The sequence below is a fragment of the Canis lupus genome, chromosome 32 (assembly GCF_048164855.1).
Source record: "Canis lupus baileyi chromosome 32, mCanLup2.hap1, whole genome shotgun sequence".
Classification (NCBI taxonomy): domain Eukaryota; kingdom Metazoa; phylum Chordata; class Mammalia; order Carnivora; family Canidae; genus Canis; species Canis lupus.
This window is the reverse complement of record NC_132869.1, coordinates 21822726-21963032: the sequence shown is the minus strand read 5'-3', so window position 1 is coordinate 21963032 and position 140307 is coordinate 21822726. Positions and strand designations below refer to the sequence as shown.

The 140307-nt window shown below is 40.6% G+C and overlaps 2 long non-coding RNA genes and 1 pseudogene across 6 annotated transcripts; 2 read left to right on the top strand and 1 right to left on the bottom strand.

Moving 5' to 3' along the window:
* Nucleotides 1-51795: 51795 nt before the first annotated feature.
* LOC140622830 (uncharacterized) lies at nt 51796-71143 on the bottom strand. The gene is made up of 3 exons (XR_012022496.1): nt 69825-71143; nt 53471-53578; nt 51796-52136 (listed from the first exon to the last, which is right to left on the bottom strand). It is a non-coding gene; the product is annotated as an uncharacterized lncRNA (long non-coding RNA).
* On the top strand, nt 70601-139716 carry LOC140622829 (uncharacterized). 5 transcript variants are annotated; one of them, XR_012022494.1, is made up of 6 exons: nt 70601-70903; nt 84189-84347; nt 95612-95726; nt 127415-127736; nt 127919-128007; nt 129622-131265. It is a non-coding gene; the product is annotated as an uncharacterized lncRNA (long non-coding RNA). The 5 variants fall into 5 exon arrangements; XR_012022492.1 differs by lacking the exons at nt 84189-84347; nt 129622-131265 and adding exons at nt 138143-138297; nt 139315-139716 and having other exon boundaries at nt 70604-70903; XR_012022493.1 differs by lacking the exons at nt 84189-84347; nt 129622-131265 and adding exons at nt 138143-138297; nt 138790-139007 and having other exon boundaries at nt 70604-70903.
* LOC140622553 (glutathione reductase pseudogene) lies at nt 71653-73774 on the top strand (annotated as a pseudogene).
* Nucleotides 139717-140307: the final 591 nt, after the last annotated feature.

Genomic DNA, 140307 nt, shown 5'->3' with positions numbered 1-140307 from the left:
TCTTATATTCCATGTATGAGTGAAACCATATGACGATTGTCTTTCTCCAACTGACTTATTTCACTCAGCATAATACCCTCCTAGTTCTATCTTCGTTGAAGCAAATGGTGGGTATTCGTCTTTTCTGATGGCTAGCATTTGTTGAACATGTCTCATATATGATGTTCTTGGCATCTTGCAACTGTTCTCTTATTCAAATCTATTACATTAAAACAAAATTATTATTATTATTATTATCACTCCCATTATACAGATAAAGAAACTGAAGCACAAAAATTTAAGTAATTTTTTCAGCTAATAAGCATCAAAGACAAGATTTCGATCTAGGCAATCTCACTCCAAAATTTAAGCTCTTAACCAACTTACTATTTGGCTTTAAGCAGTTCCTTACCCAAGAGTACTTAGGCAAAGGGTACTCTAACCAGGGAGAGAGAAGAATAGGAGATATGTGTAAGCTCTAAACTCTTTTTCTATAAAAGAGGCATAATAAAAAATGCCTACTTCATAAGGTGAAGGAATAATTAAGGTGAGGAATAAATTAATTAATATGTCAAACATTTATTCCAGTGCCTGGCACACTGTAAGCTCTCTAAAAATGTTAATTATTATTATTATTATTATTATTATTATCATTATCATTATCATTATCATTATTGCAAGGATAGTGAGTGGTGGAGTCAGAAGCAAACTCAGCTTTCTCCATTTCCAAACTCTAGACTGGATATATATAAAAGTAAAAAAGAAATACTTCAAAATTAGTTTAACTATTTAGAAATGAAATTATTCCCAATTAAAGATAACTGCCTAATGCACAACTCATTTAACACATCACAATAATTTGGTTGTCTTACTTTTTTAAAAACTAAACTGTACTCCTGTTGGTTTCATGGGTTTATAGCTTGTGGCTCAGGCAGAAAGATCATCCACCCTTTAAGTATTCAAAGGGATGACAGCAATTCCTTAAGTCTAGGCTAAATTTAAAACTAATGTTGGAGGCTTATGGCCTGAACATTATGTGAATTTGTTCCTAAGCCAAGGAATCATTAAACCATGGATCTTAAACAAAGAGACTTCCAGAGATCACACAACCATCCCTCTATATCCAGAGGGACAGAAACCCACTTTACTTCACTTAGCAACTTGGCATCTTCTGAAAAAAGAAGGCATTACACCACAGCTAAATTTCTTCTTCAGCACACACTGTTAAGAAACTAATTATCAAAAGTAGAAATTAAGTTTTCTCAAATTAAATTCTTATATTTCATATAATTCTTATCTTTTTCTGGTCATTCTTCTGTTTTACAAATCCTTGAAGTAATTAGATTTGTTACAGGTTTAATAGAGTAGCACTTCAGTGAGAAATCTAACTGTGCCTAACACAGTATTTGGCACACAGCACAAATCACTAAATAAGTGATAAATATGGCTATGGCAACCAGCAGGCTACTCAATGTCTCTCTTTAAGGGTATTTCCTGTTCTTCATCTGAGTTAAGAAGGAATATCCACATCAAACTAATTAGGGGTCCTTGAAACTCCTTTACATGGCAATTAAAAGATTATAAGCAGTTATTACGACCTGAACTTTGTCTCATAGTTATATTCAGCAGCCTGTCCCTAAAAAGCTTATCCACCATCTAAATCTCCATTCCATACCCTTGGCAAGACCATTATGTTGCATTACACTGGGGGCACCAAAAAGATCATGGTCTATATAGTTAAATCATGGAGTTATTCAACCCTCCTAATGATGTTCAATCTACAACTTGCAAAGCTTTAAACAATAGCTTCTTTTTTTTTTCTTTTCCCATGTTTTGTTTTATTTTTAAAAATTTTTTTTCATTTAAATTTATTTATTTGTTTTTAAATTTATTTTTTATTGGTGTTCAATTTACTAACATACAGAATAACCCCCAGTGCCCGTCACCCATTCACTCCCACCCCCCGCCCTCTTCCCCTTCTACCACCCCTAGTTCATTTTCCAGAGTTAGCAGTCTTTACGTTCTGTCTCCCTTTCTGATATTTCCCACACATTTCTTCTCCCTTCCCTTATATTCCCTTTCACTATTATTTATATTCCCCAAATGAATGAGAACATATAATGTTTGTCCTTCTCTGACTGACTTACTTCACTCAGCATAATACCCTCCAGTTCCATTCACGTTGAAGCAAATGGTGGGTATTTGTCATTTCTAATAGCTGAGGAATATTCCATTGTATACATAAACCACATCTTCTTTATCCATTCATCTTTCGATGGACACCGAGGCTCCTTCCACAGTTTGGCTATCGTGGCCATTGCTGCTATAAACATCGGGGTGCAGGTGTCCCGGCGTTTCATTGCATTTGTATCTTTGGGGTAAATCCCCAACAGTGCAATTGCTGGGTCGTAGGGCAGGTCTATTTTTAACTCTTTGAGGAACCTCCACACAGTTTTCCAGAGTGGCTGCACCAGTTCACATTCCCACCAACAGTGTAAGAGGGTTCCCTTTTCTCCGCATTCTCTCCAACATTTGTGGTTTCCTGCCTTGTTAATTTGCCCCATTCTCACTGGTGTGAGGTGGTATCTCATTGTGGTTTGGATTTGTATTTCCCTGATGGCAAGTGATGCGGAGCATTTTCTCATGTGCATGTTGGCCATGTCTATGTCTTCCTCTGTGAGATTTCTCTTCATGTCTTTTGCCCATTTCATGATTGGATTGTTTGTTTCTTTGGTGTTGAGTTTAATAAGTTCTTTATAGATCTTGGAAACTAGCCCTTTATCTGATATGTCATTTGCAAATATCTTCTCCCATTCTGTAGGTTGTCTTTTAGTTTTGATGACTGTATCCTTTGCTGTGCAAAAGCTTCTTATCTTGATGAAGTCCCAATAGTTCATTTTTGCTTTTGTTTCTTTTGCCTTCGTGGATGTATCTTGCAAGAAGTTACTGTGGCCGAGTTCAAAAAGGGTGTTGCCTGTGTTCTTCTCTAGGATTTTGATGGAATCTTGTCTCACATTTAAATCTTTCATCCATTTTGAGTTTATCTTTGTGTATGGTGAAAGAGAATGGTCTAGTTTCATTCTTCTGCATGTGGATGTCCAATTTTCCCAGCACTATTTATTGAAGAGACTGTCTTTCTTCCAATGGATAGTCTTTCCTCCTTTATCGAATATTAGTTGACCATAAAGTTCAGGGTCCACTTCTGGGTTCTCTATTTTGTTCCACTGATCTATGTGTCTGTTTTTGTGCCAGTACCACACTGTCTTGATGACCACAGCTTTGTAGTACAACCTGAAATCTGGCATTGTGATGCCCCCAGATATGGTTTTCTTTTTTAAAATTCCCCTGGCTATTCGGGGTCTTTTCTCATTCCACACAAATCTTAAAATAATTTGTTCTAACTCTCTGAAGAAAGTCCATGGTACTTTGATAGGGATTGCATTAAACGTGTATATTGCCCTGGGTAACATTGACATTTTCACAATATTAATTCTGCCAATCCATGAGCATGGAATATTTTTCCATCTCTTTGTGTCTTCCTCAATTTCTTTCAGAAGTGTTCTATAGTTTTGAGGGTATAGATCCTTTACATCTTTGGTTAGGTTTATTCCTAGGTATCTTATGCTTTTGGGTGCAATTGTAAATGGGATTGACTCCTTAATTTCTCTTTCTTCAGTCTCATTGTTAGTGTATAGAAATGCCACTGATTTCTGGGCATTGATTTTGTATCCTGCCACGCTACCGAATTGCTGTATGAGTTCTAGCAATCTTGGGGTGGAGACTTTTGGGTTTTCTATGTAGAGTATCATGTCATCGGCGAAGAGGGAGAGTTTGACTTCTTCTTTGCAAATTTGAATGCCTTTAATGTCTTTTTGTTGCCTAATTGCTGAGGCTAGGACTTCTAGTACTATGTTGAATAGCAGTGGTGAGAGTGGACATCCCTGTCTTGTTCCTGATCTTAGGGGAAAGGCTCCCAGTGCTTCCCCATTGAGAATGATATTTGCTGTGGGCTTTTCATAGATGGCTTTTAAGATGTCGAGGAATGTTCCCTCTATCCCTACACTCTGAAGAGTTTTGATCAGAAATGGATGCTGTATTTTGTCAAATGCTTTCTCTGCATCTAATGAGAGGATCATATGTTTCTTGGTTTTTCTTAAACAATAGCTTCTTAGAGTCCAGGAAACATTTCAGCATTTTGTGAGAAAGGCCTGGTTGCATTTCCCTGACCCACTTGGGCAAGAAGAAGGAGAAAAGTTATTCTTGGTGAAATTCCTAATGCACATGAAAAAGTAAAAGGTGAATCTTGCTTCCTTCAGGGAATCTCAGCAAATCTGAGAGAGATGATAGAGTGGGAACCAGGAATTTGAAGCCCTATTATTTTGAATCCATGGTTCTAATATTCTGATGGGAGCCCTCTCCTGACAACTTTTTCCTGGCAACAGATTTCTGATCTCGAAAAACACAAAATGATTCTTCTTCAAAGCTCCAACAGCAACCCAATTAGAAAGCAGCCCAGGCAAACAGATTTTTCTTCCCTTCAATCATATTCTATCATTTAGCCAAATGCAGATTCTATTTATTTCCTTACATAAGTTTCTATCATCAAACCTAGTTAACTTATAAGAGTTTTGGCTTCTCAAATTCTTTAATTTCTTGTGGTTTTGCAACTGTCTTAAACCACCAACACTTTTTTTGTATATTTTTTTATTGGAGTTCATTTGCCAACATATAGCATAACACCCAGTGCTCATCCCATCAAGTGCCCCCCTCAGTGCCCATCACCCAGTCACCCCAAATCCCCACCCACCTCCCTTTCCATCACCCCTTGTCCGTTTCCCAGAGAGGTGTCTCTCATGTTCTGTCACCCTCACTGATATTTCCCACTCGTTTTCTTTCCTTTCCCCTTTATTCCCTTTCACTATTTTTTATATTCCCCAAATGAATGAGACCGTATGTTTGTCCTTCTCCAATTGACTTACTTGACTCAGCATAATACCCTCCAATTCCATCCACATTGAAGCAAATGGTGGGTATTTGTCATTTCTAATGGCTGAGTAATATTCCGTTGTATACATAGACCACATCTCCTTTATCCATTCATCTTTCGATGCACACCAAGGCTCCTTTCACAGTTTGGCTATTGTGGACATTGATGCTATAAACATTGGGGTGCAGGTGTCTTGGTCTTTCACTACATCTGTATCTTTGGGGTAAATCCCCAGCAGTGCAATTGCTGGGTCATAGGGCAGGTATATTTTTAACTCTTTGAGGAACCTCCACACAGTTTTCCTGAGTGGCTGTACCAGTTCACATTCCCACCACAGTGCAAGAGGATTCCCCTTTCTCCACATCCTCTCCAACATTATTGGAGAGGGCATTGATTTTGTATCCTGTCTTGTTAATTTTCACCATTCTCACTGGTGTGAGGTAGTATCTCATTGTGGTTTTGATTTGTATTTTCCTGATGGCCAGGGATGCGGAGCATTTTCTCATGTGCTTGTTGGCCATGTCTGTGTCTTCTTTGGTGAAATATCTGTTCATGTCTTTTGCCCATTTCATGATTGGATTGTTTGTTTCTTTGGTGTTCAGTTTAATAAGTTCTTTATAGCTCTTGGATACTAGCCCTTTATCTGATAGGTCATTTGCAAATATCTTCTCCCATTCTGTAGGTTGTCTTTTAGTTTTGCTGACTGTTTCTTTTGCTGTGCAGAAGCTTTTTATCTTGATTAAGTCCCAAGAGTTCATTTTTGCTTTTGTTTCCCTTGCCTTCATAGGTGTATCTTGCAAGAAGTTGCTGTGGCCAAGTTCAAAAAGGGTGTTGCCTGTATTCTCCTCTAGGATTTTGATGGATTCTTGTCTCACATTTACATCTTTCATCCATTTTATCTTTCTGTAGGGTGTAAGAGAATGGTCTAGTTTCATTCTTCTGCACGTGGCTGTTCAATTTTCCCAGCACCATTTATTGAAGAGACTGTCCTTTTTCCAGTGGATAGTCTTTCCTGCTTTGTTGAATATTAGTTGACCATAGACTTGAGGGCCCATTTCTGGGTTCTCTATTCTGTTCCATTGATCTATGTGTCTGTTTTTGTGCCAGTACCACACTGTCTTGAAGATCACAGCTTTGTAGTACAACCTGAAATCTGGCATTGAGATGCCCCAGCTCTGATTTTCTTTTTCAATATTCCCCTGGCTGCTCAGGGTCTTTTCTGATTCCATACAAATCTTGAGATTATTTGTTAGAACTCTCTGAAGAAAGTCCATTGTATTTTGATAGGGATTGCATTAAATGTGTAAATTGCACTGGGTAATATTGACATTTTCACAATATTAATTCTTCCAATCCATGAGCATGGAATATTTTTCCACCTCTTTGTGTCTTCCTTTCAGAAGTGTTCTGTAGTTTTTAGGGTATAGATCCTTTACCTCTTTGGTTAGGTTTATTCCTAGGTATATTATGCTTTTAGGTGCAATTGTAAATGGGATTGGGCAGCCCCAGTGGCGCAGTGGTTTAGCGCTGCCTGCAGCCCAGGGCGTGATCCTGGAGAACTGGGATCGAGTCCCACGTCGGGCTTCTGCGTGGAGCCTGCTTCTCCTTCCTCCTGTGTCTCTGCCTCTCTCTCTCTCTCTCTCTCTCTATGTCTATCATTTAAATAAAAAAAAATCTTTTTAAAAAATTGTAAATGGGATTAACTCCTTAATTTCTCTTTCTTCAGTCTCATTCTTAGTGTATAGAAATGCCACTGATTTCAGGGCATTGATTTGGTATCCTGCCACACTGCCATTGCTGTATGAATTCTAGCAAGCTTGGGGTGGAGTCTTTTGGGTTTTCTATGTACAGTATCATGTCATCTGCAAAGAGGGAGAGTTTGACTTCTTTGCCAATTTGAATGCCTTTTATTACTTTTTGTTGCCTGATTGCTGAGGCTAGGACTTCTAGTACTATGTTGAATATTCAGCAGTGGTGAGAGTGGACATTCCTGTCATGTTCCTGATCTTAGGGGAAAGGCTCCCAGTGTTTCCCCATTGAGAATGATATTAGCTGTGGGTTTTTTGTAGATGGCTTTTAAGATGCTGAGTAATCTTCTCTCAGTCAATCTATCCCTACACTCTGAAGAGTTTTGATCAGGAATGGATGCTGTATTTTGTCAAATGCTTTCTCTGCATCTATTGAGAGGATCATATGGTTCTTGTTTTTTCTCTTGTTCATGTGATCTATCACGTTGATTGTTTGATGAGTGTTGAACCAGCCTTGCATCCCAGGGATAAATCCCACGTGGTCATGGTGAATAATCTTAATGTACTGTTGGATCCTATTGGCTACTATCTTGTTGAGAATTTTTGCATCTGTGTTCACATATTGGTGTATAATTCTCCCCTTTGGTGGGGTCCTTGTCTGGTTTTGGAATTAAGGTGATGCTGGCCTCATAGAACGAATTTGGAAGTACTCCATCTCTTTCTATCTTTCCAAACAGCTTTAGTAGAATAGGTATGGTTTCTTCTTTAAACATTTGATAGAATTCCCCTGGGAAGCCATCTGGCCCTGGACTTTTGAGTCTTGGGAGGTTTTTGATGACTGCTTCAATTTCCTCCCTGGTTATTGGCCTGTTCAGGTTTTCTGTTTCTTCCTGTTCCAGTTTTGGTAATTTGTGATTTTCCAGAAATGCATCCATTTCTTCTAGATTGCCTAATTTATTGGTGTATAGCTGCTCATAATACACTTTAAAAATCATTTGTATTTCCTTGGTATTGGTGGTGATCTCTCCTTTTTCATTCATGATTTTATTAATTTGAGTCTTTTTTGTTTTTAATAAGACTGGCTAATGATTTATCTATCTTATTAATTCTTTCAAAGAGCCAACTCCCAGTTTTGTTGATCTGTTCCACAGTTCTTCTGGCCTCTGTTTCATGGAGTTCTCCTCGAATCTTTATTAACTCTCTTCTACTGCTGGGTGTAGGTTTTATTTGCTGTTCTTTCTCCAGTTCCTTTAGGTGTGAGGTTAGCTTGTGTATTTGAGTTTTTTCCAATTTTTTGAGGGATCCTTGTATTGCGATGCATTTCCCTCTCAGGACTGCTTTTGCTGTATTCCAAAGATTTTGAATGGTTGTATCTTCATTCTCATTAGTTCCCATGAATCTTTTTAATTCTTCTCTAATTTCCTGGTTGACCCATTCATCCTTTAGCAGGATGCTCTTTAACCTCCACGTGTTTGAATTTCTTCCAAATTTCTTCTTTTCTTCTTGTGATTGAGTTCAAGTTTCAAAACATTAGGTCTGAAAATATGCAGGGGACAATGCCAATCTTTTGGTATCGGGTAAGACCTGATTTGTGACCCAGTATGTAGTCTATTCTGGGAAAGTTCCATGTACACTTAGAAGAATGTGTATTCAGTTGCGTTTGGATGTAAAGTTCTGTAGATATCTGTGAAATCCATTTGGTCCAGTGTATCATTTAAAGCTCTTGTTTCTTTGGAGATGTTGTGCTTAGAATATCTGTCATTTGCAGACAGTGCCATGTTGAAATCTCCCAGTGTAAGTGTATTGTTATCTAAGTATGTCTTTACTTTGGTTATTAATTGAATGATATACTTGGCAGCTCCCACATTAGGGGCATAAATATTCATGATTGTTAGGTCCTCTTGTTGGATAGATCCTTTAAGTATGATATAGTGTCCCTCTTCATCTCTTACTACAGTCTTTGGGATAAACTTTAATTTATCTGATATGAGGATTGCTACCCCTGCTCTCTTTTAAGGACCACTTGAATGGTAAATGGCTCTCCAACCTTTTAGTTTCAGGCTGTAGGTGTCCTTAGGTCCTTAAAATGAGTCTCTTGTAGACAGCAAATAGATGGGTCTTGCTTTTTTATCCAGTCTGAAACCTTGCGCCTTTTGATGGGGTCATTAAGCCCATTCACGTTCAGAGTTACTATTGAAAGATATGAATTTAGTGTCATCATAATACTATTGAGTCCCTGTTTTGTGGATTGTTTCTTTGGACTTCTTTCTTTTACAAAGTCCCCGTTAACATTTCTTGCAAAGCTGGTTTGGTGGTCACATATTCTTTCAGTTTCTGCCTATCTTGGAAATTCTTTATCTCTCCTTCTATTCTAAGTGAGAGCCTTGCTGGATAGAGTATTCTTGGCTGCATGTTCTTCTCATTTAGGACCCTGAATATATCCTGCCAGCCCTTTCTGGCCTGCCAGGTCTCTGTGGAGAGGTCCACTGTTACTCTAATATTTCTCCCCATATAAGTTAGGGATCTTTTGTGTCTTGCTGCTTTAAGGATTGTCTCTTTATCTTTGGAATTTGCAAGTTTCACTATTAAGTGTTCAGGTGTTGAATGGTTTTTATTGATTTTAGGGGGTATCTATCTCCTGGATCTGAATGCCTGTTTCCCTCCCCAAGTTAGGGAAGTTCTCAGCTATGATTTGTTCAAATATGCTATCTCTGTCTCCTTCGGGGTCCTCTGGAACCCCAATTAAACGTAGATTTTTTTTCTGAGGCTGTCATTTATTTCCCTTAACCTTTCCTCATGATCTTTTAGTTGCTTTCCTCTTGTTTCCTCAGCTTCCTTCCTTGTCATCAATTTGTCTTCTATGTCACTCACATTTTCTTTTACCTCATTAACCCTCATCGTTAGGACCTCCAATTTGGATTGTATCTCATTTAATTGATATTTAATTTCGGCCTGATTAGATCTAAATTCTGCAGTCATGAAGTCTCTTGAATTCTTTATGCTTTTTTCCAGAGCCACCAGTAACTTTATAATTGTGCTTCTGAATTGGCTTTCTGACATTGAATTGTAATCCAAATTCTGTAATTCTGTGGCAAAGAGTACTGTTTCTGATTCTTTCTTTTGTGGTGAGTTCTTCTTTCTAGTCATTTTGCTCAGTGCAGAGTGGCTAAAAACGAGTGGTACTGGAAAAGTAAGAAAAAAAAAGAAAAAACAAAAACAACAACAACAAAAAAAACACAACAAGGAGGGATATCCTCTGGTTCTATGTACCGTAAATCCCTTGAATTCCCCTGGAGCTTTCCAGTGCTGCTCAGTCAAGAACTTGCTCTTCTGTCCTTCCAGCTGGTCTTCTGGGGGAGGAGCCTGCTGTGCTGATTCTCAGGTGTGTGCACGTCTCAGTGAGAGCTGTTTATCCTGAGGCCCCTGTTCCCTGGCGGCCCACTCCGTCCCAGGCACAGAGTGCCACCAGGAGGAACACCACCACTGGTGAGGGCCAGCTCTCCAGCTCTAGAGTCAGCTCCCACAGTAATTACTACAGTCTCCCAGTCGCATTGGCCTGGATGCTCCTGGGCAGTGGGGGTGCTGACCTGCACAGCCTGGGGGCGCCCAGCGGCAGGACTGTCCTCACTGTTCTGTGCCCTCCCCCCCTCCACCTGTCCCGGGGGAAGCACAGGATCCTGAGCTGTGTCCACTCAGGCCCTGGGATCCGGGGCCTGTGCTGCTGGAATAGCGCTCCCAGGGCCGAGGCTCCCGAAGGCAGCAGGGCGCAGCTCCCTCTGCCTGGAGCAGCCGCCTGACCGACTGGCTTCTCCCCAAGGCCCCACCGGGCGGGCTCCAGCACTTTACCGCGCTCGGCCTGCGGTCCGTGGTGTGCTCTCCCCCGGTGCACTTCCTCTGTTAGTGACCCCAGGAACCTGGAGGCTCCACTGCCCCTCCTGTGGTTCTGCCCGAGTTCCCTGCTGAGTGCCTTTCTGTCCAGGAAGAATCCGGTGCAGATTTTTAAAGTTCCCACTTCTCGGAGACTGAGCTTTCCTGTCCTGGAGGTTGTCACCACCCAGCCTTAGCCCGGCTCCTCGCGGGGCCCCTCCCCCAGAATTCTATTTTTCTTTTTTTTCCTTCTTCCTACCTTGTTAGGAAGGCACAAACTCTTCTCTCTGTAGCATTCCAGCTGTTCTCTCTTTAAATCTCAGGCCGAATTCATAGGTTTTCAGGATGATTTGAAAGTTATCTAGGTAAGTTGGTGGGAAAAGGTGACTTGGGGACCCTACTCTTCCACCATCTTGCCCCGCCCCCAACCAGCAACACTTTTGTTAAGCCATCCTGTGTCTAGAGCACAGTGATTTCCAGTTGAATTAGGTGTCAAACTTTTCTAAATGCCCAATTTAGGATCATGTTTTCATTATAAAACTAGACTAACAGGAGCACCTGGGTAGCTCAGTGGTTGAGTCTGTCTTTGGCTCAGGTTGTAATCCCAGGGTCCTGGGATTGAGTCCCACCTCAGGCTTCCCAGGGGGAGCCTGCTTCTCCCTCTGCCTATGTCTCTGCCTTTCTCTGTGTGTCTCTAATGAATAAATAAATAAAATCTTTTTTAAAAATTAGACCAACAGGAAGGCTTCGATTTTTAGAACTCTCATATTCTAATATATATGTGATGACTATTTGTTGCTAACTAAGTTGGGACTCTTAAAAGCCATTTAATAACCAAATGTCTCACTGACCTTCCTATGTACATTAGCATCACTTAACTGTGAAGTTTAAACATCCCCAAGAGGTTATTCAGTCAAGTAACTTGTCTTCACTCAAGTTAATATCCTACATAGATGAGATCTTCTGCTTCTTGGTGAGGAGGGATTATTCTAGAACTGAAGACACTGAGTGTAGGACACTCCTTCCAGAAGTCTGACTGGGAAGGAGGACAAGGAGAGACAGGACATGGAGGAGGAGAGAATATCCAAGATGGCTGGGCTTTTGTTTTAAAGATGGGAGAAATTTGAACATGTCTGAATTTGAGAGAAAAAAGCCAAGAGACATGGAAAGATTGCAGGCTCCAGAAAGAGGGGATAATCCCCAAGTGCATCGCTGAGGAGGTTGTGTACATAGAACCCAGGAAACAGTGCAGGGAATAGTCTTTCACAGGAGAAATGCTTTCTCTGGCAATAGTTTTGGTATATGGGGAGAAGCTGAAGGAATTCCAAAAGTTTATCCTGACCAAAGCACCATCTCAAGTCCAACCACCATAAAGTAGAGAAAATTCTTGTGTTTAACTTACTTCTCAATTCCATTTTGTTTTCTGCCCTATATGCCACTTTATTCTAACCAGCAGAGAATGTTACCTTTCATGGTTATGCATGAGTATTCATTTGCAAATATTTTTACTTAATTGTTCATAACATGTCAAAAAATTTTATGTTCTCTGTGTCTAAGATTTTCTTAAGTTTAAAATCCATTAATATTTTTAATTGCTACACTTTTCAAATAGATGTGAATATTTTTTGCTTACATAAAAAGATTGCAGTGAGATGATTCAAAGCAGTAACCATATCTCTGTGGTTTCTAAAGCCCTAGAACCAGAACAAAACTAGAATTTCAGAATAGTCTCTATCACTGTCCTAAAACTGCTCCCTTGAAAGTCACCATTCACTTATTTCTTGTCAAACCCAAGTCTTTTTTTCTTGATCCTTTGCTAGATATGTTACTTCTAAATTAACTCCACAAGCAGTCCTTGAGCATAGATGGTGTACAAAAATCTGTATGAGCCAATAATGAGAAGCAGTGAATGAGACACAGCTCAAGTCTTTGTTTATAAAATAAAATGTCACATACACATACACACACAGAAGACTAACTATATTGTAATGTAATAAGTGCAAAGGGAACCAAGGAGAGAACAACTAAGTCTGCCCAGGGATCAAGAAAGCCACACAGGAGGGATTCTCCTTGGCTCTGAAGGATGAAAAGGAGTCTGACATCAACTGCTCTCCTATCGTTGCAGTGCTATCTCCTTCACCAGAAACTCTTCTTCCTCTTTTCTAAGGGTATTTCTCTCCCTTTGCCCCAACCCCTAGTCTGTCCTCAGTTCTTCATTCTTCTCCATATCTACTTGCTCCCTCTGTCAGCTCCTCTCCTCTCACTGCTTTTAATTATCAGTTTTCTGATGAGGAGGAGGAGAAGGAGGAGGGTGATGAGGATGATGATAGTAAAACCTCTTTCCCACAGTCTTCCCTCTGCACATAACATTTCTACTTGTAAGATACTCAATCTCCCATAATTCAACAGTTTCAGAACTGACCACACTCCCTTGGCCATAGCTGGTCTTCTGGGCCCTCTTTCTGTGTGGACATATCTTCCAAGATCACTGAAGCCCACAAAGACCTATCCCTTTCCCAAAAACTATCATCTTCCTGTACCTACACAGTTTAGATTTTACTGTGTGATGTCTGAAAATGTTTCACCGGCTCACATCATTCCTCTCCTACTAAACTACAAGCACCTTTGATTAAGAACTATATCTATTGCTTCTCTGAAACACTTCTTACCTGCCTTCACTCCTACTCTCCCCATTTCTTTAGGACCTAATCAATGAAAGCTGATATATGCTACCAGAGCTCTTCCTTGGCCATCTTATGCTCTCGGCAGACATCACCAATTAGACACAAAATCAAATTTACCTTACAGTCCTTTTCAACCTGCCATTTCAGGCAACTACTACCGATCCAAGGGAAATGATGCTCAGGTTAAAATCTACTATTTAATACTTTAATAGACATAGACTTGCTCTTTTTATATATATTTTTTTTTATTGGAGTTCAATTTGCCAACATATAGTATAACACCCAGTGCTCATCTTGTCAAGTGCCCCCCAGTGCCCATCACCCCATCACCCCATCCCTCCACCCACCTCCCTTTCTATTACCCCTTGTTCGTTTCCCAGAGTTAGGAGCCTCTCAGGTTTTGTCACCCTCTCTAATTTTTCCCACTTATTTTCTCTCTTTTCCTCTATAATCCCTTTCACTATTATTATTATTCCCTGTATGAGTGAAACCATATAATGATTGTCCTTCTCTAATTGACTTACTTTACTCAGCATAATACCCTCTAGCTCCATCCATGTCAAAGCAAATGGTGGGTATTCATCATTTCTAATGGCTGAGTAATATTCCATTGTATATATAGACTTGCTCTTTAATACATATTTGTTGTATTGAATAAATATTGGTTGAATTCTGGCTTCTTAACAAGGTAGCCACAAAATTCTTAAAAATAATGTTATAGTAAATATAAGTAATTATAATTAGGTCAGGCTATATAGGAGAGGGTTTGAAGTTTCATCAAAAATATGTGCTGAATTCCAGCTTCCACTTAAGATGTACAAATGTGGAAAGAACTTTGTCTCCACTCTTACAACGACATAAAATCCAGAAAATAGTCAAAATCCTATTTTTTTTTCCTTGAACCCACACGAAAGCTGAGGTTGCAGGGTGAATAATCAGCTCAAAATCTATAGAAAGAAGTGCCTTGAAAAAGGTACAGGATACAAGGGCTGATTGCCCTAGAACAGACAACAGCTACCAGACAAGCTAGTAAGGAGAACTGAGCTAAAATTCTGAACCAAATGCTGAAGGCTGTGAGAGAGGCAGGATGAGATTACAGAACGTCTGGGAGCCACAGGGAAATCCACAGACACGGGGAAATCCATACCCATTCACAGGTTTTTCACAGACATCCCTGGATGCTCATAAGAAAGACTGGAAGTAGATTGGGAAACCAGAGAAAGCAAAATACAGGTCTGGAAAGTGGAGACCAGTTGCCACCACAGGAAAGAACAAAATCCTACATACAAGTCTTCCCAAAAGATTAAAAACTTTAAGCTCTTGGGGAAAGAACAAGTCTAGTCATACTCAGGGCATAGATAAAAACCCACTGCAGCTCGGGGAAAAAAAAAAGAGAAAAAAACTTCTGTCTCTGGGAGAGAGGCAGGAAACATGAAAAGCTCAAACTATTAAAGGTTCTTAACATTGAGAAGGGACAAGATTACTGAGAAGCTCCATCCTCAAGACCCAGGAGCACAGAGCCTACCAAAGATTGAGGGCAAGCCATAAAAACAGAACTTTCCTCATCCCACCTCCTACAATACAATATTAAGAACTAAGTGGCAAGCAACAGCAGAGAAACAAGAGCATGAGAGAGAAATTCTGAAATGCAGGCTCACAGGATGGCCTAAAGTTAAGGTCGGAACAATGGCACTGGGAAAAAGACTCCAGAAACCTAGCCTCAATCTAAATACAAATTCATGCTGGAGGAATCTGCAGCTGATGATGTATTGTCATACACATGTGCACACATACATGGACCTATATTTAAAAAGAAGTATGCTCATTTTGGCCATTCATATATTTATTTCAGCCTCTAGTGGACCCTGTATAAAATGTCCAGCATTTAGTAAGAAATTGCAAGACACATAAAGAAACAAGCAAAAAATACACTATGCAGAGAACAAGCAAACAACAAAACCAGACTTGCTTATGACTCAGATGTTAGAACTTTCAGATATGGAATGTGAAATAATTATAATGAATATATTGAAGACTAAAGTATAAAAGGTAGAAAGTATGCATGAACAGATGGAGAATTCAAAAGAGAAAGAAGTACTAACCAATATTCTTCATTGAACATAGATACAAAAATTCTCAGCAATGTGTTCTCTAAAATTTAACCAAGCAATATATTTTTAAAAAAGAATATATCATAACCAAGTGGGATTCACCTTAGGGAATGAATGATAAAACATTCAAAAATCATTTGAAATAGTTTACCTTATCAACAAATTAAAGAAGTAAACAATATGGCCATCTCAACAGTTGTAGAAACACCCTTTGACAAAATGCAACATCCATTTCTGATTTTTAAAATATTTTGAATTCAGAAAACTAGTAATAGAGGAGAACTTCCACAAACTGACAAAGAGCAACTACAAAAAACCTAAAGCTAACACCATACTTCATGGTGAATGACTAAATGCTTTTCCCCTTAAGATTGAAAACAAAGCAAGGTTATCAGTTCACTCCACCCATATTTAATATTATACTGGAGCTTCTACCTACTGCAATAAAACAATAAATAAAAACATACATAATGTGAAAAGAAGAAATAAAACACTCTCCTTATAGGCAACATGATAGTTGTTGATGTAGAAATATCCCAAAGAATCTGCCAAAAAAGCTACTACAACTCCATTACAGACTTATTAGAATGGCCAAAATCCAGAACACTGACAATATGAAGTGCTGGTGAGCATGTGAAGCAACAGTAACTCTCATTCATTGCTAAGGAAATGCAAAAGATACAGCCACTTTGGAAAACAGGCAGTTCATTACAAAACTAAACATACTCCATACAATCCAGCAATCATGCTCCTTGGTATTTACCCAAAGAAGTTAAAGACTTTTGTCTATAAAAAAAAACCTGCACACAAATGTTTACAGCAGTCTTATTCATAATGGCTAAAACTTGGAAGCAACTAAGATGTCCTTTAGTAGGTAAATGGATAAATAAAATGTGATACATCCAGACAATGGCATATTATTCAGCACTTTAAAAAAGGAACTATCGAATCATGAAAAGACATAGAGGAAACTGAAATGCATACAAAGTGAAAGAAGCTAATCTGAAGAGTCTACATAGTATGTGGTTCCCACTATGTGATGTTCCAGAAAAGGCAAAACTATGGAGACAGTAAAAAGATCAGCAGTTATCAGGGGTTAGAGAGAAGAATGAATAAGAGGGGTATAATGTATTTTTAGGGCAATGAAACTACTCTGTATAATATTATAATGGTGGAATACATGTTATTATACATTTGTCTAAACACATAGAATGTAAAACACCAAGAATTAGCCTAATGTAAACTATGGGCTTTGGATAATAATGATGTGTCAATGTAGCTTCTTAAATTGTAACAAATCTACCACTCTGGTGGGCGATATTGATAATAAGGTAGGCTCTGCACCTGTGGGGACTGAGGGTATGAGGAATCTCCATACCTTCCTCTCAAATTTGCTGTGAATTTAAAACTGCTCTAAAATATAAAGTCTAAAGTCTATTATTTTAAAAAAGCAACTTCTAAAATCAATTGTTGGGGCACCTGGATGGTTCAGTTGGTTAAGCATCTGACTCTTGGTTTCAGCTCAGGTCTTAATCTCAGGGTCCTGGGATCAAGCCCCACATTGGGCTCCAGCAGGAGTCTGCTTGAGGATTCTCTCTCCTTCTCCCTATGTCATTGTCATTCCCCCCATTCTCTCTCTCTCTCTCTCTCAAATAAATAAATAAATCTTTTTTAAAAATCCATTGCATTTCTATATAACAGCAATGAGCCACTGGAAATTGAAATTTAAGACACAGCATCATTAAAATAGCCCAAGAAATATGAAATACTTAAGTATAAATCTAACAAAATTTGTGCAGTTATCTGTATGCTGAAAACTATTGAATTCTGATAAAAGAAATAAAAAGAGATCAAATAAATGGAGAGGTATACTGTGCTTACAGATTGAAAGTCTCAATATTGGGTCATCTGGGTGGCTCAGTTGATTAAGCAAGCATCTGCCTTCAGCTCCGGTCATAATCCCAGCGTCCCAGTATCGAGCCCTGAGTCAGGCTCCCTACTCAGCAGGAAGTCTGCTTCTCCCTCTTCCTCTGCTCCTATCCCAGCTCATGCTCGCTCTCTCACTCTCTCACTCTCTCTCTCAAATAAACAAATAAAATCTTAAAAAAAAGAAAGTCTCAAAATTGTTAAGATGTTAATTCCCCTCAAACTGATCTATAGATTCAATACAAGTCCAGTAAAAATACCAGCAGGATATTTTGTAAAAATGATAAGCTATTTCTAAAATTTAAGTGGAAAGGCAAAGGAACTAGTATAGACAAAACAATTTTGAAAAAAAAAGAATAATGCTTAATGTTGGAAGATTCACACTACCTGATTTCAAGAAATACTATCAAACTACAGTATTCTGGACAGGATAGTATTGTCAGAAGGGTAAACAATGGGACAGAATAGATAATCTACATATTTGGTCAACTGATTATGATCAAAAGTACAAAGGCAATTCAATGGAGAAAATACAGTCTTTTTTTTTAATTTATTTTTTATTGGTGTTCAGTTTACTAACATACAGAATAACCCCCAGTGCCCGTCACCCATTCACTCCCACCCCCCGCCCTCCTCCCCTTCTACCACCCCTAGTTCATTTCCCAGAGTTAGCAGTCTTTACGTTCTGTCTCCCTTTCTGATATTTCCCACACATTTCTTCTCCCTTCCCTTATATTCCCTTTCACTATTATTTATATTCCCCAAATGAATGAGAACATATAATGTTTGTCCTTCTCCGACTGGCTTACTTCACTCAGCATAATACCCTCCAGTTCCATTCACGTTGAAGCAAATGGTGGGTATTTGTCATTTCTAATAGCTGAGGAATATTCCATTGTATACATAAACCACATCTTCTTTATCCATTCATCTTTCGATGGACACCGAGGCTCCTTCCACAGTTTGGCTATCGTGGCCATTGCTGCTATAAACATCGGGGTGCAGGTGTCCCGGCGTTTCATTGCATTTGTATCTTTGGGGTAAATCCCCAACAGTGCAATTGCTGGGTCGTAGGGCAGGTCTATTTTTAACTCTTTGAGGAACCTCCACACAGTTTTCCAGAGTGGCTGCACCAGTTCACATTCCCACCAACAGTGTAAGAGGGTTCCCTTTTCTCCGCATTCTCTCCAACATTTGTGGTTTCCTGCCTTGTTAATTTGCCCCATTCTCACTGGTGTGAGGTGGTATCTCATTGTGGTTTGGATTTGTATTTCCCTGATGGCAAGTGATGCGGAGCATTTTCTCATGTGCATGTTGGCCATGTCTATGTCTTCCTCTGTGAGATTTCTCTTCATGTCTTTTGCCCATTTCATGATTGGATTGTTTGTTTCTTTGGTGTTGAGTTTAATAAGTTCTTTATAGATCTTGGAAACTAGCCCTTTATCTGATATGTCATTTGCAACTATCTTCTCCCATTCTGTAGGTTATCTTTTAGTTTTGTTGACTGTATCCTTTGCTGTGCAAAAGCTTCTTATCTTGATGAAGTCCCAATAGTTCATTTTTGCTTTTGTTTCTTTTGCCTTCGTGGATGTATCTTGCAAGAAGTTACTGTGGCCGAGTTCAAAAAGGGTGTTGCCTGTGTTCTTCTCTAGGATTTTGATGGAATCTTGTCTCACATTTAAATCTTTCATCCATTTTGAGTTTATCTTTGTGTATAGTGAAAGAGAGTGGTCTAGTTTCATTCTTCTGCATGTGGATGTCCAATTTTCCCAGCACCATTTATTGAAGAGACTGTCCTTCTTCCAGTGGATAGTCTTTCCTCCTTTATCGAATATTAGTCGAGAGAAAATAGTCTTTGTGACAAATGATACTGAACCATTTGGATACCAAAGGCAAAAATTTAAACTTCAATTCACACTCCTACCACATAGAAAAAATTAAGTCAAAATGAATTAGACATTATTGTGAAACCTAAACCAAAATAATTTCTAGCAGAAAACAAGAAAGAATATCTTTGTGACTTTGAGTTAGGCAAATGTTTCTCAGATACATCAGAAAAGCACACTCCATAATAGAAAAGGGTTGATCAGTTGAACTTCTTAAAAATCAAGAATCTTGGCTCTTCAAAAGACATCGTTACATAATTAAAAAAAAAAAAGCCACAGACTGAGAAAAAAGTACTTGTAAATCTCATACCTGATACAATACTTGTAAACAGAAAATATAAAAAGTTTCAAAACTTGGGCAGCCTGGGTGGCTCAGCAGTTTAGCTCCACCTTCAGCCCAGGGCGTGATCCTGGAGACCCGGAATCGAGTCCCACATCAGGCTCCCTGCAGGGAGCCTGCTTCTCCCTCTGCCTGTGTCTCTGCCTCTCTCTCTCTCTCTCTCTCTCTCATAAATAAATAAAATATTTTTTTAAAAAGTTCAAAACTTATTAAGAATAAGAAAACAAATAACCCAATTAAAAATGAGCAAAAGATTTAAATAGCACTTTCCCAAAGAAGATATATGGGGTGACAAATCAACACCCTAAAAGACATTCAACATCATTAGTCGTTAGGAAAATGAAAATCACAATGCGATACTATTACGTGCCTATCAAAAAAGCTAAGAAATATTTTTATTTGATAATGCTAAATGATGGTAAGGATTCAGAATAACTACAATTCATATATAACAGATGTGAATGCAAAACAGTACAAACAGTTAGAAAACAGTTTGAAAAGGGAGATGGAACATGAGAGACTCCTAACTCTGGGAAACTAACTAGGGGTGGTGGAAGGGGAGGTGGGCGGGGAGTAGGGGTGACAGGGTGACGGGCACTGAGGGGGGCACTTGATGGGATGAGCACTGGGTGTTATTCTATATGTTGGCAAATTGAACACCAATAAAAAATAAATTTTAAAAATTCCAGTTAGTTAACATAAAAAAAAAACAGTTTGATTGTTTCTTATAAAGTTAAATATACCTTACCATATGATAAAGCAATCCCACTCTATTTCATTATCCATATGAATAAAAATGTATATTCACACCAAAAACTTAAACCTGGCTGGTCATAGTAGTTTTATTCATAATTGCCACTAACTGAAAATTGAACTTCTGAATGGATAGACAAACTGGTTTATTTATACAATGGAATAATGCCTCACAGCAATACAAAGGAAAGAACTAATACGCAGGAACATGAGCGAACCTCAAATGTAATATGCTAAATAAAAAAAGGTTACAGACTATATGATTCCATTTATATGACATTCGTGAAAAGGCAAAATATGAGGTCAAAGAACAGATCACTCGTTAAAAGTGCCTGGGTGTGCAAGGAGGGTTTGACTATAAAAAGGCATAAAGGAATCTTTGGAATGATGGAACTGTTTTATGCCTTAGTATTGGTGGTAGTAATAACTTATGCATGCATTAGCCAAAATTTGCAGAACTATACACTATAAAGGGTGATTTGTACATTATATCTCAATAAACAAGTAGGCTGGGGAGAATATAAGCTTATAATCATAGATTTGAAATACCTCCAATATTCTCTGTTGCCATATATTAGTTTGAATACAACTGCATGCATAGATAACTCCTAAATCCATCCACAATGAATTTATAATCAAGGTCTTTATGCTCATATCATACTTTCTTTAGAGGACATGCTAGGCCAGGCGGCCCCATACAACTAGTGTTAAAAAACAAGGAGCAGAGGTATCTAACTGTACCTCCTTGTCTAGTAAAAATAGAGATAAGGAGAGAAGGAGGGACAGAGGGATTTGTATATTCATAACTGACATTACATACCTATAGAAAAATGTTTTTATCATTAAGTCATCTAAGAAATTCATGCTAGCCTTGAAGTTTATTCAACATGGTACCTGGTAAAAACCATGTTAGTTTTGGTAATCCCTAATTTACTAATCCAAACAACAGCCATGTCAATAGGGATTTATTCTAGGCAGCCAAGGTACCATGTGTTAAGGTCAATAAACATGAAAACATACATAATGCATTCTTTGTAACCTAAGTGATTCTTAATGGAGAATCCTGCAAATTTAGCAAATTTCAAAAGTAGCCAAATCATTTTTATTTGCGTTATCAATTAGAGAAATGAGGACAAATAGCTCTTATGCCAAGGAAATTTTATATTCATAATTTCCACTGTAAAAAAAATTGGTCCCAGAGCTTACTGCTTCTCAGGATTCACAAAGAACAATAAAACTTTGCTAGTCTACAAATTTCACGTATAACACTTGCTCTCATGACTTGGGATTATTGATTAAGGCTCCATAAGTAAATGGCACCATGAAACACAGCAACCACTATTCTTGCACTAAAGAGATTACAATCACGATACACTGCATTTACATGGACACACAGCACACAGTGGTACAATGGACAATTGCAAATAATAATTTAATTAAATTACTAATTCAGTATCTTCTGTATGCCGGGTAATTATTTGACAAATATTGGTGTATAGTTTAGCAGCCTCAATATATTCACAGGGCTTTGTCAACACAACATAAGAACCTGCCTGTTGAGTGGACCACATTATTGAGTATTAGATAAAGGTGGTAGCAAGGGGACTAAGAGAGAGATATAATAAGGGATCAAGGGAAGAAGGAGAAACTATGCAGAAAAGCCTATCTAGTAGAAGCAATTATTAAAAGAAATTTTGAAGATGAGAAATTATTAATAGTTTTTGAATCAAGTTAATAGTCTTGATCATAATCATGTTATTAAGATGGTGCCAGAGAAAAATTGCTTTTCAGCATGTGTTTGATAGAAAATAAAGGACAAGGGCCAGAGTCCAGAGTCAAGGATATCAGTCTTCAGGTCAGATAGAATAGTTGGAGGCAGAGCTCTAGAGGGACAGGAGATGGCACAGAGGATGGCAAGAAGTGAAGGTGTCCAGATCTGCTGTGCAACATGGCACCTCTAGTTAACAATTAGGCTGCTGTACACTTTAAAACATGTTAAGAGGATAGATCTCACTCTAAGTGTTCTTACCAAAACACACACACACACACACACACACACACACACACAGAACACAGAAAAATTTTGGAGGTGATGGATATGTTTAATATCTTGGTTGTAATGATAGTATCACAGATATATGCATATATCCAAGCTCATCACAATGTATATATTAAATGTATGCAATTCTTTGTATTTTCTCAACAAAGCTTTAAAAAGAACTTATATGTTAAGAACAAATATTACTCTGAAACAAAAGAGTAATAGAGGGTGATTCCAGGAAATCTGTATGTTTGTTGTAAAGAAAAACAAGACGAATCAAGGGCACAAACTAAAAGAACCTCATGATTGTGAAAATCATGGAGACACTGAAGATGTTGCTGAGAAAAGACCTCAGAGACCAAAGAAGAAGTGAGAGCAGAGATTTCAAAATCTGGAAAAAGATCAGAAAGGGGGACAGAGAGACAACCTTTCCCTTTAGTGTACCCATGGAAACTTAGTGGCATCTTTTTTGCAAAGTAAAAAGGTGAAAGATGAAAACTACCACCCCAGGCAAGGGATTGCCTACTCAGTTGTTTTCAAACTCTTAAGGCTAAGAATCTGTGTTCAAAGATTGTCTTACATGAATATGCATGTTAACAAACAATTAATGTAAGAATCTGCTCTGGTAAATGCCTTCTTCTCCCCACCTGAGCAATGGCTCATGGAAGGGTGCCATAGGATCTCAAGGCATCTCTAAAGCAAAGTTTAAAAGCACTTGGAGTTACCTCAAAGAGAGATTTCCTCTCTCCTTTCTGTAAAACATTTCCAAGAATGCTGCTCAAATTAACCCACAATGGCAAATATCCAAACTACCTCCTGAAATAAATACACAGGGCCCAGACTTATCCTTCAACAGAAATCCTATTTACTATTCTTTAAATTCTTCAAACATACAGAGAATAATAAAGTGAACATCAGTGTACCCACTACTCATATCTAATGGATGTGACCATATTGCCATATATGATTGCATCATTTTTTAAAGTAAACATTACAGAAACATTTAAAAACCCCTTTTTCCTCCTTCCCCAATCCCATTCTCCTTCTGCATGCCCCCACTGCAGATAACCACTTTATCAAGGCTATTTTTTATCCTTTTTTGAAAAAGATTTATTTATTTAGAGAAAGAGAGAGTGTGAATCCTTACGCAGACTCCCCACTGAGCAGGGAGCCCAATGCCCAGCTCAATCACAGGACTCTGAGATCATGACCCTGAACTGAAATCAAGAGTCGGCAGCATAACTGACTAAGCAACCAGCTAGCATTTATTCTTACCACCAACAACTTCTTCTTTTACTCTACTTGCACATATCCCTAAACCCCATGTTCTTCTTTTCTGTTTTTAAATGATATACATTATTCTGTATTCATCCTCCTGCAACTTGCTCATTTTACTCAGCATATTTTCAAGATTAATCCATACTGATGCATATATATCTCTTTGGCTTGTTTTGAAAACAAAATCTTTCTCCATTATCTGACTATACCACATTTAATCATTTCCCTATCGTGGACATTAAGTTTGTTTCCAACTTTGCACTATTATAAACAATGTTATAATGACCATCCTGTATTTATTGTGTGCCTATACAAGACTTCCTTTAGGATATACCTGAAATGGAATTACTGAGAATAAACAAAGGTTGATCTTTTAAGTCTCAGTTTAATTGTCACCTCCTTCAAGAGGCCTCCCATGGCTTGGTTTAGCAGAGTTAAGTGCTTTCCCTTTTCTGGTCCCAAAAGACCTCGCAAAGCTCTCTAGCACGTCCTGAGTTCACCACAGGGGTATAATTATTTATTTGCATGTCTGTCTCCCCAGATGAGCCATGATCCCCCAGAGAGAAGGGATCCTTGCCTAGCACACAGTACATTCTTAACCAGGACTTGTTGAGTAAAAATTAAAATTAACTGACAAAAGGCCTGTGGCTCCATCAGAAGTTGTTGGAATAGCAATATGAACTCAATTTCAAGGAGACAGCACAGATTCCATCCAGAGAACCATGCATAACCCCAGGAGGGGGCCCAAATCAAGAAGTTAGGAGAAAAGACATTGCATAAAATCTGAGAAGAAGCAAAAATGAACCCACAACACTTCTGGGTCACATTACAAATAAAAACTAGCTAAGCCCAACACCTTGGAGGACTCCGTTATTGGCAAAATTTAAAAATAGTCCTAAAAGCAATGAGAACATTAGCTTGCGGCAAAATCTAAGGCACAAGGTTACAGATGGTAAAGAGGGGAAGGGCCAGGATCATGAGAGTTAAGGCTAATAAAGATATCAAAATAATTAAAGGTCTGTAAGTCTTAATTTTGCCCTAAAGGCATCTATTTCTTAATTGTGTGGCTTTGTGGGTAAGCACACACTCTCAGATCTTCCTAGTAGGCATGTGAATTGCTCTACCTTTCTTTAACAATACATAACACAGTGATAATTATGAACATTTTTGACCATCAATACCACAGCCAGAATTTGTCTTGTGAATAAATATATTTATAAAAGGGGGGGAGGAGCAAGATGGCGGAAGAGTAGGGTCTCCAAATCACCTGTCTCCACCAAACTACCTAGAAAACCTTCAAATTATCCTGAAAATCTATGAATTCGGCCTGAGATTTAAAGAGAGACCAGCTGGAATGCTACAGTGAGAAGAGTTCGCGCATCTATCAAGGTAGGAAGACGGGGAAAAAGAAATAAAGGAACAAAAGCCTCCAAGGGGGAGGGGCCCCGCGAGGAGCCGGGCCGAGGCCGGGGCGAGTGTCCCCAGGACAGGAGAGCCCCGTCCCGGAGACGCAGGAGCTGCACCGACCTTCCCGGGCGGAAAGGGGCTCGCAGGGGGTTGGAGCAGGAACCAGGAGGGCGAGGATGCCCTCGGGCTCCCGGGGACACTAACAGACACCTGCCCCCCGGGAGATGAGCCGAGCTCCCTAAGGGCTGCAGCGCGCACGGCGGGACCCGGCGGGACCCGGAGCAGCTGAAGGGGCTCGGGCGGCGGCTCCGCGGAGGGGGCTGCGCGGCCCCGGGAGCAGCTCGGAGGGGCTCGGGCAGAGGAAGAGGCTCCGTGCGGAGGGGGCTGCGCGGCCCGGGAGCGCGAATCCACCAGCGCAGGCTCCGGAGCACAGGGCGCCGGGACACAGCCCAGGATCCCGCCTCCCCCGGGACAGGCAGAGGCCGGGAGGGCCCAGGACAGCGAGGACGCTCCTGCCCCAGCTGAGCAGATCAGCGGCCCCGCCCCGGAGCCTCCAGGCCCTGCAGACGGAGTTCCTGCCGGAGCTGAATCCAGGTTTCCAGAGCTGCCCCGCCACTGGGGCTGTTCCTCCTGCGGCCTCACGGGGTAAACAACCCCCACTGAGCCCTGCACCAGGCAGGGGCACAGCAGCTCCCCCAACTGCTAACACCTGAAAATCAGCACAGCAGGCCCCTCCCCCAGAACACCAGCTAGACGGACAACTTCCAGGAGAAGCCAAGGGACTTAAAGTACACAGAATCAGAAGATACTCCCCGGTAGTTCTTTTTTTGTTTGTTTGTTTTTGTTTTTGTTTTTGTTTTGTTTTGCTTTTTGATTTGTTTCCTTCCCCCACCCCCTTTTTTTCTCCTTTCTTTTTCTTTCTCTTTTTCTTCTTCTTTTTTTTTTTTTTTCGTTTTTTTTTTCTTTTTCTTCCCTTTTTTTTCTCTTTCTCTTTTCTTTCCTTCTTTCTCTCCTCTCTTTTTCTCTTTTTCCCAATACAACTTGCTTTTGGCCACTCTGCACTGAGCAAAATGACTAGAAGGAAAACATCACCTCAAAAGAAAGAATCAGAAACAGTCCTCTCTCCCACAGAGTTACAAAATCTGGATTACAATTCAATGTCAGAAAGCCAATTCAGAAGCACTATTATACAGCTACTGGTGGCTCTAGAAAAAAGTATAAAGGACTCAAGAGACTTCATGACTGCAGAATTTAGAGCTAATCAGGCAGAAATTAAAAATCAATTGAATGAGATGCAATCCAAACTAGAAGTCCTAACGACGAGGGTTAACGAGGTGGAAGAACGAGTGAGTGACCTAGAAGACAAGTTGATAGCAAAGAGGGAAACTGAGGAAAAAAGAGACAAACAATTAAAAGACCATGAAGATAGATTAAGGGAAATAAACGACAGCCTGAGGAAGAAAAACCTACGTTTAATTGGGGTTCCCGAGGGCGCCGAAAGGGACAGAGGGCCAGAATATGTATTTGAACAAATTCTAGCTGAAAACTTTCCTAATCTGGGAAGGGAAACAGGCATTCAGATCCAGGAAATAGAAAGATCCCCCCCTAAAATCAATAAAAACCGTTCAACACCTCGACATTTAATTGTGAAGCTTGCAAATTCCAAAGATAAAGAGAAGATCCTTAAAGCAGCAAGAGACAAGAAATCCCTGACTTTTATGGGGAGGAGTATTAGGGTAACAGCAGACCTCTCCACAGAGACCTGGCAGGCCAGAAAGGGCTGGCAGGATATATTCAGGGTCCTAAATGAGAAGAACATGCAACCAAGAATACTTTATCCAGCAAGGCTCTCATTCAAAATGGAAGGAGAGATAAAGAGCTTCCAAGACAGGCAGCAACTGAAAGAATATGTGACCTCCAAACCAGCTCTGCAAGAAATTTTAAGGGGGCCTCTTAAAATTCCCCTTTAAGAAGAAGTTCAGTGGAACAGTCCACAAAAACAAAGACTGAATAGATATCATGATGACACTAAACTCATATCTCTCAATAGTAACTCTGAATGTGAACGGGCTTAATGACCCCATCAAAAGGCGCAGGGTTTCAGACTGGATAAAAAAGCAGGACCCATCTATTTGCTGTCTACAAGAGACTCATTTTAGACAGAAGGACACCTACAGCCTGAAAATAAAAGGTTGGAGAACCATTTACCATTCGAATGGTCCTCAAAAGAAAGCAGGGGTAGCCATCCTTATATCAGATAAACTAAAATTTACCCCAAAGACTGTAGTGAGAGATGAAGAGGGACACTATATCATACTTAAAGGATCTATTCAACAAGAGGACTTAACAATCCTCAATATATATGCTCCGAATGTGGGAGCTGCCAAATATATAAATCAATTATTAACCAAAGTGAAGAAATACTTAGATAATAATACACTTATACTTGGTGACTTCAATCTAGCTCTTTCTATACTCGATAGGTCTTCTAAGCAAAACATCTCCAAAGAAACGAGAGCTTTAAATGATACACTGGACCAGATGGATTTCACAGATATCTACAGAACTTTACATCCAAACTCAACTGAATACACATTCTTCTCAAGCGCACATGGAACTTTCTCCAGAATAGACCACATATTGGGTCACAAATCGGGTCTGAACCGATACCAAAAGATTGGGATTGTCCCCTGCATATTCTCGGACCATAATGCCTTGAAATTAGAACTAAATCACAACAAGAAGTTTGGAAGGACCTCAAACACATGGAGGTTAAGGACCATCCTGCTAAAAGATAAAAGGGTCAACCAGGAAATTAAGGAAGAATTAAAAAGATTCATGGAAACTAATGAGAATGAAGATACAACCGTTCAAAATCTTTGGGATGCAGCAAAAGCAGTCCTAAGGGGGAAATACATCGCAATACAAGCATCCATTCAAAAACTGGAAAGAACTCAAATACAAAAGCTAACCTTACACATAAAGGAGCTAGAGAAAAAACAGCAAATAGATCCTACACCCAAGAGAAGAAGGGAGTTAATAAAGATTCGAGCAGAACTCAACGAAATCGAGACCAGAAGAACTGTGGAACAGATCAACAGAACCAGGAGTTGGTTCTTTGAAAGAATTAATAAGATAGATAAACCATTAGCCAGCCTTATTAAAAAGAAGAGAGAGAAGACTCAAATTAATAAAATCATGAATGAGAAAGGAGAGATCACTACCAACACCAAGGAAATACAAACGATTTTAAAAACATATTATGAACAGCTATACGCCAATAAATTAGGCAATCTAGAAGAAATGGACGCATTCCTGGAAAGCCACAAACTACCAAAACTGGAACAGGAAGAAATAGAAAACCTGAACAGGCCAATAACCAGGGAGGAAATTGAAGCAGTCATCAAAAACCTCCCAAGACACAAGAGTCCAGGGCCAGATGGCTTCCCAGGAGAATTTTATCAAACGTTTAAAGAAGAAATCATACCTATTCTCCTAAAGCTGTTTGGAAAGATAGAAAGAGATGGAGTACTTCCAAATTCGTTCTATGAAGCCAGCATCACCTTAATTCCAAAGCCAGACAAAGACCCTGCCAAAAAGGAGAATTACAGACCAATATCCCTGATGAACATGGATGCAAAAATTCTCAACAAGATACTGGCCAATAGGATCCAACAGTACATTAAGAAAATTATTCACCATGACCAAGTAGGATTTATCCCTGGGACACAAGGCTGGTTCAACACCCGTAAAACAATCAATGTGATTCATCATATCAGCAAGAGAAAAACCAAGAACCATATGATCCTCTCATTGGATGCAGAGAAAGCATTTGACAAAATACAGCATCCATTCCTGATCAAAACTCTTCAGAGTGTAGGGATAGAGGGAACATTCCTCGACATCTTAAAAGCCATCTATGAAAAGCCCACAGCAAATATCATTCTCAATGGGGAAGCACTGGGAGCCTTTCCCCTAAGATCAGGAACAAGACAGGGATGTCCACTCTCACCACTGCTATTCAACATAGTACTGGAAGTCCTAGCCTCAGCAATCAGACAACAAAAAGACATTAAAGGCATTCAAATTGGCAAAGAAGAAGTCAAACTCTCCCTCTTCGCCGATGACATGATACTCTACATAGAAAACCCAAAAGTCTCCACCCCAAGATTGCTAGAACTCATACAGCAATTCGGTAGCGTGGCAGGATACAAAATCAATGCCCAGAAGTCAGTGGCATTTCTATACACAAACAATGAGACTGAAGAAAGAGAAATTAAGGAGTCAATCCCATTTACAATTGCACCCAAAAGCATAAGATACCTAGGAATAAACCTCACCAAAGATGTAAAGGATCTATACCCTCAAAACTATAGAACACTTCTGAAAGAAATTGAGGAAGACACAAAGAGATGGAAAAATATTCCATGCTCATGGATTGGCAGAATTAATATTGTGAAAATGTCAATGTTACCCAGGGCAATATACACGTTTAATGCAATCCCTATCAAAATACCATGGACTTTCTTCAGAGAGTTAGAACAAATTATTTTAAGATTTGTGTGGAATCAGAAAAGACCCCGAATAGCCAGGGGAATTTTAAAAAAGAAAACCATATCTGGGGGCATCACAATGCCAGATTTCAGGTTGTACTACAAAGCTGTGGTCATCAAGACAGTGTGGTACTGGCACAAAAACAGACACATAGATCAGTGGAACAGAATAGAGAATCCAGAAGTGGACCCTGAACTTTATGGGCAACTAATATTCGATAAAGGAGGAAAGACTATCCATTGGAAGAAAGACAGTCTCTTCAATAAATGGTGCTGGGAAAATTGGACATCCACATGCAGAAGAATGAAACTAGACCACTCTCTTTCACCATACACAAAGATAAACTCAAAATGGATGAAAGATTTAAATGTGAGACAAGATTCCATCAAAATCCTAGAGAAGAACACAGGCAACACCCTTTTTGAACTCGGCCATAGTAACTTCTTGCAAGATACATCCACGAAGGCAAAAGAAACAAAAGCAAAAATGAACTATTGGGACTTCATCAAGATAAGAAGCTTTTGCACAGCAAAGGATACAGTCAACAAAACTAAAAGACAACCTACAGAATGGGAGAAGATATTTGCAAATGACATATCAGATAAAGGGCTAGTTTCCAAGATCTATAAAGAACTTATTAAACTCAACACCAAAGAAACAAACAATCCAATCATGAAATGGGCAAAAGACATGAACAGAAATCTCACAGAGGAAGACATAGACATGGCCAACATGCATATGAGAAAATGCTCTGCATCACTTGCCATCAGGGAAATACAAATCAAAACTACAATGAGATACTACCTCACACCAGTGAGAATGGGGAAAATTAACAAGGCAGGAAACAACAAATGTTGGAGAGGATGCGGAGAAAAGGGAACCCTCTTACACTGTTGGTGGGAATGTGAACTGGTGCAGCCACTCTGGAAAACTGTGTGGAGGTTCCTCAAACAGTTAAAAATATACCTGCCCTACGACCCAGCAATTGCACTGTTGGGGATTTACCCCAAAGATACAAATGCAATGAAACGCCGGGACACCTGCACCCCGATGTTTCTAGCAGCAATGGCCACGATAGCCAAACTGTGGAAGGAGCCTCGGTGTCCATCGAAAGATGAATGGATAAAGAAGATGTGGTTTATGTATACAATGGAATATTACTCAGCTATTAGAAATGACAAATACCCACCATTTGCTTCAACGTGGATGGAACTGGAGGGTATTATGCTGAGTGAAGTAAGTCAGTCGGAGAAGGACAAACATTATATGTTCTCATTCATTTGGGGAATATAAATAATAGTGAAAGGGAATATAAGGGAAGGGAGAAGAAATGGGTGGGAAATATCAGAAAGGGAGACAGAACGTAAAGACTGCTAACTCTGGGAAACGAACTAGGGGTGGTAGAAGGGGAGGAGGGCGGGGGGTGGGAGTGAATGGGTGACGGGCACTGGGTGTTATTCTGTATGTTAGTAAATTGAACACCAATAAAAAAAATAAAAATAAAAATAAAAATAAATAAATAAATAAATAAATAACCAATCTAAAAATATATATATATATATTTATAAAATCATAAAATAATTCCAGTGACAAAGCATAAATAAATACACACCAATAAAAGACAATACAAATTATCATGTGTCTACTGAACAGAATATTATATGACCATTAAAAAGAATATGTTAGAGTTACTTCTGGAAAGGAGCTTATACAATGTGGTAAGTTGGAAAAAATGCTGTTAAATCAAAAACACAACTAATAAATGAGTATGAATAGAACTCATTATCAATAACAATATAGATGTATTCACTATGATTCCTTATCTATCAAACATTTACACGCCCAAAAAAGACACTAGAAAATCAACAGTGGATACCTTTGGGATTTGAATAATATAGGGGAAGTAGAATTAGCTTTTAGTTTTCATTTGTGCCTTTTGTTATTATTTGAATTTATGTGTTTGTGCTGTATTAGCTTTATTTTTTTTATTTGTAAAAGTCCAAAAAATGAATTGACTAAGGTAGATTGTGATGAAGTGAAAAATCATGTAACCCCCTTACGGTCAACAAGGAATGCTACAAAAAAAAACAAACAAACAAACAAACAAACAAACAAGGAATGCTACAGCCTAAGCCACTAATCCAGACTCATTTCCTAGGCTCCACATTGACTTAAAACAGCACATCCCAACAAGGGATAATAAGAGGAAAATGAGCAGTTTTTCTCTTGCCAGAAAAAAAACTGAGCTTCTGTGCATGTGATAAGTCCTGAGAATTCCTTGCAGCTTTTCCCAGGTAATCAGAACTCTCCCAGACTCAGGTATCACTTCAACTCATGTTTTTAAATCAACAATAATGGACAAAATACAAGGCAATTAAGTTCAGGGCTACATTTCCTAAATACTAGTACAAATGACAGTTGTTTTTGACTATTCAAATTTGCACCCACTTGAGTTGGGGTAGCACACTTGGGCTTCACTTTATATACAAATAAAACAGTCTGCTCCACTCTAATCAAATATCCTTCTGAGAGCTCCTTCTCCCTCTTCCTTGCATACAAGCCTATCCCAGCAGGGACTGACATATCCCTGAGGGATGTGGTGCAATATTTTGTCGTTCTGATTGAAATGTGTGCTGTCTGGTCCCTATAGTTTAATTTAGAACAATTAAGGTCCAGGGTACATGAGCTGGCAAAGCACATTACAAACAATGGCTGCCGAATAAACTGCAAATCAATCCACACTAAATCACCCTGAAAATCCCTTCCAGCACTGCAAAGCCGTCCTGATTCCAGCCCTTCCTCCTCTCCCACTCCATCTTTGCAACAATAAGGAAGTCTCTATTGTTCAGTTTTGTAATGATTTTGCAGAAGCATTCATCCTTCCAGACATAAAACTTCACAATCTTGGGCTAGAGTCAAGGGCAGACATGGAAATGATGCTGGGAGGGGAGGAGGGGGGGCTCTGTTCATAACTACTTTGCCCCACAAATGAGGAATATTTTTTTCTATTTCCCAACCCTGATATTGACACATCATGGAAATGTGTCACCCACCAGGCTGACTCACCTTATACGAAATATTTACTCTTTTGTTCACCTTCTTGCTTGTTTATTTTGACTCCTGAGTGGGCAACTCCTTCATGCCTCACCCCTTTGTATGCTTGTACCCCATAAAGCTACATGGTCAAAGAGAAGATAAACTGCCTAATAAAAGAATTTCCTTCAGACATAGCCTACAAATATCCTATAAACCCACTTCCAGCATCCTTTATTATTATATAAATGAAAGAAGGCTAAGATAAGCACCTTATCCTGTTTTCCAGGTAGGGACACTGCAGGGTTGGCACAGACTTCTTTTCCAAATTCAAAGGAAGTTGTAAAATCATATTACATGACATCAAAATTATAAATGTACATATCCTCTCATTTAGCAATTCCACTACTATTCCTTTTTTCAATGGAACTCCTTTCCCAAAAAGACAAAAATAGGTATGTGAACATTTCTTGAAATATACTGCACAGTGAAAAGAATTATAATCAATCTAACTTTTCACCAAGAGGGGAATGGATAAATATTATATGTTATAATCATATGATAGAAACTATGCAATGCTTAAAAGAAATTTATATGAGAAATTTATGTGAGAAATAAATTGATAAGAAAATTTTATATGAACAGATTCAGAAAATTTTTCTTAAAATATATCTAAATTTAAAATGAATTCTAGAACAGATTGAATAGTATGAACCTATTTTTGTTATTATACGCATTTTTTAAATCAGGGAAAAAAGACACAAAATCATTTTTATTAAGATTTTAATTTATTTGAGAGAGAAACAGAGAAACAGAGCAAGAGAGAGCAGAAGCAGGGGGAAGGGTAAAGGGAGAGGAAGAAACAGACTTAATGAGCAGAGAGCCTGATTCAGGGCTCCATCCCAGGACCCCAGGATCATGACCTGAGTTGAAGGCAGATGCTTAACCGACTGAGCTACCCAGATGCCCCCAAAATCTTTAACTATAGTTCTTACTAGAGGTGGAATTTCAAGGGAATATTTTTCTTTACATATCTTCATTGCTTAATTTTTTACAGGAAGCATGTATTAGTCTTCTAATCAGCAAATATATACACTTATAAATATATGTAGTAATGTATAATGTAAACAATGGAAGTATCCTCTATTTTGCCTCATTTCTCTATTGACTCATCCATTCAACACACAATTATTAAAAGCTTGTTGATCTGTTGAGTGCCACTGGGGTAGGTTCTGAGAATACAAAAACAAGCCTTCATAAAGGTTATATTCTAGTGGTACAAAATATCACTCTTCTGTACACCTCCATTAGAACCTATAATCTTGGATAGATTTCCCAACCAATCAAAACAAAGAATTCAGGGACACCTGGGTGGCTCAACGGTTGAGCGTCTGCCTTTGGCTCAGGGCATGATCCTGGAGTCCCGGGATCAAGTCCTGCATCAGGTTTCCTGCATGGGACCCACTTCTCCCTCTGTCTGTGTCTCTGCCTCTCCCTCTCCCTCTCTGTGTTTCTCATGAATAAATAAAATCTTTTTTAAAAAAAATAAAGAATTCAAATAATGAACTTGATCAACTGAAGTTCTTTGTCTTCACCCAAATTCACCTATTATAGATATACATAAGGGTAATAATAGCTGTCACACTACAACTCAGGAGCCAGTCACTTGCAATCCCTTCAGCCTCTGAAAGCTGAAGTCTTCTTGGGACTTACTTATAATACAACTATAAATACCAACATTTATTCAGCAACTACTATGTGTCAGACACTGCATTAAATTCTTTACCCATGTTAGCTTGTTATCATCACACCAGCCTTACAAAATAGTTACCATCACATATATATGTATATATGTATATACATATACTTTTTTATAGATATGACAACAGAAATCTATTAAGGTCATCAGCTAATACATGGCAGAGCCAAGACTGCATACAGCCCAAATCTTCAGACTCCTACAGCAGTGCTGGGCATATAGTAGGTGCTCATACCAGAAGTGGTCATTGCAGTAGCTGGTAGTTCTCGTAACATTTGCTAAGCTGTCAGCCTCTGAAAGGAAACTGATGAAGCAAGGGAAAAACAAAACACAATTATGAGATTTGGAAAGTCCATGCCAGTAACCTGTCAAACTCATGATTTATGAAAAGCGTTAATGAAGTATAAACAATTCCAGGTGGGTCATTCAATCAAGCTTTTGATGGTTAGATTTCACTGTTTGAGTCTGGGTGGCTACCAAATAGAATACTAATTCCTTATGAAAGAAAACTTCAGATTGAATTATGCTGTAATTATGATCTCAGGAAGGAGGCTGGCATATAAGTAAATCTATGTGCTGAGCATTTGTGTTGGCTGCAAGATCAGGTCCTATTGCATCAAGCCCTTGTGGAATGCAGGATGCTCTGGATTCAAGTTCAAGCTGCAACTTGAGACGTGAACCCACCTCACCTTCAGTTTCCTCCCAGCCAGTGAGGACCCTGGAGCTGCCCACCTCACAATGAGACAACATGTGGAAGCGAGACAATCCTTGCTGGGCTTCTGCCTCTTAAGCCTTCAAGCTCAACTTCTTCCCTAGTTTCCGCCAATGAGGAAATCCCCTAGCATCTAGCATATACTATACTAAAAACTGTGCTTCGACACAAATCCAAAAAAAGCACAGCTCTATCCCAAAGTGATCCAAAATCTGATCAGGGAACTCAATTCTTGTAGAAAGTCTATAGATAATTTCCCAGAGAGTACATCTTCATTAGGCTATTCCTTTCTTAAGAACCATTAAAGGGGACGCCTGGGTGGCTCAGCGGTTGAGTGCCTGCCTTCAGCCCAAGGTGTGATCCTGGAGTCCCGGGATCAAGTCCCACATCAGGCTCCCTGCATGGGGCCTGCTTCTCTCTCTGCCTATGTCTCTGCCTCTCTCTGTGTGTATCTCTCATGAATAAATAAATAAAATTTTTTTAAAAAGAACCATTAAAGCTACCTACCTATTGTTAGATCATATATTAAATCTACCTACCTTCTAGGCCAAACATAACTTCCTTCCTTTATAAAATTCCTAAGTTCACAGCAGTCTTTCCTCAGCTTTGAATGACTTCAGCACCACTACTTAAAATCTGTTTTAGATATCAGAGTTTCTCCAGATGACCGGGTGGCTCAGTCGGTTAAACATCTGTCTTTGACTCAGGTCATGATCCCAGGGTCCTAGGATCAAGCCCCATATCGGGCTCAGTACAGTCAATGGGGAGCCTGCTTCTCCCTCTCCCTCTGCTGCTCCCCCTGCTTGTGCTCTTTTAAATAAACAAAATATTAAAAAAAGAAAAGATCTCAGAGTTTCTCTTAACCTTAAGATCAATTAGACCTTAAAGACATCTTCATCACAGTAATAAAGAAAAAGCAATTAAACTCTTATGGAGGGGCACCTGGGTGGCTCAGTTGGTTGCCATCTGCCTTCAGCTCAGGTCATGATCTCCAGATCCTGGGATCAAGCCCCACGCTGGGCTTAGTAGGAAGTCTGTTTCTCCTTCTGCCCCTCTCTCTGCTCCTGTGCTCTGTGCTCTCTCATTATCTCTCTCAAACAAATAAATAAAATCTTAAAAAAAAAAATCACAGAGCTTACACTGTAATGGAGGAGAAAGACAATTAAAATAAATAACCAAATGAATATATGCTATAATTTCAAGTAGAGATGAGTGCCATGAAGAAAAGAGGGAGTAAAGAGATGGTGGGTTTGGCATATTACTTTAGATAATATGTCAGGGAAAGGAAGTAGCAGGTGCAAAGTTCCTGAGGCAATAATGAATTTAGTGTGCTTAAGGGAGTGAGAAAAGACTGGTGTTATTGGAACATAGCAAATGAGGGATAAGAGAATTTAAAGAAGTAGAAAAGAACCATTATTTTTAAGGCCATGTAATCTATGACAGAGTTTGAGTTTCACTCTGAGTGTGATAGGAATCCATTTGCAGAATCTTAAGTACAGGAGTGACATGATTATATTACATTTCTTAAAGATCTTCCTGTGTAAAACAGTAAGAACTGTCATTCATTGTTAATAGGAATGCAAAATGGCACAGCCACTTTGGAAGACAATTTGGCAGTTCATTACAAAACTAAAAATACTCATTATATGGTCCAGCAATCATACTCCTTGTTATTTACCCAAAGAAGTTGAAAACTTTAGTCCATACAAAAAGATGCACACAGATGTTATAACAGCTTTATTCATAATGGCCGAAACTTGGAAGCAACCAAGACATCCTTCTGTAGGTAAATGTACAAATGAACTGTGATACATTGAGACAATGGAATATTATTCAGCACCAAAAACAGTGAACTATCAAACCGTGAAAGGACATGGAGGAAGTATAACAAGTGAAAGAAGCTAATCTGAAATGGCTGCATAGTATATGGTTCCAACTATATGACATTCTGAAAAAGGCAAAACTATGGAGACAGTAAGAAGATAAGCGGTTAACGAGGATTGGGGAGAGGGAGGGATGAATAGGTAGAGCACAGAGAATTTTTATAACAGTGAAACCATACTTTGTATACTATAATGGTAAATACATGTTCTTATACATTTGTCCAAACCCATAGAATATACAACACCAAGAAAGAGCCCTAATGTAAACAATGGGCTTTGGGCTATAATGATGTGCCAATGTATGTTCATCAATAGTAACAAATATCCATTCTGGTAGAGAATGTTGATGATAGGGAAGGCTACACATGCATGGGACAAGAGGTATATGCAAAATCTCTTTCACTTCCTCTCAGCTGTGGACTTAAAACTGCTCTAAAAAGCAAAGTCTATTTTTTTAAAAAAGATCATCTGGCAGCCATATGGAAAATAAAATAGAGACCAATGTATATAGAAGTAGGAAAATCAGTGAAGAGGCTATTGCTAATTTAGATAAGAGATAAAGGAAGTCAGGACTAAGATGGCAGTGAGTAATGAGACCTGGTCAAAATTGGAGTGTATTCTGAAGGTAGAACAGACAGATTTGTTGATGGACTAGAAGTGAAATGTGAAGGAAAAACAGATCTATGATCTGACGATGCTAAGAACAGAAGAATAGAGAAGAAACAGATTTGGAGTAAAATCAAAGCCTCTGCTCTAGACATGTTAAGTCTGAAATGTCATGTTGGACACCTGGATAGAAATGTTGGACATGGTTTAAATGTAAATATCTGAGATGTGGGGCTCGGGGCTAGAGATATCAAATTATAAATCACCAACTTATGCATGGCATCAAATGCCATGGGACTAGATGAGGTAACCAATGAGAGTAGACAGTAAAGCAAAGAGTAGTAAACTGAACACTGTGCCCAGGAGCACACCAACACTTAGAGACCAAGAACAAGATACTGACTAGAAGTTACATACAAATGTGGAAGCACAAGGGATTTAAAAAAGGGACATGAACCCAGCTCCTCCCCAGCAAGAATCCTGAGTCAAAACACAGCATCTCGAACCAGAATAATAGAATGCTGCAGCATCTATCCCTTTCTTGTGGCTATCAGGAGGCAAGAACAATGGTCAGCAGCACCAATCCACTTGTATGTGCCTTCTCTCTCGAATAAATAAATAAAGAAAAAAAGGAAAGGAAAGAAAATAAAAGGAAAAGGAACCACTCCAGAAAGGTATAGGAGGAAGTTTCACAGCTCTTATTTGGCATCCTTCAAAAGCCTAGCAATGTAAGGCTCTCTAACCCCTTCTTAAGGGGGATTTTCTAACATGAAGGGTCTACTGTTGATTTTTTTTAAAGATAAAATGAGCAATATTATACTGTGCATTATAGCATTTGCATGGGGCAAAAAACCTTTCTTCTATATCTTCTCTCTCCAATCCTTCACCCATGACAGGCATCACTAATTAATCATGGTAGATTAATATGCATACTGCATCAGGATGCAAAATCAGAATCCTTTTCAACACAGCACTGCACACAGCACTATTAATCAAAATTACTACATGAGGTAAAACCTATTTCCCATCTCTAGCATAGTATTTAGCAGTAGAGCATTTAGAATCAAGAGAAGTTCTGGATTCTGGTTCTGCCCTTAATGTGAATCCACAGTTCTGAAACCCTGGGTCCCAGTTTCATTAATTAGCTGTTTGACTTTGGATGCATTAACAAATCTAAGCATCAGTTTCTTCATCTGTCCTTCAGAGGAAACGCCCATGTTCCTATGATAGCCTAGGATGAAGGGACATACTGGGATTGAGAGGAGTCCAGCAAGGCTTCACTGAAGTGGGAACACTTGAGCTGAGATGTGAGAAGGGGTGAGAGCATGGTCACTGTAGGAAGGACCATGCCACATGAGACAGTCCATAGGGATGGAGGACAGATATCAAGGGATCATCAGACAATGGCCAGACTATATAAAGCTTTTAGAACATGTTAAGAATTTTGGTCACTATCCAAAATTCCCTGGTTAACCACACAAAGGATTAAGCAGGGTAGGCAGCATAATCAAGTCCCAATCTTGAAGGCATTTCCACTAACTCTCTTATGGGGAAAATCTGTCAGGAAACTAGATTGAGAACAGAAGTCCAGTTACAAGTCAACTGCAGTGCTCAGGGAAAAGTTGTAGTAACTTAGACTAGGAAGGCAGCTTTAGAGGCTGGGAGAAGTGGAGAAAATTCAGAGATATTTTAAAAATTAAAAATTTAGGGAGGACCTCAACATCACTAATCATCAGGGAAATGCAGATCAAAACCACAATGGGATATACCTTAGACCTATCAGAATGGTTTAAATCAAAAACACAGGCAACAAATGTTGGCAAAGATGTAGAGAAAAAGGAACCCTCATGCACTAATGGTGGGAATGCAAACTGGTGCAGCCATTGTGAAAAACAGTATGGATGTTACTTTAAAAATTAAAAATAGAATTACCATATGATCCAGTAATTCTACTTCTGGATATTTACCCAAAGAATATGAGAACACTAATTTGAAAAGATATATGCACCCCTATGTTTATGGTAGTAATATTTATAAGATATGGAAGCAATCCAAGTATCCATCCATAGATTAATAGATAAAGAAGATGTGAGATAGATAGATAAATAGATGTAATGGAATATTACTCAGCCATAAAAAATGATATCTTGCCATTTGCAAAAACATGAATGGATCTACAGAAATAAGTCAAAGAAAGACAAATATCATATGATTCCACTCTTATATGGACTTTAAAACAAAGAAAAAAAGAGACAAAAAAAAACAGACTTTAAATATGGAGAAAACTAGTGGTTGTCAAAGGGGAAGGGGGTAGGGGGTTAGGTGAAATAGATAAAAGAGAATAAGAGTACATTTATCTTGATGGGCACGGAGTAATGGACAGAATTGTCAAATCATTATATTGTATACCTGAAACTAATATAACACTATATATTAGTTATACTTGAATCAAAAATTATTTTAAGATTTAAAAACTATAAAAATATAAAAATAAAACAACCATCCAGGCCAGGAAAAAAAAAAGGAGAAAAGAAATTGGGGAAAACTTGTTGATGAATTAGGAAGAGATCAAAGATAATGCCCGGGGTTCTGGGGTCTTCACTTAGCCTTCCTTCCAAGTGGATGGTAGTGGCATTCACTAAGACAGTGACCATCAAGAAAAGACCAGATATTCTGAAGATTTTGTTTTGTATTTTTGTGGGGAAAGATTTACAGATCTAAGTAAAAGTATTAAAGAAGCAGATGGATACACAATACAGATACAAATGAAAGATAAAATAGTTTCAATCAGTCTTGCTGGCATATTGAACCAATGCATGAACACTCACATAGTTTCAAAAGTCTCTGACCCAAGATCACCAAGAGCAGGGAGAACCAGCTGATTTTCTCAGCCCAGCCTGGGTATACAACACCCACAGCAGGGCTGACATCTACCCAAATGCCTACCTACGAATACCTGTCTTTGCCGCATTTGCCAAGAATATTCTGGATACTAAGTAACTGAATCCTGAAATTATAGAAAATTAGCTCTAGGAGGAGACATGGAGATCATCCAATGCTATTGCATGGCCATGTGGAGATGTGTTAAGATACAACAAGCTGGATAGAGAGGGTGTTGGCCTCAGAGGAAAAAAAAAAAAAACCTGGATAGTTACCCTGTCCACTAACACTGCTGACCTCATTTAACAGATTTGAGAACTGAAGACTTTCAAGGTGAAACTATTTGTTCAAGGTTATAAAAGGAGTTAGTTGCAGGGCAGGGACCTAAATTCACACACTACCCAAAAGTTTTCAGCACTTCTGATTTTTCAAAAACTTGAAAATCCACAATTATGATAATATGTTAGAGCTATTAGCAAATCCATGAATTTAACCCCCATCCAGATTTCTATTTTCACTTACTCAATCAACAAATACTGCACCTACCAAGTATCAAAGTACCAAGTACCATATAAAAACTGAGAACCTACCAAATACCAGCAGGGCTAAAGAGAAGTCATGGTATAAACTCAGGCCTTTGTTAATCCAAGGACTGGTAAATGGCCTGACGGTCCAAGTGAAAAATGAGTTTTGAAAATTCAGTCAAATTTGTGGAAATTCAAAATCATTTTCCAGCTTTCTAAAGGCAGCTGCCAGAGACCCACATCAGAATCTACTTTTGTCAAATGATTTGCCATCATGAAGTCAGAGGCATAGAAGCTCAAGTAACCATAGGGATTTGATTTCAACACAGAGCAAGAGCACACAAAAGGTGTGACTCTTACCTGCTTTCTGCAAGGAACATGCATGGGATCAGAAAGATTGTGTTCCCCAAGTAACAATGGCCCTGTCTCACGAGGGTCATAGATTTAGTTCAGTGAGGCCTATGAAAGGTCAGATCTCTATCAGGAACAGCCCAACCTATTTGAGCCCCTTTGATATCTGGTTATCGGATGAAAACAGGACTTCTGGCACTAGATACTGCTGAGGATCTGCAGTAGGCAAGGAGTCTTTATTGCTATTCTGCTCGGAGTCAGCTAAAAAAAAAGAGGCTAAATAAAAGAGCAAAGGGAAAAGATTAACTAGAGCTTTCCAAACCTTAAACCTGCCATTTCAGTTTGGGTTTTGCACAAATTTCAGACTCCTGGCTCCTTTTGCCCCCTATGTGAACTACTTTTTTTTACCATATCTAAATTGGCTAAAGGTAGATTGGAGTATTCACTCATGCAAACGTTCTTAACCTTCTTGCTACACGTGGATTGCCTACACAAATGTGGGACCTAAATGGGTAAGTTTGATAAGATAAAATGGGTCATAAAAATTAAATTATGGGACTAGGCAGAAACCTGAAATTCTTATGATATAATGCTAGTAAAAGACTGAACTGTCACACATGCTCTGATGTGAGTCCAAAAACTGTTGTGCATTCAGTAAAACTAGGTATGAATACGACACGTTGCTGTTTATAAATGATTAAGTATTGTAGCAAAGTGAAAGGATTAAGAACTAGAAGAGGAGAAAGGACATTTTTCAGTTTACTGTAATATGGTATGTTTGAGGGATTTTTTTTTTAATTTTCTTTTTTTGACAGGGTGTGAACCTGATATGGTATAGGAAATAGTCCCCACAAGAAACAGGTGACAGAAGAGAATGCTCTCACTTTTTCCCTTTGTCTGTGTGTCTGTAATCATTATTTGCCCAGTTTCAACCAGGAATAAAGGTAGAAGACATTTATTGGAAACTTAAGTCTTGGAGCACCTGGGTGGCTCAGTTAGCTGGGTGTCTCCCTCTGGTTCGCATCATGATCCCACAGTCCTGAGATCAAGCCCCACATCAAGCCTGCTTCTCCCTCTCCCTCTGCTGCTCCCCCTGCTTGTGTTCTCTCTCTCTCTCTCAAATAAATTAAATATTAAAAAAAAAAAGAAACTCAAATCTTGATGAAAATTTCACAGGGAGTAGCTATCATCTGTGGGTTGATGTATACAGGGATCATCTGCAGAGTTTAAAAAACAAACAAACCTACCTCAATTCAAATCCCAATCTAGGGCAGCCCAGGTGGCTCAGCAGTTTAGCGTCGCCTTCAGCCCAGGGCCTGATCCTGGAGACACAGGATCGAGTCCTGCATCAGGCTCCCTGCATGGAGCCTGCTTCTCCCTCTGCCTGTGTCTCTGCCTCTCAATTTCTCTCTCTCTCTCTCTCTCTCTGTCTCTTGTCTCTCATGAATAAATAAATAAAATCTTTAAAAAAAATCCCAACCTAGCGATTTCCTTCATTTCCTTGCCTGTTAAATGAGAAGAAGAAAAAGAAAGGAAATATTTGCTGAGTGCTTACTATGTACCAAGCTCTGGGCTTGACAATATTTCATACGACATTCCATCTAATCTTCACATTAGCCACATGAGACAAGTATTAGCCTTCAGTTTACTAATGATACACTGAGACTTCAAGATGTTAAAAAATGTGTGTGCAGTCGCACAGCTAGTAAGTAGCCAGGATCCAAACCAAGGATTGTCTGTCCCCAGAATCTTCTCCTTTCACTCTCCGGATGTGACTTCCCAGGGCTCTTCTGGGATTGAATTAGCTAATGGGTCAGGCTCACAGCAGAGGCCTGATAAATATTTGTTGAATCAGAATCTCACTATCACCATCAAAACCCTGTGAGCCCTGCTCTTGTTTCTTCAGCTCCCTGACCAGCCCAGAAAAAGAAGGTTTTCCCCTTTCCACTGAGTGAACCTCTGCCCATCCTTCCCACAGAGAATAGGCACTCACTGGCCTCCAGTGGGCATAAGGCAGGTCTCTCTCCACACTAGCAGAACAGCAAGCAGCCTAAAGGGGTCCTGCTAGTGGAAGTGTCCAAGGCAGGACAGCACCCAGACACCAGCAGCTTCCACAGGGCTTGGGTCCTAAGCCTACTCCAAGCGTAAAGTGTGTTGATACGCAGATCTGCACTGCCAGCTCAGAGCAGAAAAAGGCCTCGAGAAGGAGAAGGAAGAGGGGAGAGGATCAAAGGGCTCCCTCCTTCTCCCCATCATAGCTTCTTTAGCCACAGACTTTGACATAAACCAAAGAGAAGGTATAGCCAGGATCTAGTTTCTCTTTAAAACAGACTCCTAATTCCAATTCAGCGTTGCTCCACAGAAAGCACCTAAAGGTATTTATTTCTTAGATTCACCACAGTTACATAAACAGAATTAACTTTCCTTTCTCTCTTTATTCAAGATAAAGCAGAGATAATTTCCCCCTTTTTAATATAATCAACACTATTTTATTTCTTCACATGCAAGAAAAGAATAGGAACATTAACAACCCCAAACTGTTCCAGAATATAGTCTTTTCACTGGCCTCTTCAAATTACAATACATGTAAAGGCTCAGATAGAGAGCAGAATTAAAGACAGACACTTCCTTAGTATTTTGAAATCTTTATGAGTTACAATCCTTTTGATGCAAAGGGCTTCCTTTTTTTAACCATGATGTCTTTTATGTGAATAGTAAAAAAATGTTCACGGTAACAAATGCACCAGGAAAAAAAAGGTTAGAAAAAAATGGAAATCCTGTTTGTGTCCATAGGTGAATTGCTGCTGTGAGGCGGCTGCAATTTGACTTTGTACAAAAAGGGTCACTGAACAGAAGGTCAGGCAGCTGGCCATTTCCATTTCAAAGATGCTATCAAAAGGCCAAGAGGCAGTTCACCCAGCAGCCCTTTAGCAAACAAGATTTTCTCCTCTCTCATTTATGATATTTTTTTTATGCCAAAATAGTTTAGCAAAGAGATCCCTGATTCATTTCCCCTGGAACATACGTGGCTTGCATGAGGTTTGGGAAGAACTTTAGCTTAAGGAATTGGAAGAGTTTTGAGTAATGAGGATCTATTTGGTAGCCACTTATCAAAGGTTTTGCAGTGAGGTAATAAATCACAGCAGAGCCCCTTCACTCCAGGCCAAGACAAGTGAGGAAAGGTACCTCCGTTATTACAAATTATAGCTCTTCACATCTGCAATGAGAGAATTCAGATTTACAAACTCCTCGCATATTAATTAAGAGCCCCTTGCAAAACCACAGGAGAAAGGTACAAATTAGAGTAGATTATGATTTTTCTTGAGCTTGAGATCTTATTAGTTAGATCTGACTCAGTAGATATTATCAGGCAAAATGGCACTGGAAGAGCTAGAAACTGCAAACCTCTAAACTTCATGAGCCTGTATGACATAAATGCAACAAAGGTGGAAGGCAAACTGGAATACGGAAGAGCAGTCACACAGCCCACTATTGCTCATTGTTGAAGTCCTTTATGAAGGACACTATGAGCAGGTCTTCAGTAACTAAAGGGGGGCGGGTGGATGCAGTGGGTAACACTAAAGGTACCATCTTTGGTGTGCTTACCAAGGAAACCAGGTCAGGCTGGACCACCCGCTTGTGATCAGAACCATCAACACGAGGCCGACCCACAGGACAAGCCAGTCCTAGAAGTACCAAAGGTCAAAACAGGGAAGTCCCATCCATTGACTAGTCCTAGAAATGGAGAAGAAACCTAAGAAAAGGTCAGGAGCTACATGAATGCAGAAATAAAGTAACTCAAAGAGCAAAAGCAGATGAAAAATACAAGACCCATGTTAATTACTTTAAATGTGGTGTTTAGCAGAACAGGGCTTTGTTGTAGAAAGAAGGGATAGCATCTAGTGAGGTCACAAGGCATATGCCAAGCCAGATACTTACAGGCCCTAACGCTCCCCCAAGCTGTCTTTAAGAAGCCCTCATACTTTGCCGTCTTTAACCCTGTTCTCTGTAAAATGATACAAATGGCTTCTCAGCTTGTCCTTTTACCCCCATGACAGCGTGTGACTTGATTGACCCATCCCTAGATGACCAGTCATTAAGGGCACAGAGCAGTCATGGAAATCTCAGAGAGGTCAAGGTGCGGTCTGGAAATAGTCCCCTGGGAAAGTACGCCAGTGATTTCTTTGCTGCTTTGGCCATGTTAGTGAGCTCTGTGCCCAATGATAAAAATTAATTCTAACATTCTTGAAGAATAAATGAAAAGAGTATGACTAATAACTGTATATTTTGCAGACATACTTCATACTATGAAGAAAAACTATGGCTACCCACAATATTCTAGTAGCTTTAACTGAGTACTACATAAAATCTAATGAATGACCTTGCATTTTCTGAACATTTCTTCTTTCAAAGAGACCCTTATTTAAGTTATTTTATGCTTATAAAGGCAAAAAAGGATATCCCCTCTTGCTCTTCATTTACATTTTTCCAAAATTTTTTCTGTTTTCAGTGCTTAGGAGAAATGTCTGCTGGCAGGAAGCAGTGAGGGGAGAGACAGCAGGAAAGAAGGAAGGGAAAAAAGGAAGGGAGAGAGGAAAGAATGAAAGGAAAGAGGAAAGAAGGGTGGGAGGGACAAACACATCCAACACTGCACTGGCTGCTGCTTCAAGAAGCAATCACTGGCATCCCTCAGAACTCCCACTTAATGAGGGTCGGTCTTATCAAGTGTTTGCTCTGCTCCCATACACCTAATTGTGTGGCCTTGACTATGATGGAATTTGTTCCTTAAGAAAAAGGAAAACAGGAGCCTCAGTGCTTTAATAGCAAGGTATCTTCTGAAGTAATAAATGACCCAAAAGTTGGATTTGGCAGCAAGGGAGCCTACTTCCTATATTCTCCCCAGGGATGTCAGGAGCAGCTGTGATCATCAGAGAGAAAGAAGGGAGTCTGGGAGGAAGATGGTGTGAGTGGAGAGGACAGGAGGGAATGTAGGGGTGGTGGAATGAAGGAGAGAAGAGATCTTGCTGGATTCTCTGCCCATAAGAGCCAGGTTTTTTATCTGTTTGGAACGTTAATACACATTAATTAGCATGACCTGCAGCACTTTTCGTCACTGCCAAATTTATTAATAAGAACCTTTAAGAGCCTCTGCCTAGTAGTTCCCCAATGGAGGCTGGAGGGCATTCAGGATGAAGAGAGACGTGTCTGTGGTCATATCTTTACATTCCCACTGAATACAGTAGGTGATCCTATGATCTCCCTAAGAATTCCTGTAGGGAGGAAAGAAGGTTGGCATCCAAGGGAGTGTGGGCCAGAAATGTCTGGCCAAAGTTCATCCTCTAGGCGTGAGAACAATTGAGAAAGCCTGCTATGGCCCATAATATTAATGCCTTCCTGTTCTTCAGTGTGAAAGCCTTTTCATCTACCTGCTTTCTTTATTCATAAAAATCCCGTCAGGGAGGGGCACCTGGGTGGCTCAGTTGATTGTCTGCCTTCAGCTCAGGTCATGGTCCCAAGGCTCCTGGGATCAAGCCCTGCATCGAGCTCCCTGCTAAGCAGGGCACCTGCTTCTCCTTCTCCTCTTCCCCCTGTTTGTGCTCTCTCTCTCTCTGTCAAATAAATAATTAAAATCTTTAAAACAAAAAATCCTGTCAGTCAAGTTGTTACTACCCTTCTCATTTAACATATGAGGAAAACTGAAGCTCAGATAGGCTACATGGTTGCTCCAAGCTACCAAATGGCTGAGCCAGGACAGACACTCTGACCCACTGATTCTGTACCTAGTCATCTCAGAGCCAGACTGTGTCTGCTTGAGGAATGTGGGCTCCTCCAATCTAAACAATAAATCCGTAATGGACCTGAGATGGTGCTGGGGATTCCCATCATTTGACACCATTTTGGTTAGCCCCAAGTGAGGCAACAAAAATAAGAAGTATACAGAACTAGCTTCTCACGTTCTCAAGTCCTGGTGGGTGTTGGGCCACCATGGGAAAGGCAGGACTCTCAAGAAGCAGCTGAAAGTTCCCTGACACCAGGTAAAGAACAGAGAGGATGGAAGCAAAGATGTGGGGAAAAAAGAAAAGAAAAATAGAGACTGTCCATTCAGAGTGAGGAGCCACCAAGAATCACTAAGGAGGCCACAAGAGGCAACCAATTTGCCTCTCCTCTGGGTGAGTCTAACACAGGCACCTGCTGGAGGGAGGGAGAGAAGCAACCCAGGAATGCAACAAGGAGGAGTGCCCAGGCTGAGCCCAAACTACCTTCCAAGCCCTCTAGACCTCAATATAAAAATCTCAAATAATACCATTTAACCTGGGTTACTTGCAAACCAAGCAGATTTCCAGCTAAAAGGGATCACCCTGTCATACTTGGGCCTGTGGGAGAACAATTTATACAATCAGTCCCTCAAAACTAGAGTGATTGTCAAGTCAGAGACAGCTAGGCTATAGAGAAAAGAGCACTGGCCCCAGTCTGGAACAGGGAGAAGAAAGAACCAACACCCACTGAGTTCTCACTATGTACCAGGTGCTGTTTGTGCATTGCTCATTTAATACCTCCAATAGCCCTACCTTAGGCATAACTATCCCTATTTTACCATTGAGGACATTGAGGCTCAGAGATTAAATAACTTGTCCAAGTTCACACAACTAGTTAAGTGGCAAGGATGGAATTCAAGCAATCCAGCACAGATTATACTATTTCCATTACACTAAGTAACTTTAGTCCAAGAATTAAATAAAACAATTTTTTAAAGATTATTTATTTATTTATTCATTTAAGAAAGAGAGCAGAGTGAAAGAAAGAGAGAGAGCACAGTGAGACAGAGAGAGCATGAGTGGAATGAGGGGCAGAGGAAGAGAGACAAGCAAACTCTCCACTCAGCTGGGAGCCCCATGCAGTGCTCAATCCCAGGACCATGAGATCATGACCTGAGCTGAAGGCAGATGCTTCAGGTGCCTTTAAATAAAACAATTTTAATAAAACATTAATAAAACTTTGAACCAAACCCAGTGGCTATGCAGATATTAGCAGTTGTGTTCAAATGATACTTGCATACAGGCAACTATTCAGATGTACAGCTCTTACACAGAATAGCCATGTGAATTGGTATCAGTGGATATGTTTCTCTCCACAAAGCAAATATCTGTACCTTACACAATTCCCCTGTGAACCCCATCATCACCATGGCCATTAAATGTGGTCCCCAGATGAAGTATGAGCATGCTGGTCAAAAATGGATATTCACAGGCTGAAAGCACTTTATGATTACCAAGGGACAAAAAATGAATTAAAATCACACCCTGCTAAGTGCCACAGAAGTATTTTCAAATTAGCATCGTTGCTGTTATCTCCTTAGTCCCTGGCATGTGGGTTGTACCTGCTGACATGTCCCTCAGGAAAACTAATATGTTCAAATCAGACCCAAGACAGCTGATTACAGTTTATTTTCCATACCAATGACAACAAAACAAGCCTGCTTTGTCAAAGGGGTGAAGTGCCGTGGGCTCTTTCTTTCTCTGTCCTAATGAAATGTGTGTGTTTCCTGAGGGTCATTTCTGTGATATACAAATTTCTAGCAAACTGAAAATAGAGGGAGGCAAGTGAAGCCCCTGGGGCACAAGCTTGCACCCCAGACACCTTGCTTACTCTTCCTAATACAGGTCCTGAATTTCCCAGCACTGGCACAGGCCCTATCCTATGAAAGAGGGGAGGAGGCTCTCAGACGAGAGTGACTGCTCTCAGAAAATGCCACTGACACCTCCATCAGTCCGGTGATATATTTTTCTAAACTTCAAGGCAAGAGAAACCAACATATGGGAATATTTAAGAGCCAGACAATGCTATTGCTCCAGCATTTCGAAACCATGATATATATCCTGCTGCTCAGGTCCCCAGTTTCCATTCTCCTAAACCCGTGGGAAGAAGGGAAGGTACAGCTATCTAGTATGATTTCTCTCCTCCCCATCTCTGATCTCCAACAGACCCCAGGGGAAGGATGAGAGCATGATAAAGGGCTATCCTGCCTGTCCAGCTTCCATCCTACTCTCTGAGAAGTCCCAGCCTATCACAACACCAAAGCACGATAAGAGAATATACTATATAATCAAATAAACTTAGGAAGTGATCACACTTGGGTCCAGGTTAGATAGTAATCCTTTCATATTACCGCCATGTAGATTAGGTCACCCCAGCTCTGCCAGTGAAGGAAACAAAGGTAAGAAATGTTTCAGTGTTCAGATGATCCAGGCTTCATTTCTAGCAAATGGAATCAATGGGTACAAACAAACATCGGGTGTGATCTGAACACCTCAGATGGTGTGAACAGAAGTCAGACACTGCATTCTATGGAGGCTGGTAATAAATATGCCTCGCAGTGATGCCGTGGGGAATGGAATCAAGGTTCTACTGTGCTCCCAGGAACATAGTGCTCTCAGAAGTAGTGAGATAGGGTGCCCTCCCTTACCTGCCAGGCAATGGGACTGGAAGCCCACCTCCCCCAGCTCCAGAACCCCCAGCTCCAGTTCCTAGGGTGAGAATGAGAGGAAAGCTGAGAAAATGAGAAGGTCTCCAGAGGGCAAAAGGTAGAGAAGATATGGCTGCCTCCACATGCTGCAGTTCCCGGTGCTCACATGAATTCCCAGGCAAACAGCCTGCTCACCCTCTTTCTGTAATTCTTTGAACTTTAGAGAGTGACTTTCCAACGGTCTCCACCTACAACTTCCAAACAGGGTCTCTCCGCTAAAAGAGATGGAAAACAGACATCACTTATCAGCTACGGGATCTCAGGTTACTTAACTTTTTTGAGCCTCAGATTCCTCTGCATAAAAGAGCAATAAAGGCCAGCACAATACTTACAAGCTACCCTCCCTCCTATAACTGATTCAGAGACTGTTCTTGAACTAGAGACATCGTATTAGAGAGCCCAATGCCTAACTCAAAACCCATGCATAATGAATCCATTCCTTTGGTTCTTTCCTATCCTTCCCTGCCAAGTCCACACAAACACACTGTTTTTCCCTCTAGCTCAGACAGGTTCAGACAGAAGTATTCTCTCTGCACTGAAAGGATTGGGGCACCGCCAGGATTTAAACTTTCCTGGGTATTTCATCATCACAAAAGCTCAGGGGAAGAGATGGAGACTCTAGAATGAAAACCCAAGCAGGACCTGGCCGCAGAGAAGACTTTGAAGAGAAAGGATGAAACTGAGAACTCAAAACAACAGCCTCAGCAGGGGAGAAGTGGCAGAGAGTCACCTTCTCATTACCCTTTCCTTCTCTCCACCTATCTTTCCATTCACACTTTGGATGATGGGTGATGCAGAAATGTGGGAATGAGATGAGAGAGAGTTCCAGTCACCTGTGTGCTGCAGGAACAAGTAAATGAAGAAGGAAGAGGGGTCCTATGGGCACCATACCATGCAACCCAGAGAGCTATTTCTAAAAGACATCCCAAGTTGAGAGACTGAAGTTGGGAACTGATTGTAGTTCCATCTCCAGCTTGGCTGTTTGGTTAGTAATCACCCTCCCTAGGCCCCAGAACCCCATAAGACAAGTTATTATACAAACTTCATTAAGTAAGGAAGTCCAATAAGCTAGAATGCACAGATCCAAAAAAAATCACTGAAGCTCAAATGATCTAGATGTTTTTGACCTGAATTATCCTGATAATAACCTGAACTGTCCATTTGACTTCAGGGTTACAGGAAGAGCCTACTCCTCTTCTGACCAAAGGCTATATCCTAGTGAATGGACCATTCTTTTTTTTTTGCTTACTTTCTAAAAGACATAATCCATATAAGCATATAAAATCCAGTGTATCTGCAGATTTTCTTAAGATTAGTCATGCTAATATTTCACCTAACCTAACAGGAGATAATTTTTCCCTTTATATTTGCCATCTTTATATTCCAGAATAGGTAAAAAATAAAAATAAATTCAGAAAAGGTGAAACTATAATGACAGAAGCAGATCAACGATTGCCTGGGCCTAGGGGTCGGGGGAGGGGATTGACTATAAGAGGCAAGAGGAGGGGCATCTGGCTGGTTCAGTAGGTAGAGCACATGATTCTTGATCTTGAGATCCTGAGTTTGAGCCCCACATTGGTCACAGAGCTTATCTTTTGTTTGTTTGATTTTGGTTTGGGTTTTTTTAATGTAAATTAAAGTTACTTAACATGTAGTATATTATTAGTTCAGGGTAGAGTTTAGTGGTTCATCAGTTGCTTATTAACACTCACTGCTTACTGCATTAAATGCCCTCCTTAAAAAGAAATAAAAGGCATCCAAGTCAGCAAAGATGAAATTAAATTTTCACTCTTTGCAGACGACATGATACTCTATATAGAAAACCCAAAAGACTCCACATAGAGCTTACTTTTTAAAAAAAGGCAGGAGAAAAGTTTCCAGAGTGACAGCTGCTGTGGGAAAGATTCACCAAACTGTACAGATAGAATTACCAAATTTTACTATATGTAAATTATACCTCAATAGAAATTTAAAATGATGTTTTTTCACAATAGAGCAGAACAACTTAAGAATGTCAATGAAAATGTTTCTATTACACAGAGAAGGAAATATTAGATCTGCCAAAATGTCTCAATAACAGGATACTTCATCAGAATATGCCAATACAAAAAAAAAAAAGAATATGCCAATACTTTGTGGTATAAATCACCATCTGTCAGCTGCCTGAGGTAGAGCTGTGTAACACTGAACATGTTCACAGTGTTTGTTCCTCCATCACATCCTCTAGGAGCATTAGTTAACCCTTCAAAAATTACAGGCAATATCACTTCTCAGGTGGACAATCAGTAGAGTAGTTCGATACACTAGAAAGAAAAGGCAAGGGTTTTGAGTCAACATGGAAATATGTCTTTCCATAGCTTAAACATGTGGTATTGCCAGAACTTTACCCTAATGCCACTTCATATTGACTGGTCAAATCAACAGCTTGAGGCCCAGATGTTTTTTGCCTTATCCATTTGACTTACTAAGGGACATCCTGGTAGCACCCCAAAAATCCTCTGAGAAACCATAAGCTTGGAGTCTATAAAAGGTAGTGATAGTAGAAGAAATTTCTTCTACCCTATTATCCCCAGGACTAAGGTGTCTAGGGCTGTGTGGATAAAAGTATTGCTCCCTCTTTTTAAAGATCTGCTCAGGTGCCCTGTCTCAGACATACTCAGAAGTACCTGGAGGGAGGAGGTCCATGGAGATACCTGCATACCCATATGGAAGCCCACACAGCCAGCCCTCTGAGAGGAAAGAATATTTAAGGTCTTATTTCAGGGGCCTAGTACTCAGACCCCTGGTTGAAACTTCAGGCTGGGAGCAGAAAGAGAAAACCAATAATCTAGTGATGTCTCTCACTCAACAGTTTTAAGAAGGACAATTGTCATTTTCAGTCCATTAATTTTTTGTCAGTAGAATCTGATGGGAAATGAGTCTATGAGCTCAAATGAGCACCTCATTAATATATAAAATTCAATTTAACATATTCTAAGTTTCTGTGGGTACAAAGCACTGCAGGAGTTGTCTTCAGCATTGTCTGTCTTGTCTTCCTCTCCCTGGGCAATTTCATCCACCCCCCAGCTTTTATTGCCAGATCTCCCTGATGACATCTGAAACTCTCCAGCTCAGTTTCCTCCCCTGAGCTACAGCAATGGATTTCCACCTATCCACTGATCATCACTCCCTGGATATTTGGCAAGAAACCCAATAAAATGAGAGCAATCCAAATTCAGCATCATTACTGACAAATCTACCCTTAATAATCAAGTCAGAGATTAGCATCCATAAAATATGCACCCAGTTACTCTTACCCAAACTAAGAGGGCACCTGGAATCCTCTCTCCTCCTCAAGCACCATCATATCCATTTGGTCACCAAATTCCATCAATTCTACCTCACAGATATCTCTGAAATGTACCCTTGTCCCTCTCTCCACCCAATTTATACTTTTCCTGACAACTTCTAGTTGTTCTCCACTTCCAGTGGGATGATCCTCTTACTCACTTTCTATAGCTAATACTCTTGGACTCCCATCAGTTCACCTTTATCAACTGATGCACTTGTCCCCCAGATACTACAGGTTTGAGTGGCTAACAACACATGCCAATACCCATTTCTGGAAGACTATCCACAGCTGATGAAATCATCTTACCTGAAGATGCAGAGGATGCCATCTTCCCCTTGGGTGCAGAAGGACAACTTCTGAGATGTAGTTCATGCTCCAGAGCCCCCATGAGATCAAGCTGAGGTTAGATTCTTCCTGAAATTACATTTTTGTCCAGCTTCTTCCCCTGTTCTGTCCCACTTCCCTCACTCCTTTATACTTTTCCCCTGAGAGCATTCCTCCAATAAATCATAAGAATCTCCATCTCAGACTCTGCTTCTAGGGAATTCAACCTAAGACATCCTTCATATTAGCACAGAATTATTTATTTTTAAAGGCATAGTTGATCCTGTAACTCCCTGGCATACATTTTTAAAACTTTACCTCATTATGTACATATAATCCAAAGACCTTAGTGTGTCATATTATTTCTTACCCATCTGTCCCCTTTCCAAGATGCCCACTCCAATCAGGTCTTCTACCCTTCCTTTCTACTCAATATTCCACTTCCCCCAAAAGCCATGCTCTTTCACACATCTAGATAATAAGTTCATGTTCTTCTCTTTCCCTGAAATTCATTTCACCATTTTGTCTAAGCTCCTGTTCATCCTTTAAACTCAGGTTAAACATCTCCTCCTTGAACTTTTCCTGAGCCTTCCCACCCTCTTAGGCAGTCAGATGGCCTGTCCTCTATACTCAAGCGGTGTTGTATACACACCTCTATTACAATATTAGCCTTGTTGTATTGTATTTCCATGTTACTATGAAGACAATTCAGTGCGTCTTTGTGATATTGTGAGTTTCATCAGGACAAGGATTACATAGCACAGAATAGGTACTCACAAATATTTGTTGAATACATGTACAATCAAGAAGTCTTCCTTCTCTAGTCCTGGGATTGCCCTTTCCTATTGTCTCTATTGTTTCCAAAACAATGGTGTGGACTTCTTGTTCAACCTTATACTGCACCTTATACTGCTTCCTGAAAAGTCCACGGTGTTTACTGTGGTTTCCCTCCCTAGATATTTCAGGGGTATCTAAGGGATATATTTGTATCCCAGGGGTCATCTTGGCTGGAACTTGTCATATCTGGATCTAGATTACTACTCTAAACTTCACTGCTTGGCATAACCAACTTCTCCAGGTCACCTGAGCACTCTCAGTACCAGTTATTCCCAAGTGTGGACACTGACTCTCCCTTAATCACCCAACACAAGCCTAAGGCCGGCTATTGTATTCAGCAGATCTTTATTGAAGGCTTGGGTGTACCTTGAGGGGAGTTACAAAACAGGGAAGACCCACAACACATGGTGTGAGCAATTACTGTTCCCAGAGCCTATGGAGCCATGCCTTTGAATGCTTCTCTCTCCATGGTACTCCAATAGATATGCCACCATATTTCAAAGCCAACTTACTACTTCCATAGACAGAAGCTGTCACTTTGGAACCAATGTCTATCTCTTCCCCTTCCCTGCAACTAAAGGAGGAAATCTTTTCTTCATCTCCCAGTCAGTATCAAAACAATCTCTGCAGAGTTGCAACTCTGTCATAATGAAGAACATTTTACATCATTTTGAGTTTGGCTCTTTCATCATAACCTCAAACTGTCCTTTCCAAGAAGGATTTGCCCTTTACCTTTACATTACCAAAAGCATAGTGAAATGTTAAGGTCCCCTGACCAATAGAAAAAGAAAGAGACTGTCTTTCTTCCAATGGATAGTCTTTCCTCCTTTATCGAATATTAGTTGACCATAAAGTTCAGGGTCCACTTCTGGGTTCTCTATTCTGTTCCATTGATCTATGTGTCTGTTTTTGTGTCCACGATAGCCAAACTGTGGAAGGAGCCTCGGTGTCCATCGAAAGATGAATGGATAAAGAAGATGTGGTTTATGTATACAATGGAATATTACTCAGCCATTAGAAACGACAAATACCCACCATTTGCTGCAACGTGGATGGAACTGGAGGGTATTATGCTGAGTGAAGTAAGTCAATCAGAGAAGGACAAACATTATATGTTCTCATTCATTTGGGGAATATAAATAATAGTGAAAGGGAATATAAGGGAAGGGAGAAGAAATGTGTGGGAAATATCAGAAAGGGAGACAGAACATAAAGACTCCTAACTCTGGGAAACAAACTAGGGGTGGTGGAAGGGGAGGAGGGCGGGGGGTTGGGGTGAATGGGTGACGGGCACTGAGGGGGGCACTTGATGGGATGAGCACTGGGTGTTATTCTGTATGTTGGTAAATTGAACACCAATAAAAAATAAATTTATTTAAAAAAAAGAAAAAGAAAGAAAGAGAACAGTACTCCTGTCTTCCACAATATAAAATCTCTACCTGCAAAAACAAACAAAAACCCAGAAAACTATTATCTTTAAAATGGAAAATTTCAATAACCATCAAGCTTTCACAAACATTGTATTACCCTACTGAAATGAATATAAATAAATGGATGAAAGAGTAAACCAAATATATCCACATGAAGGGATTAAGTAAGGCTTTAGAAAAGGGACTTGAGAGAAGGAATGATTTAAACCTACAGAGAAGAGGGGAAGAAATCACAGAGCAAGGTCAGAGGCCCTGGGAACAGCACTTTCTAGGAAAACTGTAGGAGATTTGTGTATCAGTTAGGAGCAGTCTAACTGGAAAGGGAATAAGATCCCTTCCAGTACTTATATCTACTCCTATAAGGAAAGTGATATGAATGAGTATTGTTGTTGGTTGTTTTCATTGGTGCTTCTTTATACATTTCTACATGTCACACATTTCTTGCAAGGAGTATTTACCACCTTATGGTAAATCTGAAGAAAAGCATGGCTACAATATCCATAATTCTTAAAACAAACTCTAAGGAAGATCCAAGGTAACAGTAAAATTAAAATGAAAGAATCTCCATTTAGCAAATGTAGCCCTCTCTGATGGCACACTTACCAAGAAGGTAATTCAGCCCCCAAAGCATTCTATCAAAAATGGCAGAGAATGGCAACAACCTAGTCAGCATTAAAATCAAAAGAGTTGTATCTCTTTGCTCTATAACCACACCACCTCATCTTGGTGAAGGTACAGAGGCATAAATGTTCCCTTGGAAAACCTTAGCAAGAGCCAGAGACAAGCAGGATGGCAGGATGAGTTTTGCTTCACCAGAAACAGACCTTCTAGGAGCTCAATCAAGAAAGAAGTAGTAAAAAAAAAAAAAAAAAAAAAAAAAAAAAAAAAAAAAAAGAAAGAAGTAGTATCTGTATGCGAAGATCAAGTAACCTCACCTGCAGGCTTGTTACTGAGAGTACCTAAAAAAGAAATTGGATTAGAGATTCCTACCAGTTGAAGCTCACACTAGAGGAGGAATGAATGAGTTCAAAATGATGTGCTTCCTACAAATAAATCTCTCAAAGAAATATGAAAGAGGAAGCATTAGAATGTGGCCTGGCCTATGAGGTAAAAGAAATCCTTCACGGACTTGGGAGTAATAAAGATTAGTACCAACTCAGGTGGAGAACATGAGGCATCATTTGGAAGATGGAAGCCCCAACATGAAACACTTGAATGAACCTAAAAGGTGACAAAACAATCCCTGGGAATGAGAAGACAATGGAGGGACTACATGATAATTCAAAGTGAAATGTGGAGAAAGCAAAGTTCAATGGTAAAACAGGAAGAGCTGCCACTGGGATGAGCAGGATGAAGTGAGCACAGGGGCAGAAGAAAGGAAACACTGAATGAAGAGGTCACCGTGCCAGGTGCTGCCTTCTTTGTGAAGTGACTCTGCCACCTAGCCAACAATACTTTAGAATAAAGAAGAAATTATCTGCTAGTTTTGAGCTCTGCGTCTGTGATCATTTGTAGCTAAGATCCTAACTTTCAACCAGGTGCTCCAGATCAGCACACTTCACTAGAGATACCAAAAAAAATTTTTTTTGAAATAAAATAAGTCAGTGGATTTAGGTCATACATCTGAGTCTTAAAGCAAAAGGGAGTAGCAAACATTCAGGGAAACATTAGTTTTAGGAATCACAGGTTAGCAATCCAAGGGGTTTTCAGAGGAGAGGGCATCCTAGGGCTTCAGGCTTAGTCACTGTGGAATTGCCATTCTGGAGGTCCAAACTGATGGAAAAATCCCTGAAAAGTGTATTAACAGAATCCCTATCCTACAGACAAGGCTGTAAAAGAGGTCTGCCTATGGAAGACACGAGAAGAGAGAACTCATACATTTTCTTATTATTCCCAGGATAGAGAGTGGGAGGCTGATCAGCTCTGAGATAACTGAAGAAGGCAGGACTTAACCCAAGTTCAAACAGAGGCCATACTACAGCTACATGAAGACTCACAAGACAAATAAAATTCTTTTTTCTTTTAATTTATTTTATACTCTCAAATAACATTTGTAATCTATTTGCACTAAAGTGGGATCTCTTCATTCTGTCCACTGTCCATCACCCATGGACGAACATATGCAAGAGAAGTTACATAATAGTATACACTGAAGAAGTAGGGATAATGTCTGACCCATAACTGGTACTCCATAAATAGCATATAGTCATTTACACACTTATTCATTTATTCAATATTCATCGACTGTCTACAATATGCAAGGCATTGTTCTAAAACAAGAATTTAGCATTTTTTTAAGAAGACAAAACCCTCACAAAGCTTACATTCCAATGGGGGAGACTGGCAAATGTGCAAATATATATATATATAATAAAGGCAAAGAGTAGGTAAACACTATGAAGAAAAAGAAGTAGATTAAGGTGATGGATAATGACTCAGAATTTCTTTAGATGGAACAGTCAGGGAAGTCTCTCCAAAGAGGTGGGATTCAAGCAGGACCTGGAGGAAGTGAGAAAGCACCATGCACAAAGGGGGCAAATACAAGGCTCTGAGTCAGGAACCAGTAAGGAGGTAAATGAGGCTGGATCAGAGGGAGAGGGGAGGAGAAATGGAGTAGAAAACTGGGCTGGAGGAGGAGGTAAGAGCCAGGTTGTGGTGGCCTTTGTGCACCTTATGAAGGACTTTGGACAGTATTCTGAATGTGGTGGGAAGCCATAGGAGGGTCCCAAGCAGGAAAGTAATGTGATCTGATCTCCATCTTAAAACTGTGACTGTCACAGGTTTGTAGAAAACTGACTGTGGGGTGTGGGAGAGCAACAGTCTGAACAGGAAAAACTCAATCAGATACTGAGGAGATGATGAGAGCTTGGAAGAGGAAAATAGAAGGCAGTTTCCCTCTTCCCCCAAAGAAAATTTCCCCCAAAAGTGCTTCAGCCAACTTGAATATACAATTTCCAGAATGTGAATTAAATAATAAAGTTTCTACTTAGACAGTATTTTAATTTTATTCACACATATATTTAAATTACATCTACAGAATCAAAATAGAAATATCAATTCACAAATATTTCTTCCTTGACCATCTCACATTACATGAAGTAATTTTACTCAGACTTATCACAAGCTTTTTCGATCTAAGTGTCTTTTTAGAGCCATTTTTTAGGTCACTTCACACAAGTTTCAGAGCACACCATCTTCATTCATGAAGCCTGTTTGGAGTCCATGCATGATACTGTGGCTGAATGTTTATCCCAAGCCACAAATACCCACTGGTGAGGATTCAGATTTTAAATCTGTGGGTCAAATTTGGGAATAAAGCTTTTGTAAACAAAGTTTCATCAAAATATAGCCACACCTATTCATTTGTATACTCTGTGGCTGCTTTTGCTTTGTAATGGCAGAGTTGAACAGGAGAGAGGGACATATGGCTTATAAGACTAAAATATTTACTATTTGGCCTTTTGCAGAAAAGGTTGTCTGACCCCTGGTCTAGGGCATTATCTAGCACATAGTAGGCACTCAGCAGAATTTGGTACTGATTAGATGACTGTAGACAACTCCTTATTTTCTGATGGATAATTTAGAGAAAGGAAAAAAAACAAATAAAAAACAAACCTTATATTCTGTGGTATTTGTTGAATTTGTCCTCAAGTGCCCTCCACACTGGCCCCTTCTAGTGGTTCTTTTCAAGCACTAAGTGGTATAAAAGCTTTTCTGTCTAATTCTTAAGGGAGCATTTTCAAGGCAGCTCTCCTTCCCTCTGTGGCATGAATAACTCTAAAGACATCACTTCTCTCCTCTGTGCCTCCATTTTCCACAACTTGAAAACAGAGTGTTTGTAGATCTTGTGGGTCAAGTGTTTTCAGAGAAAAGGTACTGCAGTTAGGAGTGTTTGACTTTTATATCTGGAAAAAGCAAAGGGGCAGTAGTATGGGAAGCCCATATATACATGGAGGGGTGGAAAGTTGGGTCAGCAGTTGGAGTGAGAAGAGAGCAAGGCCCTGGGAAGACAGCACCTTTTGAAAAGAGTAATCTTTCTCCATGTGTTCAAGCCACTCTTACAAGAGCATGCTTTGAAGGGGTACAGTTCCATGTTCAAAAACTACGTATGAAATTTCCTAATCTTTTCAAAGCACACAGGCTCTCTCAGAAAAGAGTTCCCACCAGTGCTCCTATTGAGGTACTTTGGAAAGGTTTGCAGGTAGCTCAGCCCAGCTAGGGCTCTGTCAACAGTGGCACTGCTGGATATGAAATCACTAGAAAGAGCTTTAAGTTAGAAAATTGACAGAATGGTGATTGCTTTATTTCTTCTTGTAGAGCCAAGTGGAAATTATCTCCCTCTGTTGAAACAGAATCTAGTCTTAGGAGGCAGAGAGCTTACATTTTTTGGCATTGTAAGGGCTCAAAAATGTTCCATTTCACCCTCTCTCTTTTGTCTTCTGCTACCCATAAAGGAGCAAAGAGGAGCTCCGAGAGAAGTGAGTTGAACCCTTTAAAAGTATTTTAGCAGCAATTTGTGCAAGAGGACAGTCCCAGCAGTGATTTTCTGTCACCTGAAATACCCTGAGGGGCAGCAAAGAGAAACTGTGAGGGCTTTTGTGGCCGAGTCTGAAAACCCAGAGACACAGCCCTGACTGGGAGCAGCCCATCCCACAACACACTTCACAGTGAGGAGGCACGAAGCCTTCTATCAAAGCCACACTGATAACTGGGCCCCACTTTTCTCATTAAACATGATTGCATGATGGTACTGAAAAAATGAACTCCTAATAAACATGAGAATACCTATGGCAAATAGGTCATCTCAGTGTGGGATCCCCCTGAGGCAGACCCAAGACAAGGTACAGGTGGTATATTTGAGATCCAAAGGCCAGTAGGCAAGTGAGGAAGAGAGACCAGGAAGGCAAGGAAGACATAAAGGGTCAAATATCAAGCCCGCTACCACTGCGGTTCAGTGATTGAGTGACAGCTGCTGGAGTGATGTTAATTCCACCAGCATCCCACCCTGCGCAAAGGGATGCAGGTATTAGAAGTAAGAAGAGCTGCAGCACCTAAATATGGTAAGTTCCAATGAATATGGGTACCATGCCCATAACATCTGCTACAGAGCCACTCAATGAGTTTCCTCACATCTTTCCTTGACCACGTACCACTCCCTCATATACTTGGAAACAAGAAATTGCCTAGGATGGCATAGTGACATCTGCCACATTTACAGGGCCCATTATCTTTTGAATAGACTTCCTCTGTCAGGGGAAATCCCCACTTTGTAAACTCAATCTCCCCAAAGTACAAATATACAGACTCCCTTGCAGCTAGGACACAGACCTGAGGTTTAGGCTCTGCCAATCAGGCACACAAAGGTAAGAGTGTATTTTGGAAGTGTTCAATATAAGAGACAGGCCGAGAAAGATATCCCTTATTCCCAGGGAGAGGAGTGCCAGAAGCATACAGTGTTTGGGGTTGGAGGCAGCAGTGCCCATGAAGGCTCTCCAGTAGTTCAGAGCAGAATTTCCAGCACAAAAGGGACATCAGGGCTAGTGTCCTTAGCACTCACAGTAAATTTGGTTTCCTGCCATGTAGTGATCAACAGATTCAGGGTTTTCCCATCAGGCCAGTTTCTGTACCTGGGTGTAAGTGATCCTCCTAGAATCCTGTACCCAAATGTGTTTCTTCTCACTATGCTTTAATATCCTTAACATCAATCCCTTTCTTGCTTAAATTAGCCAGAGTGAATTCAATTTTTCATGACTAAGCCTGCATTCATAACTGATACAAGTGGAAAAAATAAATGGTAAAGGACATAGTGTGACATGGTATATCACTTTACAAAAGCATAAAAAGGGGCACCTGGGTGTCAGAGTCGGTTGAGCATCTGGCTCTTGGTCTCAGCTCAGGTCATGACCTCAGAGTCATGAGATTGAGCCCTACCTCAGGATCTGCCCTCAGTGTGGATTCTCTCTCCTTTTCACACTCACTCTGCCCCTCCCACTTGTGTTCTCTTTCAAATTAATAAACAAATAAATCTTTTTAAAATAAAATAAAATCATAAAGAAACCCAAAGAAGCTATTTGGTCTCCCTCATCCTCATAAAAATGGTACCTATAAATCATTTCAAATGAGAAACTAGTTCCCGAGTCCCTAGAGAGAAAATTCTGCACAACCTAAAAAAGTAGATCATTCCAGGAACCTACAACACCCAATGTCAAAAAGGTTCTACAGAGAGATACAAGAACTTTTCAGTCATTTAAGAGAAAATGAACTGAAATCACACATTTCTCATTGAATTTACCTTTAATGGTCTTTATTATAATAAAGCCATCTATTGCCAAACATTAGGAAACATCATTTTCATTTTCTTCCAGGTCAGTGTGAATCAAATAAAAATTTGAGAAGAAACAAAGATGTCAATATTATATTTAACATAAAAAAAAACTTTGTATTTTACATGGGCATCAAAAACACTTGTTTTCAAAAAAGTTTTCTCAAAACAGAGGATCATAGGGAAAAAGAGGAAAAAATAAAACAAGATGAAATCAGAGAGGGAAACAAACCTTATGGTTTGTCTCTTATGAGACTCTCAATCATAGGAAACAAACTGAAAGTCACTGGAAGGGAGAGGGGTGAAAAGATGGGACAACTGGGGGATGGGCATTAAGGAGAACACTTGATGTAACCAGCACTGGGTGTTACATAAGACTGATGAATCACTGACCTCTACCTCTGAAACCAATAATATTTTATGTGTTAATTAATTGAATTTAAATCTAAAAAACAAAAACAAAAGAGTTTCTTCTAGTTCCCCTTCTACTCTCTAAATTTTGAGGGCAAAAGAGGAAGTTAGGAACATTCCTTCAAATCTCTGGATCAAAATTCAACATGAGAGACTCCACCTGAATTCCTTCATTCCCTTGGAAAAATGACATCCCCCTTTCAGGCGCATAAATTCATCTCCCTTTTAAAGGATGCTCTTAAAGGATGTCTGTCCTCTGATATTTGTACTTAATGGCAAGAGCTATGATGATGATGATTACATTTGTGTCAGTGGTTTTCAGAAATCATTGGGAGGGCACTGGGTCTCAGTCGTATTGCATTAACATCTTACCTTAAATGTTTTACCCATTGACCTTAAAATATTTCAAAATTCATATTTTTCTTAGAAATTACTGGAAAATATTATAAATACAAGAAGCATAATGTTTCATGAACAAATCAGGTTATACTGCATAGGGAATAAGACTTGGAATCAGACAAGCTTAGACTCTGAGGAATGACCCTCCCCTAATTACAACCTGATAGTTGTTAACTTCGTAACTTAGGCAAGTCACGTAATAGCTCTTAGGCTTAGTTGCTTCACCTGTAATATGGGGGCACCATACCTACTACTTAGGACTGCTGTAAGGATTAAATGAGATAATATGGGCAGCCCCAATGGCGCAGCGGTTTGGCGCTGCCTGCAGCCTAGGGTGTGATCCTGGAAACCCAAGATCGAGTCCCACATCAGGCTCACTGCATGGAGCCTGCTTCTCCCTCTGCTTGTGTCTCTGCCTCTCTCTCTCTCTCTTCTGTGTCCCAATAAATAAATAAAAACTTTCAAAATAAATAAATGAGATAATATGTAAAGTAAGTAAAACATGCTTGCATTTAATAAACATTTAGTAGATGATAGCTGTTATCTTTCTTTTTTTTCTTAACTTTATGTATTTGCATCTGTACATGATTATTTTCAAATAAATATTGTACATATTTTTCAATGTGGATATAATTTTTCTTTTATGTCTTGGCTTCAGAATTTCACAAAGTCTGGTATATCTCATCTTCTGTGATCTAAAGCTATTGTCATCTGTTTATTAAACTCTTGTTTGGATGATCATCTCCCCCATCATACTTTCTGACTGCTGCCAAAGTTCTTTCTTCTGATGATGTGATGAACACACAAGCCCACACTTTAAAATGTCAAAGTGGCTTCTCCTCTCCCTGTGGATCCAATGCAAGCTCTTCATCATTTGTAGGACTGTTTCCATCCCCCTCTGATGGTCATTGTCTCATCCCCATCTGTATATCAGAGTCCAGGAAGCTCTGAATTATGTTTCTCAGATTCCCTTGCTTAACAAATTATACTCAGAGAAATAAAGGGTGGAATCATTAGCGATACCAGTGCCCAGAGTCAAGAGCCACCAAATGCCCCACACAGATCTAGGTAGGACCCTAGCACTACTATGTTTTTAAAAGCTGTTCCTCCATTCCCATGCTGGTTTCAAGTTATTCTGCTGTATACTTCAGCTCAAACTCAACCCCCACCCTTTATTTATTATTTATTTATTGATCTCCCTTAAATCGCAAGCTGCTTAAGGACAGAAAGAGTATCCTGTTCATAGCAGGAACCCATCTCCACAGTACACACACATGCTCCTGGCAAACTGCTTTGCTACATTATAAGACCTTCAAAAAATGCTTGTTTGCATACCTTTTTAAAGTTAAATGTTCCTCTCTTTGCATTCATAACTCAGCAGGTTATTTTATGCTGAATGCCTTGCTCCCTCCGAGCCCAGAATTTAAAAGTCTCCAGTAGAAAAATCTTAGAAAGATATATTTTCAGAACCAGAGGCAACCATGATTTAAATAAAGAGGGCACCAAACCTGGGCTCACAGAGCCCACATTTATTTTCAGAGACTCAAGAGAACAACCCAGCAGGACTCCACAGGTTCATAGAGAATTCTGGAGTCACAAGATGTGAGATAGGAAGGGCATCAGGGATCATATTGCCCAACCTCTTCAATTAGTAGTTAAAGAAGCAGGACAAAAAAGGAGAACATGACTTGCTCAAGGTCATGTTCTATATGAGAAGAACCTGGAGCCCCCAGCTTCTCTCCACTCAATCCAGCTCTATACAGATGGGAGGGTCAAACCATTCTTGGTGGCATCCGGAAAAGCCCTTCCACCCTCTTCTGGACCATCAAGAAGCCAAGTGTAAATCTGGCAGACCTTCCCCAGCATTCCTGGGTGACGACAGGCATAGTAACCTCAGTGACAGATCCCTGAGCACTCCCTCGCCATCCCCGTGTCCTGCCCTCTCCACAATCAATGCTTTCTAACATTTCATTTATCACTGCAGTACTTAAGAGTAAAGTCAGAAGGAGAGAAGGCTGCCATGACTGTGTGTTCTCCACACTGCTCCTCCTGCACATAAACTCTAGGTAATGATTCCTTTTGCCAGAAGCCCAGCTCCCAAAATAGTGTGGTGCATTGGCCGAGGTCCAGGAGTTAATAGGGATGGCAGCATTGTGTCTTATGAGCCGTTTTAACTGAGCTAATTTAGAATTTGCCTGACCAAGAGTACCATAAAACGTACTCCTCAAGATGAGATTGTTAATTACCACAGGATGACTCGCCTCTGTTGGGCAGCTGGGGAGAGCTGGAGGGGAAAGGCTGGTTTCCAGAAATAATCCTTCCCTCCTCACCAAATAGGACTTAAATGTGGGAAAGGGCAAAGGGGATGGACGGAGAGATTCACCCACAGGAACTAAATAGGGTTATAATTAGTTTGTGTGTTTGCAGGTGTCATCTTTCACCCTCCGCTGTGGAGGAGACTGCGGGTAAGCTCAGAATCTTTTGTGTCTCTTGGAGAAGGGCAGTGAGATCCTTGGGGTGTTAGAGGAAGAGCTGGAAGCAAGATGACTGCTAGGAGCAAGGCAAGTGAAGTCTCTGCGGTACAGAGAGACACCAAATGCAATGACCCCCGAATATAACACCGTTTACTGACAGCAGCTCCCCGCAGCTATTACAGGGCTGCCAGAGAGCATCCTAATTAGTGAGGGTTGTCAGCACTCCCATTATAATCCCCAGTTGAATGAGCTAAGTGTTTGTCACAGCCACTTCAAGTCACAGCCTCTGAAACATAGCTTTGAGTGGCCAGTCTCAATTTGTTTTTACCCCATGACTTATTCTAACCACCTGCATGCTTCATATGCATCTCAAATATATATTTAAGCAGAGCCAACTCATATAAAGGGGATTTGATTCCTACTGCTGTCTCATTGCTGAGATGCCTATCATTTTACAGAAATGTCCCCTCAAAGCACACTCTTTCCAAATGTTTCTAAGATATGAGTTATACATTATATTTGTAGCAATTCTTTCTGCCACTTTGCTCACTGTTTCCTCTCAGGCTGGCTCCATACACTGGGTCTTGACCTCACCACAATGGTTCTGAGTAAGCAGGAATGTGTTCCTGCTTTTGGCTGTATTGGACTGTAGTCTCGTGCATTAGTCAGTCGAAGATTGTGTTCTGTGAATTCATCTTAAGCATGCTCTCCTTAATATTGGTTAAGTCATGAAACCCATGTGGAATGTGAACTGTGTTAGATATTTAATCTTACTGTTATGCCATAAACCTTTACATGACATGATCTGCCTTGATGTATAGACCAGCCTTATTAAAGGTAATGGGTGTCTTGCATTCTGAATCAAGAGAGCACTCTGAAGAACAGAAATAAAACTCAAATGGGATGATATATGTGTAAAAATAGGATTCATGTGAATGCAATCTTGTGAGCTCTGCCTCCCTTCTCCACAAGCCTCTTCTCTACAGCCACAATTGTCATGAGAATTCTAGGGTGAAGGGTGAGGAGGGAGAAGCCTGATTTTCTTGAAGTACCAGACAATACCCTAGGTAAGTATATCAAATGTCAGGCTTTCCTTAGGCAGTGGGGAGCTGACTTAAGCTTAAGTCTGACGCCAAAACCAGTCGTTTTGTGAAATGAGAGAAGTCCAAGAGGTACTAAGAAAAAACAGAGCCCATGTTAAATACTTAATATTTATATAAAATAAATATTAAAGGTGCTTGACATGAATTCACCTATTAAACAATGCAAGATTAACAACAGATTAAATGTCATTTCAATTCACAAACATAATCCAACATTTTGAGAAATCTAACATTTTTTAACTTTGTACTACGGTGGTTTTCAAAAATACACAAAAGAAAATAGTTTAATGAACCCCATGTATCCAACACCTAGCTGCAACACTATCAACTCCTAGGAAATCTTATTTCATTTCTATTCATCATCTCCACCTCTACCTACCCACTCCAGATAATGTTAAAGTTCAGACTATTTCAAGAAATTTAAACAGGCATTTCACTTGCCTTAGAAAATCCACCTGGGGATAGATTACTAGGTCCTGTTAGTGCTCTAGGCCTGCCATCTTCAAGAAGGCCTCAAAACTGACCACAACCAGCAGAGAGGTCCTCAAAGGGGTGTCTTCAAATGCACTATAAACCTCATCAGTAACCCAAAATTCAAGTGAGTGACTGGGTGCCACACAGAACAATTACCAGATGACCTTACAACCTAAGGGGTAGTAGTACCTACTCAAGGCCTAAGAATGGCCTTCATGAGCCAGCATGTAACAGCACTTCCCAGTCACGAAGGTAACAACATCAAGTGCTCTACTCTCAAAACATTAAAAACAAAAAAGTATCATCCTTGCCATAGAAAAGTTCATTTTCCATAGGAAAACAAAAATAAATACATATACATGGTTTGTGAACATGCATAGTCTTCATTCAACAGAAATGCATATTGAAAGTGGTATTACTAAAAATGAACCCCCCGGGGCAGCCTGGGTGGCTCAGCGGTTTAGTGCCGCCTTCGGCCCAGGGTATAGTCCTGGGGACCCGGGATCGAGTTCCGCATCGGGCTCCCTGCATGGAGCCTGCTTCTCCCTCTGCCTGTGTCTCTGCCTCTCTCTCTCTCTCTCTCTCTCTCTCTGTTTCGAATGAATGAATGAATGAATGAATGACTAAATAAATAATCTTCTAAAAAAATGAACCCCCCCAAAAAAATGTTTGATAGAGCTTATAATAAGATACCAAAAGCTGGAGATTCCCATGTCCTCATCACTGTTTATATATTTTAGACTATTCTTTCAGGAACACAGAAGGAAAACATGCAAGGAAAAAAACACATTTGCACCCCTTGTAAAGCTACTTAACTTATTCCTCAGAGTATACATGAGTTTGATGATGTTGACAAATGTGCAAAATAAGTTGCTACAGTGGTAACAACCAGTGAGCATTTTAAGGGTCTGAAAATATTTGTAAGCCAGTGAAACCCTAATCTTGGCACATTAGCAGCTATTAGTATACTAAAATGATCTGCCTGGAAGGCATGGAAAAATCAGACATTCTACACTGGGAAGCAAACAAGTGTGACTAACAAGAGAAGCCTGTACTAAATTTCTAATTTTCCCCATCAGAGCAATGGCAAATCAAGCCATTAACGAGTAAATATGAGTTTTTAGATGACATCCTAGAAATGCACATCAGAGAGCAGGTGCATCCATCCACAGAATAGCTAACTTGGAAAGTTGCAACAAATCTGAGATCCTGGTTAGTGGGAGAAAAGAAAGGGGGTCTTCTTAATCAGCCTTTGTCAATCACCACCCAAACCCCAAGGAGAATGGCAATACCAGTAACCAGGCCTTGTCAGCAAGGAAGGCAGAGCTGAAGGAGCCCCAAGAGTTAAAGCCCTGTTTACTATGTCTAGAAGTAGTGCAATCTATATACCAATCACTGAAGTCATTTGAGACTTGCCTGTTGCTGACAAATGTAGATGGACAGATATGTAAAGATGATGCGTCATGAACTACAGCTGATGAATTTCCTGCAGAAGCCCCTGTACTCACATCAGAAGTGTCAAGAGGTGACAGAGCTACATCACACTGAGTCTGGCAGTTTAATTTGGTGTCAGCTATTAGTGTTGACTCTCAGCACTACTGCCGTTCAGTGTTTCTGCTGGCAAGGTGACACGGCCTCAGAGATTGCTGAATTTCTTTGTTGAGTGAAAGAGAGGTTAGGTTGCCTGGTTTGCACAGTAATCCCTTGCTGAACAATGGCGACTAAAGAGGAGCAGAGGGAGGAAACAGGGAGAAAAGGAATTTGTTGCCCAGAGCTTGTCTTAAACTTTCCTTGTACAATTTCAGGCGAGAGTCTGATGGCTTTGTTGGGCAAAAAACAAATGTCTGGAGCAAGGATGATTTATGTTGACAGTTTGGCTGATTTAGAAGGTACGGAGTACACTAGCATCACGGAAGTACTCTCCCAACATTGGTACCATTGAAACCACCACATTTGCTCAGGAAGGAGGACGTCATGAGTTGCTCTGACCTCTGGGTGTCACCCAGCAAATCCAATTCCCTTCTCCTAACCCCATGCTGTGGGAGACGCAGGCCTTGGCAGTGTACCCAAGGACACTTCAACCTTCCTGGGTTACCCTTTTTCCAGAGAAAAGAGTAGTGTATGTATTTTACATCCCTCCCCCAACCCATGCCACACTGCTGGTGGAGTGAGAAGGTATAGAGTACAGGCCAGGGAAGCCTGACATGGGCTCAAGGGAATTTGGTAAGAGGCTAATAACAGTCACCCCCTCCTCCACTCTGACGAGGACAGCACTGCCACAAATGGATGCTCTGGCCCACATGTCATGGAGGTCACAGAAAGGTGATAAAGATTACCAGTTCCTAGGATACACCCTTCCAGAACTGCCTATGGGTCTGGGGCTGCAGCAGTAGTACGGGTGGGAGGAGGGGGTTGGAAGAAACATGAAGAGGGACTTACAGTCATGAGCAGCCAAATAATGTCTCAAGCAGCAAAAAAAGCACAGCCGAAAGTTTAAAGGACTTGTCCAAGGTAGCAAATAGAATTAGAGTGGGGAAAAAAAGAAACCCTGTAGGAGCTCTATCTTATAAGAACCAGAGCAGATTACAATGCTTCCTAGCACCTGCCCTACTACATTGCACAAGAGCCTGCTGACAGTACTGTGCTCCTTACATTTTCATGGAATTTTATACTTGTCTGTGGCTTTTACACCCATTACCTCATTTGAGTCTCATTCACTTCCTGAAAGCCATTCCCAGAGGCCACCTCTGGTTCTGAGCTCCGCCAATATTCCAACTCCCAGCCACATTCTTGTCCTTTATGGAAGAAAGCTGCCTGTCCTGGGACAGAGTCTGTAATGTACAGAACAAGGTCAACGAGAGTCCCTGCTCCACACTGGTCACCCACCTGGAATATCGCGTCCATCTGCAGGAGCCACACTTGGCGAGGGATATCAGCCAGTGGATCATGTCCTGGGGAAAGCAGCTGGGGCACTGAGGAGTTGACATTACAGTACGTGTTGAAGGGCCTTGGCCAGAGAAGACAAGAATAAGTACCATCAAGTCTTCCAGCAGCTGCAGAGTCGCCGTGTGAAAACCAAAGGGGTCCATGTGGCACTGTTCTGGGTTCCTACATAAATTAAAGAGAAACTTCCACGATGTCTGGAGCTCTGGATGTCCCGCAAATGAAAGAGGATGTTCTCAAACTCCTTGCAACAGGAACCCACTTAGGTGGCATCAAATTTGACTTCCAAATGGATCAGTCCATCTAGGAAAGGAAAAGCGATGGCGCTACCTCATCAATCTGAAGAGGACCTCAAAGAAGCTTCTGCTGGCAGCTTCTGGCTGATGTCACTGTTATATCCTCCAGAAATAGTGGCCAGTGGGCCGTGCTGACACGAAGTTTGCGGCTCCCACCAGAGCCACCCCTCTCATGGGCCGCTTCACTCCTGGAAACCTCATTAACTGAGCCAGGCAGCGCCTCCCCGGAGCCAGGTCTTCCACTGGTTACTGACTCCGGGCTGACCACCAGCCTCTCACCGAGGCTCTTACGTTAACCGGTGTAACACGGACTCTCCTCAGCGCCAAGAGGGCGGCGCCATCCCAGGCCACCACAGGGCAGCCCCTCAGCGACTCAGGCGGTCAAGCCCCGCAGGACGTTCTGCGCATGCGTGGCGCCACCTTAGGCGCTCCCGCTGAAAGTCCCGCGGGATCTCTTCTGTAGAGATCCTGAGGAAACTGAAAAGGAAGAGGAGGGCCCTGCTGTAAAGGCTGTGCCAGGTGGAGTTTCAGGGTGAATGGATTGCTTCAGCTCCCAAATTTACTGCTTCTCGACTGGCAGATGCAAGCTGGTCTGAAGGTGTGCAGATGCCCCCTCTGACCCTTCAAAGGTTCCCTCCTGAGGACTGGAACGCCCAGCCGACCACTGAGGACAAGTCTTCAGCTCCCACCTCACAGGCCAGGCCCCTGCACCAGTAGGAACAACCAGTGAGTATTCCTAAACTGTTCTTACACAGAATTTTTTTTTTAAGATTTTATTTATTCATGAGAGACAGGAAGAGAGAGAGAGAGAGAGGCAGAGACACAGGCAGAGGGAGAAGCAGGCTCCATGCAGGGAGCCCGATGTGAGACCCGCTCCTGGGACTCCAGGGTCACGCCCTGGGCCGAAGACAGGCGCCAAACCTCTGAGCCACCCAGGGATCCCCCACTTCCACAGACTCTTAAGCAGAAAGTGGAAATGAGGTTGATGGAAAATAAACGGTTTCTTTAAAAAAAAAAAAAAAAAAACTGGGGTGCCTGGGTGGCTCAGTCGGTTGAGCCTCTGCCTTTGGCTCAGATCATAATCCCGGGGTGCTGGGATGGAGCCCCACATTGGGCTCCCTGCTCAGTGGGGAGTCTGCTTCTCCCTCTCCCTCTGGAGCTCTCCCTACTTGTGCTGTTTCACTCTCCCTCACTCTCAAATCAATCAATAAATTTTTTTTTAAATGAAACAAAATTGTCAAAACGACAAAAAGCAGAGCAAAGTCCAAGTAGCAGGGAATTTCAGAAGGGAAAAATCTCAAGTAAGGAAGACCTCTGGTGGTTAGACTGAATTGGAAGGAGCTGCCCCCACCGAGAGGCTAAGAGGTTTCCGGGATGTGGTAGAGGAATCTGTTCATAACATAAGGGGTTGGAGTCATTATTACTCAGGTCTTCCCACTCTACTGTTCCGTGCCCTGGAAACTTCTCAGGCCATAATGTATTATAGAAGAATGAAGGGACGTCAGACATGGCATGTGCTGCCCACGGGTGAGGAATCAATGGTTGTGCTCCACAAGGTAGGAAAGGTTGAGATAAGGAAAATGACTGCATGGGCCACTCCTAGTGCTTCCCTTTTGTTTCAGAGAGACTCCAAGGGAGAAGACACAGCTAGTGAGGAAGGTCTATCTTCTTTGAAATCTGACTGGATTTAGCTGGTTAGTTTTTTACAGGCTCAAATGAAGAAACAATATCTACCTTTTAGGGAGGTTGAGAGTTTAAGGGTCTGGCACACCCAGAATAATAACCATTTCTGTCTTATTTCCTCTGCTGTTTAGAAAGTAGTCTCGGGGATCCTGGATAGCACAGTTAAGCATTTGATTCTTGGATTTGGCTTAGGTCATGATCTCAGGGTCGTGATATCGAGCTCCATGATGGGCTTTATGCTCAGCACGAAATCTTCTTGGGATCCTCCCTCCCTCTGCCCCTCCTACTTGTTTTCTCTCTCTCTCAATCTCTCTCTCTCTCTCTCTCAAAATAAATAATAAATGGTGAAGGCAGGAGCCGCAGGCACGGCGCCCGCTGCCCGCCGCCGCAGCCTCGTTCGACTACTTGGTGATCGATGGCGGCTCGGGCAGGCTGGCCAGCGCACGCAGGGCGGAGAGCCGTGGTGGAGAGCCACAAACTGGGCGGCACATGCGTGAATGTTGGATGTGTACCCAAAAAGGTAATGTGGAACACAGCTGTCCACTATGAATTCATGCATGATTACGTTGATTACGGCTTTCAAAGTTGTGAGAGTAAATTCAATTGGAGGTTATAAAGGAAAAGCGTGATGCCGACGTGAGTTGCCTGAAAACCATCTATCAGAATAATTAACCAAGTCCCATATAGAAATCATCCATGGCCATGCGGCATTCACGTGTGATTCTGCGCCCACAATAGAGGTCAATGGGAACAAATACACTGCCCCTCACATCCTGATTGCCACAGGCGTTGGCGTCCCCTCCGGTCTCAGGAGAGCCAGATCCCTCGTGCCAGCCTAGGAATAACCCGTCATGGATTTTTCCAACTGAAAGAATTGCCTGGCCGTAGTGTCATCGTTGGTGTAGGTTACATTGCTATAGAGATAGCTGGGATTCTTTCCGCTCTGGGCTCAAAGATGTCACTGGCATGATAAGGTACTTAGAAATTTTGACTCAATTATCAGTTCAAACTGCACTGAAGAACTGGAGAATTCCGGCATAGAGATCCTGAAGTACTCGCAGGTCAAGGAAGTTAAACAGACATCCTCAGGCTTGGAACTGTGCATGATTACTTCAGTTCCTGGTAGGAAACCCACCTTGACCATGATTCCAGATGTTGACTGCCTGCTGTGGGCCATTGGGTGGGACCCAAACTCCAGTAGCCTGAATTTAGACAAAGTGGGGATTCAAACTGATGACAAAGGTCATATCATAGTAGATGAATTCCAGAATACCAGCGTGAAAGGCATCTATGCAGTTGGGGACGTGTGTGGAAAAGTTCTTCTCACTCCAGTTGCCATAGCTACTGGCTGAAAACTTGCCCATGGACTTTTTGAATGCAAAGAAGATTCCAAATTAGACTATGACAACATCCCCACAGTCGTCTTCAGCCCCGCCCCGATTGGGACAGTGGGACTCACAGAAGATGAGGCCATTTATAAATATGGAAAAGAAAATATGAAGACCTATTCAACCACCTTTACCCCAATGTATCATTCAGTTACCAAAAGGAAAACAAAATGTGTGATGAAAATGGTTTGTGCCACTGTGGAGGAAAAGGTGGTTGGGATCCATATGCAAAGAATTGGGTGTGATGAAATGCTGCAGGGTTTTGCTGTTGTGGTAAAAATGGGAGCGACCAAAGCTGACTTTGACAACACGGTTGCCATTCACCCTACCTCTTCCGAAGAACTGGTCACACTTCGTTGAAAACCCAGAGACTTGTATGGCCAGCAGCTGGACTAGTAGACCTGAAACGAACCAAATAATCATGTTTTCTAACTGTTCCCATTTTACGTATCTCTTTATTGTAATCAGAATATTCTGATAGAGGAAATTTTCGGTGCATAATAGAACTTATGTATGGAATTAGAAATGTGTTTTGTCGTCCAGGATTGATTTTCATTTGATTGCATCTCAGAGTAATCAATATTTTAAAGGTAGTTGTTTTGTTTTGTTTTGTTTTTTTCCTTATTAACAGCTCTTTGCTAGCTGGTTTTTTGTTTTGTTCTATTTTGTTTTTGTTTCAGCCTTATCCCAGGTATAAGACTATATGAAGTACAGGTAATTAAAGTACTTGAAAGAATTTAACTTGCTAATTTTTATAGATGAAGTTGACAGCAGCTCTTCATATTAGGTAACGCAAGTGCACAGTCACATTAACTTTTGAAGCCAGTACTGTGCTCTGCATATTGAAAAGCTGCTTCAAAGGTGTGAACTTTTTCTAAAAGCATATAACATGAGAGACCCACTTTCCCTATTTTATTTTATTTTTTTTGTTTTAAATGATTAAAAATTGTTCCTTTTATGAAGTGAAGTACATCACACTTGGGAAAGATGTGTCCCTCCTAAGTGAGGGACATTTTGGAAGTAGTTTCTGCTTTCAGAAGGAGAATTCAAAGTCTCTTCCTGTGTTAAGAGTTCATAGTTCAATGAATGATTTCAAGTTTTTTATGTGTTCTTGTCATTTTTTTCCTGAAAACTATTTCCAAAAACCTGAAAATAAAATCACAGCCTTTTCTTCTTATAAAATTTGTTATTATGAATTTATAGCTAACAGTTCATTTTCTAAGATTATTTCACGTTGGAGATTACATGCTAACAGTGAGCTACCTTGCATAGGCTTAAGGCCTTATGAGAGGTGGATTTTTATAGATTGAGAGCAGAAGTATAAAGGAGAAACATTTAGGGATGCCTGGGTGGCTCAGTGGTTGAGCGTCTGCCTTTGGCTCAGGTCATGACATTGGGGTCTTGGGATCAAGTCCCACATCAGGCTCCCACAAGGAGTCTGCTTCTCCCTCTGCCTAAGTCTCTACCTCTGTGTCTGTCATGAATAAATAAATAAAATCTTTAAATAAATAAATAAATATTTTTAAAGGGGGAGGGGGTCTCATAGACCTGATCAAAATTCTCTTTTTTTCTTAGATGAGAAAACTAAGAGTTAGGAAGGTCAACTATGTACCCCAAGGTCATACTGATAATTATTAGCAGAGCTGGACCTTGAACATTGGTCTCCTGATGTTTTATCCAGTGGTCTTTCTTCTACCAAAGACCATTTTTATCCACTGGGGATACAAATACCAATTTCTCCAACAAATCAATGACATGGAAACTGAATAGATTAAAAGAGATTTAAGAGAATCAGCTAAAGCACTGGTTGGAACTTGTTTAAATTCTCATTCGAAAAAATCAAATGGAAAAATACATTTTGGAGACAATTAGCAAAACTGAATATGAACTAGGTAGTAGATAATATTATTTATTAAATTTGTATTCAATTTGATAATGGTATCAGGTATATGTAACTTTTTTTAAGTTATCAGTGTGAATTCACATTGAAGTATTAACAACTTACCAAACATGGTGAGATTTGCTTTGAAGTATGTAAAAATGGGGGGGGGGGAGGCTGTAATAAATAAAATAAGATTGGTAAATGTTGGTAATTGTTGAAGCTGGGTAATGAGAAACATGGGGGCCTATTAAGCTATTCTCTCTACTTTTGTGTATACTTGAAAATGTCAATTTTTTAAGTGTTTAAAAGGAAAAAATACTAATCCAGACTTAAGGCTGGGCACGTTGAAAGCACAACCTCTCCCCTGTCTCCAGTTGAGCAGCAATGCAGGTGGGATTTGGAGGAGGTAGCCAAGGCCTGGATCACTGCTACCTTCCTGAATCCTTCACACACCACCCTCCACCTTCTCACTGAAGATGCCCAAGGGGATTGGATCACAATCCAAATGTGTTTTATATCCATTTAGCTATACTTAATTTAACAGTAAACTGCAAACCTTTCAATGAAATAGGCCTGTGCTATATTTTCCAGACTCTAATGCTTTGTTAAAATTTTTAAAATAAAAAAATATAGTTGGAAAAACCCTCATACATCCCATGCACAACATCCTGGTAATTACCAGATAGTGTTAGGGTTCATCAAAAGCTTATTTATCTCACCACTTCTTACTCTCCCCTTGTGGAGTGTCTTCTACACACACACACACACACACACACACACACACACACCATGAAGAATCAACTGTACAGGAATCCAGTTTGTTGCACATTAATCACAAGGAGGAAGACCTACCATTGGCTCCAAATGGAAACTTGCCTTTATTAAGGACTCAGAGTGTGGTTTGGCTTTGGACTGCATCTCTTCCCTTGTTAATTCTCTCAAGGGAATTGAGTAAGTTGGGCTTTCATAATTAAAGAAGTTATGTCTTTGTGTAAACATTGAAATAACTTTGGACCTGGATCTATTTATCACTGCAATCTTGATCTAATAGCTTATAATAGTGACTGCAAGGGCGTTTACAGGCCTCTATCCAGTGACATCTTGGAAGACTTTAGAGATAAAGGAGGGCAAAGGGGAAATATACACACATATCAACACAGCCTTGAAGAAACGACAAATACCCACCATTTGCTTCAACGTGGATGGAACTGAAGGGTATTATGCTGAGTGAAGTAAGTCAATCGGAGAAGGACAAACATATGTTCTCATTCATTTGGGGAATATAAATAATAATGAAAGGGAATATAAGGGAAGGGAGAAGAAATGTGTGGGAAATATCAGAAAGGGAGACATAACATAAAGACTCCTAACTCTGGGAAACGAACTAGGGGTGGTGGAAGGGGAGGAGGGCGGGGGTTGGGGGTGACTGGGTGATGGGCACTGAGGGGGACACTTGACGGGATGAGCACTGGGTGTTATTCTGTATGTTGGTAAATTGAACACCAATAAAAAATTAATTTATTAAAAAAAAACACAGCCTTGAGAAATTTCTTAAAATGATCAGGACTACATAAATTACCTTCAACCAAAAAGAAATTTACCTTGATCCTAACATTTTCTCCCTTCCTTGTCCTAACCATCCCTGTCTCCTTTTACTGCTATCACCTGCTATCTCTGGTCCATGATTTTTCAACATCAATGATGCTATCAGGCATCACAGAAATCCCTTTGATAAGTCAGAAACTGGCCAAATATTATTGTGGCTAGTGTCATTGTGGAGGAAACAGGAAGAGAAGCAGGACTCAGGTTTGGACTTCTAGAAGTAAAGCATGGATGCATGAAGTTATGGAGTTTGATTCTAGGACCCCACATACTAAAAGAAAGCATTCATTAATAATTGCTAAGGAACACACCTCCAGGCCCTACTCCCCTGTAATTCAGATTCAGTGTGGATATGAGTTTTGTGAGTGCAGGAACCACATCTCCCCCTTCTCTGTGTCTCTCACAAAACTCAGCACAGTACTTTGCACCCGATAGAAACTAAGTGATTAATAAGATTGAACTGGAGAGTTGCTGTTTGTACTCTAGGCACCAGGTACAAGATTCCCAAGACTCACCATTGCTAATGCCAATGGAAATTCATTCTGTTGAAAACTATACAAGGGGCACCTGGTGGCTCAGTGGTTGAGTGTCTGCCTTCACCTCAGGTCATGATCCTGGAGTCCTGGGAATTGAGTCCTGCATCAGGCTCCCCCTGGGGAGCCTGATTCTCCTTCTGCCTATGTCTCTGCCTCTCTCTGTGTGTCTCTCATGAATAAATAAATAAAATCTTTTTTAAAAAACTATATACAAATGCAATGGTTTATAACCCGAAAGTTTCAAAAGTGTTATTTCCAACCAGAAAAAACAAAGGTATTTGTATCTCATTGCATCTTTCAGTTTAAGATATTGTATTAGACTGAAATGGAGATTGTAACTTTTGTTCAAGAGATAACTCTTCTTGTCTCATTCCATTAGTTATGATGAAGCCCCATCACTAAAGACTTTACTGCCTTGCTGGGGGAGAACTTGTTATGAGTGACTGGCTTTCACAATTAGCTTAGGAAACCAGACTCATTTGTTGAATCAAAGAAAAAGTATATCAAGGAAAGAAGAAATCACCAAAGAATATCTCTCTGAGCTCACTTGTTTTCTTCCCTTGAATCAGACCACTAGCATCCCTCTTGGAAATGTGGTAACACTCAGAAGATGGACCTGAGTGCTCAAGTGGCTTCAATGGGTCTACAGCATTCATCAAGCGGTGATTGTATACAAGTCCTTTCAGTGGGATTGAAGAACCCAATGCAGACCTGGCCTATGCAGGCTTTGTATGAGAACCTTATTGTCTTATCAAGAAGACCTAAAAGAAGGGCACTTGGGTGGCTCAGTGGTTGGGCATCTGCCTTTGGCTCAGATTGTGATCCTGGGGTCCTGGGATTAAGTCCTGCATTGGGCTCCTCAAAGGGAGCCTGCTTTTCCTCTGCCTCTGCTTCTGCCTCTCTCTGTGTCTATCATGAATAAATAATTTAAAATCTTTTTTAAAAAATGAAAGAAAGAAAGAAGAAAGAAAGAAAGAAAGAAAGAAAGAAAGAAAGAAAGAAGAAAGAAAAGAAAGAAAGAAAGAAAGAAAGAAAGAAAGAAAGAAAGAAAGAAAGAAAGAAAGAAAACCTAAAAGGAAAAACTTTTTTTTGAACTAAAGAAAAAGTGGCATAAAAACTGGTAGAAAGTAGTAAAATGCAAATAAAATACCCAAGAGCTGGGAGAGTTGGATTAAGGCCATGATTAAATCAACATAGGCAATAACAATCCCTTCCATTTGTACAATACTCGACAGTGTTTAAATATACCTATTATCTCTTTTAAATGTTTTTTATTTAATTTTTTTTTTTTTTTATGATAGTCACAGAGAGAGAGAGAGAGAGAGAGGCAGAGACACAGGCAGAGGGAGAAGCAGGCTCCATGCACCGGGAGCCTGATGTGGGATTCGATCCCGGGTCTCCAGGATCATGCCCTGGGCCAAAGGCAGGCGCCAAACCGCTGCGCCACCCAGGGATCCCTGTTTTTTAATATTTTATTTATTTATTCATGAAATACACAGGTAGAGAGAGAGGCAGAGACACAGGCAGAGGGAGAAGCAGGCTCCATGCAGGGAGCCTCATGTGGGACTCGATCCCAGGGCTCCAGGATCACGTCCTGGGCTGAAGGCAGCGCTAAACCGCTGAGCCACCAGGGCTGCCCCTCTCTTAATTTTCAAACAATTTTATGAAGCAGGCTTTACCTTCCCCAATTTCTCAATGAGGAAACTGAGTCCCATGTAGGTAAAGTGATAATATCCAAAGCCCCTGAGATAGTAAGTAGCAAAGCTGAACAGAAAATAACTCAGAGTTCTAATCTTTAGACTTCTAGTCATTGCTTCCCTAAAGTAGCACTCAACACTGTGTATCTATGCAGAGCTCTACTTTTACAAAGTATTTTCACAGGGACTTCATCATGTGGTCCTCTCAGCAGCCTAATGAAAGAGGCAGAGCAGGAATTGCACAGTAGAGCAAATGAAAAAGTTGGTAAGCTTTCCTACCTGAAGTCACCCAGCCAGAGACTGTCAGTGCATCCTGACTTGCAGTTCAGGGACCATTCCTTCACAACTAACTGATTTCATGGCTAGGGTGAGCAGGAGAAAGGACAAGTGCAAATGGGGGAACATGCACTTCTATTTCTTCCTGGATCTGTACCTGCAGGTAACAGTTCAAACCATGAGACCTGAAAAGGAGAGGGTCTGAGGTACAAACCAGCCTGTTCTCCCAGCAGCTTCCTTGCTTTTTTAGAGCATCAGGAATGGTGGGGCTTCCTCACATCTTCCCCACATCCCAAATCACCCTGGACCCCTTTGCTTAGATCAAGACCATGAAATTGGATGGTGAATTTAAATCACGTCCCCAGCTCCCAGCGCTAACTTGTCTAGCTTGTCAGTGGAACTGCCACAGCCTCCCCTGTTTTGCATGCCCTCTGCAAAGAAGAGAAGACAGAAAGATAACCCCAGGGTGAGCAGGAGAACCACTTTGGGAAATGTATTCCCGCAGCACCCAGGAAGGAGCGGGCTAATTGGTTCCAGAGGCGGCGGCAGCAGCGGCCTGGGCAGGTAGGATTGCGCCGTCCTTTATTGACTAGTGCAGTCACTTGTTGGGAACCTGTGTTCATTAGCTGTGTGTAAAGTGATATTAGAGGAGAGATGCTGGGTCCTGTGCTGAATGATTGAGCGCCCCACCTGATGGGAGGTGCATTATGTAAAAGCTCCTGCGAGAGTAATCGAGTTACTTAAGTGGATGTGTTGAGTGTATCTGAGAGGGGGCTGCCTCGAGAATACAAGATCCAGGGCGTTGAAATGTGAAAGGTGACTCTGCATGGACTGAAATAAGCCCTCAGCCTTTGGAGGCTGTGCATCTCCCTCTGGTTATCTGGAAGTTAGAGTCTTCTCACTTCCCTTGTGCTAACTCTTCAGGTTTCTGGGGAAAGGTGGACAAGTGAGCACCAGGATGTGTTTCTGTAGCAGACCAAGGAGGAGAGTGGAAAGGCCAACTATTCTTCCTTCAAATCTTCCTTAGTTCTTTCTGTGACGTGAGGAAGCTTACTGGCTAATCCCTAGGTTTTAGACGAGTCTAAGAAATTTTTAAAAAGCTGCTAGACCAGGGATATCTCCTAGGGTGTTGCTCAGGTGAGAAGTGACAATGAGCTCACAGTACTTGTCTCCATGCTCCTAACTTTGAGAGGCATAAAAGGAAGGAGAGTCTGGTTAGCATTGGCTTTGTGCTGAAATCAAACAAGCACACCAACCCCGACAATGAGAGGTGTGGAAGGGCCACCACTGTGACTCCACAAAGTCGTGGTCCTCAGTCATCTACTTTTCTTCCTAGTTCATTACCTTCCAAACTCCCTTCCTCTTCTCTTAACCACAGCTTCCCAGTGAGACAGTGACATCCGCACAAAAGCATTTACTTGGCTCCACTTCCACCCACTTTACAGGACCTGAAGACCCTTCTAATTCTTCCCAAAGCATCCCAAGAATCCCCAGAGGCATTTCTTAGGTTCTCCAAATCAAACTCGTGGGCTACCAATGTCCCTTATTCCTGTCACACTTACACAGGGTTATGGGTGATGTCTCTCAGATCTTGCACAAAAAAGTAGTGCTTGTGTCCCTCCTGAAATCTAGGACTCTGGATCTCTTATGCAAATAGACCATGGCTCAGTCTACACTTCCCACCCCAGTCCTCCAACATGACACATTCTAGGGAGAACAGAGCTTCAGCTCATGCCATGCCTTAGCTCACTTTCAACAGCTCCCAACCAAGTATACTATGCTACCTGGATTATTCAGCATGGCATTCAAAGCCCTAGTCACTCTGCTTCTACTGCAGCTGATCTTCCAACTCTGTCCTCACACCCAAATCATCATACCCACACACTACTTGTCTTTCACTAAACAGATTTTAAGTTGCTCCCTGCTATGGGCCTTTATCCTAAAGGTGTCCTATAACTGACCTGCCCTTCCCTCCACCCACTGCTGCTTTTCAAAATCCACCCCATCAACCAGCAAGACCCAGCTGAACACAGGGTTCCCTCTTCTCCTCACAGACAAGGTTACATCACAGTCAGTCAAGGTTACAACACATACACAAAGTAGTATGTGTTTCTCCCTAAAGTGTGCACTCTGGAGGGCAGGGTCCACATCTCATTTATCTAAATCCCCACTGTCAATAAAAGAGGGCTTTGTATATAGTGGGTGCTCAATGGGTGGTTATTAAATAGAAGAGGCTACAGGCATCTAAAAAAATGATGTCTGCAGAAAATAAGTCATTTACATCATAATTATGAAATCATGTATCCATCTCATTTGTTTTACTTGATAGTACTCAGGGCGGGGTGGGGAGAGTGTGGAGAGGGAAAGAGGACTCAGAACTGTCAAGGTTTGATAGACAAGGTTAGGATTGGGAAATGCCTAAAGAATGATCCATAGAACACCCTTTTACAAGGTTCTTATCACCAATGGGAACCAGGGGGAAAAAAACAGAGTAAAAGGAGAAACAGAGTGAAGAAAGGAGATACTCAAAACAAAGGAGCCCATCACCAACTCTAAGGAGGTCTGACCCCCAACACCAACAGTGCATGCTATTGGTATCCCTCAGCCTTTTTCTTTTTGAGATTTTATTTATTTATTCATGAGAGACACACAGAGAGAGACAGAGACACAGGCAGAAGGAAAAGCAGGCTGATGTGGGACTTGATCCCAGGACCCCGGGATCACGACCTGAGCCAAAGGTAAATGCTCAAACCACTGAGCCACCCAGATGCCCTCCAGCCTTTTTCATTTCAACTTTCTTTCATAGAAGGGAAGAGAAGTTGAGATCAAAAAATATTATAACTACATAGTCTAGCCACTTCATTTTATAGAGTCAGAATTGGAGGCTCAGAGAGGTAAATTGATTCCATTAAGGTCACACACCAAAGTCAGAACAAAACCCAGGTCTCCTAACTACATTTTTTTTTTTTTTACTAATATTGTGGTATTTTCTTCCCACTTCTTTTATTGTATTTATTTATTCCTGAGAGAGAGAGAGATCAAGCAAGTATAAGGAGGAGCAGAGGGAGAGGGACAAGCAGACTCCAAGCTGAGCATGGAGCCTGACTCAGGGCTCATCACGGAGCTTGATCCCAGGACCTTGATATCATGACCCGAGACTAAACCAAGAATCAGACGTTCAGTCTACTGAGCCACCTAGGCACCCCTTCTTCCCAAAGAGAAATTTCTCTTCTTTATCAAAGAGAAATGGAAATGAAATGAAAGAATGAGGAAGGATAAGGCAGAGAAAGAGCAACTAAAAAAGAGTATTCGTTCATAAACCTTTGCTACATTTCCAGTGCTCCCCCAACAGAAGGCTTTTTTAAATCCCCTTGCTTTCTGAAAAGGGATAAGAAGATATGGAATTCACAAGGGACTATGTATCCAATTGCTGAATACGAGGACCACTGCCATAACCCTAACCTCTTAGCTAGAATATTGACATTATTGTCTTTAGCACTAGTCCCCAATCCTGCCAGACTTTCCTCTCTGACTTAATAGCATAGAACTAGCACTCTAAAAATATAATTACTGCATTTGGAATGTGTTTCCTATCTATAGGCTACAGGATCTTAAGCAGCACATAAACTCTTCTGACACTGAATTATACACTGGAAAACCAAAATTGTGCATTCTGCAGAGCTAGCCTGATAGCAGTGTGATCCGATGAGCTGCAGATTCAGGGAGATGCTCAGCAGCAGCTTTCATATGAATGATGGCAGTAATCAATTTTAACATAAAGTACACAATTTACAGCAAGGGAGGTAGCCTCATAGATCTTTCTTAATCATCTTAATATGGACTATTTCTGGAGTTTTAAAATAGACCTCCAGATTCTCACCCCTGATCTACAGAGAAACTGTAGAATTTCCTTGTGCTATTACTAATATAAGACAGGTAAAAGAGAAGAGTTAGGTATTAAAAGTTTCTGAATGAATTGTGTCTGGGAAACAGCCTTAAGCATGGGTCCTTCAAGGTCACCCTTCTACCTACCACTCTTTAATATCACCTGCAAAACCACATGTGGACAAATAAATACTCCTTCCAGTCTCTGGGTCCCTTTGGGACTCCCAGAAGGCCTTAAAGTCTCTATACAATAAATGTACAGTAAACGCCAGCTATTAATAACATCACTATCTCTTTTGGTAATGTAATTTTGAGCTTTAAATAAAATTCCGATCTCATTATGTGTATCTCTTATTTGGGAAGTTTGCAATGTCATTGGAAGCTTTTGGTGAGATTAAAGTCCTAAACACTTCAGTATTATTACAAAACTCTTCAGAACCTGGTTTGACCTATCTTTCATACCTCAGTCCATTCTTCACATACCTGATGCACTCTGTCACTCCAAACTTGCTAGATCCATCACACATATGGATATCTCTCCGCTCCACTACACACTTGTTCACTTGGTGAACTCCTCCATAGCCTTCAAGACCCCATTAAGTTTCACCTTTTTGTGAAACCTTTCCCCTAACCCTGAATCAAAGTTAGTTTTCCGTATCATTATACAACTAATTCTCTATGGTTAGGTTTATTCCCAGGTATCTTATGGTTTTTGGTGCAATTGCAAAAGGGATCGATTCTTTGATTTCTCTTTCTGCTGCTTCATTGTTAGTGTATAAAAATGCAACTGACTTCTGTGCATTGATTTTATATCCTATGACTTTGCCGAATTCCTATCAGTTCTAGCAAATTTTTGGCAGAGAAAACCAATTTTTTTTTCTAGAAAACCCAAAGGAGTATCACATCATCTATAAAGAGTAAAAGTTTGACTTCTTCTTTGCTGATTTGGATGCCACCATTGAGCTAAGCTTATCCATTTACAAGATACCCTAGAAAAAAAATGGTCTCAGCCAGACACTCAGTATAAAGCATAGAGGAAGAATTCTTTTTTCTCCTCTGTAGTTTGTGGTGACTAAGATGAGACTGATTGGGACACTCCACTCACTCTGGAACCTGCAGACAGCACCCTGGGAAAACATGGAAGCCAACAAAGGATAAGAATTTTTTACGGAAGTCAGCTATCCCAGATCTCTGTCTGTGGTGCTTGGTTGAGAGATGAAGGTAAAATTTCATGTTGTATCTTTCTTTCCAAATTCAGATTGGCAGGAAAAAAATATTGGTTATGGATTATTGATTCTTTCTCTCCCAGGGACAACTGTTGCTTCTTGTTTGTCTTGTTTTGTGTCCTGATAACTCAGCCTGAAACCCCTGTCAAGTTGGGAGCCCCAAAAATATGGCCAGACAGAAATGTGGGAAATTCATATATATGAAATGATAAGCCACATGTTGTTCCCTTGCCTCAGAACAATGCTATGTGCAGAGACAGGATGTGGTTCATTCCTCTGATTGTTCCTTATACCTTTCCAAGAGTAATCCATTTCGTAGTCCCCAGCTGATGTCCATAGAGATTACAGATCATAACTGTGGCACCCATTGCCCTCACCCTGAGCTCCCTAACTTCCTGATGTCCATCTCAGGAGAATAACATGGAACAGAATGCATAAATTGTGACTTAGTTAGAAGGTACCAGAAAGGCCTTATACCAAAAGTATATCCTATCCCGAATGCAAACTTGTATAACCACTCAGAAAACAGTATGGAAGTTCTTCAAAAGATTAAAAATAGAACTACCATATGACACAGTAATTCCACTACTGGGTATTTACCTAAAGAAGATGAAAACACTAAATCACAAAGATATATGCACCCTGTGTTTATTGCTGCATTATTGACAATAGCCAAACTAAGAAAGCAGCCCAAGTGTCTAACAACAGAAGAGTAGATAAAGAAGATGTGGTGTATATGTACAATAGAATATTACTCAGGCATTAAAAAAATGAAATCTTGCCATTTGCAACAACATGGATAGAGCTAGAGTATAATGTTAAGTGAAATAAGTCAGGCAGAGATAAACAAATGCCATATGATTTTATTCATATGTGGGATTTAAGAAACAAAACTAACAAACAAAGAAAGAAAGAGACAAACCAAAAAACAGACTCTTAACTATAAAGAACAAATTGAGGGTTACAAGAGGAAAGGTGGGTAGGGTTTGGTGAAATGGGTGAAAGGGATTAAAAGTACTTGTCATGATGAACACTGAGTAATGTAGAGAACTGCTGAAGTACTATATCGTACATCTGAAACTAATATAACACTGTATGTTAAATATACAGGAATTAAATTTTTTTAATTAATTGAGTGATTGATTAAGAAGTATACCCTGGGGAATCCCTGGGTGGTGCAGTGGTTTAGCGCCTGCCTTTGGCCCAGGGCGCGATCCTGGAGACCCGGATCGAATCCCACGTCGGGCTCCCACTGCATGGAGCCTGCTTCTCCCTCTGCCTGTCTCTGCCTCTCTCTCTCTCTCTCTCTCTCTCTCTATGTGACTATCATAAATAAATAAAAATTAAAAAAAAAAAAAGAAGTATACCCTATCCCCATGACTTGCTTCACACATACAGATACTCACAGAAAACTAAGTTCTAGATGTTAAGATCATCTGATTAAGGTTTTTTTTGCTTCAAATATGAGAAAATGAGGCCAAAAGATATTGAGATTTAGCCCAAGATCAGTATCTTTCCTAGTTAACAGGATTTTAATCCAAGTGTCCTAATTCTGAGTAGCAAGGATTCCCCTCTCTCCAAATAACCCTTTACAAACAGAAAGGGTAACACGTTACATCACTATCACCTGAGATTTGGTTTAATCTAAACAGCCTAAGGAATAGCGGAGTATTCCATGACTAGGCTGTTTGGTAGATGGTAGAGGCAAGGTAAGGAGCACCCTCAAGACCCAGAAATTGTGAGAGACAAGTTTTACCCTCTTGACCACTTTGCCTAGGCCTTTGAAGCTAAGCTAGAGGAGAGATGGTAGGCCTTACATTCCTAAGTGTCAGATAGCATCTTCTAGAAGAAAGGATGCTGAGGGAATAACAGGGCACAAACCGTTGATAGTCTGCTTTCCTCTTATCCCTAACTTCCCCAGCCAGACCCTAGTCCAGCCATCATGGAATTATCTAGGAGTCCATTCTCTCTTTGCCTCTCTATGCCTCTTTTACCTTCATAGGAGTACTACTATTTAAAGATGAATTTTTGTCCTTTCAAGACAGCCCCTTGACATAGCAGAGACAGAAAGAGACTCTAAATGCAAGATCCCATTATCATATACCATAAAACCTTACCTACCCAGCTACAGTGGGAAGGGAAAAGCCGGTACCCTCTAGAAAGCTAAGTGGGCCAACTTGATCAAGGCTCTGATCAGCTAGGCACTACTCCCTGAAGCTACTGGCCACAGATGGCTTCTATGCATCCTGACCCCACTATATCAGCTAAAAGAGAGGAAAAGCTGCTGCCCACTTGCTGTGAGTGGACCCAAGATCATCAAGAGCTGCAAGGAACTCAAAATGTGACCTCTAGGCAGGAGATTTGGACTGGAGTGCTAAGGAGTAAAATATCCTCTATTTCCCAAGAAATTCTTTCTGTATAAATTTTTAATTATTTCAGATAAAATGTTACATGTTGATCACATATTACATGAACACAGAAAAACATATGTATGCTACAATTATAACTATGTAAAAAGCATAATTATAATAGTATAAAAGTTAACATCTATATAGTATGTGGGTTATGCACTGTACTAAACTCTTTACAAGCATTTTCCCCATTAACACAAAAATCAGTTGATATGTGTAGTAGTGGTGTTAGTTTTCTCATATTACATATTCAAAGCCAAAAGTGTGCAAATTTAGTCAGTTTGCCTACAATCACCTAGTAAGTGACTATACCAGAATTTGAACCTAGACCTATCTGATACTAGAAACATTACCCTTGACCATTCTTCAAAACTCTTACTCTATAAGTATGTAAAGGGCCTAGGAGGGAGCAAGAAATACATCAAATAGATGAGCTGAAAAGAGTAGGAAAATTATGTATTACTTTAATTATATTGTTTTCATTTTAATACTATTTGCCCAATAAATATATGTGTGTGTGTGTGTGTGTGTGTGTGTGTGTGTGTGTGTATGGTTGTTTATATATTGCACCTCAGAGTTTTCTTACACTGAGATTTCTAAACTCTGTCATTTTTAAAGGTTTGATATAAAGCCATTCACAAGATCACAAACCCTGCCCACTCAGGAAGCCTTGCAGCTCCCCATCTCTTGGAACCAAAGTTCAAAGACAGGCTATGAGTAGTAGCTGCTGCCCCTTCTGACTGGCCTCCAAAACAAAAAGCATATTCAGAGTTAATCAAGGAAAGCAGTTTCAAATGTTGCAGAATTCAAAAGTACCTTCAAGCAGGGCTCCTGGGTGGCTCAGTCAGTTAAGTGTCTGCCTTCAGCTCAAGTCACGATACTAGGACCTGGGATGGAGCCCCACATTAGGATCTCTGCTTAGCCAGGGGTCTGCTTCTCCCTCTACCCTTCTTTCACATTTATGTTCACTTTCCCTCTCTCACCCAAATTAATAGTTTAAAAAATAAAAAACACCTTCAAGTATTTGCCTAAGAAATAAAGTTTGCAAGTAGGATTTCCCATATAATGTGGGGGAATCCCAGCCTTTGCAGAAGAGAGCTTCTGACATAGCTCTGCCTTGCAACTATCTGTGTAACCACTGAAAAATCACCTAAGGTCTTGGCCTCGGCTATAAAAGGGTCAGGGAAGGGGGAGGCAGGTAGGTAAATTATTGAACTACCAAAGACCAGGGGCTAACCAAGGTACAGTTTGAGCCCCTCCCCATCCACTGATGTTGAATTTCTCTGGCCTCTTAGCTGCTTCTAGGCACTGCAACATGTGCGACAGTCAGTGTGTTTGGATATATACTCAAACTGGGAAATAAAGAAGAGGAAAGGCTCATTTGTTTCCATCCAGATAAAAGTATCAGCAGAAAGAAGTATCTAAAGATTGGAAATCTCACAAGAAGCTGAATCTGCTCTTTTCTGCAAGACATGAATGAGAAAGGAAGGACATGGCCCTGGGGGTCACTGCAGCCATCTTGTAACCACCAAAGGAGAGTCTGCCTGAGAATAGGGGAATGAGGAGAGCAAAGAAATGGAGGAAGGTCAGCTCTCTCCATTTGAGCCCTGGTCAAATCATACCCAAAGGTTCTGTTCAATGAACCAGTTATTCTCTTTGTTGTTAAACATTTTAAGGAAATGAAGCAGCAGAAACTTCTAAGGATAGTTCTAAAAAGAGCAGATAATTTGAGGTACCAAAAGTTTATTTTGCAGACCAATGAGAGGTCCTACTTTTTCTGTACCAGGTGAACACCAGTTGTTTCTCAGGGCCTTATTCAAGGCCCTCACATCCTACAAGAACCACAACTATTTAGGAGGCCCCCTTGACTAACTGGAGAATACCCCAGGAAGAAAAAAGGAAACAAGATGCTGGACTAAGCAGATGAGGAAAATTTGGAAGTACGTGGAATTCACCCTAAAAAAGAGACGTCCAAGAATAGAAACTGCTACCTTCAAATATATGAAGAGCTGGCAGATAGAAAGTTAAGGAGGTTTGTTTATTCTACACGACACCAAAGCTGTGTTTACCATAACGCTCTGTGGAACACCAGCCCTGCAAGGTGTATGTATAACTACAAAGGGTTTCTTCGTCAAATTAGTCTGGGAAATACTACAAACTATCCCCCTGCTTGGAAAATCACAATGGATGTTAGCATACATTAAAGAATCTGAGAAGTCCTGTAGTAAAAACAGTATTTTGCATTGTTTAGCACAGTGTATTAGGCAAGTTTCTCCAGAGAAATGGAACCAATAAGTTAGAAAGATTTAAGGAACTGGATCATTCAATTATGAAAGATGAAAAGTCCCAAGACCTACAGTTGGCAAGCTGGAGATCCAGGAGAACCAATCGTTTTAACTATAACTTATAGTCTGAAAGCCAGCCGGTTCAAAGGGTCAAGTTTTTGTTTAGAGTCCAAAAGCAGGGATCCCTGGGTGGCGCAGCGGTTTGGCACCTGCCTTTGGCCCAGGGCGCGATCCTGGAGACCCGGTATCGAATCCCACGTCGGGCTCCCGGTGCATGGAGCCTGCTTCTCCCTCTGCCTGTGTCTCTGCCTCTCTCTCTCTCTCTCTCTGTGACTATCATAAATAAATAAATAAATAATTAAAAAAAAAAAAATAGAGTCCAAAAGCAGGAAAAGACTGACATTCTAGCTCAGTCAGGGAAGAGGAGTTTCCTCTTCCTCAGCCTATTTGTTCTACTCATATCTTTGATTGGATGAGGTCCTCCCTCATGAGGGAGGGCAATATGCATAACTCATTCTACCCATTCAAATGTTAATCTCATCTAGAAATACTCTGACAGACCCAGAAATAATGTTTGACCAAAAGTCTGGGTACCCCATGTCCCAGTCAATTTGACACATAAAATTAATACTATTTCTCAAAACTTCTCCCACCTCAGAATGCCTCTCTAGAATAGTGTTTCTCAGACACTACTGGCCCATAGGTCACCTGTCTCAGAATCACCTGGGCTGTTCTCTTTAGAGCTTCTGATTCAGAGGTCTGGGCTGGACCTATGAATCAGCACTTTCAGGGCTATACCATCTGAACCCATGGATCAATCTTAGCACAACTAAGTGTAGGGCTTCTTTTGCTATGACATAATAGGAGGTACACAGCACCACTTGTTATATATTCTTGCCCCAAAATGGAACTAAATCTAAATAAGTCTCAGATATAAGTGACTCTCAGTTGCCTGGGCGGCTCAGTCAGTTAAGTGTCTGCCTTTAGCTCAACTCATGATCCCAGGGCAGTGGGAAATCTGCTTCTCCCTCTACCCTCCCCCCTGGTCCTAGTCACTCTCTCTCTCTCTCTCTCATGCTCTCTCTCTTTCTCTCAAATAAATAAATAAAATCTTTAAAAAAAAAAAGTGACTATCAGTTAACAGGCAATAGAGGCAAACTATTTAAAATTTACTGTGTGGATACAGTCAGCCAAATCCTGAATGTGGCACATTCTGTAAGATGAATGATTTGGTTTCTTTACAAATACGTACTATATACTTTTTTTTTAATGGGATGGCGGTGTGGGGATGGCTATCGACTATCATAGATTAAAAAAATCCTCAAGAAACGTAAAATCTAGTGCAATGTATAATGTGTAGAAACCACCTTTACAAGACATTTTGGGGGTGTGCCTGGGTGGCTCATTCGGTTAACCATCTGCCTTTGGCTCAGGTGATGATCCCAGGGTCCTAGGATTGAGTTCCATGTCTGGCTCCCTGCTCAGCAGGGAGCCTGCTTTTCCCTTTGCCCCTCCCCCTGCTTGTGCTTTGCTCACTTGCTCTCTCTCTCTCAAATAAATAAATAAACAAATAAAAGACATTTTGAGGACAACCAGGACAATATGAACATGTTTTAGGGAATTATTGTTAATTTTGTTAGTGTAATATGACATCATGAAAGCATAGAAATAAAGTTATTATCTGGCTGAGATGAATATTAACATATATGCAGATAAAATTATATGATGACTGAGATTTTCTTTAAATTACTGCATTAAAACAGAAGAGCGGGGGCAGCCCTGGTGGCGCAGCGGTTTGGCGCCGCCTACAGCCTGGGGTGTGTGATCCTGGAGACCAGGGATCGAGTCCCACGTCGGGCTCCCTGCATGGAGCCTGCTCCTCCCTCTGTCTGTGTCTCTACCTCTCTCTCTGTGTCTATGAATAAATAAATAAAATCTTTAAAAAAAAAAAAAAAAACAGGAGAGAGGAACACGTGAGTAGTTCAGCAGTTGAGCATCTCCCTTTGGCTCAGGGTGTGATCCCAGGTCAGGGGATTGAGTCCCACATCAGGATCCCCAAAGGGAGCCTGCCTCTCCCTCTGCCTATGTCTCTGCCTCTCTCCGTGTGTCTCTCATGAATAAATAAATAAAATATTTTTTAAAAAAGGCAGGAGAGAGACTAAATAATGTTTTCAAAATATTGAAAATGGACGATGAGGACATAGTTTATAGTTTTCTCTACTGTTGTATTATATTTAAATTTTTCCATAATAAACATACTTAAGAAAAGAAGAAAAGAAAAATCATCCCCAAGTGATTCTTATGCATCCTAAAGTTCTCTCTGGGTAGTCCTAGAACAATTGGATCATGAGGAAGCAGAAATCGATTCAGTATTTCAGAAGCCTTCAAACAAGGGGTATTCAGAGAAAGGTCTAGGATAAAAGAAACTGCAGAGGGACTTTCTGCATTGTTTTGGAAGCTGGGCAATGTGACTCATCTAGCCAATAATGTGTGCACTCCAGTGTCTTCCCCTCACCACTCCTGGCCATACTGATATCCAAGGCACATGAAGGATGCCAGGTTCCAGCCACTCGTCCCCATTTAACATCAACATTCAACATGTTACAATTCCCAGGTTACAGAATCTCTAATACCCAGCCCTGAGTATGTATGGTGAGGACTTCACAGAATTTTTTATGTGACTTACTATTTGCTTTGAATTTTTTTTTAAGATTTTTAATTTACTTATTAGAGACAGAGACAGAGAGACAGAGACAGAGACAGAGGGAGAAGCAGGCTCCATGCTGGGAGCCTGACGTGGGACTAGATCCCGCGTCTCCAGGATCACACCCTGGGTTGAAGGCGGCGCTAAACCGCTAAACCGCTAAGCCGCTAAGCCACCGGGGCTGCCCCGCTTTGAACTTTTAAAGTGGCTTGTGCCAAACAAAGTCAGTGGACCATTCACCTGAGCATCTCTCCAGCCGGTAATTTGAAATATTTGACAGGCCTTGCAAATAGCCACTTGCTCAGGGCAAGAAGCTATTTATTAGGGGCACATAGAAAATGTTATTAATTTCACTTACTGTGCTACATGTATGTGTCCCTGGAGAGCAAGGAGAGATATAGTTTAAAAAAAAGAAAAGAAAAGTAGCTGTTTTAAGAATCTAGTCAATTTGAATTTCACAGACAAATTCACGTGCTAGTTATCTAGTTTCCCCTTTCTAGAAATGACTTGGAATTGTGAGAGATGCCAAATAATGAAGAAAAATAAGTAATGTCCATTTGTCACCACAGCACTCATGCTGGAGACAGGCTAATGAAGTCGGCTTGCAAAGTGTCATTTATACGTCGCTCTTAAGGTTATCTGGAGCATTTTATTTTCTTCATTTTTTTACCCTTTAAAGGTTTTCTAGCACTTTTGCTTGTAAAAATCACCTTTGCAATAGTGGCACAATTGACCATAGATGTGTACTCCTTGTTTCAATACAGGATCACATACACACAATTCTTCAGTGACTGTTCCAATCAGCCATGTCTATGATTGCTGCATATAGTAAGGGGTGCCAACCTACAGTTATTTTTCTTCTGCAAATTAGTGGTGTTGCATGTCTCTGTTAAAGTAAGTGTGTTTGACTTTCCTATTAAGGTGTATTATCCTAAATGGGCTGTCAGTCAGATTGCTCTCATTAGAAATTCAAAACTCCAAGTTCATCAGGAAATAGATTTAGAATGGCTAATGATGTTACAAAGCTGCCAACCTTTATTCATAAGAAAAATTAGCTCTGTGATATCTCAGGAACTCATCTCTTCCCTTTTCCTCCCACAAAACTTGCTGAAATCCAGGCTCTCCCTGCATCTAGCCTACACAAAAGCCTTCTCTCTTCATTTCCACCCACCTCTCTGGGCCTACACATGCTTGCACATGCACACACATACACACACACAGCTTTGCTCTTTATTCTAACATTCAAAGCACCAAACAAGTTCTATTGCTCACTCCCTTTCTCCCACCAACATCCCACTACCACCACCAAACTGATGTCCAAACCATATCACACAGTTGCTCTCCCCTGAACAGATTTAGCATGCATACCTTTCCACCCCTCCATGCTTAGAGACCCTTAACCCACATCTGCACCCATCAAATTATTCAATTATTTGATGCCTTGCTCAAATCTTCCAATTCCAGGAGCGGTTCTTGTGTCTTCCCAATGGAATTAATCTTTTCCTCATGGGTTCATTCTTTCAACTCTGCTTATCTCATTCTTACAGTATACCTACAGCCTGTATTTCATATAATTACCCTGGTATATACCTTCTTTTCCAGTAGAACATGAACCCTGGGAGAGAGAAATATGTCATATTCACCTTTGCTTCCCAAGCAACGCCTAGCACATGGTAGCTAAAATGGGTCACAGTAAAATGCTAGGCAGCTGTTCAAAAAAGATATGAAACTGTGAGCAAGATATTATATTAATTAAAAAGCAAATGGAGAAAAATGTTTATACCATACTGCCATTTATGTAAGATAAAATCAGATGTGGATGAAGACATGTAGAGAAAAAAATAGATTTTTCTTATATATATATTTTTTTTAAAGGATGTACTTTTTTTTTAAGATTTTATTTATTTATTCATGAGAGACACAGAGAGACAGAGAGAGAGGCAGAGACACAGGCAGAGGAAGAAGCAGGCCCCATGCAGAGGGCCCGACGTGGGACTCGATCCTGGGTCTCCAGGATCAGGCCCTGGGCTGAAGGCGGCACTAAACCGCTGAGCCACCCGGGCTGCCCTCTGATATATTTTTTAAGAGATACATATACATACACATATACACACACAGCTGTTAAAGTGATTGCCATTGAGGAGGGGGCAGATACAGAGGGTCAGCGGTGGGACAGAGCCTTACTTTCTCTGTGTACCATTTTATACTGTTTGAATTTTATTACTATTGCATATATTACCTTGTGCATATATTATCCACATTACTTATTCAAAGATAACAATTCAATTCAATTAAATTGAAAGTAATAAAATAAATGTTTGATTTTAATTGAAGCTGAACTGAACAACCCTGAAATTAATAATAGAACTGGCCAGAGTAGTCAAATTACCCATTCCCAATGAGTTCAGCATTCAGAGAGAGAATTTTATTCCTCTAATTATATGGTGATCCAATGCCAAGTTGAATTCATTAGTTTTAATAATGGTAATAATAATGAATATGCTTATAAAATTAATAGATCAGATACAATTTTTTATATTGAGAAATTTTTTCCAAGAGCGTTTAAATTCTATGAGCTTAGAAAATCAGTCCACTAACATTGTGAGCTCTCAGCAATCATTTTTCCCACCATTATTATTGAAAAGCATTGTTAAATACCAAAAGCTGAAACATTGAAATAAGTATTTCATTAAATCTTATAATTGCATAAATTATATCTGTAAATCCTTGTTGGAAATGTGTGCATAGGAGGCATAAAAACTGCCCTTAGAGTTCACAGTATGATATAGCCTGAGAAAGCCGTCTCCACAAAGACCTGGAACATGGTATTTGTAGCAATGAGGTTCACAGACTGGGCTGTGTGGCCAGGTTTGCACAGGTCTGTTTCCTTTTCTAGTTTCCCCATATAATGAAAGCACCCATTCTATCATACCAATTCAAAATACCATAGTTCCCTTTTTAGCTACTTATGTATCCTTCTTTCATAACCTGTTAGCAAATACATGAACATTCAAAGGAAGATTAAAAAATTAAAAGAAATCCTTCCACACCATGCATGGACTGCAGGGTGCCTTCTTCACCCTCTCTGGTGGAAAGACCCTGCTCCAGACCCCAAGGTTTCATTGCTTTCATCATTATCTTAGCCTCTGCAGCTACAAATGTTACATGTGGCCGTTAAATTATCCTGCCATCTTTAAGATCCCTTTTTAAAGAGTCACCTATGATGTATGAGCAGCACTGAAACCCCACTCTTGGAGGCTTTCAGTGGAATGTCGGGGGCAGAATGGAGACCCGAGGTGGCAGCAGCAGATCCTGGGGGACACTAATGAGGAGCAGGGCCAGTGCTCAAGAGAAGCTCTACTTATTATGAACACATTAGCCCCACAGGGCACCATGCCAGTTTTAAGAAGCAACCAATCTGGAATCTGGCACACCTGCTCAGCTATGAAAGATCTGGAAACTCAGGAAAAAATATCTGCCTATACACCTCATTTCTAGCAGTGCCCAGAAAAACATTTGTCAAAACAACTCAGGCACTTCTATTTGGTATAGTAATCTTAAGTATTATTGCTAACAATAGACATGACAGCCATTACTCTCTAAAACCAGTATGGTTATTGTATTGTAGAGGGTATACACTAAATAAACTATCATAGAATTCATGACAACAATAATAAACTATTACCATGTATTTTGTTCACCATTGATTTTATCCTAGTCTGGGATATAGCAGGTCCCTAACATTTGTTGACTATAATTGAGTATTATATACAATTAAGAAATAATATTTTATTTCTAAGAAAAAAAGACTCAATTTCTTGAAAAGTTATTTCTGACTCCCATATGTTTTTATTTGCAGATATTATCATTTACTTGAAAAACTTAAAAAAAAAAAAAAGGCAGAGAAGTCAGAGATGGGCTGTACCAGAAGAAAGACACTGAGAAGAAGGGAGTTCTCTGAGTAGCTGTGTCAGGTTAGTCTCTACTTGCCTTGCCTCTCCTTCCTAGTCAGTCCTCCCTGGAAAAGCATGAGGAGCAATCCTCTTCTTTAGACAAGAAACCTTGTAGCATTTTAGCTTCTTACTCTTTTCTTTAGTACCCATCTCTTTTCTTTGTCATCTGGTGCAGGACAGACTCTGAATTGTTCCTAGGAAGTATTTGGATCCATTCTCCCCTGAATCGGGAAGAGACATTAGCAATGCCCTTCAAGTTGCAGGTTCCAAATGTACACTGCTAGTTAGCAAAAATATTAGTATAAGACTTTTGAAGAGCAATTTGGCAATGTACTAGCAAGAGTTCTAGAATCCTACAACCCATTTGGCCCAATAATTCACCTTCTGGAAAGCCAACCTAAGGAAATCATCCAAAATACATAAAAGCTTTCTAGTCAAACTCATTCAGAGCCTCATCTACAGCAGTGAAAATCTGGATACAGCCTGAATTTCTAATAATAGCAAAATGTTTTATTCTATGTACATGCTGGAACATTATATGACCATTAAAAATTATTTATGAAAAGCATTTAGAACAAGGAGGAATCCTTATATCTTAATTACAAGTGGAAAGTATGTATATATAGGATGATCTTAATTATATAAAAATGTACACATAAAAATAAGGGGCTAAGAGTGCTCAGTGTGGCTCAGTTGGTTGGGTGGCCTACTCTTGGTTTTGGCTCAAATCATGATCTCAGGGTCATGAGACTAGCCCAGAGTCAGGCTCCTTGCTCAGCAGGGATTCTGCTTAAGGATTCTCTCTTTCTCCCTTTGCCTCTCTGCCCCCACTCTTGCACTCTCTCTCTCAAATAAATAAGTAAATCTTAAAAAAAAGAAAAAAATTGGAGGGGGCTCAATTTCACTAAGGGAAATGCAAGGAAAAATTACAGTATGATAGCATTTCATACCATTAGGTCCAGAGAATTTAAAGTCTGACAATAGTAAATGTTGGTGAAGCTGGGTAATAATGAGAACCAATACCATAAATTGGCAATGTCTAGTAAAATCGAAGGATTTCCTCCCCTGGGTAGATACCCAACAGAAACTTTCCACATGAACATAAAGAGGCAGACACTGAAAAATTTATTTTTTGTAGTAGTGAAACATGAAAACAACTTACTAATTGCTAATAAGAGAATGGATAAATAAATAAGTGGTAGAAATAATGAAAATAGAGGAACTAGAGACATCAACATGCCTAACTCTCACAAACAATATTAAGCATCAAATGCAAATTGCAGAAGAATAATTATGTGAATCTTAAAACATCTTGCATTATGTACAGTAATATTTTACATTATTTAATGATAGATGCACATAAATATAATAATATGAAGAGATGGCAGTATAACAATTATCTCTTAGAGACAGGGAAAGAAACATGACAGGAAAAGAGCACAAAGGGAGTTTCAATAGCATAGACGAATGTTTTATTTCTTAAGCAGTGTAGTGAGTACCTGGGTGTTGACTTTATTATTTTTGTATCTTTCAGTATATCTTAAATTGTTCATAACAATTTTAAAATAAGTAATAAATATATTACACAAAAGAGAAGAAAATTAACTATAGTCAATCAATACAATGGCTACCTCTGTATGGTATATGAGATTCTTCTTTTTTTCCAGTCTTCACTATTTGCTAAGCAAGTATAACCTGGAAAATATGAAATTTATTTATAAACAAAGAAGCATCAATCAGAGCCAGGAATTATGTAAAGAGACTATGGGCATATAGAGGTGTGAAGCCAACGTGACAGTGACAGGGCACACTTTCTGGATCCCAACTGGTGAGCCCCTTTCCTCAGAGTGATCCCTGTGCTCAGTCAGCTTGGATAACAGGGCTCAGAACATCACAGCCATTTGTAGCTCCTGTGAGTTCAATTCAACTAATCACACATATATGAAAGACCTACAATGTACCTGGCACAGTAAAGAAGCTTTGTCTGGTCTATTCCCTGTGCTCACCTACCCACTCTAGACTAAAAGCCCAGTTCTGGCCACCACCAACCTGCCCCAGATGCCTTCCAAAACTAATTAGACCCTGTCCTGAGATAGAACCTAGTGAATTGAAATGTTCTTGACTGTATCTAGTGATATAGTGCATGTAAAGATACACGGAAGACTCTACCTCCTATCACTCTACTCTGAGCTCTTTCTCCATGTTCTATTGTTTATACTGGAGCCACACTGCTTTGTATTGACCCAGAGTTTGTCAACCTGAACCTAATAATATGACTCACCTCCACTTCCTATGGAATAACCAAAGATTATGAGGCTTAATTGATATAAAACCACTTCTCACCATTCCAGAACCCAGCCACCTCCATCCCACCAATCACCACCATTTGTTTAAGAGGATTATTCTTGGGACTGACACTAGGCAAGAAGCCCAGTCTTCAGTTCAGGGGTCTCCAGTCAACCACAGAGGAGAAAGGGACTTTTATGGGGAGCTGCAAGTGCTTAATGAAGAAAGCTTTTAAGATTAGGGGCACCCCAGGTGGCTCGGCAGTTTAGCACTGCCTTCAGCCCAGGGCCTGATCCTGGAGACCTGGGATCAAGTCCCATGTCAGGTTCCCTGCATGGAGCCTGCTTCTCCCTCTGCCTGTTTCTCTGCCTCTCTCTCTCTCTCTCTCTCTATCTATCTATCTATCTCATTAATAAATAAATAAAATCTTTAAAAAAAAAAAGATTAAAAGTCAAAATAATAGGAAAATGCCTGTCTTTGAATTTTTACCACAATAGGGAAAGCTTTTCTACTCAACATACACACATTTTTTATGAGAGGTCAAATGGACATTCTCATACACTGATAGAAAGGATAAATCTGTACATGTGGAGTGGGGTCATTTTGGTGAATCTGTTTGTTTCAGAGAGGGAGAGAGAGAAGGGGAGACAGATAGGAGGAGGGGCAGAAGGAGAGGAAGAGAGAGAATCTCAAGCAGACTCCACACCCAACATGGAGCCCAACATAGGGCTACATTCCACAAGCCTGAGATCATACCCTGAGCCAAAATCAGTTGGAAGCCCAACTGATTAAGCCACCCAGGTGCCCCTTGGTAAATCTATTTTAAAATTTTTCAATGTGCATACTATTTAACCCTGCAATTCCACTGCTAGGAACATAAGCACACACACACACGCACACACACACACAATGCTATGAGCAGTATTGCTTACAATAGCAAAAATATATATAAAACTAAATATCTATCCCTTAATTTTAATTCCATAAATTATAGCACGGTACACAATGAAATACTTCATAGCCCTGACAAAATTCAGTAGACCTTGTTGAAATGGAATGGAAATATGCCTAAAACATATTATCAATTGAAACAAAAAAATGGCTCAGAGTAGTACATATAGTATAATCTATTTGTGTAAATCTTTTTAAAGCTACCATCTGTCTACACTTGTGGTGAGCATAGCATAAGATGTAGAGACATTGAATCACTATGTTGCATACCTGAAACTAATGTAACCTTGTATATCAACTGTATTCCAATAAAAATATTTTAATAAGTAAAAATAAGACTAAATTTTAAAAAGTAAAAAATAAGATTAAATAAAAACATATGCCTGCCCACATATGGGGAATTTAAAAGTTTTTAAAGATTTTATTTATTTATTTATTTGTTTGTTTATTTATTTATTTGACAGAGAGAGAGAGAGAGCAAGCACAAGCAGGGGGAGGGGCAGATGGAAAAGGAGAAGCAGGCTCCCCACAGAGCAAGAAGCCTGATGCTGGGTTCAATCCCAGGACCCTGGGATCATGACCTGAGCCAAAGACAGCTGTTTCACTGACTAAGCAACCGAGAAGTTTCTAAAAAATGTTTTAATGTATAAAAGACTACATGAGAAAGTGTTGAAAATGATTCCTGGGAGTGAGGAGTATATGGAGAGAGTTTTATTTTTCATTTTATACCCTACCCTGCTTTATATTTTTAATATATGTATACATTAACTTCAGCTATATTGTTTTTATTTTAAATAAGTTTCTCTGACTTGTTTGGAAATAATTAGATATAATTCTCTTTTTTCAAATGCATGTATATATATGTTTATATGTGTGTGTGTGTGTATATATATATATACACGCACATATATATATGTGTGTGTGTATGTACATATATATGATGAAATAGACCTAAGAAGCATCACTGAATCTGTACTAATAGAGATATACAAATGTTATACAACATTATTGTGGACATTAAATGAAAGTGACTTTTAAAACTTTAAAATATAGGGATGCCTGTGTAGCTCAGCGGTTGGGCTGCTGCCTTCAGCTCAGGTCTTTTTTTTTTTTTTTTTTTTTTTTTAATGGTGCGGTTTAGTTCCCTCGTTTTATATAACTTTTCAGTTAAATTTAAGCCCTTTTATTTTTTTTTTAATTTATGGTAGTCACACAGAGAGAGAGAGAGAGGCAGAGACACAGGCAGAGGGAGAAGCAGGCTCCATGCACCGGGAGCCCGACGTGGGATTTGATCCCGGGTCTCCAGGATCGCGCCCTGGGCCAAAGGCAGGCGCTAAACCGCTGCGCCACCCAGGGATCCCTTCAGCTCAGGTCTTGATCCTGGGATCCAAGATCGAGTCCTACATCGGGCTCCTGCGAAAAGCCTGCTTCTCCCTCTGCCTATGTCTCTCTTTCTCTCTGTCTCTCATGAATAAATAAATAAGTCTTAATAAAATAAAATAAATAAAATAAAATAAAATAAAACTTGAAAATATAATTCTATTTCTTAAATACTCTTTCCACTTCTCTTGCTTCCACCTCTGTACATTCCATTTGTGCTTTTAATTAGTATGACAAAAATGTTTCTAATGGATAATATAAAGCCCAGTTCACCTACTACAAATTTCAAATAAATCATCCAAATTAATCTCATCTCAGAATGTTTCCTTCATGACCTCACAAAATATCTATTATTATGGAGGGCTTTTGAAGAGTAAGTATTCAAAACAACAATTGATAACTAAGTGGGAGGGCAGTCATAGGAGGAAGAAAGAATAGTTAGGCAAGAAGGTGAAAAACTGAAAAGAAAAGCAAGACAAGACAGGAAAGCATTTCTGTGTCTGCAGGGGAGAAGTAAATGTGATTACAAGGGAAGGGGTGTCTCTTTGTAACTGACACTTGGCAGGAAGGACATTAAGATATGACAGAGTTTGAATAGACTGTATTTGAAAAGGTAAAATCATAGAGCTGTGAGAAACTCCAAGAGATTCCCCAGGGTCGTGAAAAGAATGGCAGTTATTTGATGATAAAAGATACTGAAAGCATAGGAGGCAAAATTAAACATCATAAGAATATAAATCTATATCCCGGGTAGATCAGTAAAAAGCAGTATTAGTTAAAAGTGGACAAAAACAAATGCTTGTCTGCAGTGTTTTTAAAACTCTCTTGGAATAAAGATCATACGCTTATGCACACATATATACACAAAGTACAGTGACCTATCATTACAATTTGCCTGGGACTAAGGGGTTCCTGGGATACAGGATTTTCAGTGCTGAAACCAGGACAGTCCCAGGCAAACTGGGAACAAACTGGTCACCCTATGGATGGATGGAAAGAGAGAGAGAGAGAATAGATAGAGATGGATGGATAGGGGATATATCTTACATACAAGGTCTCTGAAACATTGGTGGAGCATTACCAAAAGAATTAAGTTATTGCTGTGGCTCCCATGATTTTTAAGACTTTATTTTTTAGAACAGTTTCAAGTTCACAAAAAAAATTGAATCGAAGATACAGAGATTTCCCAAATACTCCCTCCCCACACATCAAGCACAGTTTGTTCCTTTATCAATATCCCCAACCTAGGGTGGTACATTTGTTACAATTGAAGAACCTACACTAAGCCATCGTTATCATCCAAATTCCATAGTTTACCATCACTCTAGGTGGTGAACATTCTATCTGTTTGGAAAAATGTATACTGACATATATCCACCATTACAGTATCATACAGAGCAGTATCACTATCTGAAAAATACACTGTACTCACCTATTCATCCTTCTCCCTCCTCTGAACTTCTGGTCTTTTTACTGTCTATGTAGTTTTGCTTTTTCCATAATGTCCTTTACTTGGGATCCTATAGTATGCAGCCTTTCCATATTGGCTTCTTTCCTCTGGTAATATGTATTTAAGTTTCCTTTATGTCTTTTTATGGTTTTTTTTTAATTTATTTACTCATGAGACACACACACACACACACAGGCAGAGACACAGGCAGAGGGAGAAGCAGGCTCCATGCAGGTAGCCTGACGTGGAACTCGATCCTAGGTCTCCAGGATCACGCCCTGGGCTGAAGGCTGCACTAAACCGCTGAGCCACCCGGGCTGCCCTCTTTTTATGGTTTGATAGCTCATTTCTTTTTAGTACTGAATAATATTCCATTATGCAGATGTATCAAATTGTATTTACCCATTCACCTACTGAAGAACATCTCAGTTGATTCCAAATTTTGGCCATTATGAATAAAGCTGCTATAAATATCTGTGTGTAGGTTTTTGTATGGACATAAGTTTTAACTCCTTTGGGTAATTACCAAGGAACATGATGGTTGGATCATATGATAAGAATATGTTTAGTTTTATTTTTTTTAAGATTTTATTTATTTATGCAAGAGAGACATGGGGGGGGTGCGGGGGGCAGAGACACAGACAGAGGGAGAAGCAGGCTCCACTCCATGCAGGGAGCCTGACATGGGACTTGATCCTAGGTCTCTAGGATCCCACCCTGGACTGAAGGCGGCGCTAAACCGCTGAGCCACCAGGGCTGCCCATATGTTTAGTTTTATAAGGAACTGCCAAGCTGTCCTCAAAGTGGCTGTACCATTTTGGATTATGATTAGCAACAAATGAGAGAGTTGCTATTGCTCCACATCCTCTCCAGCATTTGCTTTTGTCAGTGTTCCAGATTTTGGCCGTTATAATAAATGTATAGGGGTATCTCATTATTTTAATTTGCATTTCCCTGATGACATATGATGTGGAATATATGTTCATATGCTTACTTGCCATCTGTTGTATCATCTTTGATGAGGTGTCTGTTAAGGTCTTTAGCCATTTTTTAATAAGGTTGTTTGTTTTCTTTGTATATTTTGGATAATAGCCCTGTATCAGATATGCATTTTGCAGATATTTTCTCTCAGTCTGTGTTTTATCTTCTCATTCTCCTAGCACTGTCTTTCACAGAGCAGAAATTTTAATTTTAATGAAGTCCAGCTTATCAATTATTTCTTTCTTGGATCATACTTTGGTGGTGTATCTACAAAGACAGCTTTACACCCAAAGTCATCTAGGTTTCCTCCTATGTTATCTTCTAAGGGGGTTTATGGTTTTATATTATATAATAGTTTATATTTAGGTCTGTGATACATTTTGAATTAATTCATGTGAAGGATGTAAGGTCTGTGTCTAGATTCATTTTTTTGAATATGGATGTCCAGTTCTTCCAGCACCATTTGTTGAAGAAACTATCTTTGCTCCATTCTACTTCTTTTGCTCCTTTGTCAAACAGCACTGACTACATTTATGAGGGTCTATTTCTGGACCCTTTATTCTAGTCCATTAATCTATTTGTGATTTTTTTCATCAATACTACACTATCTTTATAGGTTTGAAGTCAGGCAGTCTTTAGTCCTCCAACTTTGGTCTTCTTCAATATTGCGTTGCCTATTCTAAAGATTTATTTTTATTTATATTTATTCATGAGAAACACAGAGAGAGAGGCAGAGATATAGGCAGAGGGAGAAGCAGGCTCCCTGCATGGAGCCCGATGCATGACTCAATCCCAGGACCCCAGGATCACTCCTTGAGCCTAAGGCAGACACTCAGTAAGCCACCCAGGTGTCCCTGTGTTGCCTATTCTGAGTCTTTTGCCTTGCTATGAAACCTTAGAATCAATTTGTCATTATCCGCAAAATAATTTGCTGGGATTTTTATTGGGATTGCAATGAACCTATAGGTCAAGTTGGGAAGAACTGACATCTTGACAGTATTGAATCTTTCTAACCATAAACATGGAATATCTCTCCAGTTATTTAGAGGTTTTTTTTTTATTTTATTCATCAGAGTTTTATAGTTTTCCTCCTATAGATCATGTGCATATTTTGATATATTCATAAGTGAGTATTTCAATTTGAAGGCTCCAATTATTTTTAATAAAAGCAATATAAGTTCACCTCAGCCACTATTTAGGCCCTCCATTTCTGCCCCTTGAAGAAAAATGGTATAATTTAGTGAAATTCTGCATACCCTACCTCCAGAAGAAAAATCTTCCAACATGCCAGTCAAGATAAGATTATAGCTGAGTTAATTTAAGATCTGTTTTCATCAGCTTCATAACAGGATATACCTGATATTTCATAATATTCTTAGATTTTCTTTTTAACTAAGTAGGGCAATTTCTGAGATATGAGAATTATCAGAGTTCATTTACTTATTCAACAAATCTTTACTAGGCCTCTAGTTTATGCTACATTGTTAAAGAATGCAACCAAAACTGTTCTCATAGCCTTTTCTCTAACCCTACCCTGCCAAATAAACTACTACATTTTCCAGCCCAATTTCACCTCCTCATCAATGCAAAAGAGGACAGATTAATCTACATAAGGATTTGGGAAGTGAGGTGGAAGGTAGCAGCATTGAGCTAGATTTAGAAAGCTATTTGAGTTAAATTATAGAGCAAAATGTCCTATGGCCAGCTGAGAATTATGAAGAAATAGGTGGGAAAGGAGTGAAGATTTTAAGAAGTCTTCCAGTGGACCATATTTGTGAATCTCTACTACATTTTTGAGAACTACAAGTAAAGGCTTTGAGCTATTTCAGAACAGGTGTTTGGTTACTAGATTGTTTATTTGGCAAACTCCAAGAATGAGCCACATAGGTGCTTATTCTGTAAGGATTATAGCAGAAATGCACTGTGAATCTCAGGGGAAGTAAAAACTGAATTGTGTACTGTTACTCCCATAAATAAACTTTACCCATCTGAAGGATTTGTACCCACTTAAGCTTCCCACCTCCATGAATTCCATCATATCCTCTACCACGTTATTTTCATGTTATAAACAGTGTGATCAAGTAAAATAATTATTACTTCCTTGCACTTTATTGCTGGTTTACATAAAAGACATTCTGTAAGATGACTGAAGCCCAAATGTTTTCACACTACAGTGGAAACCTGTGTGTTTGGGAAGATTAGCTCATCAATCTAAGTACCAAGCCACAAGTACACAGGCATTTCAAGTAAATTATTTCCACACAAGTCCAAATGCTAAGGAGAAATAGTTGCAATGTAAATTGTGGGTTTTACTGATTTTGCATTGACATGTCAAATTTTGCAAGAACAGTAGATAGCAAAAGCATTAGCCATATAATGGCATTTAGAACAGAAAAATATGTCTGTCTAAATCTAAAAAAACTGTACAACTTTTTCACATCAGCAAATTAAATGGATAAACACAAATATGCTCAAATTTTCTATACCATTTAATTGCAAGCATAAGAATTTAACAATACATATCTGCACAGATTCAAAGATGAGCAGAATAAATGGAAACTTAGAGATTAGTACAACTTCTTCATTTTCCAAAGGGAAAATTGAGGTCCAAGGGAATTAAGCAACTTGTCTAAAGTCACACAACTCCAGAAGTGGAAGCAATACTTGGACCTAAGTCTTATAGCTCAAAATCTGTGTTTCACCATAATACACTGCAGCACTCACAACACCTGCAGTATATCTTTCTAAATGATTATCTAGGGAATCCCTGGCGGCTCAGCGGTTTAGCCCCTGCCTTCAGCCCAGGGTGTGATCCTGGAGTCCCGAGATTAAGTCCCACATTGGGCTCCCTGCGTGGATCCTGCTTCTCCCTCTGCCTATGTCTCTGCTCGCTCTCGCTCTCTCTCTCTCTCTCTCTCTCTCTCCCTCTCTCTGTCTCTCATGAATAAATAAATAAATCTTTTTTAAAAAATAAATAAATTATTATCTACATTTACTTTAGACATTTTTTAATATGAGTAATTTCTTCATGGTGGAAATTAAAACAGACTCTAATTGTTTTTATTCTGGTAGAAAAAGATAAAGACATAGCAACTGAAAGTGCATTTTGTCAAAGATATTCTAACTGTGTCTAGGAAGACCTTTTGATAAAGTACTAACAGAGTTCTAAAAAGGAATTAAATCTTAAGAGTATCTGATAACATGTAAAATTATAAAATTGGGATCCCTGGGTGGCGCAGCGGTTTGGCGCCTGCCTTTGGCCCAGGGCGCGATCCTGGAGACCCGGGATCGAATCCCACGTCGGGCTCCCGGTGCATGGAGCCTGCTTCTCCCTCTGCCTGTGTCTCTGCCTCTCTCTCTCTCTCTGTGACTATCATAAGTAAAAATAAAAAAAATAATAAAATTATAAAATTATATAATTAGAATAAAGGAAGCTTTTTGTAAATATGATAAATTCCCAAATCCATAAGGAAAAATTAATAAACTTGCTTACATAAAAGTATAAAAAAGACTAACAATGAGACTATTTTTTACATATCAGACTGATGAAGAGTATTAAGTTTAAAGAAATATATTTAATTGAAAAGAATATAAGATATTTTCAGTCATTCTCTATAAGAATGTAAATAGAAGCAACTTCTTTTCAGTAAAAACTGACAATATATCAAATTAAATATATTTATAACATTAACACAACAAAACTTTCTAAATTTCAATTTGATAAAGAGTGTCTACAATAAACCTGCAGCTAATATATGTAATGTTGGAAGAGTGAGTCCTTTCTCTATAAGATCAGGAACAAGATAAAGACCCCCACTCTCCCTACTCTTATTCAGCATAGTACTGGCAATACAATAGGATAAGGGGAAAAAATTTAAAATACAGATTGGAAAGAGAGAAATAAATCTCAAATAAACAAGAACATAATGAAATTTGTTTCAGGAATGAAAGAGGAAAAATAACTTTCACCACAAAAATACAAAGGATTATAAAAGAATATTATGAAAAATTATATGGCAATAAATTGGACAACCTAGAAGAAATGGATAAATTCCTAAATTTCAAAAGCGAAGCAGGAAGAAATAGAGAATTTGAACAGACCAATTACCAACAGTGAAATTGGATCAGTAATCAAAAATCTCCCAACAGAATAGAAGGGAAGGGAGAAGAAATGGGTAGGAAATATCAGAAAGGGAGACAGAACATAAAGACTCCTAACTCTGGGAAACGAACTAGGGGTGGTGGAAGGGGAGGAGGGCGGGGGGTGGGGGTGAATGGGTGACAGGCACTGAGGGGGGCACTTGACAGGATGAGCACTGGGTGATATTCTGTATGTTGGCAAATTGAACACCAATAAAAAATAAATTTATTTTTAAAAAATCTCCCAACAAACAAAAGCCCAGGAATAACTAGATGGCTTCACAAGTAAATTCTACCAAACATTCAAAAAAGAGTTATTACCTATTCTTCTCAAGCTATTCCAAAAAATAGAAGAGAAAGACAAGCTTCCAAATTCATTCTTCAAGGCCAACATTACCCTGATACCAACGTCAGATAAAGACAGGACAGAAAAAGAAAACTACAGGCCAAAATCTCTGATAAACAAAAATTCTCAAGAAAGTATTAGCAAACCAAATCCAACAACACATTTAAAAAATCATTCACCACAGTGAAGTAGAATTTATTCTTGGGATGCAAGAGTGGTTCAATATTCCCAGATCAATTAATGTGATATATCACATCAACAAGAAAAAGTATAAAAACCATAAGATATTTCAATACATGCAGGAAAAGCATTTGATAGAATACAGCATCCATTCATGACAGAAACCCTCCAAAAGCTGGCTTAGAGGGACATACTTCAACATAATAAAGGCCATATATAAAAAAAAACCCACAGCCAGTGAGGTGAAAGACCTGTACTCTGAGAACCATAAACATCAATAAAAGAAATGAAGATGACAAAATAAATGGGAAGACATTCCATGCTCATAGATTAAAAGAACATATGTTGATAAATGTTTACACTACACAAAGCAATCTACACATTTAATGCAATCCTTACCAAAATACCAACAGTATTTTTCACAAAAATAGAACAAATAATTCTAAGATTTGTAGAGAACCACAAACGACCCCAAATAACCAAAGAAATCTTTAAAAAGAACAAAACTGGAGTCATCACAATCCCAGATTTCAGATTTCAAGATATATTACAAAGCTGTAGTAATCAAAACAGTATAGTACTGGCATAAAAATAGATACATACATCAATAGAACACAATAGAGAGCTTAGAAATAAACTCAAAATTGTAAGGTCAATTAATCTTCAGTAAAGGAGTTAAGAATATGCAATAGGAAAAAGTTTCCTCAACAAATGATGTTGGGAAAACTGGACAGCTACATGCAAAAGAGTGAAACTGAACTACTTTCTTATACCATATACAGAAATAAACTCAAAATGGATTAAGAACCTTAATATGAGACATAGCATTCTAAAAGAGAACACAAGCAGTACTTTCTCTGACATCAGCGATATCAACATTTTTCTAGATATATCTCCAAAAAAGGAAAGCAAAATGAAAGCAAAAATAAACTATTGGGATTACATCAAAATAAAAAAAAAACTTCTGCACAGCAAAGGAAACAGCCAGGAAAACTAAAATGATTGGGAGAAGATATTTGCAAATAACAAAGCCAATAAAGGGTTAGTATTCAAAATGTGTAAAGAAAAAAAATGTATAAAGAACTTATACAACTCAAAACCAAAAAAGCAAATAATCCATCTAAAAAATGGGTAGAAGACACAAACAAACATTTCTCCAAAGAAGACATCCACATGGCTAACAGACACATGAAAAGATGCTCAATATTGCTCATAATCACAGAAACGCAAGTCAGAACCACAATAAGATGTCACTTCACCCTTGTCAGAATGGAAAAAATCAAAAACACAAGAAACAGCAAGTGTTGGTGAGACTGTTGAGAGAAAGGAAACTTCTTGCACTTTTGGTGAGAATGCATATTGTGCAGTCACTGTGGAAAACAATATAGAGATTCCTCAAAAAGTTAAAAATAGAACTACCCTACAATCCAGTAATGTCACTACTGGTATTTACAAAAAAAAAAAAAAAAAACACTAATCCAAAGGGATACATGTACCCTTATGTTTATTGCAACATTATTTACAATAGCCAAATTATGGAAATAGCCCATAAAGGGATGGAAAGAGCCCAATGATAGATTAATGGATTAAGAGCTTATGAAAAAAAAGAACTTATGGTATATATATATAATATATATAATATATATTGAATATTATTCAACCATAAAAAAGAATGGAATCTTGCCATTTGCAACAACATGGATGGATCCAGAGTATAATGCTAAGTGAAATAAGTCAGTCAGAGAACAAATACCATAAGATTTCACTCACATGTGGAATTTAAGGAACAAAACAGATGAACAAAGGGAAAAAAGAGAGAAATAAACCAAAAAACAGAATCTTTTTTTAAAAGATTTATTCATTTATTTTAAAGAGAGAGCGTATGAGAGTGTGCAGAGGAGAGGGACAGAGGGAAAAGAGAAACTTTAGCAGACTCCACACTGAGCTCTGAGCCCAATGTGGGGCTGGATTCCACCATCTTGAGATCATGACCTCAGCTGGCACCAAGACTAGGTCAAGTGCCTACTGCGCCACCCAAGCACCCACAGACTCTTAACCATAGAGAACAAACTAATGGTTACCAAAGGGGAAGTGGATGGGTGGGTGGGTGAAATAGGTGATGAGCACTGGGTGATGTATGGAATTGTTGAATCATTATATTCTGCACCTGCAATTAATATAACACCGTATGTTAACTATACTGGAATAAAAATAAAAACAAAAAAAAAGAATAAAATCTGGCCATTTGCAGCAACATGGAGAGATCTAAAGAGTATAATGCTAAGTGAAATAAGTCAGAGAAAGACGAATACCATATGATTTCACTTGCATATGGAATTTAAGAAACAAATGAACAAGGAAAAAAAGAAACAACAGAAAAACACTCAAATATAGAGAACAAACTGCTGGTTCCCAGAGGGGAGGTGGGGGGTGGGCTATAGTTGAAATAGGTGAAGAGGATTAGGAGTACACTTACCATGATGAGCACTGAATAATGTATAGAATTGTTGAATCACTATATTGTACACCTGAAATTAATATAAGAACTGTATGTTAATTACAATGAAATTAAATTTTTTAATTTAAAATAATAAAAGTAATGATACATAATATTAAATATTAATAGTATATGTTATAATTTTAGATGTAACTCACATTCTTCACACTATGAGAAAAAAAGCCTTGGTTTTAAATACAATTATAAATTGTTACATTGTGGGTAAGTCCTGAAATTTTCATGCTCTAGGTTCAATAATCCACTGTTTTCTGATTCTAATGTTCATTTTGCCCAGCATGTCTGAATAATAAATATAATTCCTTTTCTCTCGCTGCTTTAAAAAAAATCAATCATTTATCTATATATCCACATATTCACAATAGCCAAGATATTGAAACAACCTAACTGTCCAGCAACAGATGAATAGATAATGAAGATACATACAATAGTATGTATATATATATGCATACAATGGAATGTTAGCCATGTGAAACAAGGAAATTCTGTCATTTGTGACAACATGGATAGATCTTGAAGGTATTATGCGGATATAAGCCAAACAGATAAAGACAAATATTGTATGTTATCACTTATATGTGGAATCTAAAAAATAAATCCAACTCCTAGAAACAGAATAGAAAATGACTACAGGGATTGAGGGTGGGATTAATAGGGAGAGTTTGGTAAAATGGTACAAACTTTTCGCAGTAAGTTTTTAGAAGGCTAAGAATCTAATGTATAGATTGATGAATATAGTTAATAACACTGTATTATATAATTGAATTTGCTAAGAGAATAGAACTTAAATTTTATCACAAAAAAGTAATTAACGTACATATTCGTGTTGTGTAGTGATGGATGTGTTAATTAACTAGATGGGGGATTCCCTTCACAGTGTATACATATATCAAATTATCATGCTGTACACTTCAATATCTTACACTGTTGTTAATGATACCTCAAAAAATGCTGAAAAAAAAGAAATGCCATAGTTATGAATTGGAAGACTCAACAAAGAGGTCAATTCTCCCCAAGTGATACACAGGTTAATGCAATTCTTTTCAAAATCCTAACAAGATTTTGAGGATAAAGACAAGGTTATTCCAAAATTTATATGGAAGAACACATGCCCTATAATAGTTTTAAAAATCTTCACGGGGATCCCTGAGTGGCTCAGCGGTTTGGTGCCGGGCTTTGGCCCAGGGCGCGATCCTGGAGACCCAGGATGGAGTCCCACGTCGGGCTCCCTGCGTGGAGCCTGCTTCTCCCTCTGCCTGGGTCTCTGCCTCTCTCTCTCTTCTCTCTCTCTCTCTCTCTCTCTCTCTCCCTCTATATATATATATATATATATATATATATATATATATATATATATATAATGAATAAATAAATAAAATCTTTGAAAAAATAAATAAATAAAAATAAAAATCTTCACAAGGGGCACCTGGGTGGCTCATTCAGTTCAGTGTGTCAGACTCTTGATTTCAGCTCCAGTTGTGATCTTAGGATCAAGCCTGTGTCAGGCTCTGCACACAGCAGGGAGTCTGTTTGAGATTCTTACCCTCTGCCTGGTTCTGTCTATCTCTCTTCCTTGGCTCTGTCTCTCTGGAGCTCTCTCTCTCACTCTCGTTCTCTCTCTTTCTATAAAATAAGTTAATAAATCTTTTTTAAAAATCTTGACAAAGAAGAATATCATGGGAGGAACATTCTACCCAATATTAAGACTTATTATATAGCTACTGTAATCAAAACAATATGGTATTAGCTGAGGACAGACACATAGGTCAATGAAACAATAAAGAACTCAGAAATAGACTCAGACATATATCCTTTTGTATTTCTATCTCGGACATTTTATCTATCTACAAAATACATATCATGTATTCTTTTTTAAATTTTTTACTGAATACAATTCATACACACATCATAAAATCTATCTTTACGAAGTATACAAATTAGTGATTTCTACTATGTGCAAAAGTTATGTAACCAGGGCACCAGGGTGGCTCAGCAGTTGAGTATCTATCTGCTTTTGGTTCAGGTCATGATCTTGGGGTCCTGGGATCAAGTCCCGTATGGGGCTCCCTGCATGGAGCCTGTTTCTCCTTCTGCCTATGTCTCTGCTTCTCTCTGTGTGTCTCTCATGAATAAATAAATAAATGAATAAATAAAATCTTTATTAAAAAAAGGTTATGTAACCATCACCACTACCTAATTCCAGAATATTTTCATCACCTCAAAAATAAACTCCATACCCATTAGCAGTTCCTCCCCAGCCCTTCCTACCCCTAACCTGGCAACCACTAATCTATATTCTGTCTCTGTGGATTTGTAGAGTTTGAATTTTTCATAAAAATGGAATCTGGGTAGCCCAGGGGGCTCAGCGGTTTAGCGCCGCCTTCAGCCCAGGGCCTGATCCTGGAGACCTGGGATGGAGTCCCATGTCGGGCTCCCTGCATGGAGCCTGCTTCCCTCTGTGCCTGTGTCTCTGCCTCTCTCTCTCTCTCTCTCTGTGTCTCTCATGAATAAGTAAATAAAATCTTTTAAAAAAATAAAAATAAAAACAGAATCATACAATATATGACCTTTTGTGTCTGGCTTCTTTCACTTAGTCTAATGTTTTCAAGATTCATGCATGTTATAATATGTATCTGTGCTTCTTATTGCTGAATGATAAACCACTGTGTGGATATTTTATTTATCCACTAAGAAGTTGATAGACTGTTCAGTTGTTTCTACTTTTTTGCTATTACAAATAATACCACTGCACACATTCATGTATGAATTTTTTGTGGACCTGTGTTTTCAGTTCTTTTCGATAGATAACCTAGAACTGGAATTGCTGGGTCATATGGTAATCTATGTTACACTTTTTCAGAGATCGCCAAACTATTTTCCAAAGAAGCTGCACCATTTTGCATTCCTACCAACAATGTTCATGAGGGTGCCAATTTCTCCATATGTTCTTGAACATTAGTCCTTTTTTTTTTATTATTATAGCCATCCCAGTTGGTGAAGTGATATCTCTTTGTGGTTTGAATTTAGGATTCCCTAATGACTAAGAATGCTGAACATTTTTTTCATGTGCTTTCTGGTCATTTGTGTATCTTCTTTGGTGAAATGTCTTTTCAAGTCCTTTGCCCACTTATTTCAGAAGTAGAATAACCTACCCTTGAAGACCAATTCATGTCAAAAGAAAAAGAAAGGAAGGGATTTAAGATGTATCTCCTTCTAGTTTGAGTAATATGAAATCGCCATTTTTGTAAGTCAAAAATTATTGAACTTAGCCAATTTAAAATGTTACAAATGAGAGACTTAGCAAATAGCTATTTTATAAAAGCAAGAGAGGGCAACCAGATGGAAGAGCTTATTTTGGAGTAAAGATAATGACTTTTATTAAACAAAAGAAGTGAAGGATTAATTTCCTATTTTCAAAAGGCAGCCTTAGAGAGATACTTTGTCAAATGTGAGAGGGAGTGTTCTCTAGCTCCTTTCCTTTAAATCATGGACAGCCTCAGCAAAGGGCAAAGAATAAACTGCCAACTCAAGAATACAGTCTTTCAGAACCAAGAGACCTATATGCAGTGATCAGCATTGTTCCCCTTCCTCCTGAACACAAAGCTAAACTCCATTCCTCATCATCCCGGGCAGTTGAGTGTGGCTGCCACTGGAATGTGGGTGAAAGTGATAGGCATTCCTGAACATGACCCATGAAACCTCTATGGGTGGCCTTCGTTCCCTTCCTAGCTCCCAAGCCAATGCAGAGGCTCCATCAGAGAACAACAAGACAGAGGAGCATGTATCCCTGAGTGACCACAGTGAAGGCTCCCCATCAACCAGGAACATCCATATTTTTTGAACAAGAAATAAGTATTTATTAGGATAAGCCATGAAAATTTTTTAGATTAGTTAGCAGAGGTAGCAGATAGTCTACCCTGACTAATATAAGCTCTTAAAAAAAAAAAAAAAAGATGTATTTATTTATTTAATTGAGAGAGAAAGCAGAGGGTTGGGCAGAAGGAGAGGGAGAGAGAGAAAAAATCCTCAAGCAGACTCCCCACTGAGCATGGAGCCCAACACAGAGCTCAAACCCAGGACCCTGAAATCATGACCTGAACTGAAATCAAGAATCCACCACTTAACCAGCTGAGCTACCTAGGTGACCCTAAACTCTATAATAAATAGCCAAGGACTTTGGGTAACCATTTCTTTGTCACTGCACATTAGTATTGCCTTCTTCAGAGTCATAAGGGAAGAGTAAATCCATGGTTATATTCCAGCAGCAAATTATTTTCATGAGTATCCTACTTCTGTTTTGAAAGTGCAGGCCACTCTCCTCCTTGTAACAATCTGATCAAGTTGACACATTACAGCACTTCAACAAAATCCTTAAAAACAATAATCAAACCATTTTAAATGTGGGATCATTAGGAAAACAAATTAGACACATGATTTCATAATTCAATATATCAATTTCACAAGTTTCAAAGCATTGAACAGATCCATGATGGCTTTCTTGTATTTATCATCTGTCATAGGAAGAAATGAGCATATATAAAATGTCCCTCAAATGTAAAAGGTAAAACAGGAGCTCTCTATGTCCTCCTCCCTCGCCACTCTCCAAAAAAGTCTGCTTTTACCCAGACTCACTACCTCAGGAATTCATACCACCATTTATTGCTTAAGCCAAACACCTAAAAGCTATTTTTTAAACTCTTTTCCCTCACTACCACCTCTCCACTTCCAATTTATCTGCAATTGCTATCAACTCCATTTCTAAATGATATTCCATTATTCCATTATTTTATACTGTTTTTTGTATTTTTCTTGTAAAAATACTGATCACGAAATTTAGCCTTTTGACACATTTTTAAGTGTATGATACAGTATTGTTATCTATAGGTACAATGTTATAAAGCACATTCTGGAACTTGTTCATCTTGCTTGACTGAAAGTTTATACCCGTTATTAGCAACTCCTGTTTTCCCTCCCCACCTCCACCCCTGGCAACCATGATACTATTCTTTGCTTCCATGAGTTTAACTATTTTTAAAATCTCATGTAAGTGGAATCGTACAGTATTTGTCCTTCTGTGACCCGCTTATTTCACTTAGCTAATTGCCTCCAGTTTCATTCACGCTATAACATAGATCTCCTTTTTTATGGCTGGATAACATTCCATTGTATGTATATACCACATTTTCTTCATTCATTAAACTATCAATGGACATTTATATTTGTTCCACTTCTTGGTTATTGTGAATAAAGCTGCAATGAATATTTGCAAATGCAAATATCTCTTCAAGATCCTGACTTCATTCTTTGGGATAAATACCCAGAAGTGGGATTGTTAGATGATATAGTAGTTCTATTTTTAATTCTTTGAGGAACCTCCAACTGTTTTTCATGGCAGGTGCACCATTTTGCATTCCTACCAACTGTACAAGAAGTCCAAATTTTCTATAATCTTTCCAACCCTTCTTTTTTTTAGATAAAAGCTATCCTAAGATGTGTAAGGTTACATTTCATGGTTTTGATTTGCATTTCCCTGATGGTTAGTAATGTTGAGCATCTTTTTGTATACTTGTTGGCCATTTGTCTTTCTTCTCTGGAGAAATATCTATTTAAATCCTTAGCCCATTTTTAATGTTTTACTATTAAGTTGTAGCAGTTCCTTATATATTTTGGAAATTAACCTCTTTTAAGATATATGGTTTGCAAATATTTTCGCCCATTCCATAAGTTGTCTTTTTATGTCGTTCCAATGATTGTCTTTTATGTCATTCTTTTGTTTTGCTATATGGAAACTTTTTAGTTTGATATAGTATCACTTGTCTATTTTTACTTTTGTTACCTATGCTTTTGGTGTCATATCCATGAAAATGTTGCCAAAGGGCACCTGGGTGGCTCAGTGGTTGAGCATCTGCCTTTGGCGCAGGTCGTGGTCCCGGTGTCCTGGGATCAAGTCCTGCATCAGGCTCCCCAGAGGGAGCCTGCTTCTCTCCCTGCCTATGTTTCTGCCTCTCTCTCTCTGTGTCTCTCATCAATAAATAAATAAAATCTTTAAAAAAAAAAAGGTAACCACAAAGCAACTTTAAAAAAAGAAAAGAAAATGTTGCCAAGACCAGAATTATGAAGATGTCCCCTGCGTTTTCTTCTAAGAGTTTTACAGTTTCAGGTTTTACATTTATGTCTTTAACCCATTCTGAGTTGATTTTTGTGTAAGGTGTTAAAATAAGAGTCCAGTTTCATTCTTTTGCATGTGGATATATAATTTTCCTAGAGCCATTCATCCAAGAGACTATTCTTTACCCATTATGTGTTCTTGGCACCCTTGTCAGACATTGCATGTCTATATATATATATACTCTCATATATGTGAGCATACTATATATGCATTGATTTATTTCTGGGCTATCTATCCTGTTCAATTGGTCTATATATCTGTCTTTATGTTGGTACCATATTATTTTAATTACTAGAGCTTTGTAATATATATTGAAATCAGGAAGTGGGGTGCCTGGGTGGCTCAATCGGTTAAGCACCTGCCTTCTGCTCAAGTCATGATCCCAGGGTCCTGTCATCTATTTTGTCTAAGCCCTGCATTGGGCTCCCTACTTATCACGGAGCCTGCTTCTCCCTCTCCCTTTGCCCTTCCCTGTGCTGTGCTTGCTGTCCCTCTGTTAAATAAATAAATAATTCTTTTATAAAAAAAGAGAGCAAGAAATTAGGAACTGTAATACCTTCAGCTTTGCTTTGCTTTTCCAGGATTGATTTGGCTATTTAGAGTTTTCTCTGGTTCCATATGATTTCTAGAATTGTTTTTTTCTCTTTCTGAAAATAAATGCCATTGGGATTTTGATAGGGATCACATTGTATCACAGATTGCTTTGAGTAATATGGATATTTTAAAAATATTAAGCCTTCATAAAAAAAGAACAAAATTCGGTCTTCTTGTCTGTGAACATAGAATGTCTTTGCATTCATTTGTGTCTTTGATTTCTTTCACCAATGTTTTGTAGTTTTCAGTATATAATTCCTTCATTTCTTTGGCTAAGTTTATTCCTAAGTATTGTATTCTTTTGATGCTATTCTAAATGGGATTGTTTTACTAAGTCAGTCCTTTTGTTTGTTTTTAGTGTATAGAAACATAGCTGATTTTTATATGTTGACTGTATTCTGAAACTTTACTGAATGTGTTCATTAGTTTCAACAGGTTTCATTTAGTGGAGTCTTTAAGGTTTTCTGCATATAAGATCATATCATCTGCAAACAGGGATAATTTTACTTCTTCCATTCCAGCTTGGATGCCTTTTATTTCTTTTTCTAGACTAATTGTTCTGGCTAGAACTTCTAATACTATATATTTTGAATAGAAATAATGAGAATAACCATCCTTGTCCTAATCCCAATCTTACTGGAAAAGCTTTCAGTTTTTCACCATTGAGATATGATGTTAGCTATGGGCCTTCTATATATGGCCTTTATTTTGTTGAGGCAATTCTCCTCTACTCCTATTTGTTGAGGGTTTTATCATAAAAATGTGTTGAATATTATCAAAAGCTTTTCCTGTATTAACTGAGATGATCATGTGATTTTTATCCTTTATTCTGTAAATGTGATATATCATATTATTTATTTTGTTAATTTATTATTAATTTATTTTGAACCATCCTTACATTCCAGAGATAAATCTCATTTGGTCATGGCATATGATCCTTTTAATATGCTGTTGAATTCAGGTTGCTAGTATTTTTGTCTAAGATTTTTGCATCTATGTTTTAAAGATGTCCAGTCACCAAGTATCATGTGTGGAGCAGGGAGTCCTCCCACATCTCCAACAGACAATTATCTGATACTAGCTGGGTATCCTACAATTCAACTCAATTTTAATATCTATCCAAAGATAGCATCAGATCCCACAGGTTAAGGGTTCAACCCTACAAAACTGCCCCCCTCTGACTTCAGATGCCAGTCACAAGTCCAGGTTGTTATCTGTACTTCTGACCAACTGATTATAAATCAGCACTTCCCCTCCTTTGGTAAGATTAATTTGCTAGAGTGGCTCACAGAACTCAGAGAAATATATTACTTTCTGTATCATCAGTTTTATGTATTATAAAAGGATATAACTCAGGAACAGCCAGATGGAAGAAATGCATAGAGCAAGGTATGGAGAAACTGTAGAGTTTCCATGCCACTCTCCTTGAACTTCCATGTGTTCATCAGCCCAGGAGTTCTCTGAATTCTCTTTTCAGGGGAGGCCTATTACTAGGCATAATTGACTAAATCATTGGTCATTGGAGATTGGTTCAACCTCCAACCCCTCTACATTGACTGGAGGATAGGGAGTGGGACTTAAAGTTCCAGCCCTCTAATCATCTAGTTAATTCTCCTGGCAGCCAGGCCCCATTGTTAGGTGGGGTCCACAAGTCATCTCATTAATGTAACAAAAGACACCTTTACAATTCTCATCACTTAGGAAATTACAGGGTTTCTGGAGCTCTGTGTTAGAAATGGGACCAAGACCAAATATATATTTCTTATTATAAATCCCAATATCACAAAGTCCATCAGAGATACTAGCCTATAGTTTTCTTTCCTTTTGATTGTTTGTCTGGTTTTGGTATCAGGGTAATGTTGGCCACATAAAATTAGTTTGGAAGTGTTCCCTCCTCTTCAATTTTTTGGAAAGATTTGAAAAAAACTAACATTCAGAAGTTTCATTTTTCTTCCTCTCCACCTTAGTCCACCACCTTAGGCCACCATCATCTCTCACCTGAATCCGCAATAGCCCCTTCAACTTCCACTTCCACTTGTCAATCTCTATTATTCATTGCCCATACAGCAGCCACAGAAATCTTTTAAAACACAAATTAGATCATGTCACTCTGTTAAAAATTCTTCAGTGGCTTCCCATTGCATTTGAAGTACAATGCAGAGGTCTTTAACATTTTGGCCCAAAGGGCCTTTGTGGTCCAGTCCCTGCCCAAGTCTCCAATTTTTTTTTCTTTTTTTGAGTTCCAAGTCTCCAATCTTGTCTTGTGCCACTGTAGCACTCAACTACTATTCTTTAACTACCAAATTAGTCCATTTTAACAAGATATATTTCAACTTTGATGGGGTGAGCAGAGGGAAGGTGGCATACCACCTATATCAACAACCAAATTAAAGGATTATCCTGATACTATCTCTGTCCTTTTTCTTTCATACCTAACATTTGCACTGCCTTATATGTGCCTCTTAAATAAAAACAAAATAAAAAATAAGTAGAAGTGCCTGAGTGGTTCAGTTGGTTAAGCACCCAACTCTTGATTTCAGCTCAGGTCACAATCTCAAGGTTGTGAGATCAAGCCCCACATTGGGCTCCAAATTCAGCAAGGAGTCTGCTTCTCTCCCTCTGTCCACTTATGTTCGCTCTCTCTCTCTCTCCCAAATAAATAATTTTTAAATGAATAAATAAAATAATAAAAGACTTTAATTTGAAACTAGTAGGCAGATACTATTGTTCTTCTTTGACAGTTGTAAAACTGAAACAAACATGCAAAGTCATAACGCAGGAAATAGCCATATCTACCTCATTTACCTAACTTAAATGTAAAGTAAATGCTAATGAACTTCAGCCTATAATTCATCCTGCAGAGTAATAACTAAGGCAGCATCAAATATCCACCTGATATTACAAAAAGTCTTAAGAACTATAATGCCACATCTCTTACATTCATATTTAAAGAACCATGTTTTAAACATTTACATCATTTTCTGTCTCTGAAAATTGTGATATGATTCCAACTCAGATTATCTCTATAGAGCAAAATGGCATTTGTATTGTCACTATGGCAAAAAAAAATAAGTCTTAAGATATTTAACATTATTAAAGGACTATCAGTAATTATCTAACATCAAAAATCTAGTTAGGGATCCTTGACATTTCAAAACAAAACTAAAAACTCAGAAAAACATGGAATATCTTTATCAGTATGGTTCAAGATTTATTTTTATTTGAAAGCTAAAATTTATTTTTATTTTTTAACGATTTTATTTGTTTATTAGAGACACAGAGAGAGGCAGAGACATAGGCAGAGGGAGAAGCAGGCTCCCCACGGGGAGCGTGATGCAGGACTCAATCCCAGAACCCCAGGATCATGACCTGAGCCAAAGGCAGACACTCAACCACTGAGCTACCAGGTGCCACCAAATTTTATTTTTAAAAAGAATACTTTTCATTATATGTGCTAATTTGTTAGTAATCATATATTTTCCTAAGACTGAGGAGAACTGGAACACCTAATAAAGTAATTAGAAGCATACAACTATCAATAATGAATAAGTCTGAGTTGAGAAATACAAGAAATCCAAAGCCATTTCATATGAGAAACAGACAAATAAGAGAAAACATATGAATAGGAGGACATGGAATAAATACTAGTGATAGGATTAGTAACAAGAAATCAAAATGTACCCTCATAGCAATAGGACAACAAGGGAAATAAGCAACATTGCAATGACAAGTTGCAGACTGTCAAAGTCAAGAAAATAAGGAAATATATTTTTGATTGATAATAATGTCAATACACTCATGCCAGGATTGCCAGATTTTAGAATCTACTTTCAAGGTCTGTGGAGGTTGTATCACTTAGAAATACATTCAGCTGCTAGTAATACATCTGTAATAATCTTAACTTAAATATGATAAAGGTCTATTTCTCTCTCGTGAAAAAAATCCAGAAGTACACAATTAAGGGCTGGAATGATGATTCCATGGTCCTTTGGACCAGGCTACTTCTACCTTTCTGCCACACCATTTTTAACATATAGCTTTTACCCTGAAAAATGCCTCATAGTTGCAAGATGATCGCTGCAGCTCCAACCAGGAAGTCTCCATGATCCAGATATCAGGAAAAAGAAAGGGGCAAGACCTAAGGTCAAACATCCAGCTGATTCAGCCTCCTTTAAAGTACTTTTCTGAAAGTCTCACTATAAGACCCCCACTTACTTCTCATGGACCACTACCCTTTTACTGAGAGACCAGAAGACACAGTTGCATATCTGGGCACATTGCTACACCCAACATTATAGGAATTTCAATACTAAAGAAGAAGAGGAGAAACTTTGGGAGAAAAAATAAAGACATGTCTAAAGAGGAACTTTAAGAAATTTAAGATATGGAATGCTATCTATAAAAAGAGCAATGCAGGTTTTAAGACACTTCCAAGAAGACAGATAATGAAGATCCATTTTATTCTTTAAGGCTTTCTGAGTTGCTTTGTGTTTTGTTTGAATATGACCAGCTCCACCACCACTGAAGACAAGCTTCCAGTCCAGGAACAATGGTTATCCCCCCCAAAAATGCAAATCAAGTTGAAAAGAAAACAAGGTCCAAAGGCAAAGCTATGGAGTACTTAGAGTATTACTTACAAGGATGCCTGGATGACTAAGCAGTTAAGCTCTGCTTTTGGCTCAGGACATGATCCTGGAGTTCAGGGATGAAGTCCCACATTGGGTTCCCTGAGGGGAGCCTGCTTCTTCTTCTGCTTATGTCTCTGCCTCTCTGTGTGTGTCTCTCATGAATAAATAATAAGATCTTAAAAAAAAAATCTTACAAAATTAACCAAAAGTAATAGGAAATAGAAAAAATAATCACATTTACTCTCTTCAGATAAATTTAAAACTGTGATTTCTCTGTGGTTAAATTAAAAGAAACAGAGATTTGGGAATTCAGTCTTCATAAGCACCAAGAGTATGAATACTAGTTTTGGTTTGCTGTTTTTGTCATTTTTATATTGGCCTTCCTGTCCCCAACCTCCTCATTCTGCCATCAGTTATTTTACTAAGCAACAAATCAGATCATCTCATTTGCCTGCTTAAAAATTTTATATGGTTCCCTGTTGAGTAAAGTATAAAATTTAAGCCCAACTTGGCAAAAAGGCCCCTCACAGGCCCTAGCGGACTTCTGGAGCTGTGCATCATCATGCCTGCCAGGTTGAACACTCAGACTGCAATGCCTTAGCACATATTATTTCACTTTGCTTCTGCGTCCCCAGTACGTCCTCATCTTCACTTGCTCAACTCCATTTCTCCTCCTGAGCTTGAAGATTTGCTTCCTTGCAGAAAGCCTTCGGTGACAAACTCTCTGCCCCAGGCAGCTACCCATCCTCTTGATTCCCACAGCTTTCTTCAGATCTCTGAAATAGCATCTAAGTATATTTCACTTCCCTCAGATCAGGAACAACAAACACTTTCTGTTTCCTCTTAACTCCTGTGCCTGGCACACAGTGGGCGGTGGATGGCTGTGCAAACATTATGTTTTCCAAACTGCCAATCACTTTCTACCCTGTTCCTAGGAGCTTTAGGGACAACTCACCATAGCTTACCTCCAACAGGCCCATTGTCCTCACTCAGAAGGCCTAAGAGGTGAATAATGAGAGTTCGCTAAACCCACACTAAGCATTCCCCTAGAAGGAAAGGTGTCCTCAAGAACTAACACTCTGGGACACACCCCTGGGAACCACTGGTCAAAAACATTTCCCATGGGTATCTCAAAACAAAATGATGGGGAGGGGCACCTGGGTGGTTCAGTGGGTTAAGGGATTTAAGTGTCTTCTTCAGCTCAGGTCATGATCCCAGGGTCCTGGGATTGAGCCCCATTGTCTGGCTCCCTGCTCAATGAAGAACCTGCTTCTTCCTCTCCCTCTGCTCTTCCCCCTGCCATTGCTCTCTCTCTCTCAAATAAAAAAAAAAATTAAATCTTTAATAATCATAATAAAATAAAATACTGGGGAAGGGGAGGGGACATGCAAAAACATTTCCCTTTCTTTTAATGAATCTTCACACAGTAGAAAGAAAAATGAGAGAGGGAGAGAGAGAGAGAGCAAGGAATTGGAAAAGCAGTTCAAGGAAGAGAGAGTGAACTAGCAATGCCAGACTCTGCTGTGTTTGTGTATACCTCCTACTACTCTGCTACTTAGGAAGTCATCTTCAGCCAATCTTTCATCCCTCTCCTATTGATCTTTCTGAGCTTTTCCACTGCTAACCAAAACTAAAAAGGGAAATTTTGTTTGTACAAAAAAACAAAATAATGTGATTTTACTAGGATATTTACTGTATCTAGATAAATAAATTGCCAATATTAATGTCTAAATTACATTAGGTAGTATTTATTTTGTGCTGGTAAATAATAATTCAGAGTTTCTATTGTCTCTGCAACCAGCAACATCTAATAAGTCAATTCCATTTTTTTCTTCAAATTCTTTGGGAAATATTATCAGAATAAGATGGCTTATCTTTCCAGTGTTTTAAGTTTAAATTGAGGCTTCTCTTTCCATCTTCAGCTGTTTACTCTCATGTTCAGCATCTGCAGAATCAGGCCCCAGAGTTAGATCAGCCCAGAGAGTTTCTAATTTCGTGAAATCTCCATTCTGGCCTGATTCCTGCCCCCTGGGATATACAAGGCTGCTTCTGGAGTCTTTCTAAACCACACACGGGCTGTTGTATAAGGACATTTCAGTGATTAGAGTTTGTGACTCACAGCTTTTAAAAGTCTAAATTCTGGTATCTGTTTTAACACCGCTTGCTGAACAGGATTTTGGCCTCCCACTCTCTCTCCAATTCACATTATAGAAACTAGATCCAAGAATTAATGAGACAAACATTTGCAAATATCATGTTAGATGATGATAACAGGATATTTGAGAGAAGACAAGAATAAATAAAAAGGACAGAAAGGTTAATGAATATTTGGAAGTCATTTATGAATTAACCCAATATTAATTATCTACTATATGCCATGCAATTTCACATCTATTCTCTCATTTAATCTTTAAAGCAACCCTGTGGCACAGACATTAATTATATACACATTAAAAGAGCAAACTGAATCTCAGAGGGGTTAAATCTCTTGCCCAAGAGTCCCACTGCTAGTGAGTGTCACAGGATTTGAACTTAGATCACTTGACCCTTGGTTCAGAATTCTTTTCACTGCACCACTCTGTAGAAAAGACTAGTACATTCCATGGTTTGAAATTTGTCATCCATTTTCTATAATCCACCTTTTAATGTAAGCCTTACTAAAATAAGTTTTTATTATAGTACAACCACAAAAAGGTTACATTGTCTAGAAAAATAATATCCAGACATTGTTCCTATTCTTAGGATCATCTCACTTGAGCAAGAACTGGGAAAGGTAGAATCTGTAGAGACTTGATACTATTCCCAGGATCCTTTACAAACAGGAAGAAACCTCTGTCTAATGCAGACTACTCAATGACCCCCTCCTTTTGGACTAAATGGGGCCCTTTTACCGAGGAAGCAGCTAATATGGCATCAAGCTATTAATGGGAAAAGCATTTACTTTAGATTAAGAACAGTGTAAAGTAGAGTGGGAGCCCACTATGACTGGCTATTAGGGATGTTAATTAAATATTTATAATGTCTAAATTAGCATAGTGAAAGCTCAATTCATCAATTTGTTCTGGTCTGTTTGTAAGGGGGAAAAAATAACTCCGAATGCCCCTGAAGAAAGATGCTGTGTGAGTCAATAGGAAGATGACTGAACAATTTATTATGATTGTGGTAAACTTTTTATTTTGATTTTATTTAAAGGTACTTGTTGCAGCACCTTACCTTAAAGACCATTTACCACAGTCAATATACTGGAGGGCCATGCATTATTCATTGTTATCCAATGAAAAATTTGCTAAGGTACTTCAATGCTGGATGTTTGATTGATTAATTGATTTCATGATAGTTACTTCCAAAAAAGTAGGAGTTAGGGTTTAATGTTGAGAACTGGGGCTGGAAGCCAGAAGCACTGGGTCCTTACTCAATTACTAACAAGCCTGCTGAAGAACCTAGTTTTCCAAGCTTTGAAATGATATCTTGCTAATAGAGTTGTTTTCAGGCTTCATGGTTAATAATTGAGAGGAATAGTTGGATCTTCCACTGAAAATGGCTAAGTATGCAGCTGCTTTTCCTTCTATCTAGTGTCAGGAAGCCAATAATAGCAACACCTAAATGCCCACAGCCTGTGTATGCTTAATGAATGCATTTTCGGAATTCTATTAGTTTAAAGAAAAATTTTTTGCCTCATTTTATTATGGGAAAGTCCAAAAGGGAAAGGCCAAATACCCAACCTATTTTCAATTGTAGGTGAGGCTGATTGCAAGAGAGACTTTTCATCACCAACACTTTAAATGAAGTTGTCTATAGCTGGCTAATGCTCACCACCATTCACACGTTTGGATAAACATAATTATGGGAGAAAAGTCTGGAGTTTTTACAAACCCATTCTGCCCACATTAGACCAGTGGCTTCATGATCACACTTAATGAATGTACTTCCTACCCAAAACTAAAAATTAAAAAATAAGGGGCACCTGGGTGGTTCTGTCGGTGAGGAGTCTAACTTCTTCTGGGGTCATGATCTCAGGGTTCCAGGGATTGAGGCCTGCAACCAGCTCCCTCCTCAGCGGGAGTCGACTTGTCCCTCTGCCCTCCACCCCAAGCTTGTGCTCTCTCTGTCAAATAAATAAAATGTTTTTTTAAAAAAATAGAACTTTATGAAGACTTTTTAGTTTGTTTTGGCTATAAGAAACTTTTCCTTCTATCTTGTAGATTTGCTTCTCTAATAGACAAGTGGCCAGAAAGAGTTTAACTCCTCTTTATATGGGTGCATCTGATCCCTCTCTTTCTTTCCTCATTCAGACAAGCAGGCCTTCCCTAGAGGGAGAGCTGGCATGAAAGGGTTAAAGGTTCTCTGGTCAAAATGACCCAACAGAAGGAGCCCGGCCCAGAGCTGAAATCTAAGTGCTAATGACCGCTGCCCTTCACCCCGCTGCTGTCCACCGGCCAGACCTGCGGCCGGGCGGGGGCCAGGGCTGGGAGAGGGCACAATGTTCTGCATTTAACATTTGAACTTCTCCTATGCGAGGCAGCAGGCCGTTTTGTCCTGGGGTCGCTGACCCTGGCTCCCCCATCAGCTGCCCTGAAACCTTAATTGAATGACAGATGGTCATCTTCGAGGTCGCCAGAAGCTGCGCACTGCCAGCCGCGCGGGGGCTGCGGCCCCAGGCCCCAGCGGTCCTGCCCCGACTCTGCCAGCAAAGGGCGGGTGACAGAGGCAGCAGGCGCCCTGAGGAACACACCCGGCCCACGGGCACTGCGCGGTCGGTGGGTCATGGTCGCGCTCAGGAAGGAAACCAAAGCCTTAGCGGCCGCGGGGGAAAACCTCCAGATCCTAGTGCCCCTGCCAGCTTCCCAGGCAGAGCGCCCAGGGTAGGCCCACACTGGGCATTCTCCGCGGCAGCTCGCAGCCTGGCCCAGCTTCGAGCCCTGGGAAGCGACCGTCGCAGGGCAAAACCGTCTCTGCGGGAAGGCCCATGTTCCACCATCTCGTGCGTGGCCCAGAACGTGGAGCCTCTGCCACCGAAGGCCAACACGCCAGTGTCCAAGCGCAGAACGGCCATCTCCAGACCTGGCTTGCCCTCCGGGGCACGCCAGGAGGCCGGGGAAAAGCCGGATCCCAGGCCGCCAGCCCTGCAGCACGCGGCCTGCCCCGAGTAGCCAGGAGCGCCTTCGAGCGAGTGCCCTTTCCGCGGGCCCCCAGCCTCCCAGGCTAATACCTGCGCGCTGGAATCTTAAAGCCACCCCACTGCGGGGAGCTTCGAGGGCTCCAGGGTAAAAGATGGGCGCCCAGAAAGGCGCCCGGGGGCACCACGTCTAGCCGCGCTGCCTCAGCAGACTACCCGTAGTGTCCTCTCTCTCTCTCTCTCTCTCTCTTTTTTTTTTAAATAAAAGCTGCGAGTCCTACAATTACTGGGATTACAGTGAGCGGGTATTGATCTGCAGCCGGCATTGTAGGATCAAGCAGGCGGGCGGAGGCAGACATCTCCGCCCCCACCCCTCACCGCCACCTAGTCCTGCAAAGCGCTAAAAAAACGTTTCTAAATGTTTGATTTCAGACACACCATCAACACCTGCTGCAAAAGAATGACCTTCCCCCCCCCTTCTCCTACCCGCCGGAGCGACCACACCTCCTCCCCCTCCACCCGTGGGCCTCTCAGGCCCGAGCCAGCTACACCGCCACCTTCAGCCCTTTTCCCCCCTTTTTTTAATTACTGAGGGAAAATATACACATAAGCAAAAAAAAAAAAAAAAAAAAAGCATCCCCGGCAGGCGCGAGAGGGGGTGGTGAGGAGGCCAGCGAAGGCGGTAATGCAACCCTAATGCACAGATAGCTGACATCAACTTCCGTCAGGCAGCTCCTGAAGATCGAACCTTTCGATTGTAACTGGGACAATTTGCATAGTGATTCCCTTTCAGAGCTTTCCCGGGTCCATAACAAGCCCAGGCAGCTATTCAAATGCAAGTTGCAACCCCAAATGCGAGGCTGGCCTGACCAAAAAGAGCCATCCTGCTGCTGGGAGAAGCGAGACCCGAGCTCTGGTTCTGATCCTTTTTCTGTTCTTCCTTTTTCTTTCTCTTCTCCGGTTCCTGATTTAGCTGGGAGCTGTTTATTTATGGCTGCAAATGTGTGTGTGCGAGGGAGAGGGAGAATTGATCTTTGCCTGGATTTAAAGATGGAGCCGAAGGCGCTGGAGGGAATTTGGGTTTGTGCGTCTGGCGCAGACCCTGCGCGCCAAAGGGGGCCGCTTGGCACCGAGCCCGAGGTCTTTCTTTCTCGCACCCCTCACCTCGAGACCCTGCAGGAATCCGCGGGCCCAGGAGCGGCCTGGCTGACCCACCTGCCCCGGGCCAGGCTGTCGAGAAAGGCTTCGTGGAGGGGGCCAACTCGTCCCCGTCTTTAAAATGAGCACAATAAAAGGTATCACCTGCGACCTGTGCGGATTATTTTTCTTAGTGTTCATTGATGCGGGAGCCGGGTGGGGCGGTTTACAGGTTCTGGGGGAGGGGGTAATTAGGGCACCTGAAATTAGGCTCCCCAGTTTCCCGATTTCTTTCACATTTGAAATTATGCAGATTGATTCTCGTTTCCCTCCCTCCTAGGGGGCAAATCCTCCAACGCAAACCTGATCGCTTGTCACAGAAGCAACTTGCCATGAAATCCGCTAATGCGCCGCGACTCGCCCACCGGGGTAAGCCAGTCTCACAGGCGCGTGCGGGGGGAGGGGGGCTGGGTAGGCCGGGGCAGGGGCTTCAGGGGCCCGGCCACGCGGGTCCACTGCTGAGCTTGTAGCCACACGGGGTGGGAGCCGAGGGCGGAGGGCAGAAGCCGCGTCACGGCCCGGGAGCCAAGCGGGGGCGCCCCCCTCCCGCCTGCCCTCCCAGCCACGGCCGCTAACGGGTCCTCCTGGCGAGTTTAAAGTAGCAAATAAGGGCTGGGAGGAGGCCTCCCAAGCAGGGTGTAAATATCCCGGCGTGCCCAGCTGGGTGGCCGGTACGCGAGCGCGTGTCTGCGGTTTGTGCGCGGTTCTCCTGCGAAGCAGCGAACGGCTGCAGAACCGCACCTGCATTGGTGCGCGTTGTGGAACTCGAGCCAGAGGAATTCACAAACCGGGGGCAAATCCCCCGTATGAAACTTGTCTACACTTTCTTAGACTGCTTCCCGCTTTCTGAATCTCCCAGGTTGCTTGGTTGTCTCTCCAAATCCAGGCCAAACCTGCTAAAGATGTTCACAGGCCACTGTTATCGCAGCACTGACCATTATCTCGGTGGCAGAACCAGCTCTTCTGGTCAGAGAGCAAAAAACGGCAACTAAATTTGTGTCCTTTCTTTCTTTCGCTTTCCTTCTTTATGTTTTTTTTTTTTTTAAGTGATGAGAAAACGTAGGCTTCTTAAACCCACAGAAGCAGCCAAACATGCATTTGCCAATGTTCTTTGCTTATATTGGTTCTGCTGCTGAAAGCTGACTGTCCATGAGCTTTTTTCGTTGTACTTGTTTTATGCAGAGCACTTGGGATATTTTTCTCATTTTTTAAGTATTTGTAAAACTTAAAAAATATAGGATGCTTTCCTGATCATTTCACAATAGGTTTCTTAAAGACCAGATATGTAGGGGGAGTATTTGGGATTGAATGGTGAAAAAAGCCGACTGGAAGGTACAAATAAACCCAGTGCAAATTGAAAACAAATTGAACAGATGAAATGACTATGAAAGAAGATGAGGGAATTAAATAGTCTGGAAAGAGCAAGTTTAAGATCTGAAGTGTCCAGATTTAATGGCTGTATGTAACAAATCAAAAAGAATTAAATCTATGCCTTTGCCTGTGTGTGCACAACCAAAGAACACAGGTCCTCCTGGGTATCTTGGTCAAGTGCACATTTATTTTTAGGAATTTCAAAGGACAGTTCAGCTTTAGGATGCTTTCCTACTTTTTCGGCAAACTACAACCAATTAGGTGACCTTCAGTTCTGGTGGAAAACAATTTAAAATATATTTCTGGCTGTAGAAAAAAAAGTGAAAATGTTAATGTCTTGATAGTTAATAAATTACAGGTTTCTCAGGGGTTAATTTGATATAAATAACCTAGTCTTCTATGAGCACAGAGGGAGTAAGGTAGAGGCCTTGACTACAAAGAGCCTCCGTCTGGTGGTGACAGAGCTTTGTGTGTCTGAGGGGAGTGTGAGGAGGCTCTGAACCTAGCTTTGGGTTTGTTGCATCCCTTTCCCTCTCTTAAAACAGTAACTCAAGATGTAAGTAAAAGTGTTTTCATTTTTTATTGATCCTGCTAACATCTTTCATTATCCAGCATGTAGCCACAGCAAATTATTGCTCATTTGATACCGAGAATTCTATTGACCATCACTTTCATTGGAGAGAGAATTCTAACTACTCCGCTGCTTTATAGTCAGTCAAAGCTAAGGCTGAGGACGTTGCTCTGCTAAAACTGAAGTAAATTGAGCCCTCTGCCTCCAGGAATTGATGGAGATGTGTTCATTACATTGGGCCACGTGAACATGCATAGAAATCTGCTTTTTACTCTGCCGACCTTGCCCCCATTCAAGCAAAAGGTCGGCCCCTTTGGAACAGATCTGCCGACTTGGAGAGCTAGGCATTCGTTTGCCTCTCCTAGATCCCTTCTGGCAACTTCTTTCCAGCTCTGACCAGGGTTGGGGCAATCGAAATGATGCAATGGAAGCCTGCTCCTGTGGCCAATCTTGTGCTCAAAAAACACCCCAATTTGGACACCTGCAGAAATAATTAAACCTCCCCATCCCCACCAAAATAAAAATAAACCTCCTAAAATATCCAGATGAGTAACTTTATGATCTGGATGTGATTTCCTAGATTAAACTGACCCCCCACACACACCAAGACCCCACCTCATCAGAGAGGGCTAAGTAAGGGAGGAGGGAGCTCTGAGATCAGCGTCTGTTCTCTTTAACGGTTGGCAATGGGCGTCCAGAATAGAATGACAGGCCAGCGAATCCTGCACCCACACCAGCAGTGGTGCAGGTGGAAGCTCAAGCCTAGTGAAGGTCTGACCTTTGACCCTCACCCCCCGCAGCTCTGGGGCTCTAAAGGCTGGAGACGGAGGCCAGTCGGGAAATGAGGTTGGAGAGAAAGACCCGGAGAGGAATGGAGAAGCCGGGTTTGTAGGTGGCTGAATTAGCCTTGACACGGGAAGGAACTGGAACTACCATACAGCAGAGGACACGCGACGCCCCAAACCTCCATCCGCGGACCTCCTCCCTAAGGCGGCTCCTCAGAACCCGCCTGCTCAGGACCCCTGCGTCCTCTCCTCTTCCCTTTGGACGTGTTCGGGAAAGGTGCCCGACTCAAGGGTGCGTTGGCCCGGCGGGACAGGGGAGAGAGCGACGCGGAGCCCGACACCCGGCCGGCGAAAGCTAAGCTGGTGGGGCTCGACCACTGCTAGCCCGATACCGGCGCCCAGCCGCGCCTGTCGGATTTCCAAGTAACAAGCAGTCCACGCCTGCCTGCTTCACCTTAAGCCCTCGACCCCAAGAAGAGGCCAGACGACCTTGGAGAAGCCATGTCCCTGGGGATTCCGTAGAAGAGGTGGTTAGGTTGGGTTTCATTTCCGAAACCTATAGGAGATAGGTCCTCTCGGTTCCAGAATAAAAGGAGAGCCAATTAATGGCTCTAACAAACCTGCCCACGGTGTAGGCAACCCCAGAAAGAGTGCCAGCTCCAAATCGGAAGGCACATGAGACTCTAAAGGACCTAGCTCAGTAGTTATTTTCCTAATGGTGCTAAGTGCCGGTGAAGCTATTCACACTCTCTCGAAGGCCGTGCTCTGTGAACCCTAGCGCGGTTGGGAGCCACTTTGTTCTAGAACAAGGCAGTGAACGAGTGGGAGGGTGTTCTGGGCACGCTGGTCTCTGACCCAAGAACAGCAACTAAGAGATGATGGTAGATTCTAACTGGACTACTGGGGATGAGGGGATGGCAGCTGGTGGGGGGCGAGGGGGGGCGGAATTTAAGCCAAGATTCACATGGTGAATTTGGGGTGAGGGGGTGTTTCTTCTTGTTCTTAACGTAGATAAATAACTCTCAGCGTTGGTATAACCAGTGCGTGCCCAAAACAGTCGTGTTCCTTGAATGCGCGCACCACCGCCACACTTGGAGAATCCAGCCCACAGAGGTTTCCAAAACCCCATTTTCCTGATTGCTGCCCAGACTCTGGAAACCCCGTGAGCCTTCGGGGAAGGGAACCTAATCCCGGCCAAGCACACACAAGAGGGTCAGGCACACACACGCACAGCGCATACAGGCACGGGAGGACCAGAGGCTGTGATTCCTTGGATGGAAGATCCATGGTGGCTGGATGGGGATCTGAGAGACCCTGACTGAGCAAAGGCTCTGGCGCTGCCAGAATGGTGTAACCTCTAAAGGAGTGTCATCCTTATAGTTATTTAGGGGAACAAGACCTGGGATCTGGGTTTCAGTTAAAGAAGTTAAGGGCAAGGAACAAATGGCCCAACATTTCTTTGGAATGAAGCAGAACTAAAAACGGAGGAAGCTGGACAGGCATTGCTGCAAACTGGAGATTAGGAAATATATTATCCTTGCACACACAGCGGCACACATCTTCTCCGATGGCGAGCTCATCTGTGAGCGGGGAGTCTCCAGCACCCACACTGAGCATCATAACTGCCCTTTCAGCCTCTTCCAGGTTTTGCTAGGCAAATGAAAGGAGCAGAACTCCTCAGTAAATTATTTTGTTCAGCCCTCTGTCTTTTTATGAAAATAAAAGGCAACACTTTGTCATTTTTAATCATATAAGCAGACAATAAACCTAATTTCATTATTGATTTTTTCCAGAATCAAGTGATTTTTGTGCAGTGTCTGTTGTGTTTCCTTTCCAAAGAATGGCTGCTTGCTGGTAGATTGTGTGGGCATAACGCTGCATCTACTCAGCCCAGCCCGGTGATAATCTGAAACATGCAGTTGATTGTAGACTTTGAAGCCGGATAGCTGAGAGGCACCTCTTCCTGAATGGCAGGAAGTTTGGTTTTTGTCTAATTATCTGGTAATGGTTTCAACTGGGCTGCTCCTAGACCCTCAGGATAGATTTAAGGCTCTCAGCTGGTGCTTTTAGGAGTTATGGCCTCAGAGATTCACTATAATTTTTCCAAAATAAAGTCAAATAAAACTAAAAACAACAACCCAAGATTCTTGTTAATGTGTTGGGCCCAGATGGCACCATGAGTAGCATTAGCAAGGGGAGCACACTGTCCCTGTTTGCAGAGTTCCAAGCCTGGGGAAGGGGTGCTCCCTGAGCCAGCTGGACATGGGCCACTGCAAAGGCTTAGCCCAAAGCGTCAGGGGATACCAGTTACAGCAAAAGGGCCTAGAGGGTGCTTCCTCTGCATTCTGGAGTTCACTTGCCTTTTTCTTTTTTAAAAAACAAAGACTATTTGATTTCAGTGCAGAATGGAGTTGGCACCTTTCATGAGAAAGTCTTGAGGTGAAGAGAGGTGGGCCAGGCCTCCACCTAACTATAGAAGGAAGAGAAGAAGGAAAGAAATGAGGGAGGAAAGCTACAGAGAAGAAAACAATAAGAAGTGGAGAGGGAAGAAAAAAGAAAAGGAAGGGAGGAGAAAGTAAAAAAGGAGAGGTGGAGAGGAAAGAACAAACAAGAAGGAAAGGGGGAAAGAAAGGAAAAGGAAATGGATTAGTGAAAAAGATGGTGAAGGACAGGAAGGAAGAAAAAGAAGGAGTAAAAACAAAATTTAAAAGAACAAACAAAGAAAAAATACAAAATTACCCCATCCTAGGCAGGGAAACTGTAATTGACCTGGAACACATCCTACAGCTCCAGGTGGCTCCTACTCCCTCCAGAAACGGAGAACAAATGACAGCCCCAAGCATAAATTAAAAGCTCCCCAACTTCCTACTCCAATCCAAAAGACTAAACTCAGGACGGAGACGTCAGGGGGACCCACCCACTACCCTAGCAGCGTCCCCTATATCAACGCCCTTATAGTCTGCAGGGAGGGGTCGCCCTCTCCTCCCACTCCCCAGCCCGCGCCCTCCCTCCCGCGCCACCGCTTCCAGGGGGCTAAGACCCAGCCCGTGAGAGGGAGCCGGGCGCGCTGTGCCCCGCACAGGGAGCTGGAACCTCGGGCCTGGGAGTGACCCTCGGGCTTTGACCTTTCCCGCGGTCCTCCAGGGTCAGTATTTAACCTTTCACTTCCCAGTCCCTGGTCCCCGGCTGGGGAGAAAGGGAAAGCGGGTCGATATTTGGGACCGGCGGGGAGGAGGCGGGCGGCGCCCAGGCCGAGTGCGCGAGCCGAGGCCCTAACCCGAGCGCCCGCTCCCCTCCCCAGGCGCAGGGAAGCGAGAGCCTCCAGGATCCCGCGCCTGCCCTGCGCGGCGCGCTGAGGCCCGGTTACACCCGGGGTCTGGGGAAGAGCCCGCTGAGGCACGGAGGACGAGAATAAGCGTCCTTCCCAGTTTTCCTGCCCCGTTGAGAGCAGTGTCCCTTCATCCAAACGACTCTCCTCTCAGGCATGAGCCACTCGTTTGCATTTTGGGCATCCGGAAAGACTTGGCCAGATGCACTGAAGGCGACAGTACCGAATGAGACTAGTGGTGCCCCCCCACCCCCCGCCTTCAAGCCCGAAGTATTTGACCTGGGAGCGGGTGCCAAGAGTACCAGTGAAGAAATCGGGCCAAAGTCGGGGCTGACGGGCCCCAGCGACCGCCTCACGGTCCCTTCTGGGAAAGCAGAGATCAGCCTCGCTCCTGCTTCATTCCACTAACTTCCAAAAGCGCCTACAACCCGCGCCCCAGAGGGCTCACCCCGCGGGGATGGGGAAGGTGGGCGGCCAACCGGAGGCTGCAGCGGAGGGCGGAACGCCCCCCACCCCCAGCTCCCCGCGGCTTGGGGTTTTCGCGGTCTCCCCAGCTGGAGCCGGGGCCGCCAGGAGCCAGAGCGTTAGGTTCAAATGCATCAAGACTCTGAAGTCATTTATCCGGATTCATAAATAATTTTCTTATTACACTTAAGCCCGATTCCTGCCCCCTACCCATTTTTATTGCGGGGTTTCAGCGGCTAAAAAGTTTCTAAGTCGTGTGGGCCGCTGTTTTCCTTTTTCCATCATTAACATCATTAATATACGCTATCAATAACCCTGTCGTTCGGAGCCGAGTTTCACGGTATTGATCCACGCAGCTATTCATCTCTGCCATGCAAGACACGGAATAATTTTCGCATTACAGTAGCTTGGATTTGCTTTTAATTCATATTTAAAGCTGCAACCGGCTCGGTGGAGCGCTCTGCGAAAGACTAGAGGCGCCTAATTAATAATAAGTTAGAAACGAAGGAAGGCACTGGCGAATAAATAATTAATACAGACATCTATGTCTCTTTGAATATTGCTCCTTTAAAAATTTAGACTTACCAGGACCATACTGTAAGTCTGCAATTTATATTGCGGGGATGATTTAAGAAAGCTATTTTTTTTCCTTGAAATACAATACTAAATTATTTACGGTGTTTTGCAAACCTAAGTTCCTTCATTAGCTAGCCCCTCCGGTTTATTCCTACCAGGTGGAAAACACCAATTTTTTTTTAAATAATCATAATAAGAACCATAAAAATCTCCCAGCAAAAACCACTGGCTGCAATTAGCTGCGGGTGTCAAGGGTGGGGGCAGATTGGCCGGGAGAGTCCAGTATGGACACCAGTTCTCTGAGGAGTTGGGGGCTGCCATATAGGGATTTTTGTTAGGGAAGGTAAACAACAAAATCCAAAGTATTGAGCAGTGACTTTGGGCATTCGCTGGTACCAGAAGGGACAGAGTTTGACGAAAACTCAAGAGTCCTCAAAGGGCCTCTGGAAGAGAGGAGGCTGGGATTTGGAGGGTTCCTGGTTCTTCCCCAAGGTAAATAATAATAACAATAATAAATCAAGATTTCTAGAGAAAGGCTGTTGAAATCCAGAACTGGATTCCAGGTTAGCCAGGAAGTAGAGTAGGTGAGGAGAAACAACAAAAAAAAAGTGGGTAGAAGTGACTGAAATCGGATGCAATTTTTGTGTGAGAGAAACTAGGATTTGTTTGCAATATTGTTAGCAATATTGATTTTTTTTTGTTACTTGGATTAATGTATGTTAAACAGGAAAATACAGGCATTAGTCAAGTACATTATAATCATCTATTGTTGAGAGCAAAATTTCTCAGGTGAGTGCCAGAGACTCAAGAGGCAGTTCCAGGGACCTCAAGACCACCCAGGCTTAAGGTGGGGCAGTCAGAGTCCATAGGGGCTTGGCAGTGTGGGGAGAAGGAGGTGGCTTTACCTCCAATTCATTCTTTTTCCCCTTTTAGAAAATTACAGCCTTATATTTAACCAGCCTACTACCCATGTGTGTCAGGTTTGAACCCTCTGCTTGGGTTAAATGATGAATAGAGAAAATGAGAGGTGGAGGTGTTCTTCACTACCCAGATCCCCCCAAAATTCCTTACAACCCCGTCCCATCTAGCCCTGCCTCCAGAGGTCTTGGGCCTGGTAACCAACCGTACGACACTCTTGGGTCTTGACCCAGGGCTAGGGGCTCCCACATCCCAGCATTGGTGGCCGGAGGTTTGGCAGGGTGCACAGTCCACATGCCTACACAAATACACGCACAGGTTAGGCCTGAAAAAAGACACACTAGGTGGAGAGGGAGACACAGGAGCAGCTATTGACAAGCACCTGCAGACCCTCCGAACTGGGACCCCCGGACCTTGGGCAAGGACCCAGCTCAGAAAAGCATACCACAGAGAGAGGATACATCACACACACACACACACACACACACACACACACACACACCCCAATCCCTAGGGACACTACCTGTCTCAGGCCCTGCCTTCTCTCCGGGTTTTCGTGGATTGAGGGCCAAGGCTCTCAACATTTATGTGGCAAGTCTCAGAGAAGCACTCTTGCCCTGCAGCGCAGGTGAAGGTCTTTTCCGAACTCCAGCAAAGCTAAAGTGTATGAACAGGACCCCCAGGGCCTTCCTGTGCCCCAAGGGCCCTAAGGGCCAAAGGCAGGTGTGCTCCCCCAGAACAAAAAGGATACTCTGAGGATGGGTTCTCCTGCCAGTCACTGGAGTGAAGGGATCATGAAGCTGAGACCAGCAAGGTGGACAGAGCCACGTGGGCAAGAAAAGAAAGAAGAGTGCGGAAAGTGTCAAGAGGAAAGGACAGACGAAGGAAGGGAAGGAAAGAGAAGAGTTGGCCAGGAGAAAACAAAGGACCCAGCAAGGGGCACCAGACCCTGGAGAGAAGCACAGGCAAGGGGTGGAGAGCCCAGAACACTGGCGTTTCATTTTTAAATCTTCTAGGTGTCTGCAGGTCAAATAAAGACAAGGGCAGTAACGATTATTCTGTTAAATCTATGGTACTTGACTGCGCAAACACTAATTGATTAGACACCAAAATGATTTGTTTAAAGAGTTTTCCTTCCCAAGTGCAGCTGTTCTCTGGCCTGGGTGGACGTTATCCTGCGAGGCTACGGAAAAGCCCCCCAAGTGGGCTGTGCGCCCCACCCACCGCAGAACCCGAAACCTACGCCCGGTCGGGGGTGGTTGGTCCAAGCCTCTCCAGCCTGAGGCTCCACGGGCTGGACCGACACCTGGGAATTCTGCCCTTGTGTCCATCAGGGCTGGAGGACGGTGCACCCGGGGACCGTCCTGAGCCGACTTTGCCCTCCACCTGCCCGCTTTGTCCTGAGTTTTACTCACTTCGGGTTGCTTTGACTTGCACCACAAGGGACCTTTCTCATTTGCCTCTGTCCCCCTAACCCCTAGCCCTGCTGCTTTCTACCTGCATTCGGCTAATCCAAAACAGAGCCCCAGATGGGTGACAACGGAAGAGGAGCCTTAGCCATTGCCCCAAAACTGAAAAAAAATTGTCGCCCTCTGCAGCCATTATAGGTCTGCTTTGTAATACGTTTCAACCTTATAGAGATAAGACTAAGAAAATCCACTGAAAGGTTGGTGAGAAAAGGCCAAGTCTCCTGGAATAGAGCTGACTGCTGACTGCGTCCAGTGCCAGGTCTTCTGGCCAGAGCATCACTAGGACGCTTTGAATCCTTCTGGCAGCCCACCACCACCATCACCCCCACTCTCCAGCCTCCGCCTCAGGACACACCGTATCCCTTTAGCGCTCTTGACCTGAGGCCTTAAAAAGCCATTGCCGAAGTGGAATGGATTTAAGCCCAAGAGAAACCGCCTCTAGTTTATTAAATGACCCAAGAGATGAAGTAGTAATCCGAGATGCTCGAAGAGGGGTCTGACGTTGTGAGACTGCTGCCTCTCGCATCTACCAGAACACAATCTTGAATCTTCTCATCTTCTAGAACCCAGCGTCAGGAGGCATTGGCATGAACCCTTCACCAGTGCATCTTCTCTTTGGGATTTAAAGGGGGGAGGGGTAAGAAATGAAACAAAAAGACTGCAAAAGTACAGATATCTATATATAGTATAGATATCTATATATCTATATCTATTCATACACATATATACTTATGTCATGGGCAAAGCCGTAATTTATGTTGTTAGGTTTCCTTTTTCCTTAAAAAGGGAAAAAGTTAACCTAACAGATGAATAAAAACTATATGCTAAACAGAAGATCAAAGACTACCGAAGAGGGCTAGAATAATTGGTTACCACTTTCTTGTCCCCCAGAGGATGGGGAGAAGCCATTGACTAATTTTTTTTTAATTATTTCCAATAGTGAATCAATCACCAGATCACTTTGAATTTTTTGGTGTTCTATTCTGAACTAACAGTAATTTTCTGAATAAAATTTCTGCAGAGATGTGAAGAAGGACAGGAGAGGCTGGCAGGAAGCACCCAAGATCAAATCCTTCATCCCACAGTTATCAAATTCTCTACTATCGCTAGACACCAAAGAAATGGTCTCTCACCAGGAGTTTAATCCTAGACTTGCTACAGGCATCACAAATTCTGGTGAGTTCCATTCTGAGACTCTGGCCAGGGAGTCAGCCTCCCCCTGGAGCCCTGAATGGGGGAATCTGCCCTGACACCAGGTTTGCTGTATGTGTGGTCAACAAACAGCAAGTAAACATTTGATGGCTCAGGGGGGCTAGAAACATTTCTTTGGAATGGTACTGAAAACTGGGACAGGACCACATATTACATCTCTATCACTCACAAAAAAGAACTAACCCAAGGAACTCTGAAACTGATGGAAGCTTCTGAGAGCTTTGTGTGGCCAGCATTTAGAGAAATGACCTTATTTTCAGTCTCTTTTCTAAATATGGTGGAGTCTCCTGGCAAGCTCTAGTCCACTCAGTACAGGAAGGATTGTACCTGCCCAGCCACCACCACCCAACATTTACAAAATAAGTAGTCTAGAATCCTTGTTTTCTTAAAAATATTCATGAATGTTATTTTGTGATGGTGACTGACCCTATTTTTCTTTCTTTAATTTTCCTGCAGCTACTTAAAATCTAACCAGCTGACAATAATCCCTCCCCTCAAACTTCTTGGCTGTTAAAAATTGAACAGCATCCTGTAATTACATAGACTGATCAACCAAGTAGTTTTAAGGGACTCCCTCCTTGGACTCTAATTCTTTCATTCCCCATAATGCACCTGCTGGATACCAGGCATTGTGCTGGCACTGGAAGGGGGAAAGGAAGAGAGGAATAAAATGATGAAAAGCTATCCCAGCCCTCCAGCAATTGGCAGTCCATCTAGCGTAACGCGCACACACACATTCGTCATAAGGCCCAAGAACATCCTTTCCACTCATCACACATCCCTAGTAATAAGAAAATTTTCCAAAAGGGTAAATAAGAATATAATGCTTCTTTAAAAATCACTGCAATTTCATCAACCACAGGTAAACAATGGTAATGAAAGGCATGGAAAGCCAAGAAAGATTAGGGAGATTTGCAAACCAAAGCAAGTCCTGCAAACGTGTTAGCTCAACATAGATCTCTCCTTTGGCTTCTCCTTTAGGGACCAACCCTGTACCAGACCCCCTTTTCATGGGGGAGTCCGTGTTGAGCTCACCTGATCTCAGCCCTCTTCAGATAGGCTCCAGCAGCCCAGCCAGGAACCACACAGGAAGGAGGGTTTCCAGGATCAGGGCTGGAGCATCATTATGGAGTTATCCGTAATAACTTACACAAAGAGAAAACCATGAACAATTTGTGCACTTGGTGGTATTTATTTCTTTCTTTTAACAAACTGCCTTTTGGGAAGAGAGTTGTCATAAGGGCAAATCAATCCTTTCAGAGGTGATTAAAATTGGGGGGGGCACAACACTTTAGCTCACAGGTAGCCTACTCCTGAAACCCATTGTTTGGTCTTATGTGAGAGCTACATGCTCTATGTTGTAAGAAAAGAGAACAGAAACAATACTGAACCAAGGTTGCAGCTTCCACCAACATATCGTTGTGATCCACTAGGCAGAAAATGGTTCTATGCTTTTGTGTCTATGTGTATGCATAATTAGATGTACCTATAAGTTTAAATAGAGTAGTTCTCTGAGTGCCTTTATGTCAGTGCCCCCCCCCATTTTTCTTCTTTGGGGGCCTTAAATTCCTAAATGTTCACTGTTCAGGTAGACACTAAGTCCACTGAGATGGACTCCCATTTCCTGGGCCTCTATGGGCGTTATTTGGACAAGATAGGAATGCCTCCAGTGATGAAGCCAGCCAGATTAACCAATCTCAGGACCACATGTTACATCTCTATTACATGTTACATCTCTATGGCCACTTTCAAGGAAGTCAGATTGGACTGTACCCACTGGCCTTGACCTATCTGGATCATGATGTTGCCCTGGTTGTGCCAGGGAACTGGATAAAGAGATGAGCCTGCTCATGCCTCAGCTGGTGGGAAGTGTCCCCCAAGGACTGGCTGGCCCAAGTGTTTGCCTAGGGTACTTAGCCACCAACTACTCCCACCACCCCAACCGGGGCCTGTCCTAGAGCCTAAGAACATTTT